Source organism: Ammodytes marinus (genome assembly GCF_949987685.1).
Source record: "Ammodytes marinus genome assembly, chromosome: 20".
NCBI lineage: Eukaryota > Metazoa > Chordata > Actinopteri > Uranoscopiformes > Ammodytidae > Ammodytes > Ammodytes marinus.
This window is the reverse complement of record NC_137224.1, coordinates 24420717-24564895: the sequence shown is the minus strand read 5'-3', so window position 1 is coordinate 24564895 and position 144179 is coordinate 24420717. Positions and strand designations below refer to the sequence as shown.

Genomic DNA, 144179 nt, shown 5'->3' with positions numbered 1-144179 from the left:
ATAGTGTCTAATATTTTGTTAAAAGGAATTGATAAAATAGACAACTTAAGGTCTTGTTTTAAAAATCATAAAAGGAATTAAGTTCATTAAGGCGAGACACGGCAGGCAAAAACATCGTTTTTTTGAGCACTGGTCAATTTTGAGATTTGTGTCTATTTAGCTTCCATAACATGTCTTCTTTCATACTAGTATGGATAAAAGGTCAGAAATATACGTTTTATGTGTTTATTTTACTAAACTTTGACTGCTTGCGTCTGTATTTTGCTCCTAAGTTCGTCAAAAGTGAGCATTCTAACGTAACATACAGCATAGCGACCGCTGTATGAATCATAATAACCATGGTACTGTTGGAAAGCTCTGAATCTCAAGAACAACGTTATCGGGTCCAAATATGGTCATTTCCTTTGTATCAGTAACCAATCGTGAAAGTGTGAGGAGGGATTCAATGCTAGGAACGCAACCTCATTGGCTAATGCACATTTCTGACGATGTGATTCGCTAAAAGGCATCACGTGATGCTAGCCGCGGGTAGCTCGAAAATCACAAAATAAAATCGGAAAAACGTCGAAAATATGCCAAACCAACACAAAAAAAATACTTGATCAATTGGCTACGGACATTACATGATCGCCATTTGAAGGGGAGAAGTGTTAAAGACATGTAAATCACGCCGATCACGTCGGAGAGACACAGACTGTCAGAGGATCAGAGGGGACATGGGAGAGAGAGCGTCTGTGCCGACTCCGGAGCAGGTTGACAGACAGTGGCTAATAATGAATTAATCACGTTTAAATTAGCATGTGGATGTAAAGTTACTATGCTATGGTTTATATATGTTAAGCAGTGGTAGGCCTATATGGCATTGAAGGGTGTAGGGCCTAATTCAATAAATTACTCTAGCTATAATCAGTGATTATCAGCAGAATTCACGTTTTTATCTTTAACGGCCGTTTTCTCAAAATGAGCTTTTTCCAATACTGTGAGAAAGATATCTCAACTTCTAGACCACTGACATCAACCAAACTTTCCATAATCATTCATAACACTATTTTAAAGGTTTTTACAGAAGGATTTGTTAATATATTGTTAATTGTCTGATTTATGATACATTTTCCTCCTAAAAACATGCCTAAAATGCATTTCTAAGACATGTACATAGTATTTTTTGATTTATTAAATGAAAAAAGGCTGTATCCAAAATCTGTTCTGTAAAAACTTTTGAAACTAATATGTGCTTAAAATAAAATAGAGATTTTAACTCTGGCTTTATCCAACATCTCAATTTTTTTCTCGAAAAATGACCCAAATTTACGCATAATTGGTTAAATATTGGCATATTTGCATATATAATAAAATATAAAAGAAAAACATGTAATACAAAAAGTAATTGTGTTAGTGTCAGTAATCAACTGGCAAAGTTTCATGATGATATCTATAAGTTAAAAAAAAATCCCTATTCACCTGGGGTGTCTCGCCTTAAGACAAAAGAGAATCAGTAGGGAGCATATTGTAGTGAAAGTTTGACATTACAGCAAGGTCACACAACAAGGGGACAGCTGTCTGTAGAAATGCACTGATGAGTCAATACTAGTCAGTGTGTGTACATGGACTTTGACCAGGGTCAATCATACCATGTGTTCAAGTCCGTAGTCTGCCAGGGCTATGCAGGTGCTGCTGAATGTGTTGGTCTCTATAATGTCAGCCCCAGCCAGCAGGTACTCCTTTAAACACAGAAACAGTAGTCCAAATGGAGCTCAATGGGTCGCTCATAGAAACACATGGCAACTTTACCATGTTATTCTGTACTGCTTTGAGCCACACAAACAAGCAAATCACTCAATTGTATTGGGTTGGATTGCAGAAATATCAAAATCAAAACATCGAAATGAAATGTGTGACAGATCTTTCTAAGGGGAGAGTGAGCCAAAGCCCTCTGGATGAAGTTACCTTGTGTATATTGTAAATGACATTGGGCTGTGTGATACTGAGAAGGTCGTTGTTTCCCTTCAGAGAGAGAGGGTGCTCTTTAAACTCCTCCCCCCTGAAATCTTCCTCTTCAAACCTGTGCTGCTGGATCATGGTTCCCATGCCCCCATCCAGGACCATGATCCTTTGCTGCAGGACAGCTCGCAACTCCGCCTCTAGTGGACATCTGTAACCTGCAAATAAACCAAATGGGACTAAATATTTAGCAGGTATGGGTATTGGGGTAAGACAAATATTTCGAAAAAAAAAAAACAAGCAGATGGCACAAATACTTTAATTGAAACAAGTGATATCAAACAAAGCCAAACAACATGATTTATTATGACACTGGCTGATTCTGATCAGGCACAGAATGGAATCAAATGATAGTCATTACGAAAAAAATCTGTCTGTCTTCTACATTTTGACGATCAAAATACAAAACATTATGAAATATCAAGTTTTTGTTACCTAGTTAGCTGAGGCAGTGTCTGTCTTGCTTGGAATGCTAAAAGCTAGAAGACCTAATGGAAAACTTACAGTTTTTTTCAATTGCTAACCCACAGTGGGCACAACTGTAGCTCAATGTGCAAAACTCTAATTACAGTCTGCACTACCAACAGTCACTGGAGCTGAACAGTTCACTTCACCTGCAAAATAGGCTCAGTGCAGCAAACACTATGAATTGTCCTCACTGAGATAACACACACTGTCACTCAGAATATGCTCAGAGTACAAACACTAGCATCAAACCCTAATACATAAATTACAAACTTTTAATATTTACAGTTTGAATAATTTTAGTTATTTCACACAAATTACGTAATATTTTCTTTGATGAAAGGGTGAAATTCTTTCACATGAAATTGTTTATTTTATAACATACCAGTTTTTTTAGGAAAACAAAAAGAAATGAAAATCAGAAGTTTGCTTCAATAGATACACATTTTGTATATTTTATTAAAAACATTTCCAAATGTAGTATTTATCTGTGTAAATATTCTATAATTGTAATACAGAAATATATCCTGTAATGTTGTCATTTACTGTAAGGATACAACTCTAAGCTGTTTGTTTGGTGGAAAATTCGTATTACAGATGCAACTTTAGATTTTTGCAGATTGGGTTGCACTCTCAACCCTGCCTCTCTCAATGAGAGACCATGATTCACAACAGGGTCTATCAGTGTAGCCCTTACTGTTTTTCATCAGACATTACAGCTCTATGTCTTCCTCCACACATCCACACTCTCACTGCCACTCTTCTCGCTCCAACAACCTGTCTTCATTGGTCCATTTCCAAAAAAATATATATTTTTGAGCTTTCCCTTTATACTGTATATGTTCACTAACAAGTCTAAAACAATACAACTTACAGTAGTGTTTCAGTTGAAATTGCAATCTGCAGTGTTTGAAATGCACTAGGCATTCATTCTGTTTTGATTGTGTGGTTTACAGTTGTGACAGTAGTGTGTTAGTGTTTGAAAAAAAGGGCTGGAAATCCACAGTGTTGTGCAGGCTGTGGTTAAGCCTTGAGATAGGTGTGTAGAGTTTTGAAATTTGTGTTTAAGCAATGAAAAACGAGCTAGAGTTTGGCCCGAATGAACCGCTGCTCTGCATACTGTTGTTAGAGTTTTGCACATGTCGCTCCAGTTGTGCCCACTGTGGTTTAGCAATCGAAAAAAACTGTAAATACGTGTTTTTATATATACTAATGTAGGTTTTGTCCTGTAGATAATTTCCAGTCGGTCTATGATAATGCATGCGTGATGTTGTTCTAAGTGTCTGAGTCTGAGTGTGCAAAGCTAGCACCGCTAATTGTCTGTTACAGAAACCATGGACTAGTCTACATTTCATCAAAGACTTGAGACTAGAGTTGGCCTAAACAATGCTTCTCCATTAATTAAAAAAAATGCAATGTGAAACTACAGAAAAAAATATTAACACACTAAATGACAAAATGTAAATACACTAAGACCTACTACTTTTTGAAAAAAAAAGAGGTTAGATGTTCAGGCATGTGTGGCGTGTAGGTGTTTGATGTTGAACACCATAGACATACAATCATATGAAAAAGTTTGGGAACCCCTCTCAGCCGGCATTATAATTGACTCTGCTTTCACAAAAAAAAGATAAAAGTGGTATGTCTTTAATTTACCAGGAACAGCTAAGTACTGGGATGTTTTCCAAACAAAGATTTTTTGAAAAGCAGTATTTGGTTGTATGAAATAAAATAAAATGTGAAAAACTGGCTGTGCAAAAATATGGGTACCCTTGTGGTTTTGTTGATTTTAATGCCTGTAACAGCATGTAAAACTGATGAATTTAAACACAAAGTTGGTTGGATTATGTTGTTAAGCCTTGAACCTCATAGAAATGTCTGTTTAATCATGAGAAAATTTATTTTAGGTGCCTAAATGCAAGTTGCACTTCTCTTTGACTCTCTACTGAAGTGAGACAGAATGGGATCATCAAAACTGCTCCCAAAAGATCTTAAAAACAAAGATTATTCATTATCATGGTTTAGGGGAAGGCTACAAGAAGCTTTCCCAAAGGTTTCAATTGTCAATTTCTACTGTAAGGAACGTTGTCAGGGAATGGAAGGACACAGGCACAGTTGCAATTAAACCCAGGTCTAGCAGACCAAGAAAAGTACAAGAGCGGCATATGCGGCGGATTGTGAGAATGGTTGCACACAACCCAAAGATCACCTCCAAAGACCTGCAAGAACATCTGGCTGCAGATTGTGTATCTGTACATGGTTCAACAAATCAGTGCAATTTGCACCAAAACATCTGTATGGCCAGGTGATGAGAAGGAAGCCCTTTCTGCGCCCACGCCACAGATACAGTTGCATGGAGTATGCAAAAGCTCATTTAGACAAGCCAGATTCATATTGGAAGAAAATGCTTTGGACTGATGAGACAAAAATTAAGTTATTTGGTCTTTATAAAAAGCAGATGTTTTGGTGCAAATTACGCTGAATTGTTGAACGATGTACAGATACACAATCTGCAGCCAGATGTTCTTGCAGGTCTTTGAAGGTGATCTGTGGGTTGTGTGCAACCATTCTCACAATCCTCCACCTATGCCGCTCCTGTTTTTTTCTTGATCTGCCATGCCTGGGTTTAACTGCCACTGTGCCTGTGTCCTTCCATTTCCTGACAACGTTCCCTACAGTCGAAATTGACAATTGAAACCTTTGGGAAAGCTTCTTGTAGCCTTCCCCTAAACCATGACAATGAACAATCTTTGTTTTTCAGATCTTTTGGGAGCTGTTTTGATGATCCCATTCTGTCTCACTTCAGCAGCGAGTCAAAGAGAAGTGCAACTTGCATTTAGGCACCTAAAATAAATTTTCTCATGATTAAACAGACATTTCTATGAGGTTCAAGGCTTAACAACATAATCCAACCAACTTTGTGTTTAAAGTCATCAGTTTTACATGCTGTTACAGGCATTAAAATCAACAAAACCACAAGGGTACCCACATTTTTGCACAGCCAGTTTTTCACATTTTATTTTATTTCATACAACCAAATACTGCTTTTCAAAAAATCTTTGTTTGGAAAACATCCCAGTACTTAGCTGTTCCTGGTAAATTAAAGACATACCACTTTTATATTTTTTTTGTGAAAGCAGAGTCAATTATAATGCCGGCTGAGAGGGGTTCCCAAACTTTTTCATATGACTGTATGTATATTATATCTATGGTTGAACACCAGATGACGTTTAAACATGCGCAGCACTCACCTCGCCTACATCCCACACGTGTAATTGTGTATAACCGTTGGCTATAAACTGTTGTCTTAAACTGTTTGATAGATGGTTTAATATATTATTCATATCATATGTGTCCACAGATTAATTGCAACTGTCGGCAGTAACAGTCATTGTATAGTGTTTGTTATTCTCTGTCATGAAGGCAACAACGGCAGATGTGTTTTCTATTTAACACATAGTATTTCATAGGAACACGTGCATACACATGACCTTCAGATTTGAGATCGATTAATTGGCATAACTGTATGTATGTATGCAATTAGGGGTGGGAGTCCCTTGGCACCTCACGATTCGATTCCGATTCCGAGGTCAACGATTCGATTCAAAATCGATTCTCAATGCATCTCAATGCAATTTTTTTTACGTACTACCTATGTGTGATTTTCAAAAATATATTTAGATACACATCTGAGTTTGCTACTCAGAGTTTGCTAATCACTTCCTACTTTTGTGATGATCATTAAATACAATCAACAGATGAATTACCTTCTCTAATATTGTATTAGAGAAAAAGCTTTTCTTGTCACAAATATGACTTTCTATGACCAGTGCAATAATCAATGCAGCTTGCATTTCAACACAATATGGAAGTATGTAAAAACTAAACCGATTCAGTTTAATTTTCTTTCTACTCTTGTGAATCATGTTTCTATAGGATTTCTATTCTATTATTTTCTATGTCATTTCAACACATTGTGCAAAAAGTATGGCTTGGAATTCAGCTCTCATACAAAAACGTAAACAGACACAAAGCCAGTGCAGGTCATATGGGTTTGCTGCTCTCAGCCCTTTTGTCGCCACTTATAACAACTTGCACTTGTGTGGTGTGCATGCGCAGTGGCGTAGGAAATACTAATATTAAATACTAGTAAAAAAAATAAAAAAATAAATAAATCGATTATTAACTTTTATGAATCGATTCGGAATTGTTCGAGAGAGAATCGCGATTAATCGGAAAATCGATCATTTTTCCCACCCCTATATGCAATGCATTAGAAGTGGGCGATATGACCTCAAATTTGTGGTATTTTTCTCGTATTTGGCGGTGAGGGTATTATCACGGTATTACGTTTTGGTGTCGCCTGTAGGCCTATATTGGGAGTAGTAGTCTGGCATATCTCTTTAATACATTTAATGTGTTGATAATATAATAGCTGAAGTAAATGGGTTGAATGAACATTTTCCAACAGAGACATGGGAGAGTTTCATGCATTCTTAATACTAAAGATCTTGAAATGAACAGGCTAAACAACAAACTAGCTGCTACCTGGGCCAGGTCCCTCTTGTTGATGGAATTGTATTTAATGTCAAATATTTTTTTTTAATTGCCCTACTATTGTTCCATCTCTTAGGCAACTATTCATGTCATAAGATGTAACAGCAGTAATCGATGCTTGGAGTGACACTTGTGTAGGTTGGGGACGTGTGGGTTTCCTCGCGCAGAATGTACTGAATTCACTAAAAACTAAACTTGATGGATTCCTCGCTAGCTTAGCTTGTTAGCCTGAGGGCGCTAACCTCTTTAGCTGAGGAGGCGGCGGCGGCGGCGGCTTGAAAATTCACCCTGCAGAGAGAGCGACCGAGCCGGGGAGCGCAGGAGCTTCACACCGCTGATAGAGCAGCAGAGCCAGTCCTGGACCTATCACCGCGAGCCGGGCAGCGCTGGACAGGCGTCTCAGCAGCTTACTGTCAGCTCCCGGAGTCAGTCAGCAGCACTAAACCAATACGTGACGATATTGCGAAAATCCATATCATGGCATGAAGTCACACCAGTGACGGTGTCGACACCAGTGTATCGGCCACCCATGGCTGCCCCCTGAAAGTCTATTATTCCAATCATCATTTAAGTCTAGCTGGTGGGTATTTCTTTAAGTTTTGTCACCCAGTTTGTTCAAAGTCCAGAGTTGGTGGGGGCAGAGGGGAGAGGAGGGAGAGAGTTGAGCTTCCTGACAGTCTGGTGGAGCCGGCCCGGAGGCTGTACACCGTACCACACAGTGAAGCAGCTGGTCAGGATGCTCTGGATGGTGCCTCTGTAGAAGGAGCACATGATGGAGGGGGCTGTCTCTCTTCAGCTTGCGGAGGAAGAAGAGGCGCTGCTGGGACTTGTTGGCCAGTGATGTGGTGTTGGTTGTCCAGGAGAGATCCTCACTGATGTGATTCCCCAGGAACTTGGTGCTGCTCACTCTCTCCACAGCAGCACCGCCGATGGTCAGTGGGGGTTTAGGAGTGGGGACTCTCTGGATATACATAACAACCTCCTTGGTCGACGTTCAGGAAGAGGTTGTTGTATCTGCACCTCCTGTAGTGCGTCTCATCATTGTTGGAGATGAGACCCACCACGGTTGTGTTGTATGTGAACTTCACAATGTGGTTGCCGCTGAAGGATTTGTGCAGATGCACAATAAATAATCCAATTGGACTTGATCAAGTAAAGAAACAGAGCTCCATCAGTGTTCAACATGTTTCAAAGTGTATACAGCTGGACAGAGCCACACAAGAGTACACAAGCATGGCAGCTTACGCAGAGCCGGCCCGAGGCATAAGCGAACTAAGCAGCCGCTTAGGGCCCCCGAATGCCTGGGGGGCCCCCTCCAAAAAAAAAAAAAAAAATTTTTTTTTTTTTTAGTTTGTGTGTTTGATATTAACATCATATTATGCAAATGTGAGTTATACAAAAAAAGAAATAAAATGTTTTGGTCTAGACAATTAATAGCCTAAAAATGTAATCAGTTCATCTGGGAGGAAATCCGAAATTATCTGATCATGTCACGTTCACATCCATGCACAGTGTGTATTGAGTTTATTTAAAAACAATTGGAAATGGGGCAGCCCTCAGTTGCCCATGCACTGTGTATAGTCTATAGCCTATTTCAGCCTTGTCTGTGGAAAAAAAGATACAGTAGCTGGACAACAGAGTTCTTCTGCTTAGTTCCTCACACTGCATTTAAATGCATTCACTATGTTACAGAGAAATATGTCCCGTAAAAGAAAAAGAGCTCCAAGCCCAACCCAGAGGACCCTCCATAATATTTTATTTTATATTAATATTTTTATGGAAAATCCATGTGTCCTTCTTCAATAGCTTCTAATTCATCTGACCCAGTGTCTCCAAATAATTTGTTCACACAAAATTCTTCAGATTTAGCCTCTTAATGTTCCTCAAAGTGCACCAGATTCATGCATTTCACTTTAAAAAGGTTAAAAAAATCTCCCGGGGGGGGCATACCCCCGGACCCTCCTAGGAGGGTCTGAATCTCGGCTGTATAATATTTTCGCACAGCCGCACAGTGGAGGCACTAGCGGAAAACACTGGGTGTGTGAATGATATTTAACAAAGATCTATAGTTTCAGCAGCGCTAACATTGGAGAGGGGCCCCCAATCATATTTCGCTTAGGGCCCCTTGAAGGCTTGGGCCGGCTCTGAGCTTACGCCTCCATCTAGAGGAGATGTAATGCTCTGTCTGTTCAAAACAGTCCCATGTCTTAACCATAGACTGCATAAAAGAGTTACAAACACAAGTCCTACACATTAGGATAATACTGAGTTGCTGTCAGTTAAGAGATGTCAGGTGAGATACCCTGGCCTTTCTTTCGCTTCATAAAAGCATTTCTGTAACACTTACATGCACGCACACAGTACAAGAAGCATGTGGTGTCAGAACCACCGTATACAGTCAGTCTGGGTGCAACACGTGGACAGAAGAAAGTTCAATGAGAGCGGACACACAGCTAGCATTGCAGGGTAAATTATAACGCCGAGAAAGCTAACCTAAGTTATATTTACCTGCTGCTGAAGAGTACTGATCAGCGACGTTGATCGGAGCCATCTTGCCAAGACCCAGCCTTGTAAACACGGTCCGTATGTAAACAAAGCGATTAATTTTGCAGCTCTAACTTTTATTTACACCCAGTCGACTCTCGTTTTCTGGGAGCTTCCGGCAGCTTGTGCTGAGACTTCCGGCCAGTCTATCACAATAAAAGCACCGAGAACACGCCTTAAAGTTTAGAGTTAGACCTAATATAAAAAACATTTAACCTTTGCTGCTATGTAGTTATTTGTTCATTCAATGTCAAATTACTTTTAAAATCAAACTTTTAACCTTACTTAGTCAACATGATTTCATAATCACCTTTTGAAGTGATGAAAGGCCATCATTTTGACATTATTCATGAGTTACAAATTTGGACATTTTATAACAAAGGCCTAGTTGTGATCATAGTTGTGATATATCATGTATATTTTCTTATCAATCCTTTAAAAAAAAGATTCCTGGCAGAAAGGGGCTTCCACACATGTCTGCCCGGCACTGCTGTTTTTATCCAAGTCAATACTTGAAACATGGAAGGTTTGCTTTTGACCCAGCAGAGTTATTGACCAGGTGTATGGAACGGGGTTTCCTCAGAGAATAGGAGGAATTTGTCAAACAAGCCTACATGTTCTGAAGCTTTGACCTGTCTGCAGAAGTTTTCCAAATCGCAAAGACGCATACTGTTTATTTTGACTATTTTACATAGGCCTACTACTGCTGATCATAAAATTATGAAGTTAACTCTGGCATCTTTACTGTGCTAAGAAAAGAAGTAACCAAATATGGGATCACTCACTCTCATCATCAACTGCTTATCTGGGGTCGGGTCGCTTGGGAGCAGCTCCAGAAGGGGACCCCAAATTAGGTTCCCAGGCCACATAAGCAGCTTTGACTGGGGGATCCAGAGGTCCCCCTTCCCAGATGGCCCAACCACCTCAACTGGATCTTTCAATGAAAAGGATCAGCGGCTCTTCTCCAAGTTCCTCACAAAAGACTGAGCTCTAAGGGAGCCACCCTCCTGAGAAAACCCATTTCCTCCGCTTGAGAACTACCGAAATACTTAAATACACTGCCCAGCCAAGAGAAAAGTCACACACCCATCTTTAGCTTTGATTAAGGCACATATTCACCATAGCACCTTTTGATAAGCTTTTTTTTGGCACATAAGGTTGCTGAACCTAGACCAGATCAACTGAAACAACCCCAGATCCTACTGTACACTGCCACACAGGCTTGTACAGTAGGCACTAGGCATGATGGGAGCATCACTTCATCCACCTCCTTACCCTGATGCACCCATCACTCTGGAACAGGGTCAACCTGGTCTCATCAGACCACACTACCTTTGTCCATTGCTCCAGAGTCCAGTCTGTATGCTCCATGGCAAAATGAAGCATTTTATCCTGATAAGCCCTACTGATAAGTGGTTTTCTTAAGGCTACACATCTGCATAGTCCATATCCCTTATGTTCTCTTTGCAATGTGTGTGTGGAAATGCTCTTTCACTATTTAAACATAGCCAGGAGTGCTGCTGTCAATATTTTACATTTTGATTCCACCAAATGTTTTAAGTGATCTCCAATCATGATCATTAAGGATTTTTTTTAAGGATCCCGACCACATTTCTTCCTCAAAGATGACGGTTCACCACTATCTATCCAGGTTTTAATAATGGCCGGGCAGTGTACTGTATACTGTATTACAGTGCTTCATTTTGTTGATTGGACAGTTCCAATAGATGGAAACATGTACTGAACAGACAGACCAATAAAAACAGAATACCAACTTTGGGAAATTTTTAGGAGAACAGACCTTTCAGTTGTTGCAGGATGGGAATTTTAGCAACAACAACAAAAAGAGCTTTCTAACATTCAAAGGGCTAAACCTGGGTTTGTTCATTTGTTAAGTCAACGCATATCATATTTGATCATTCATACGGAGAGAATGGAAAACAATCATTCTCCAGAATTGCTGAATCCACCTTAAACTCAGACAACAAGGAGGTAATATTTTTGGGTCAGTTGTGTTTTATTCAAATAAGTTCCAAAAGTCAAAAAACGTTTCCTTTACAGCTGATTTTCAATGTCAATATATTTTTAAAAAACTAAAAAACTAAAATACAGATGATCGTGCCAGAGATATAAACAGTCCAGAGAGCAGCCACAGAGTGAGTTAGTCATCCTTTGGCGCCCCCTTCAGGCTGGATCTCTGCTTCCTCTGCTCCGTCTGGCCCATGACCCGGTACAGTTTCTTGCGCGCCTCTTTCTGTCTCTGGAGCTTGGCTTGCTCCTGCTTGTCCTTCTCCTGCAGGAAGCCCTTGTGTTTGGCGTGCTGCACCGCGTGGCTCTTCTTCTTCTTGTGGTTGTGGACTGTGCTCAGAGCATGGATCAGGGCTGCCACCTTAACACAACAACAACAACAGTTAAATAGAGCTACATACAACCTACCTTTACTTTCAAGATAAAAGTGAAACTTTCTCAAGAATTTAGAAGCTTTAAATATTATGGGTGGGTGGTGGGGTTAGATGCTAATGATTTCATTTATTTCTCTATCTGTACACTGGAATGGTATTCATATAATGTATATTGACAATCACCTTATTAAACGTTTGAGGAAAAACACAGGGATTTTCCATAAAAATAATAATTTTAAATTTAAGTAAATCCCAATATGAAGAGGTGTTTTCTGTGTGGTATTACTGGGCTGATTTTGATTGACTGGGTAACATAACCTGGAAGCTATTCAACATATTTGATAAATATAAATGATATACACATTGCCAATCAAAATGAGTTTGCTACATTAGCCCAATTTAGTTGAATTTTTGGTAAACTAGACATATCTTTATGGACAATCCCTACCAGCTGGTCCATGGACCTATTTTTTTAAAGTGTTTATTTTTCAAACCTATCCTTTCAAAACGTAAAAAATAAATAGATCAAATGTGTTTCTTTGAGCAGAAGCCTTGTGATGGCTTGGCAGCTCATTGGTTCTGGACACTGGCTATGTATCTGATGGAGACAGTGTGAGGATGGGGTGTGAAGTAGCAGGTAATACGTCCATGGTACAGAGATGAGCGGACCCTGCAAACCCCCACGGCCTGTTTCATTGTGTTGGGGTAAAATAAAGGGCGATGCCCAAGCCAACATTACTGGTGGCGTGATGCAACATTAATCAGTAGTCTGTAATTTTATTTTAAAGTCACCAGAATGTGGGTAACAATGTATTTGCATCTAAAAAAAATTCTGGCGGAGAATCCCCAGAGCCCCACTTTTCCTTGGTCCATCAGTACAGTAACCCTCGCCCCCAATATTGCTTGTTGAGAAAGGCAAGAATATTGCAACTTTTCATTGCACATATCTTGGTCTTAGGTGAATGGGAAATGTATATTTCTTGTTTTCGTATGGAAAAGTATGATATTTTGAATAAGACAGGCAAGGTAACAAGTGACCTTTAATATTAAAGGCCACATATTATGCTAAATGCACTTTTTAAATATGTTCTAACTAGGGCTGTCAAACGATTAAAATTTTTAATCAGATTAATCACAGGATTCCGTGGATTAATCACGATTAATTCTACCATTTGAAATAGGCCCAAAAAATTACCATTTTTTCTGTATATTGTTATATGAATTGAAAGATAAAGGACAGAAGGTGAATATATAGGCTACATTTAAATGTAGTTTTTATTCATTGAAAATCCAAATGATGGTGTAATTACTGCAAATAAATTATAATCAACTAAAACAACCAACTTAAATTTGGCTGTCTCTATTCAGCAAATATAGCATAGGCTATAATGGCATGTATTGAGTGAATCCATGGTTTTGCATTCCTGAATACAACCTGATTGCAGTTTGTTCGTGTGTCTGTGTGTAGAAAAGGCCCCAAAGTTCATAAGTTAGTGTTTGATATTTTTACAGTGTGTTAAGATGTGTTTTATTCAGTGTGGATAACTGTCAGTTAGCTGCCGTGACGTCAGTCTGTTTAGTAAGTTTCCTTTCTCTTCTCCCTCGGTCGGATGTGTGAGCGTTGCCGCAGTAATCGATCATTCCACATGTGAAACGTGTTTATTTGAGTTTATGGGAATCACCCGTGAGTGAGTAAGTAGCCTACATGCAGTCCCGATCGCTGTTATAAATTAGGCTATAGTTTATGCATGTTATTAACGGCCACGATTCGCGGGTCGCAACAGCTGTTGTAACGTCTCCTCACGAGTCATGAGCGGAGTTTAAGCCTGTGTTTCTTTTCCTGCGATCTATGCTGCTGTGTCTGTGAAAGAAGGAAAATAAAGAGCGGATAAAACATACTCCTCCTCTCCTCGTCTCATGCTTATAGTCTGACGTGTTTGGCCATAAACGCTGTTCTGGCCGACACCTCTGAAGTGAAACCTGTGATACAAGCAGATCAGCGCGGTACTGATACATCCACCAGTTTCCTCCGCTACAGTGTGTGTGTGTGTGTTTGTGTGTAGCCGACGTTGTTGTCACGTAGGCCTACACACACCTCTGAAAACTGCAGACGTTTGTTTCCTCCCGTGAACGGAGCAGAATGTTTCTCCTGTTGCTTCCCGAGAGCAACTGCCAGCCGCGACACAGACGTGGCTGTTAGCAGCAGTTATAGGTCCGTGGTTAGTAGTTTAAAACATAGACTAGCGTGCTGCTATGTTTGGCTGTGCGCAGCTACTGATCCTGGGTCAGCCACAGCGTAAGAGTGACTGTAGTGTAGAGCGGGTGGGATGCACGGGGCGGATCATTCTGCACATGCGTTAAATGCGTTAAAAAAAATTAACGCATTAATTCCAGAAATTAATCACCTTGCGTTAACGCGTTCATTTTGACAGCCCTAGTTCTAACATATCCATGGGTCCACGGTGTGCCTAGAGACTGCCAAAATATAAAAAAAAAATAACAATCTCTCCTTTTCTCACTCTCCCCCTTTCTGAAACCCCCACCCCTCCCCCCCAATATACTCCAGTCAGAATTCTCGCCGACTATTACGTAATAGTCGGCACAGCCACATCCCCATATTTTCTTTAAATATGTCCATGCTTCCCCCCCAGAAACGTCCACCGTGCACTAGTCTATGATAACCACCCCCCCATTTCTTATTGGTCCACGGCCCCGAGATCCGATGGAAAATTTTCAGAGCGACAGCCATGTTGTTTTCCCCGCTAAGCGACAAGATGCCCTTAGTACAGCCTGAATGTTACATACACCAACACAGAATGCTTTTGCTCATACTCCACTAATTTATCTTAACCACAGCAGTCTATTAATGCCTCGTTTTTAATAACACAACGGATAGGAAGCTACCTGTGCTTTTTTTAAAACGGTGAAACTAAAATAATAGTTAAGTACGGGCCCTCAATGTATTCAATGTACCACCGTATTGAGGGCTCCCCTTTACCACATTAGGCCCCTCCCCTTTACCATGTAAGGCTCCTCCCATTTACAGCATTAGGCTCCTCCCCTTTACCATGTAAGGCTCCTCCCATTTACAGCATTAGGCTCCTCCCCTTTACCACGTTAGGCTCCTCCCCTTTACCACGTTAGGCTCCTCCCCTTACCCCATTAGGCTCCTCCCCTTTACCATATTAGGCCCCTCCCCGTTACAGCGTTAGGCCCCTCCCCTTTACAGTGTTAGGCTCCTCCCCTTTACCACATTAGGCTCCTCCCCTTTACCACAATAGGCTCCTCCCCTTTACCGCGTTAGGCTCCTCCCATTTACAGCATTAGGCTCCTCCCCTTTACCACGTTAGGCTCCTCCCCTTACCCCATTAGGCTCCTCCCCTTTACCATATTAGGCCCCTCCCCGTTACAGCGTTAGGCCCCTCCCCTTTACCGTGTTAGGCTCCTCCCCTTTACCACATTAGGCTCCTCCCCTTTACCGCATTAGGCTCCTCCCATTTACCACAATAGGCTCCTCCCCTTTACCGCGTTAGGCTCCTCCCCTTTACATCATTAGACTCCTCCTCTTTACCCCGTTAGGCTCCTCCCCTTTACCACATTAGGCTCCTCCCCTTTACATCATTAGACTCCTCCTCTTTACCCAGTTAGGCTCCTCCCCTTTACCACGTTAGGCTCCTCCTCGTTACAGCGTTAGACTCCTCCCCTTTACCACATTAGGCTCCTCCCCTTTACATCATTAGACTCCTCCCCTTTACCACGTTAGGCTCCTCCCCTTTACATTATTAGACTCCTCCCCTTTACCCCGTTAGGCTCCTCCCCTTTACCCTGTTAGGCTCCTCCTCGTTACAGCGTTAGACTCCTCCCCTTTACCACATTAGGCTCCTCCCCTTTACATCATTAGACTCCTCCCCTTTACCACGTTAGGCTCCTCCCCTTTACATTATTAGACTCCTCCCCTTTACCCCGTTAGGCTCCTCCCCTTTACCCTGTTAGGCCCCTCCCCTTTACCACGTTAGGCTCCTCCCCTTTACCACGTTAGGCTCCTCCCCTTTACCACAGTAGGCTCCTCCCCTTTACCACAGTAGGCTCCTCCCCTTTACCACATTAGGCTCCTCCCCTTTACCACATTAGGCCCCTCCCCTTTACAGCATTAGGCTCCTCCCCTTTACCGTGTTAGACTCCTCCCCTTTACCACGTTAGGCTCCTCCCCTTTACATCATTTGACTCCTCCCCTTTACCATGTTAGGCTCCTCCCCTTTACCGTGTTAGACTCCTCCCCTTTACCATGTTAGGCTCCTCCCCTTTACCGTGTTAGACTCCTCCCCTTTACCTCGTTAGGCTCCTCTCCTTTACCATGTTAGGCTCCTCCCCTTTACCGTGTTAGACTCCTCCCCTTTACCTCGTTAGGCTCCTCCCCTTTACCATGTTAGACTCCTCCCCTTTGCCCCGTTAGGCTCCTCCCCTTTACCGCATTAGGCTCCTCCCCTTCAATGTCAAATTACTTTTAAAATCAAACTTTTAACCTTACTTAGTCAACATGATTTCATAATCACCTTTTGAAGTGATGAAAGGCCATCATTTTGACATTATTCATGAGTTACAAATTTGGACATTTTATAACAAAGGCCTAGTTGTGATCATAGTTGTGATATATCATGTATATTTTCTTATCAATCCTTTAAAAAAAAGATTCCTGGCAGAAAGGGGCTTCCACACATGTCTGCCCGGCACTGCTGTTTTTATCCAAGTCAATACTTGAAACATGGAAGGTTTGCTTTTGACCCAGCAGAGTTATTGACCAGGGGCCGGTTTCCCAAAGCCTTCGTAGAGCCTTCTTAACGCTACGTCATTCGTAACCCCTACGTAGAGTTCCTACTTAACATTTCGCCTGTTTCCCGAAACGTTCTTTGCTACGAATCTCTTTCGTACGTCCTACGTTGGTAAGGTTGGTCTGGAGCGCCCGCAGAGCCTTCTTAGCTCTACCGTAGGGATGTTTCAGCTCTCATTTGTGTCATTTAACTAATAAATCTGACTGTATTTCATATCAAACGGACACAGCGATGACTGTATTAAATAACAAACTGTTAAAAACGATAACTGTATATAGCGTACATATCACATTTAAAGTAAGCTATATATGTTAGCAGAATACCATTCACTCTGATTCACAAAGTGTTCAAACTATAAGTAGCCTACATAGTCATCTAACTGACTTGACAATCAGCATTAACTGATTGGATGCGATGTCCGTCAATATGAAAATAGGCTACTTTATACGTGATACACTACAGCCTACAGTCGGATCGTTTTTATCAGTTTGATATTTAATACAGTCATCGCTGTGTCCCTTTGATATGAAATACAGTCAGATTTATAAGTTTAATGACAAGTGAAGTCCCTGCGATCGCTGTGGCATCGCCAGAGATAGGCTTGGCTACTACAGACCCCCACATTTCCTTCCGTAAGCACCATGCGTAAAACGGACGAGTGACATCCCTGTTGCGCATGGAACTGCCACAAGTCATTCATGAAGAAAATAATTGCTGGAAACAATCTTAATCTCCTCCGCTGTTTCTATATTTTTCTATAGCCTAGGCTACCTTTTTTAAATCAGTAGGCCTATAGGCTATGGTAATACGTTCGACCAAGGTTAACACTAGAACCATCGCATTGTGTTCCACACACTGCGATTCTCCACCTCAAAACATGTAAACGTGTGAAAAAATTAATGAATAATCAATTAAAGCTTACCTTAAAATAAGTGTGCCATGTTACTGTTTATTGTATTTAGGATTTTAGCTCATTTGGACGCTGTTTGGGCCGTCTGTTTTTATTGATATAGGCCATTGGCGATATTCTACTTTCAGTTTCCTTACTGACCCACCACGAAACGTGATTATTGTTCTTAAAGATACTTAGATTATAAAGCAAGAGGTGTTAAATAAATGTTTCGGCTTAGAAGGATTTCTAGTAATCTTTTATTCGCAAAGACTTGTCATGCAGCTTCGCATGAAATAAGCAGGAAATGGAAAATCGAACTCTGAGCCATCGATTTCAGCACTGGACAGCGCCGTGTACGAGCCACGTAGGGACTGTTTCTTAAGAAGACTCCTAAGAGACCGTTCGGGAACCACGACTACAGAGGTAAACAACTTTGGTAAGTCATAACGTAGGAGTCTTCGTAGCGCGCTAAGAGATGACGTTATCGGGAAACCGGCCCCAGGTGTATGGAACGGGGTTTCCTCAGAGAATAGGAGGAATTTGTCAAACAAGCCTACATGTTCTGAAGCTTTGACCTGTCTGCAGAAGTTTTCCAAATCGCAAAGACGCATACTGTTTATTTTGACTATTTTACATAGGCCTACTACTGCTGATCATAAAATTATGAAGTTAACTCTGGCATCTTTACTGTGCTAAGAAAAGAAGTAACCAAATATGGGATCACTCACTCTCATCATCAACTGCTTATCTGGGGTCGGGTCGCTTGGGAGCAGCTCCAGAAGGGGACCCCAAATTAGGTTCCCAGGCCACATAAGCAGCTTTGACTGGGGGATCCAGAGGTCCCCCTTCCCAGATGGCCCAACCACCTCAACTGGATCTTTCAATGAAAAGGATCAGCGGCTCTTCTCCAAGTTCCTCACAAAAGACTGAGCTCTAAGGGAGCCACCCTCCTGAGAAAACCCATTTCCTCCGCTTGAGAACTACCGAAATACTTAAATACACTGCCCAGCCAAGAGAAAAGTCACACACCCATCTTTAGCTTTGATTAAGGCACATATTCACCATAGCACCTTTTGATAAGCTTTTTTTTGGCACATAAGGTTGCTGAACCTAGACCAGATCAACTGAAACAACCCCAGATCCTACTGTACACTGCCACACAGGCTTGTACAGTAGGCACTAGGCATGATGGGAGCATCACTTCATCCATCTCCTTACCCTGATGCACCCATCACTCTGGAACAGGGTCAACCTGGTCTCATCAGACCACACTACCTTTGTCCATTGCTCCAGAGTCCAGTCTGTATGCTCCATGGCAAAATGAAGCATTTTATCCTGATAAGCCCCACTGATAAGTGGTTTTCTTAAGGCTACACATCTGCATAGTCCATATCCCTTATGTTCTCTTTGCAATGTGTGTGTGGAAATGCTCTTTCACTATTTAAACATAGCCAGGAGTGCTGCTGTCAATATTTTACATTTTGATTCCACCAAATGTTTTAAGTGATCTCCAATCATGATCATTAAGGATTTTTTTTAAGGATCCCGACCACATTTCTTCCTCAAAGATGACGGTTCACCACTATCTATCCAGGTTTTAATAATGGCCGGGCAGTGTACTGTATACTGTATTACAGTGCTTCATTTTGTTGATTGGACAGTTCCAATAGATGGAAACATGTACTGAACAGACAGACCAATAAAAACAGAATACCAACTTTGGGAAATTTTTAGGAGAACAGACCTTTCAGTTGTTGCAGGATGGGAATTTTAGCAACAACAACAAAAAGAGCTTTCTAACATTCAAAGGGCTAAACCTGGGTTTGTTCATTTGTTAAGTCAACGCATATCATATTTGATCATTCATACGGAGAGAATGGAAAACAATCATTCTCCAGAATTGCTGAATCCACCTTAAACTCAGACAACAAGGAGGTAATATTTTTGGGTCAGTTGTGTTTTATTCAAATAAGTTCCAAAAGTCAAAAAACGTTTCCTTTACAGCTGATTTTCAATGTCAATATATTTTTAAAAAACTAAAAAACTAAAATACAGATGATCGTGCCAGAGATATAAACAGTCCAGAGAGCAGCCACAGAGTGAGTTAGTCATCCTTTGGCGCCCCCTTCAGGCTGGATCTCTGCTTCCTCTGCTCCGTCTGGCCCATGACCCGGTACAGTTTCTTGCGCGCCTCTTTCTGTCTCTGGAGCTTGGCTTGCTCCTGCTTGTCCTTCTCCTGCAGGAAGCCCTTGTGTTTGGCGTGCTGCACCGCGTGGCTCTTCTTCTTCTTGTGGTTGTGGACTGTGCTCAGAGCATGGATCAGGGCTGCCACCTTAACACAACAACAACAACAACAGTTAAATAGAGCTACATACAACCTACCTTTACTTTCAAGATAAAAGTGAAACTTTCTCAAGAATTTAGAAGCTTTAAATATTATGGGTGGGTGGTGGGGTTAGATGCTAATGATTTCATTTATTTCTCTATCTGTACACTGGAATGGTATTCATATAATGTATATTGACAATCACCTTATTAAACGTTTGAGGAAAAACACAGGGATTTTCCATAAAAATAATAATTTTAAATTTAAGTAAATCCCAATATGAAGAGGTGTTTTCTGTGTGGTATTACTGGGCTGATTTTGATTGACTGGGTAACATAACCTGGAAGCTATTCAACATATTTGATAAATATAAATGATATACACATTGCCAATCAAAATGAGTTTGCTACATTAGCCCAATTTAGTTGAATTTTTGGTAAACTAGACATATCTTTATGGACAATCCCTACCAGCTGGTCCATGGACCTATTTTTTTAAAGTGTTTATTTTTCAAACCTATCCTTTCAAAACGTAAAAAATAAATAGATCAAATGTGTTTCTTTGAGCAGAAGCCTTGTGATGGCTTGGCAGCTCATTGGTTCTGGACACTGGCTATGTATCTGATGGAGACAGTGTGAGGATGGGGTGTGAAGTAGCAGGTAATACGTCCATGGTACAGAGATGAGCGGACCCTGCAAACCCCCACGGCCTGTTTCATTGTGTTGGGGTAAAATAAAGGGCGATGCCCAAGCCAACATTACTGGTGGCGTGATGCAACATTAATCAGTAGTCTGTAATTTTATTTTAAAGTCACCAGAATGTGGGTAACAATGTATTTGCATCTAAAAAAAATTCTGGCGGAGAATCCCCAGAGCCCCACTTTTCCTTGGTCCATCAGTACAGTAACCCTCGCCCCCAATATTGCTTGTTGAGAAAGGCAAGAATATTGCAACTTTTCATTGCACATATCTTGGTCTTAGGTGAATGGGAAATGTATATTTCTTGTTTTCGTATGGAAAAGTATGATATTTTGAATAAGACAGGCAAGGTAACAAGTGACCTTTAATATTAAAGGCCACATATTATGCTAAATGCACTTTTTAAATGTGTTCTAACTAGGGCTGTCAAACGATTAAAATTTTTAATCAGATTAATCACAGGATTCCGTGGATTAATCACGATTAATTCTACCATTCGAAATAGGCCCAAAAAATTACCATTTTTTCTGTATATTGTTATATGAATTGAAAGATAAAGGACAGAAGGTGAATATATACATTTAAATGTAGTTTTTATTCATTGAAAATCCAAATGATGGTGTAATTACTGCAAATAAATTATAATCAACTAAAACAACCAACTTAAATTTGGCTGTCTCTATTCAGCAAATATAGCATAGGCTATAATGGCATGTATTGAGTGAATCCATGGTTTTGCATTCCTGATTGCAGTTTGTTCGTGTGTCTGTGTGTAGAAAAGGCCCCAAAGTTCATAAGTTAGTGTTTGATATTTTTACAGTGTGTTAAGATGTGTTTTATTCAGTGTGGATAACTGTCAGTTAGCTGCCGTGACGTCAGTCTGTTTAGTAAGTTTCCTTTCTCTTCTCCCTCGGTCGGATGTGTGAGCGTTGCCGCAGTAATCGATCATTCCACATGTGAAACGTGTTTATTTGAGTTTATGGGAATCACCCGTGAGTGAGTAAGTAGCCTACATGCAGTCCCGATCGCTGTTATAAATTAGGCTATAGTTTATGCATGTTATTAAGGGCCACGATTCGCGGGTCGCAACAGCTGTTGTAACGTCTCCTCACGAGTCACGAGCGGAGTTTAAGCCTGTGTTTCTTTTCCTGCGATCTATGCTGCTGTGTCTGTGAAAGAAGGAAAATAAAGAGCGGATAAAACATACTCCTCCTCTCCTCGTCTCATGCTTATAGTCTGACGTGTTTGGCCATAAGTGCTGTTCTGGCCGACACCTCTGAAGTGAAACCTGTGATACAAGCAGATCAGCGCGGTACTGATACATCCACCAGTTTCCTCCGCTACAGTGTGTGTGTGTGTGTGTGTGTGTGTGTTTGTGTGTAGCCGACGTTGTTGTCACGTAGGCCTACACACACCTCTGAAAACTGCAGACGTTTGTTTCCTCCCGTGAACGGAGCAGAATGTTTCTCCTGTTGCTTCCGAGAGCAACTGCCAGCCGCGACACAGACGTGGCTGTTAGCAGCAGTTATAGGTCCGTGGTTAGTAGTTTAAAACATAGACTAGCGTGCTGCTATGTTTGGCTGTGCACAGCTACTGATCCTGGGTCAGCCACAGCGTAAGAGTGACTGTAGTGTAGAGCGGGTGGGATGCACGGGGCGGATCATTCTGCACATGCGTTAAATGCGTTAAAAAAATTAACGCATTAATTCCAGAAATTAATGACCTTGCGTTAACGCGTTCATTTTGACAGCCCTAGTTCTAACATATCCATGGGTCCACGGTGTGCCTAGAGACTGCCAAAATATTAAAAAAAATAACAATCTCTCCTTTTCTCACTCTCCCCCTTTCTGAAACCCCCACCCCTCCCCCCCAATATACTCCAGTCAGAATTCTCGCCGACTATTACGTAATAGTCGGCACAGCCACATCCCCATATTTTCTTTATATGTCCATGCTTCCCCCCCAGAAACGTCCACCGTGCACTAGTCTATGATAACCCCACCCCCCCATTTCTTATTGGTCCACGGCCCCGAGATCCGATGGAAAATTTTCAGAGCGACAGCCATGTTGTTTTCCCCGCTAAGCGACAAGATGCCCTTAGTACAGCCTGAATGTTACATACACCAACACAGAATGCTTTTGCTCATACTCCACTAATTTATCTTAACCACAGCAGTCTATTAATGCCTCGTTTTTAATAACACAACGGATAGGAAGCTACCTGTGCTTTTTTTTAAACGGTGAAACAAAAATAATAGTTAAGTACGGGCCCTCAATGTATTCAATGTACCACCGTATTGAGGGCTCCCCTTTACCACATTAGGCCCCTCCCCTTTACCATGTAAGGCTCCTCCCATTTACAGCATTAGGCTCCTCCCCTTTACCACGTTAGGCTCCTCCCCTTTACCATGTAAGGCTCCTCCCCTTTACCACATTAGGCCCCTCCCCGTTACAGCGTTAGACTCCTCCCCTTTACCTTGTTAGGCTCCTCCCCTTTACCACAATATGCTCCTCCCCTTTACCGCATTAGGCTCCTCCCATTTACCACAATAGGCTCCTCCCCTTTACCGTGTTAGGCTCCTCCCCTTCACATCATTAGACTCCTCCTCTTTACCCTGTTAGGCTCCTCCCCTTTACCCCGTTAGGCTCCTCCCCTTTACCACATTAGGCTCCTCCCCTTTACATCATTAGACTCCTCCTCTTTACCCAGTTAGGCTCCTCCCCTTTACCACGTTAGGCCCCTCCCCTTTACTGTGTTAGGCTCCTCCCCTTTACCGCATTAGGCTCCTCCCCTTTACATCATTAGACTCCTCCCCTTACCACAATAGGCTCCTCCCCTTTACACCATTAGACCCCTCCCCTTTACCACGTTAGGCTCCTCCCCTTTACCACGTTAGGCTCCTCCCTGTTACAGCGTTAGACTCCTCCCCTTTACCGCGTTAGGCTCCTCCCCTTTACCACATTAGGCTCCTCCCCTTTACCACATTGGCCCCTCCCCTTTACAGCATTAGGCCCCTCCCCTTTACCGTGTTAGACTCCTCCCCTTTACCACGTTAGGCTCCTCCCCTTTACATCATTTGACTCCTCCCCTTTACCACGTTAGGCTCCTCCCCTTTACCATGTTAGACTCCTCCCATTTGCCACGTTAGGCTCCTCCCCTTTACCTCATTAGGCTCCTCCCCTTTACATCATTAGGCTCCTCCCCTTTACCATGTTAGGCTCCTCCCCTTTACCATGTTACACTCCTCCCCTTTGCCCCGTTAGGCTCCTCCCCTTTACCGCATTAGGCTCCTCCCCTTCAATGTCAAATTACTTTTAAAATCAAACTTTTAACCTTACTTAGTCAACATGATTTCATAATCACCTTTTGAAGTGATGAAAGGCCATCATTTTGACATTATTCATGAGTTACAAATTTGGACATTTTATAACAAAGGCCTAGTTGTGATCATAGTTGTGATATATCATGTATATTTTCTTATCAATCCTTTAAAAAAAAGATTCCTGGCAGAAAGGGGCTTCCACACATGTCTGCCCGGCACTGCTGTTTTTATCCAAGTCAATACTTGAAACATGGAAGGTTTGCTTTTGACCCAGCAGAGTTATTGACCAGGTGTATGGAACGGGGTTTCCTCAGAGAATAGGAGGAATTTGTCAAACAAGCCTACATGTTCTGAAGCTTTGACCTGTCTGCAGAAGTTTTCCAAATCGCAAAGACGCATACTGTTTATTTTGACTATTTTACATAGGCCTACTACTGCTGATCATAAAATTATGAAGTTAACTCTGGCATCTTTACTGTGCTAAGAAAAGAAGTAACCAAATATGGGATCACTCACTCTCATCATCATCTGCTTATGAAGAGGTGTTTTCTGTGTGGTATTACTGGGCTGATTTTGATTGACTGGGTAACATAACCTGGAAGCTATTCAACATATTTGATAAATATAAATGATATACACATTGCCAATCAAAATGAGTTTGCTACATTAGCCCAATTTAGTTGAATTTTTGGTAAACTAGACATATCTTTATGGACAATCCCTACCAGCTGGTCCATGGACCTATTTTTTTAAAGTGTTTATTTTTCAAACCTATCCTTTCAAAACGTAAAAAATAAATAGATCAAATGTGTTTCTTTGAGCAGAAGCCTTGTGATGGCTTGGCAGCTCATTGGTTCTGGACACTGGCTATGTATCTGATGGAGACAGTGTGAGGATGGGGTGTGAAGTAGCAGGTAATACGTCCATGGTACAGAGATGAGCGGACCCTGCAAACCCCCACGGCCTGTTTCATTGTGTTGGGGTAAAATAAAGGGCGATGCCCAAGCCAACATTACTGGTGGCGTGATGCAACATTAATCAGTAGTCTGTAATTTTATTTTAAAGTCACCAGAATGTGGGTAACAATGTATTTGCATCTAAAAAAAATTCTGGCGGAGAATCCCCAGAGCCCCACTTTTCCTTGGTCCATCAGTACAGTAACCCTCGCCCCCAATATTGCTTGTTGAGAAAGGCAAGAATATTGCAACTTTTCATTGCACATATCTTGGTCTTAGGTGAATGGGAAATGTATATTTCTTGTTTTCGTATGGAAAAGTATGATATTTTGAATAAGACAGGCAAGGTAACAAGTGACCTTTAATATTAAAGGCCACATATTATGCTAAATGCACTTTTTAAATGTGTTCTAACTAGGGCTGTCAAACGATTAAAATTTTTAATCAGATTAATCACAGGATTCCGTGGATTAATCACGATTAATTCTACCATTTGAAATAGGCCCAAAAAATTACCATTTTTTCTGTATATTGTTATATGAATTGAAAGATAAAGGACAGAAGGTGAATATATACATTTAAATGTAGTTTTTATTCATTGAAAATCCAAATGATGGTGTAATTACTGCAAATAAATTATAATCAACTAAAACAACCAACTTAAATTTGGCTGTCTCTATTCAGCAAATATAGCATAGGCTATAATGGCATGTATTGAGTGAATCCATGGTTTTGCATTCCTGATTGCAGTTTGTTCGTGTGTCTGTGTGTAGAAAAGGCCCCAAAGTTCATAAGTTAGTGTTTGATATTTTTACAGTGTGTTAAGATGTGTTTTATTCAGTGTGGATAACTGTCAGTTAGCTGCCGTGACGTCAGTCTGTTTAGTAAGTTTCCTTTCTCTTCTCCCTCGGTCGGATGTGTGAGCGTTGCCGCAGTAATCGATCATTCCACATGTGAAACGTGTTTATTTGAGTTTATGGGAATCACCCGTGAGTGAGTAAGTAGCCTACATGCAGTCCCGATCGCTGTTATAAATTAGGCTATAGTTTATGCATGTTATTAACGGCCACGATTCGCGGGTCGCAACAGCTGTTGTAACGTCTCCTCACGAGTCACGAGCGGAGTTTAAGCCTGTGTTTCTTTTCCTGCGATCTATGCTGCTGTGTCTGTGAAAGAAGGAAAATAAAGAGCGGATAAAACATACTCCTCCTCTCCTCGTCTCATGCTTATAGTCTGACGTGTTTGGCCATAAGTGCTGTTCTGGCCGACACCTCTGAAGTGAAACCTGTGATACAAGCAGATCAGCGCGGTACTGATACATCCACCAGTTTCCTCCGCTACAGTGTGTGTGTGTGTGTGTGTGTGTGTGTTTGTGTGTAGCCGACGTTGTTGTCACGTAGGCCTACACACACCTCTGAAAACTGCAGACGTTTGTTTCCTCCCGTGAACGGAGCAGAATGTTTCTCCTGTTGCTTCCGAGAGCAACTGCCAGCCGCGACACAGACGTGGCTGTTAGCAGCAGTGGCTGTTAGCAGCAGTTATAGGTCCGTGGTTAGTAGTTTAAAACATAGACTAGCGTGCTGCTATGTTTGGCTGTGCACAGCTACTGATCCTGGGTCAGCCACAGCGTAAGAGTGACTGTAGTGTAGAGCGGGTGGGATGCACGGGGCGGATCATTCTGCACATGCGTTAAATGCGTTAAAAAAAATTAACGCATTAATTCCAGAAATTAATGACCTTGCGTTAACGCGTTCATTTTGACAGCCCTAGTTCTAACATATCCATGGGTCCACGGTGTGCCTAGAGACTGCCAAAATATAAAAAAAAATAACAATCTCTCCTTTTCTCACTCTCCCCCTTTCTGAAACCCCCACCCCTCCCCCCCAATATACTCCAGTCAGAATTCTCGCCGACTATTACGTAATAGTCGGCACAGCCACATCCCCATATTTTCTTTATATGTCCATGCTTCCCCCCCAGAAACGTCCACCGTGCACTAGTCTATGATAACCCCACCCCCCCATTTCTTATTGGTCCACGGCCCCGAGATCCGATGGAAAATTTTCAGAGCGACAGCCATGTTGTTTTCCCCGCTAAGCGACAAGATGCCCTTAGTACAGCCTGAATGTTACATACACCAACACAGAATGCTTTTGCTCATACTCCACTAATTTATCTTAACCACAGCAGTCTATTAATGCCTCGTTTTTAATAACACAACGGATAGGAAGCTACCTGTGCTTTTTTTTAAACGGTGAAACTAAAATAATAGTTAAGTACGGGCCCTCAATGTATTCAATGTACCACCGTATTGAGGGCTCCCCTTTACCACATTAGGCCCCTCCCCTTTACCATGTAAGGCTCCTCCCATTTACAGCATTAGGCTCCTCCCCTTTACCACGTTAGGCTCCTCCCCTTTACCATGTAAGGCTCCTCCCATTTACAGCATTAGGCTCCTCCCCTTTACCATGTTAGGCTCCTCCCCTTTACCACATTAGGCTCCTCCCCTTACCCCATTAGGCTCCTCCCCTTTACCACATTAGGCCCCTCCCCGTTACAGCGTTAGACTCCTCCCCTTTACCTTGTTAGGCTCCTCCCCTTTACCACAATATGCTCCTCCCCTTTACCGCATTAGGCTCCTCCCATTTACCACAATAGGCTCCTCCCCTTTACCGTGTTAGGCTCCTCCCCTTCACATCATTAGACTCCTCCCCTTTACCCCGTTAGGCTCCTCCCCTTTACCACATTAGGCTCCTCCCCTTTACATCATTAGACTCCTCCTCTTTACCCAGTTAGGCTCCTCCCCTTTACCACGTTAGGCTCCTCCCCTTTACTGTGTTAGGCTCCTCCCCTTTACCGCATTAGGCTCCTCCCCTTTACATCATTAGACTCCTCCCCTTTACCCCGTTAGGCTCCTCCCCTTTACACCATTAGACCCCTCCCCTTTACCACGTTAGGCTCCTCCCCTTTACCACATTAGGCTCCTCCCCTTTACCACATTGGCCCCTCCCCTTCACAGCATTAGGCCCCTCCCCTTTACCGTGTTAGACTCCTCCCCTTTACCACGTTAGGCTCCTCCCCTTTACATCATTTGACTCCTCCCCTTTACCACGTTAGGCTCCTCCCCTTTACCATGTTAGACTCCTCCCATTTGCCACGTTAGGCTCCTCCCCTTTACCTCATTAGGCGCCTCCCCTTTACATCATTAGGCTCCTCCCCTTTACCATGTTAGGCTCCTCCCCTTTACCATGTTACACTCCTCCCCTTTGCCCCGTTAGGCTCCTCCCCTTTACCGCATTAGGCTCCTCCCCTTCAATGTCAAATTACTTTTAAAATCAAACTTTTAACCTTACTTAGTCAACATGATTTCATAATCACCTTTTGAAGTGATGAAAGGCCATCATTTTGACATTATTCATGAGTTACAAACTTGGACATTTTATAACAAAGGCCTAGTTGTGATCATAGTTGTGATATATCATGTATATTTTCTTATCAATCCTTTAAAAAAAAGATTCCTGGCAGAAAGGGGCTTCCACACATGTCTGCCCGGCACTGCTGTTTTTATCCAAGTCAATACTTGAAACATGGAAGGTTTGCTTTTGACCCAGCAGAGTTATTGACCAGGTGTATGGAACGGGGTTTCCTCAGAGAATAGGAGGAATTTGTCAAACAAGCCTACATGTTCTGAAGCTTTGACCTGTCTGCAGAAGTTTTCCAAATCGCAAAGACGCATACTGTTTATTTTGACTATTTTACATAGGCCTACTACTGCTGATCATAAAATTATGAAGTTAACTCTGGCATCTTTACTGTGCTAAGAAAAGAAGTAACCAAATATGGGATCACTCACTCTCATCATCATCTGCTTATGAAGAGGTGTTTTCTGTGTGGTATTACTGGGCTGATTTTGATTGACTGGGTAACATAACCTGGAAGCTATTCAACATATTTGATAAATATAAATGATATACACATTGCCAATCAAAATGAGTTTGCTACATTAGCCCAATTTAGTTGAATTTTTGGTAAACTAGACATATCTTTATGGACAATCCCTACCAGCTGGTCCATGGACCTATTTTTTTAAAGTGTTTATTTTTCAAACCTATCCTTTCAAAACGTAAAAAATAAATAGATCAAATGTGTTTCTTTGAGCAGAAGCCTTGTGATGGCTTGGCAGCTCATTGGTTCTGGACACTGGCTATGTATCTGATGGAGACAGTGTGAGGATGGGGTGTGAAGTAGCAGGTAATACGTCCATGGTACAGAGATGAGCGGACCCTGCAAACCCCCACGGCCTGTTTCATTGTGTTGGGGTAAAATAAAGGGCGATGCCCAAGCCAACATTACTGGTGGCGTGATGCAACATTAATCAGTAGTCTGTAATTTTATTTTAAAGTCACCAGAATGTGGGTAACAATGTATTTGCATCTAAAAAAAATTCTGGCGGAGAATCCCCAGAGCCCCACTTTTCCTTGGTCCATCAGTACAGTAACCCTCGCCCCCAATATTGCTTGTTGAGAAAGGCAAGAATATTGCAACTTTTCATTGCACATATCTTGGTCTTAGGTGAATGGGAAATGTATATTTCTTGTTTTCGTATGGAAAAGTATGATATTTTGAATAAGACAGGCAAGGTAACAAGTGACCTTTAATATTAAAGGCCACATATTATGCTAAATGCACTTTTTAAATGTGTTCTAACTAGGGCTGTCAAACGATTAAAATTTTTAATCAGATTAATCACAGGATTCCGTGGATTAATCACGATTAATTCTACCATTCGAAATAGGCCCAAAAAATTACCATTTTTTCTGTATATTGTTATATGAATTGAAAGATAAAGGACAGAAGGTGAATATATACATTTAAATGTAGTTTTTATTCGTTGAAAATCCAAATGATGGTGTAATTACTGCAAATAAATTATAATCAACTAAAACAACCAACTTAAATTTGGCTGTCTCTATTCAGCAAATATAGCATAGGCTATAATGGCATGTATTGAGTGAATCCATGGTTTTGCATTCCTGAATACAACCTGATTGCAGTTTGTTCGTGTGTCTGTGTGTAGAAAAGGCCCCAAAGTTCATAAGTTAGTGTTTGATATTTTTACAGTGTGTTAAGATGTGTTTTATTCAGTGTGGATAACTGTCAGTTAGCTGCCGTGACGTCAGTCTGTTTAGTAAGTTTCCTTTCTCTTCTCCCTCGGTCGGATGTGTGAGCGTTGCCGCAGTAATCGATCATTCCACATGTGAAACGTGTTTATTTGAGTTTATGGGAATCACCCGTGAGTGAGTAAGTAGCCTACATGCAGTCCCGATCGCTGTTATAAATTAGGCTATAGTTTATGCATGTTATTAACGGCCACGATTCGCGGGTCGCAACAGCTGTTGTAACGTCTCCTCACGAGTCATGAGCGGAGTTTAAGCCTGTGTTTCTTTTCCTGCGATATGCTGCTGTGTCTGTGAAAGAAGGAAAATAAAGAGCGGATAAAACATACTCCTCCTCTCCTCGTCTCATGCTTATAGTCTGACGTGTTTGGCCATAAGTGCTGTTCTGGCCGACACCTCTGAAGTGAAACCTGTGATACAAGCAGATCAGCGCGGTACTGATACATCCACCAGTTTCCTCCGCTACAGTGTGTGTGTGTGTGTGTGTGTGTGTGTGTGTTTGTGTGTAGCCGACGTTGTTGTCACGTAGGCCTACACACACCTCTGAAAACTGCAGACGTTTGTTTCCTCCCGTGAACGGAGCAGAATGTTTCTCCTGTTGCTTCCGAGAGCAACTGCCAGCCGCGACACAGACGTGGCTGTTAGCAGCAGTTATAGGTCCGTGGTTAGTAGTTTAAAACATAGACTAGCGTGCTGCTATGTTTGGCTGTGCACAGCTACTGATCCTGGGTCAGCCACAGCGTAAGAGTGACTGTAATGTAGAGCGGGTGGGATGCACGGGGCGGATCATTCTGCACATGCGTTAAATGCGTTAAAAAAAATTAACGCATTAATTCCAGAAATTAATGACCTTGCGTTAACGCGTTCATTTTGACAGCCCTAGTTCTAACATATCCATGGGTCCACGGTGTGCCTAGAGACTGCCAAAATATTAAAAAAAATAACAATCTCTCCTTTTCTCACTCTCCCCCTTTCTGAAACCCCCACCCCTCCCCCCCAATATACTCCAGTCAGAATTCTCGCCGACTATTACGTAATAGTCGGCACAGCCACATCCCCATATTTTCTTTATATGTCCATGCTTCCCCCCCAGAAACGTCCACCGTGCACTAGTCTATGATAACCCCACCCCCCCATTTCTTATTGGTCCACGGCCCCGAGATCCGATGGAAAATTTTCAGAGCGACAGCCATGTTGTTTTCCCCGCTAAGCGACAAGATGCCCTTAGTACAGCCTGAATGTTACATACACCAACACAGAATGCTTTTGCTCATACTCCACTAATTTATCTTAACCACAGCAGTCTATTAATGCCTCGTTTTTAATAACACAACGGATAGGAAGCTACCTGTGCTTTTTTTTAAACGGTGAAACAAAAATAATAGTTAAGTACGGGCCCTCAATGTATTCAATGTACCACCGTATTGAGGGCTCCCCTTTACCACATTAGGCCCCTCCCCTTTACCATGTAAGGCTCCTCCCATTTACAGCATTAGGCTCCTCCCCTTTACCACGTTAGGCTCCTCCCCTTTACCATGTAAGGCTCCTCCCATTTACAGCATTAGGCTCCTCCCCTTTACCACGTTAGGCTCCTCCCCTTTACCACATTAGGCTCCTCCCCTTACCCCATTAGGCTCCTCCCCTTTACCACATTAGGCCCCTCCCCGTTACAGCGTTAGACTCCTCCCCTTTACCTTGTTAGGCTCCTCCCCTTTACCACAATATGCTCCTCCCCTTTACCGCATTAGGCTCCTCCCATTTACCACAATAGGCTCCTCCCCTTTACCGTGTTAGGCTCCTCCCCTTCACATCATTAGACTCCTCCTCTTTACCCTGTTAGGCTCCTCCCCTTTACCCCGTTAGGCTCCTCCCCTTTACCACATTAGGCTCCTCCCCTTTACATCATTAGACTCCTCCTCTTTACCCAGTTAGGCTCCTCCCCTTTACCACGTTAGGCTCCTCCCCTTTACTGTGTTAGGCTCCTCCCCTTTACCGCATTAGGCTCCTCCCCTTTACATCATTAGACTCCTCCCCCTTACCACAATAGGTTCCTCCCCTTTACACCATTAGACCCCTCCCCTTTACCACGTTAGGCTCCTCCCCTTTACCACGTTAGGCTCCTCCCTGTTACAGCGTTAGACTCCCCCCCTTTACCGCGTTAGGCTCCTCCCCTTTACCACATTAGGCTCCTCCCCTTTACCACATTGGCCCCTCCCCTTTACAGCATTAGGCCCCTCCCCTTTACCGTGTTAGACTCCTCCCCTTTACCACGTTAGGCTCCTCCCCTTTACATCATTTGACTCCTCCCCTTTACCACATTAGGCTCCTCCCCTTTACCATGTTAGACTCCTCCCATTTGCCACGTTAGGCTCCTCCCCTTTACCTCATTAGGCTCCTCCCCTTTACATCATTAGGCTCCTCCCCTTTACCATGTTAGGCTCCTCCCCTTTACCATGTTACACTCCTCCCCTTTGCCCCGTTAGGCTCCTCCCCTTTACCGCATTAGGCTCCTCCCCTTCAATGTCAAATTACTTTTAAAATCAAACTTTTAACCTTACTTAGTCAACATGATTTCATAATCACCTTTTGAAGTGATGAAAGGCCATCATTTTGACATTATTCATGAGTTACAAATTTGGACATTTTATAACAAAGGCCTAGTTGTGATCATAGTTGTGATATATCATGTATATTTTCTTATCAATCCTTTAAAAAAAAGATTCCTGGCAGAAAGGGGCTTCCACACATGTCTGCCCGGCACTGCTGTTTTTATCCAAGTCAATACTTGAAACATGGAAGGTTTGCTTTTGACCCAGCAGAGTTATTGACCAGGTGTATGGAACGGGGTTTCCTCAGAGAATAGGAGGAATTTGTCAAACAAGCCTACATGTTCTGAAGCTTTGACCTGTCTGCAGAAGTTTTCCAAATCGCAAAGACGCATACTGTTTATTTTGACTATTTTACATAGGCCTACTACTGCTGATCATAAAATTATGAAGTTAACTCTGGCATCTTTACTGTGCTAAGAAAAGAAGTAACCAAATATGGGATCACTCACTCTCATCATCATCTGCTTATCTGGGGTCGGGTCGCTTGGGAGCAGCTCCAGAAGGGGACCCCAAATTAGGTTCCCAGGCCACATAAGCAGCTTTGACTGGGGGATCCAGAGGTCCCCCTTCCCAGATGGCCCAACCACCTCAACTGGATCTTTCAATGAAAAGGATCAGCGGCTCTTCTCCAAGTTCCTCACAAAAGACTGAGCTCTAAGGGAGCCACCCTCCTGAGAAAACCCATTTCCTCCGCTTGAGAACTACCGAAATACTTAAATACACTGCCCAGCCAAGAGAAAAGTCACACACCCATCTTTAGCTTTGATTAAGGCACATATTCACCATAGCACCTTTTGATAAGCTTTTTTTTGGCACATAAGGTTGCTGAACCTAGACCAGATCAACTGAAACAACCCCAGATCCTACTGTACACTGCCACACAGGCTTGTACAGTAGGCACTAGGCATGATGGGAGCATCACTTCATCCACCTCCTTACCCTGATGCACCCATCACTCTGGAACAGGGTCAACCTGGTCTCATCAGACCACACTACCTTTGTCCATTGCTCCAGAGTCCAGTCTGTATGCTCCATGGCAAAATGAAGCATTTTATCCTGATAAGCCCCACTGATAAGTGGTTTTCTTAAGGCTACACATCTGCATAGTCCATATCCCTTATGTTCTCTTTGCAATGTGTGTGTGGAAATGCTCTTTCACTATTTAAACATAGCCAGGAGTGCTGCTGTCAATATTTTACATTTTGATTCCACCAAATGTTTTAAGTGATCTCCAATCATGATCATTAAGGATTTTTTTTAAGGATCCCGACCACATTTCTTCCTCAAAGATGACGGTTCACCACTATCTATCCAGGTTTTAATAATGGCCGGGCAGTGTACTGTATACTGTATTACAGTGCTTCATTTTGTTGATTGGACAGTTCCAATAGATGGAAACATGTACTGAACAGACAGACCAATAAAAACAGAATACCAACTTTGGGAAATTTTTAGGAGAACAGACCTTTCAGTTGTTGCAGGATGGGAATTTTAGCAACAACAACAAAAAGAGCTTTCTAACATTCAAAGGGCTAAACCTGGGTTTGTTCATTTGTTAAGTCAACGCATATCATATTTGATAATTCATACGGAGAGAATGGAAAACAATCATTCTCCAGAATTGCTGAATCCACCTTAAACTCAGACAACAAGGAGGTAATATTTTTGGGTCAGTTGTGTTTTATTCAAATAAGTTCCAAAAGTCAAAAAACGTTTCCTTTACAGCTGATTTTCAATGTCAATATATTTTAAAAAAACTAAAAAACTAAAATACAGATGATCGTGCCAGAGATATAAACAGTCCAGAGAGCAGCCACAGAGTGAGTTAGTCATCCTTTGGCGCCCCCTTCAGGCTGGATCTCTGCTTCCTCTGCTCCGTCTGGCCCATGACCCGGTACAGTTTCTTGCGCGCCTCTTTCTGTCTCTGGAGCTTGGCTTGCTCCTGCTTGTCCTTCTCCTGCAGGAAGCCCTTGTGTTTGGCGTGCTGCACCGCGTGGCTCTTCTTCTTCTTGTGGTTGTGGACTGTGCTCAGAGCATGGATCAGGGCTGCCACCTTAACACAACAACAACAACAGTTAAATAGAGCTACATACAACCTACCTTTACTTTCAAGATAAAAGTGAAACTTTCTCAAGAATTTAGAAGCTTTAAATATTATGGGTGGGTGGTGGGGTTAGATGCTAATGATTTCATTTATTTCTCTATCTGTACACTGGAATGGTATTCATATAATGTATATTGACAATCACCTTATTAAACGTTTGAGGAAAAACACAGGGATTTTCCATAAAAATAATAATTTTAAATTTAAGTAAATCCCAATATGAAGAGGTGTTTTCTGTGTGGTATTACTGGGCTGATTTTGATTGACTGGGTAACATAACCTGGAAGCTATTCAACATATTTGATAAATATAAATGATATACACATTGCCAATCAAAATGAGTTTGCTACATTAGCCCAATTTAGTTGAATTTTTGGTAAACTAGACATATCTTTATGGACAATCCCTACCAGCTGGTCCATGGACCTATTTTTTTAAAGTGTTTATTTTTCAAACCTATCCTTTCAAAACGTAAAAAATAAATAGATCAAATGTGTTTCTTTGAGCAGAAGCCTTGTGATGGCTTGGCAGCTCATTGGTTCTGGACACTGGCTATGTATCTGATGGAGACAGTGTGAGGATGGGGTGTGAAGTAGCAGGTAATACGTCCATGGTACAGAGATGAGCGGACCCTGCAAACCCCCACGGCCTGTTTCATTGTGTTGGGGTAAAATAAAGGGCGATGCCCAAGCCAACATTACTGGTGGCGTGATGCAACATTAATCAGTAGTCTGTAATTTTATTTTAAAGTCACCAGAATGTGGGTAACAATGTATTTGCATCTAAAAAAAATTCTGGCGGAGAATCCCCAGAGCCCCACTTTTCCTTGGTCCATCAGTACAGTAACCCTCGCCCCCAATATTGCTTGTTGAGATAGGAAAGAATATTGCAACTTTTCATTGCACATTTCTTGGTCTTAGGTGAATGGGAAATGTATATTTCTTGTTTTCGTATGGAAAAGTATGATATTTTGAATAAGACAGGCAAGGTAACAAGTGACCTTTAATATTAAAGGCCACATATTATGCTAAATGCACTTTTTAAATATGTTCTAACTAGGGCTGTCAAACGATTAAAATTTTTAATCAGATTAATCACAGGATTCCGTGGATTAATCACGATTAATTCTACCATTTGAAATAGGCCCAAAAAATTACAATTTTTTCTGTATATTGTTATATGAATTGAAAGATAAAGGACAGAAGGTGAATATATACATTTAAATGTAGTTTTTATTCATTGAAAATCCAAATGATGGTGTAATTACTGCAAATAAATTATAATCAACTAAAACAACCAACTTAAATTTGGCTGTCTCTATTCAGCAAATATAGCATAGGCTATAATGGCATGTATTGAGTGAATCCATGGTTTTGCATTCCTGAATACAACCTGATTGCAGTTTGTTCGTGTGTCTGTGTGTAGAAAAGGCCCCAAAGTTCATAAATTAGTGTTTGATATTTTTACAGTGTGTTAAGATGTGTTTTATTCAGTGTGGATAACTGTCAGTTAGCTGCCGTGACGTCAGTCTGTTTAGTAAGTTTCCTTTCTCTTCTCCCTCGGTCGGATGTGTGAGCGTTGCCGCAGTAATCGATCATTCCACATGTGAAACGTGTTTATTTGAGTTTATGGGAATCACCCGTGAGTGAGTAAGTAGCCTACATGCAGTCCCGATCGCTGTTATAAATTAGGCTATAGTTTATGCATGTTATTAACGGCCACGATTCGCGGGTCGCAACAGCTGTTGTAACGTCTCCTCACGAGTCATGAGCGGAGTTTAAGCCTGTGTTTCTTTTCCTGCGATCTATGCTGCTGTGTCTGTGAAAGAAGGAAAATAAAGAGCGGATAAAACATACTCCTCCTCTCCTCGTCTCATGCTTATAGTCTGACGTGTTTGGCCATAAGTGCTGTTCTGGCCGACACCTCTGAAGTGAAACCTGTGATACAAGCAGATCAGCGCGGTACTGATACATCCACCAGTTTCCTCCGCTACAGTGTGTGTGTGTGTGTGTGTTTGTGTGTAGCCGACGTTGTTGTCACGTAGGCCTACACACACCTCTGAAAACTGCAGACGTTTGTTTCCTCCCGTGAACGGAGCAGAATGTTTCTCCTGTTGCTTCCGAGAGCAACTGCCAGCCGCGACACAGACGTGGCTGTTAGCAGCAGTTATAGGTCCGTGGTTAGTAGTTTAAAACATAGACTAGCGTGCTGCTATGTTTGGCTGTGCGCAGCTACTGATCCTGGGTCAGCCACAGCGTAAGAGTGACTGTAGTGTAGAGCGGGTGGGATGCACGGGGCGGATCATTCTGCACATGCGTTAAATGCGTTAAAAAAAATTAACGCATTAATTCCAGAAATTAATCACCTTGCGTTAACGCGTTCATTTTGACAGCCCTAGTTCTAACATATCCATGGGTCCACGGTGTGCCTAGAGACTGCCAAAATATTTAAAAAAAATAACAATCTCTCCTTTTCTCACTCTCCCCCTTTCTGAAACCCCCACCCCTCCCCCCCAATATACTCCAGTCAGAATTCTCGCCGACTATTACGTAATAGTCGGCACAGCCACATCCCCATATTTTCTTTAAATATGTCCATGCTTCCCCCCCAGAAACGTCCACCGTGCACTAGTCTATGATAACCACCCCCCCATTTCTTATTGGTCCACGGCCCCGAGATCCGATGGAAAATTTTCAGAGCGACAGCCATGTTGTTTTCCCCGCTAAGCGACAAGATGCCCTTAGTACAGCCTGAATGTTACATACACCAACACAGAATGCTTTTGCTCATACTCCACTAATTTATCTTAACCACAGCAGTCTATTAATGCCTCGTTTTTAATAACACAACGGATAGGAAGCTACCTGTGCTTTTTTTTAAACGGTGAAACTAAAATAATAGTTAAGTACGGGCCCTCAATGTATTCAATGTACCACCGTATTGAGGGCTCCCCTTTACCACATTAGGCCCCTCCCCTTTACCATGTAAGGCTCCTCCCATTTACAGCATTAGGCTCCTCCCCTTTACCACGTTAGGCTCCTCCCCTTTACCATGTAAGGCTCCTCCCATTTACAGCATTAGGCTCCTCCCCTTTACCACGTTAGGCTCCTCCCCTTTACCACGTTAGGCTCCTCCCCTTACCCCATTAGGCTCCTCCCCTTTACCATATTAGGCCCCTCCCCGTTACAGCGTTAGACTCCTCCCCTTTACCGTGTTAGGCTCCTCCCCTTTACCACATTAGGCTCCTCCCCTTTACCGCATTAGGCTCCTCCCATTTACCACAATAGGCTCCTCCCCTTTACATCATTAGACTCCTCCTCTTTACCCCGTTAGGCTCCTCCCCTTTACCCCGTTAGGCTCCTCCCCTTTACCCCGTTAGGCTCCTCCCCTTTACCACATTAGGCTCCTCCCCTTTACCCCGTTAGGCTCCTCCTCTTTACCCAGTTAGGCTCCTCCCCTTTACATCATTAGACTCCTCCTCGTTACAGCGTTAGACTCCTCCCCTTTACCACATTAGGCTCCTCCCCTTTACTTCATTAGACTCCTCCCCTTTACCACGTTAGGCTCCTCCCCTTTACATCATTAGACTCCTCCCCTTTACCCCGTTAGGCTCCTCCCCTTTACCACATTAGGCCCCTCCCCTTTACCACATTAGGCCCCTCCCCTTTACCACGTTAGGCTCCTCCCCTTTACCGCATTAGGCTCCTCCCCTTTACCGCATTAGGCTCCTCCCCTTTACCACGCTAGGCTCCTCCCCTTTACCGCAGTAGGCTCCTCCCCTTTACCACATTAGGCTCCTCCCCTTTACCACATTAGGCCCCTCCCCTTTACAGCATTAGGCTCCTCCCCTTTACCGTGTTAGACTCATCCCCTTTACCACGTTAGGCTCCTCCCCTTTACATCATTTGACTCCTCCCCTTTACCATGTTAGGCTCCTCCCCTTTACCTCGTTAGGCTCCTCCCCTTTACCATGTTAGGCTCCTCCCCTTTACCGTGTTAGACTCCTCCCCTTTACCTCGTTAGGCTCCTCCCCTTTACCATGTTAGACTCCTCCCCTTTGCCCCGTTAGGCTCCTCCCCTTTACCGCATTAGGCTCCTCCCCTTCAATGTCAAATTACTTTTAAAATCAAACTTTTAACCTTACTTAGTCAACATGATTTCATAATCACCTTTTGAAGTGATGAAAGGCCATCATTTTGACATTATTCATGAGTTACAAATTTGGACATTTTATAACAAAGGCCTAGTTGTGATCATAGTTGTGATATATCATGTATATTTTCTTATCAATCCTTTAAAAAAAAGATTCCTGGCAGAAAGGGGCTTCCACACATGTCTGCCCGGCACTGCTGTTTTTATCCAAGTCAATACTTGAAACATGGAAGGTTTGCTTTTGACCCAGCAGAGTTATTGACCAGGGGCCGGTTTCCCAAAGCCTTCGTAGAGCCTTCTTAACGCTACGTCATTCGTAACCCCTACGTAGAGTTCCTACTTAACATTTCGCCTGTTTCCCGAAACGTTCTTTGCTACGAATCTCTTTCGTACGTCCTACGTTGGTAAGGTTGGTCTGGAGCGCCCGCAGAGCCTTCTTAGCTCTACCGTAGGGATGTTTCAGCTCTCATTTGTGTCATTTAACTAATAAATCTGACTGTATTTCATATCAAACGGACACAGCGATGACTGTATTAAATAACAAACTGTTAAAAACGATAACTGTATATAGCGTACATATCACATTTAAAGTAAGCTATATATGTTAGCAGAATACCATTCACTCTGATTCACAAAGTGTTCAAACTATAAGTAGCCTACATAGTCATCTAACTGACTTGACAATCAGCATTAACTGATTGGATGCGATGTCCGTCAATATGAAAATAGGCTACTTTATACGTGATACACTACAGCCTACAGTCGGATCGTTTTTATCAGTTTGATATTTAATACAGTCATCGCTGTGTCCCTTTGATATGAAATACAGTCAGATTTATAAGTTTAATGACAAGTGAAGTCCCTGCGATCGCTGTGGCATCGCCAGAGATAGGCTTGGCTACTACAGACCCCCACATTTCCTTCCGTAAGCACCATGCGTAAAACGGACGAGTGACATCCCTGTTGCGCATGGAACTGCCACAAGTCATTCATGAAGAAAATAATTGCTGGAAACAATCTTAATCTCCTCCGCTGTTTCTATATTTTTCTATAGCCTAGGCTACCTTTTTTAAATCAGTAGGCCTATAGGCTATGGTAATACGTTCGACCAAGGTTAACACTAGAACCATCGCATTGTGTTCCACACACTGCGATTCTCCACCTCAAAACATGTAAACGTGTGAAAAAATTAATGAATAATCAATTAAAGCTTACCTTAAAATAAGTGTGCCATGTTACTGTTTATTGTATTTAGGATTTTAGCTCATTTGGACGCTGTTTGGGCCGTCTGTTTTTATTGATATAGGCCATTGGCGATATTCTACTTTCAGTTTCCTTACTGACCCACCACGAAACGTGATTATTGTTCTTAAAGATACTTAGATTATAAAGCAAGAGGTGTTAAATAAATGTTTCGGCTTAGAAGGATTTCTAGTAATCTTTTATTCGCAAAGACTTGTCATGCAGCTTCGCATGAAATAAGCAGGAAATGGAAAATCGAACTCTGAGCCATCGATTTCAGCACTGGACAGCGCCGTGTACGAGCCACGTAGGGACTGTTTCTTAAGAAGACTCCTAAGAGACCGTTCGGGAACCACGACTACAGAGGTAAACAACTTTGGTAAGTCATAACGTAGGAGTCTTCGTAGCGCGCTAAGAGATGACGTTATCGGGAAACCGGCCCCAGGTGTATGGAACGGGGTTTCCTCAGAGAATAGGAGGAATTTGTCAAACAAGCCTACATGTTCTGAAGCTTTGACCTGTCTGCAGAAGTTTTCCAAATCGCAAAGACGCATACTGTTTATTTTGACTATTTTACATAGGCCTACTACTGCTGATCATAAAATTATGAAGTTAACTCTGGCATCTTTACTGTGCTAAGAAAAGAAGTAACCAAATATGGGATCACTCACTCTCATCATCAACTGCTTATCTGGGGTCGGGTCGCTTGGGAGCAGCTCCAGAAGGGGACCCCAAATTAGGTTCCCAGGCCACATAAGCAGCTTTGACTGGGGGATCCAGAGGTCCCCCTTCCCAGATGGCCCAACCACCTCAACTGGATCTTTCAATGAAAAGGATCAGCGGCTCTTCTCCAAGTTCCTCACAAAAGACTGAGCTCTAAGGGAGCCACCCTCCTGAGAAAACCCATTTCCTCCGCTTGAGAACTACCGAAATACTTAAATACACTGCCCAGCCAAGAGAAAAGTCACACACCCATCTTTAGCTTTGATTAAGGCACATATTCACCATAGCACCTTTTGATAAGCTTTTTTTTGGCACATAAGGTTGCTGAACCTAGACCAGATCAACTGAAACAACCCCAGATCCTACTGTACACTGCCACACAGGCTTGTACAGTAGGCACTAGGCATGATGGGAGCATCACTTCATCCACCTCCTTACCCTGATGCACCCATCACTCTGGAACAGGGTCAACCTGGTCTCATCAGACCACACTACCTTTGTCCATTGCTCCAGAGTCCAGTCTGTATGCTCCATGGCAAAATGAAGCATTTTATCCTGATAAGCCCCACTGATAAGTGGTTTTCTTAAGGCTACACATCTGCATAGTCCATATCCCTTATGTTCTCTTTGCAATGTGTGTGTGGAAATGCTCTTTCACTATTTAAACATAGCCAGGAGTGCTGCTGTCAATATTTTACATTTTGATTCCACCAAATGTTTTAAGTGATCTCCAATCATGATCATTAAGGATTTTTTTTAAGGATCCCGACCACATTTCTTCCTCAAAGATGACGGTTCACCACTATCTATCCAGGTTTTAATAATGGCCGGGCAGTGTACTGTATACTGTATTACAGTGCTTCATTTTGTTGATTGGACAGTTCCAATAGATGGAAACATGTACTGAACAGACAGACCAATAAAAACAGAATACCAACTTTGGGAAATTTTTAGGAGAACAGACCTTTCAGTTGTTGCAGGATGGGAATTTTAGCAACAACAACAAAAAGAGCTTTCTAACATTCAAAGGGCTAAACCTGGGTTTGTTCATTTGTTAAGTCAACGCATATCATATTTGATAATTCATACGGAGAGAATGGAAAACAATCATTCTCCAGAATTGCTGAATCCACCTTAAACTCAGACAACAAGGAGGTAATATTTTTGGGCGAGTTGTGTTTTATTCAAATAAGTTCCAAAAGTCAAAAAACGTTTCCTTTACAGCTGATTTTCAATGTCAATATATTTTAAAAAAACTAAAAAACTAAAATACAGATGATCGTGCCAGAGATATAAACAGTCCAGAGAGCAGCCACAGAGTGAGTTAGTCATCCTTTGGCGCCCCCTTCAGGCTGGATCTCTGCTTCCTCTGCTCCGTCTGGCCCATGACCCGGTACAGTTTCTTGCGCGCCTCTTTCTGTCTCTGGAGCTTGGCTTGCTCCTGCTTGTCCTTCTCCTGCAGGAAGCCCTTGTGTTTGGCGTGCTGCACCGCGTGGCTCTTCTTCTTCTTGTGGTTGTGGACTGTGCTCAGAGCATGGATCAGGGCTGCCACCTTAACACAACAACAACAACAGTTAAATAGAGCTACATACAACCTACCTTTACTTTCAAGATAAAAGTGAAACTTTCTCAAGAATTTAGAAGCTTTAAATATTATGGGTGGGTGGTGGGGTTAGATGCTAATGATTTCATTTATTTCTCTATCTGTACACTGGAATGGTATTCATATAATGTATATTGACAATCACCTTATTAAACGTTTGAGGAAAAACACAGGGATTTTCCATAAAAATAATAATTTTAAATTTAAGTAAATCCCAATATGAAGAGGTGTTTTCTGTGTGGTATTACTGGGCTGATTTTGATTGACTGGGTAACATAACCTGGAAGCTATTCAACATATTTGATAAATATAAATGATATACACATTGCCAATCAAAATGAGTTTGCTACATTAGCCCAATTTAGTTGAATTTTTGGTAAACTAGACATATCTTTATGGACAATCCCTACCAGCTGGTCCATGGACCTATTTTTTTAAAGTGTTTATTTTTCAAACCTATCCTTTCAAAACGTAAAAAATAAATAGATCAAATGTGTTTCTTTGAGCAGAAGCCTTGTGATGGCTTGGCAGCTCATTGGTTCTGGACACTGGCTATGTATCTGATGGAGACAGTGTGAGGATGGGGTGTGAAGTAGCAGGTAATACGTCCATGGTACAGAGATGAGCGGACCCTGCAAACCCCCACGGCCTGTTTCATTGTGTTGGGGTAAAATAAAGGGCGATGCCCAAGCCAACATTACTGGTGGCGTGATGCAACATTAATCAGTAGTCTGTAATTTTATTTTAAAGTCACCAGAATGTGGGTAACAATGTATTTGCATCTAAAAAAAATTCTGGCGGAGAATCCCCAGAGCCCCACTTTTCCTTGGTCCATCAGTACAGTAACCCTCGCCCCCAATATTGCTTGTTGAGAAAGGCAAGAATATTGCAACTTTTCATTGCACATATCTTGGTCTTAGGTGAATGGGGAATGTATATTTCTTGTTTTCGTATGGAAAAGTATGATATTTTGAATAAGACAGGCAAGGTAACAAGTGACCTTTAATATTAAAGGCCACATATTATGCTAAATGCACTTTTTAAATGTGTTCTAACTAGGGCTGTCAAACGATTAAAATTTTTAATCAGATTAATCACAGGATTCCGTGGATTAATCACGATTAATTCTACCATTCGAAATAGGCCCAAAAAATTACCATTTTTTCTGTATATTGTTATATGAATTGAAAGATAAAGGACAGAAGGTGAATATATACATTTAAATGTAGTTTTTATTCATTGAAAATCCAAATGATGGTGTAATTACTGCAAATAAATTATAATCAACTAAAACAACCAACTTAAATTTGGCTGTCTCTATTCAGCAAATATAGCATAGGCTATAATGGCATGTATTGAGTGAATCCATGGTTTTGCATTCCTGAATACAACCTGATTGCAGTTTGTTCGTGTGTCTGTGTGTAGAAAAGGCCCCAAAGTTCATAAGTTAGTGTTTGATATTTTTACAGTGTGTTAAGATGTGTTTTATTCAGTGTGGATAACTGTCAGTTAGCTGCCGTGACGTCAGTCTGTTTAGTAAGTTTCCTTTCTCTTCTCCCTCGGTCGGATGTGTGAGCGTTGCCGCAGTAATCGATCATTCCACATGTGAAACGTGTTTATTTGAGTTTATGGGAATCACCCGTGAGTGAGTAAGTAGCCTACATGCAGTCCCGATCGCTGTTATAAATTAGGCTATAGTTTATGCATGTTATTAACGGCCACGATTCGCGGGTCGCAACAGCTGTTGTAACGTCTCCTCACGAGTCATGAGCGGAGTTTAAGCCTGTGTTTCTTTTCCTGCGATATGCTGCTGTGTCTGTGAAAGAAGGAAAATAAAGAGCGGATAAAACATACTCCTCCTCTCCTCGTCTCATGCTTATAGTCTGACGTGTTTGGCCATAAGTGCTGTTCTGGCCTAGCCTGGTGCTACCAGACCATCGTACTTCATTTCATTTGTACAGAAGGTCTGGCAGTGCTGTAATTGGCAAACGTTCACTCACTTGGAGGCGGGTGTCTGTTAAAGTTTAAAACTATTGGATCTGCCCAGTGCCACTCTGGATTAGCCAACCAATCGCATAACGTTTGGTCGTCACGTGTGTCATGAGCCGGCTTCTGGCAACTGAAACTGGAGCGCGACTTCGACGTCATCGTTCTCAGCCACTCGCTCGCTCTCTTCGCTGATTGGACACAGAAATTTGTTCGAGCAGAATCCCACTAATACGCCCCGTCACCAGACTGACTACTGAAGGGAAAATGAAATTTGGCCGGAAGTAGGTAGGCGGGCGCAGCCAGGCTAGTTCTGGCCGACACCTCTGAAGTGAAACCTGTGATACAAGCAGATCAGCGCGGTACTGATACATCCACCAGTTTCCTCCGCTACAGTGTGTGTGTGTGTGTGTGTGTGTGTGTGTGTGTGTTTGTGTGTAGCCGACGTTGTTGTCACGTAGGCCTACACACACCTCTGAAAACTGCAGACGTTTGTTTCCTCCCGTGAACGGAGCAGAATGTTTCTCCTGTTGCTTCCGAGAGCAACTGCCAGCCGCGACACAGACGTGGCTGTTAGCAGCAGTTATAGGTCCGTGGTTAGTAGTTTAAAACATAGACTAGCGTGCTGCTATGTTTGGCTGTGCGCAGCTACTGATCCTGGGTCAGCCACAGCGTAAGAGTGACTGTAGTGTAGAGCGGGTGGGATGCACGGGGCGGATCATTCTGCACATGCGTTAAATGCGTTAAAAAAAATTAACGCATTAATTCCAGAAATTAATCACCTTGCGTTAACGCGTTCATTTTGACAGCCCTAGTTCTAACATATCCATGGGTCCACGGTGTGCCTAGAGACTGCCAAAATATAAAAAAAAATAACAATCTCTCCTTTTCTCACTCTCCCCCTTTCTGAAACCCCCACCCCTCCCCCCCAATATACTCCAGTCAGAATTCTCGCCGACTATTACGTAATAGTCGGCACAGCCACATCCCCATATTTTCTTTATATGTCCATGCTTCCCCCCCAGAAACGTCCACCGTGCACTAGTCTATGATAACCCCACCCCCCCATTTCTTATTGGTCCACAGCCCCGAGATCCGATGGAAAATTTTCAGAGCGACAGCCATGTTGTTTTCCCCGCTAAGCGACAAGATGCCCTTAGTACAGCCTGAATGTTACATACACCAACACAGAATGCTTTTGCTCATACTCCACTAATTTATCTTTACCACAGCAGTCTATTAATGCCTCGTTTTTAATAACACAACGGATAGGAAGCTACCTGTGCTTTTTTTTAAACGGTGAAACTAAAATAATAGTTAAGTACGGGCCCTCAATGTATTCAATGTACCACCGTATTGAGGGCTCCCCTTTACCACATTAGGCCCCTCCCCTTTACCATGTAAGCTCCTCCCCTTTACCACGTTAGGCTCCTCCCCTTTACCACGTTAGGCTCCTCCCCTTACCCAATTAGGCTCCTCCCCTTTACCACATTAGGCCCCTCCCCGTTACAGCGTTAGACTCCTCCCCTTTACCGTGTTAGGCTCCTCCCCTTTACCACATTAGGCTCCTCCCCTTTACCACAATAGGCTCCTCCCCTTTACCGCATTAGGCTCCTCCCATTTACCACAATAGGCTCCTCCCCTTTACCGCGTTAGGCTCCTCCCCTTTACATCATTAGACTCCTCCTCTTTACCCCGTTAGGCTCCTCCCCTTTACCCCGTTAGGCTCCTCCCCTTTACCACATTAGGCTCCTCCCCTTTACATCATTAGACTCCTCCCCTTTACCCAGTTAGGCTCCTCCCCTTTACCACGTTAGGCTCCTCCCCGTTACAGCGTTAGACTCCTCCCCTTTACCGTGTTAGGCTCCTCCCCTTTACCGCAGTAGGCTCCTCCCCTTTACCACAATAGGCTCCTCCCCTTTACATCATTAGACTCCTCCCCTTTACCACGTTAGGCTCCTCCCCTTTACATCATTAGACTCCTCCCCTTTACCCCGTTAGGCTCCTCCCCTTTACCACATTAGGCTCCTCCCCTTTACCGCATTATGCTCCTCCCCTTTACCGCGTTAGGCTCCTCCCCTTTACATCATTAGACTCCTCCCCTTTACCCCGTTAGGCTCCTCCCCTTTACATCATTAGACTCCTCCCCTTTACCACGTTAGGCTCCTCCCCTTTACATCATTAGACTCCTCCCCTTTACCACGTTAGGCTCCTCCCCTTTACATCATTAGGCTCCTCCCCTTTACCACATTAGGCTCCTCCCCTTTACCGTGTTAGACTCCTCCCCTTTACCACGTTAGGCTCCTCCCCTTTACATCATTTGACTCCTCCCCTTTACCATGTTAGGCTCCTCCCATTTACCATGTTAGACTCCTCCCCTTTGCCACGTTAGGCTCCTCCCCTTTACCTCATTAGGCTCCTCCCCTTTACATCATTAGGCTCCTCCCCTTTACCATGTTAGACTCCTCCCCTTTGCCCCGTTAGGCTCCTCCCCTTTACCGCATTAGGCTCCTCCCCTTCAATGTCAAATTACTTTTAAAATCAAACTTTTAACCTTACTTAGTCAACATGATTTCATAATCACCTTTTGAAGTGATGAAAGGCCATCATTTTGACATTATTCATGAGTTACAAATTTGGACATTTTATAACAAAGGCCTAGTTGTGATCATAGTTGTGATATATCATGTATATTTTCTTATCAATCCTTTAAAAAAAAGATTCCTGGCAGAAAGGGGCTTCCACACATGTCTGCCCGGCACTGCTGTTTTTATCCAAGTCAATACTTGAAACATGGAAGGTTTGCTTTTGACCCAGCAGAGTTATTGACCAGGTGTATGGAACGGGGTTTCCTCAGAGAATAGGAGGAATTTGTCAAACAAGCCTACATGTTCTGAAGCTTTGACCTGTCTGCAGAAGTTTTCCAAATCGCAAAGACGCATACTGTTTATTTTGACTATTTTACATAGGCCTACTACTGCTGATCATAAAATTATGAAGTTAACTCTGGCATCTTTACTGTGCTAAGAAAAGAAGTAACCAAATATGGGATCACTCACTCTCATCATCAACTGCTTATCTGGGGTCGGGTCGCTTGGGAGCAGCTCCAGAAGGGGACCCCAAATTAGGTTCCCAGGCCACATAAGCAGCTTTGACTGGGGGATCCAGAGGTCCCCCTTCCCAGATGGCCCAACCACCTCAACTGGATCTTTCAATGAAAAGGATCAGCGGCTCTTCTCCAAGTTCCTCACAAAAGACTGAGCTCTAAGGGAGCCACCCTCCTGAGAAAACCCATTTCCTCCGCTTGAGAACTACCGAAATACTTAAATACACTGCCCAGCCAAAAGAAAAGTCACACACCCATCTTTAGCTTTGATTAAGGCACATATTCACCATAGCACCTTTTGATAAGCTTTTTTTTGGCACATAAGGTTGCTGAACCTAGACCAGATCAACTGAAACAACCCCAGATCCTACTGTACACTGCCACACAGGCTTGTACAGTAGGCACTAGGCATGATGGGAGCATCACTTCATCCACCTCCTTACCCTGATGCACCCATCACTCTGGAACAGGGTCAACCTGGTCTCATCAGACCACACTACCTTTGTCCATTGCTCCAGAGTCCAGTCTGTATGCTCCATGGCAAAATGAAGCATTTTATCCTGATACTGGGCTGATTTTGATTGACTGGGTAACATAACCTGGAAGCTATTCAACATATTTGATAAATATAAATGATATACACATTGCCAATCAAAATGAGTTTGCTACATTAGCCCAATTTAGTTGAATTTTTGGTAAACTAGACATATCTTTATGGACAATCCCTACCAGCTGGTCCATGGACCTATTTTTTTAAAGTGTTTATTTTTCAAACCTATCCTTTCAAAACGTAAAAAATAAATAGATCAAATGTGTTTCTTTGAGCAGAAGCCTTGTGATGGCTTGGCAGCTCATTGGTTCTGGACACTGGCTATGTATCTGATGGAGACAGTGTGAGGATGGGGTGTGAAGTAGCAGGTAATACGTCCATGGTACAGAGATGAGCGGACCCTGCAAACCCCCACGGCCTGTTTCATTGTGTTGGGGTAAAATAAAGGGCGATGCCCAAGCCAACATTACTGGTGGCGTGATGCAACATTAATCAGTAGTCTGTAATTTTATTTTAAAGTCACCAGAATGTGGGTAACAATGTATTTGCATCTAAAAAAAATTCTGGCGGAGAATCCCCAGAGCCCCACTTTTCCTTGGTCCATCAGTACAGTAACCCTCGCCCCCAATATTGCTTGTTGAGAAAGGCAAGAATATTGCAACTTTTCATTGCACATATCTTGGTCTTAGGTGAATGGGGAATGTATATTTCTTGTTTTCGTATGGAAAAGTATGATATTTTGAATAAGACAGGCAAGGTAACAAGTGACCTTTAATATTAAAGGCCACATATTATGCTAAATGCACTTTTTAAATGTGTTCTAACTAGGGCTGTCAAACGATTAAAATTTTTAATCAGATTAATCACAGGATTCCGTGGATTAATCACGATTAATTCTACCATTCGAAATAGGCCCAAAAAATTACCATTTTTTCTGTATATTGTTATATGAATTGAAAGATAAAGGACAGAAGGTGAATATATACATTTAAATGTAGTTTTTATTCATTGAAAATCCAAATGATGGTGTAATTACTGCAAATAAATTATAATCAACTAAAACAACCAACTTAAATTTGGCTGTCTCTATTCAGCAAATATAGCATAGGCTATAATGGCATGTATTGAGTGAATCCATGGTTTTGCATTCCTGAATACAACCTGATTGCAGTTTGTTCGTGTGTCTGTGTGTAGAAAAGGCCCCAAAGTTCATAAGTTAGTGTTTGATATTTTTACAGTGTGTTAAGATGTGTTTTATTCAGTGTGGATAACTGTCAGTTAGCTGCCGTGACGTCAGTCTGTTTAGTAAGTTTCCTTTCTCTTCTCCCTCGGTCGGATGTGTGAGCGTTGCCGCAGTAATCGATCATTCCACATGTGAAACGTGTTTATTTGAGTTTATGGGAATCACCCGTGAGTGAGTAAGTAGCCTACATGCAGTCCCGATCGCTGTTATAAATTAGGCTATAGTTTATGCATGTTATTAACGGCCACGATTCGCGGGTCGCAACAGCTGTTGTAACGTCTCCTCACGAGTCATGAGCGGAGTTTAAGCCTGTGTTTCTTTTCCTGCGATATGCTGCTGTGTCTGTGAAAGAAGGAAAATAAAGAGCGGATAAAACATACTCCTCCTCTCCTCGTCTCATGCTTATAGTCTGACGTGTTTGGCCATAAGTGCTGTTCTGGCCTAGCCTGGTGCTACCAGACCATCGTACTTCATTTCATTTGTACAGAAGGTCTGGCAGTGCTGTAATTGGCAAACGTTCACTCACTTGGAGGCGGGTGTCTGTTAAAGTTTAAAACTATTGGATCTGCCCAGTGCCACTCTGGATTAGCCAACCAATCGCATAACGTTTGGTCGTCACGTGTGTCATGAGCCGGCTTCTGGCAACTGAAACTGGAGCGCGACTTCGACGTCATCGTTCTCAGCCACTCGCTCGCTCTCTTCGCTGATTGGACACAGAAATTTGTTCGAGCAGAATCCCACTAATACGCCCCGTCACCAGACTGACTACTGAAGGGAAAATGAAATTTGGCCGGAAGTAGGTAGGCGGGCGCAGCCAGGCTAGTTCTGGCCGACACCTCTGAAGTGAAACCTGTGATACAAGCAGATCAGCGCGGTACTGATACATCCACCAGTTTCCTCCGCTACAGTGTGTGTGTGTGTGTGTGTGTGTGTGTGTGTGTGTTTGTGTGTAGCCGACGTTGTTGTCACGTAGGCCTACACACACCTCTGAAAACTGCAGACGTTTGTTTCCTCCCGTGAACGGAGCAGAATGTTTCTCCTGTTGCTTCCGAGAGCAACTGCCAGCCGCGACACAGACGTGGCTGTTAGCAGCAGTTATAGGTCCGTGGTTAGTAGTTTAAAACATAGACTAGCGTGCTGCTATGTTTGGCTGTGCGCAGCTACTGATCCTGGGTCAGCCACAGCGTAAGAGTGACTGTAGTGTAGAGCGGGTGGGATGCACGGGGCGGATCATTCTGCACATGCGTTAAATGCGTTAAAAAAAATTAACGCATTAATTCCAGAAATTAATCACCTTGCGTTAACGCGTTCATTTTGACAGCCCTAGTTCTAACATATCCATGGGTCCACGGTGTGCCTAGAGACTGCCAAAATATAAAAAAAAATAACAATCTCTCCTTTTCTCACTCTCCCCCTTTCTGAAACCCCCACCCCTCCCCCCCAATATACTCCAGTCAGAATTCTCGCCGACTATTACGTAATAGTCGGCACAGCCACATCCCCATATTTTCTTTATATGTCCATGCTTCCCCCCCAGAAACGTCCACCGTGCACTAGTCTATGATAACCCCACCCCCCCATTTCTTATTGGTCCACAGCCCCGAGATCCGATGGAAAATTTTCAGAGCGACAGCCATGTTGTTTTCCCCGCTAAGCGACAAGATGCCCTTAGTACAGCCTGAATGTTAGGCTACATACACCAACACAGAATGCTTTTGCTCATACTCCACTAATTTATCTTTACCACAGCAGTCTATTAATGCCTCGTTTTTAATAACACAACGGATAGGAAGCTACCTGTGCTTTTTTTTAAACGGTGAAACTAAAATAATAGTTAAGTACGGGCCCTCAATGTATTCAATGTACCACCGTATTGAGGGCTCCCCTTTACCACATTAGGCCCCTCCCCTTTACCATGTAAGCTCCTCCCCTTTACCACGTTAGGCTCCTCCCCTTTACCACGTTAGGCTCCTCCCCTTTACCACGTTAGGCTCCTCCCCTTACCCCATTAGGCTCCCCCCCTTTACCACATTAGGCCCCTCCCCGTTACAGCGTTAGACTCCTCCCCTTTACCGTGTTAGGCTCCTCCCCTTTACCACATTAGGCTCCTCCCCTTTACCACAATAGGCTCCTCCCCTTTACCGCATTAGGCTCCTCCCATTTACCACAATAGGCTCCTCCCCTTTACCGCGTTAGGCTCCTCCCCTTTACATCATTAGACTCCTCCTCTTTACCCCGTTAGGCTCCTCCCCTTTACCCCGTTAGGCTCCTCCCCTTTACCACATTAGGCTCCTCCCCTTTACATCATTAGACTCCTCCCCTTTACCCAGTTAGGCTCCTCCCCTTTACCACGTTAGGCCCCTCCCCGTTACAGTGTTAGACTCCTCCCCTTTACCGTGTTAGGCTCCTCCCCTTTACCGCAGTAGGCTCCTCCCCTTTACCCCGTTAGGCTCCTCCCCTTTACATCATTAGACTCCTCCCCTTTACCACGTTAGGCTCCTCCCCTTTACATCATTAGACCCCTCCCCTTTACCCCGTTAGGCTCCTCCCCTTTACCACATTAGGCTCCTCCCCTTTACCGCGTTAGGCTCCTCCCCTTTACATCATTAGACTCCTCCCCTTTACCCCGTTAGGCTCCTCCCCTTTACATCATTAGACTCCTCCCCTTTACCACGTTAGGCTCCTCCCCTTTACATCATTAGACTCCTCCCCTTTACCACGTTAGGCTCCTCCCCTTTACCACATTAGGCTCCTCCCCTTTACCGTGTTAGACTCCTCCCCTTTACCACGTTAGGCTCCTCCCCTTTACATCATTTGACTCCTCCCCTTTACCATGTTAGGCTCCTCCCATTTACCATGTTAGACTCCTCCCCTTTGCCACGTTAGGCTCCTCCCCTTTACCTCATTAGGCTCCTCCCCTTTACATCATTAGGCTCCTCCCCTTTGCCCCGTTAGGCTCCTCCCCTTTGCCCCGTTAGGCTCCTCCCCTTTACCGCATTAGGCTCCTCCCCTTCAATGTCAAATTACTTTTAAAATCAAACTTTTAACCTTACTTAGTCAACATGATTTCATAATCACCTTTTGAAGTGATGAAAGGCCATCATTTTGACATTATTCATGAGTTACAAATTTGGACATTTTATAACAAAGGCCTAGTTGTGATCATAGTTGTGATATATCATGTATATTTTCTTATCAATCCTTTAAAAAAAAGATTCCTGGCAGAAAGGGGCTTCCACACATGTCTGCCCGGCACTGCTGTTTTTATCCAAGTCAATACTTGAAACATGGAAGGTTTGCTTTTGACCCAGCAGAGTTATTGACCAGGTGTATGGAACGGGGTTTCCTCAGAGAATAGGAGGAATTTGTCAAACAAGCCTACATGTTCTGAAGCTTTGACCTGTCTGCAGAAGTTTTCCAAATCGCAAAGACGCATACTGTTTATTTTGACTATTTTACATAGGCCTACTACTGCTGATCATAAAATTATGAAGTTAACTCTGGCATCTTTACTGTGCTAAGAAAAGAAGTAACCAAATATGGGATCACTCACTCTCATCATCAACTGCTTATCTGGGGTCGGGTCGCTTGGGAGCAGCTCCAGAAGGGGACCCCAAATTAGGTTCCCAGGCCACATAAGCAGCTTTGACTGGGGGATCCAGAGGTCCCCCTTCCCAGATGGCCCAACCACCTCAACTGGATCTTTCAATGAAAAGGATCAGCGGCTCTTCTCCAAGTTCCTCACAAAAGACTGAGCTCTAAGGGAGCCACCCTCCTGAGAAAACCCATTTCCTCCGCTTGAGAACTACCGAAATACTTAAATACACTGCCCAGCCAAAAGAAAAGTCACACACCCATCTTTAGCTTTGATTAAGGCACATATTCACCATAGCACCTTTTGATAAGCTTTTTTTTGGCACATAAGGTTGCTGAACCTAGACCAGATCAACTGAAACAACCCCAGATCCTACTGTACACTGCCACACAGGCTTGTACAGTAGGCACTAGGCATGATGGGAGCATCACTTCATCCACCTCCTTACCCTGATGCACCCATCACTCTGGAACAGGGTCAACCTGGTCTCATCAGACCACACTACCTTTGTCCATTGCTCCAGAGTCCAGTCTGTATGCTCCATGGCAAAATGAAGCATTTTATCCTGATACTGGGCTGATTTTGATTGACTGGGTAACATAACCTGGAAGCTATTCAACATATTTGATAAATATAAATGATATACACATTGCCAATCAAAATGAGTTTGCTACATTAGCCCAATTTAGTTGAATTTTTGGTAAACTAGACATATCTTTATGGACAATCCCTACCAGCTGGTCCATGGACCTATTTTTTTAAAGTGTTTATTTTTCAAACCTATCCTTTCAAAACGTAAAAAATAAATAGATCAAATGTGTTTCTTTGAGCAGAAGCCTTGTGATGGCTTGGCAGCTCATTGGTTCTGGACACTGGCTATGTATCTGATGGAGACAGTGTGAGGATGGGGTGTGAAGTAGCAGGTAATACGTCCATGGTACAGAGATGAGCGGACCCTGCAAACCCCCACGGCCTGTTTCATTGTGTTGGGGTAAAATAAAGGGCGATGCCCAAGCCAACATTACTGGTGGCGTGATGCAACATTAATCAGTAGTCTGTAATTTTATTTTAAAGTCACCAGAATGTGGGTAACAATGTATTTGCATCTAAAAAAAATTCTGGCGGAGAATCCCCAGAGCCCCACTTTTCCTTGGTCCATCAGTACAGTAACCCTCGCCCCCAATATTGCTTGTTGAGAAAGGCAAGAATATTGCAACTTTTCATTGCACATATCTTGGTCTTAGGTGAATGGGGAATGTATATTTCTTGTTTTCGTATGGAAAAGTATGATATTTTGAATAAGACAGGCAAGGTAACAAGTGACCTTTAATATTAAAGGCCACATATTATGCTAAATGCACTTTTTAAATGTGTTCTAACTAGGGCTGTCAAACGATTAAAATTTTTAATCAGATTAATCACAGGATTCCGTGGATTAATCACGATTAATTCTACCATTCGAAATAGGCCCAAAAAATTACCATTTTTTCTGTATATTGTTATATGAATTGAAAGATAAAGGACAGAAGGTGAATATATACATTTAAATGTAGTTTTTATTCATTGAAAATCCAAATGATGGTGTAATTACTGCAAATAAATTATAATCAACTAAAACAACCAACTTAAATTTGGCTGTCTCTATTCAGCAAATATAGCATAGGCTATAATGGCATGTATTGAGTGAATCCATGGTTTTGCATTCCTGAATACAACCTGATTGCAGTTTGTTCGTGTGTCTGTGTGTAGAAAAGGCCCCAAAGTTCATAAGTTAGTGTTTGATATTTTTACAGTGTGTTAAGATGTGTTTTATTCAGTGTGGATAACTGTCAGTTAGCTGCCGTGACGTCAGTCTGTTTAGTAAGTTTCCTTTATCCTCTCCCTCGGTCGGATGTGTGAGCGTTGCCGCAGTAATCGATCATTCCACATGTGAAACGTGTTTATTTGAGTTTATGGGAATCACCCGTGAGTGAGTAAGTAGCCTACATGCAGTCCCGATCGCTGTTATAAATTAGGCTATAGTTTATGCATGTTATTAACGGCCACGATTCGCGGGTCGCAACAGCTGTTGTAACGTCTCCTCACGAGTCATGAGCGGAGTTTAAGCCTGTGTTTCTTTTCCTGCGATATGCTGCTGTGTCTGTGAAAGAAGGAAAATAAAGAGCGGATAAAACATACTCCTCCTCTCCTCGTCTCATGCTTATAGTCTGACGTGTTTGGCCATAAGTGCTGTTCTGGCCTAGCCTGGTGCTACCAGACCATCGTACTTCATTTCATTTGTACAGAAGGTCTGGCAGTGCTGTAATTGGCAAACGTTCACTCACTTGGAGGCGGGTGTCTGTTAAAGTTTAAAACTATTGGATCTGCCCAGTGCCACTCTGGATTAGCCAACCAATCGCATAACGTTTGGTCGTCACGTGTGTCATGAGCCGGCTTCTGGCAACTGAAACTGGAGCGCGACTTCGACGTCATCGTTCTCAGCCACTCGCTCGCTCTCTTCGCTGATTGGACACAGAAATTTGTTCGAGCAGAATCCCACTAATACGCCCCGTCACCAGACTGACTACTGAAGGGAAAATGAAATTTGGCCGGAAGTAGGTAGGCGGGCGCAGCCAGGCTAGTTCTGGCCGACACCTCTGAAGTGAAACCTGTGATACAAGCAGATCAGCGCGGTACTGATACATCCACCAGTTTCCTCCGCTACAGTGTGTGTGTGTGTGTGTGTGTGTGTGTGTGTGTGTTTGTGTGTAGCCGACGTTGTTGTCACGTAGGCCTACACACACCTCTGAAAACTGCAGACGTTTGTTTCCTCCCGTGAACGGAGCAGAATGTTTCTCCTGTTGCTTCCGAGAGCAACTGCCAGCCGCGACACAGACGTGGCTGTTAGCAGCAGTTATAGGTCCGTGGTTAGTAGTTTAAAACATAGACTAGCGTGCTGCTATGTTTGGCTGTGCGCAGCTACTGATCCTGGGTCAGCCACAGCGTAAGAGTGACTGTAGTGTAGAGCGGGTGGGATGCACGGGGCGGATCATTCTGCACATGCGTTAAATGCGTTAAAAAAAATTAACGCATTAATTCCAGAAATTAATCACCTTGCGTTAACGCGTTCATTTTGACAGCCCTAGTTCTAACATATCCATGGGTCCACGGTGTGCCTAGAGACTGCCAAAATATAAAAAAAAATAACAATCTCTCCTTTTCTCACTCTCCCCCTTTCTGAAACCCCCACCCCTCCCCCCCAATATACTCCAGTCAGAATTCTCGCCGACTATTACGTAATAGTCGGCACAGCCACATCCCCATATTTTCTTTATATGTCCATGCTTCCCCCCCAGAAACGTCCACCGTGCACTAGTCTATGATAACCCCACCCCCCCATTTCTTATTGGTCCACAGCCCCGAGATCCGATGGAAAATTTTCAGAGCGACAGCCATGTTGTTTTCCCCGCTAAGCGACAAGATGCCCTTAGTACAGCCTGAATGTTAGGCTACATACACCAACACAGAATGCTTTTGCTCATACTCCACTAATTTATCTTAACCACAGCAGTCTATTAATGCCTCGTTTTTAATAACACAACGGATAGGAAGCTACCTGTGCTTTTTTTTAAACGGTGAAACTAAAATAATAGTTAAGTACGGGCCCTCAATGTATTCAATGTACCACCGTATTGAGGGCTCCCCTTTACCACATTAGGCCCCTCCCCTTTACCATGTAAGCTCCTCCCCTTTACCACGGTAGGCTCCTCCCCTTTACCACGTTAGGCTCCTCCCCTTACCCCATTAGGCTCCTCCCCTTTACCACATTAGGCCCCTCCCCGTTACAGCGTTAGACTCCTCCCCTTTACCGTGTTAGGCTCCTCCCCTTTACCACATTAGGCTCCTCCCCTTTACCACAATATGCTCCTCCCCTTTACCGCATTAGGCTCCTCCCATTTACCACAATAGGCTCCTCCCCTTTACCGTGTTAGGCTCCTCCCCTTTACATCATTAGACTCCTCCTCTTTACCCCGTTAGGCTCCTCCCCTTTAGCCCGTTAGGCTCCTCCCCCTTACCACATTAGGCTCCTCCCCTTTACATCATTAAGCTGGGAACACACCGCATTGGCCGCCTGCGGTGGTTGGCCGCGTGAATGCAGGAGGTTCGCCGCTTGGTCATATTGGGCCATGTTCACCGCAGTCGCCGCCGCGGCCAACCGCCGCCTCATCGTAGGCAGCGGTTGGCCGCGTGACAGCAGGAGGCTCGCCGCTTGATCATATTGGGCCATATATTCCTGACGCCGACGCCGAGATCAGACCCGTCACACTTACGGTGCAACAACAACAATAACATGGTCCAGCTGTGCCAAAAAATACAGATGTAGGTTCACTGTGTAACCAGCGGCAGTCTTGTCACAAATATCATTAAAACAGCCTGAACACGCACCCCGATCGCAAATACACACACATTAACAGCAATTCAGCAACATACTAAACACATTAACAACAGCAGTGTGTGCTCAGCAGCACAAATAAAGGCAGACATCAGCCTACCTGAAAGTGAAAGTGTGCCGGCTGACGGAGGACAACACCGGTGCTTCGCTGTACTATATGGAATTCCACACGGACACTGCCATCAACTTTGGGTTCATATTATCCTCAGGAGCAGCACACAGCTGGGTGAGTTTCACTATGCTAACCGGCGCTACCTTGGCTAAAGTACAACCAACAGCTAAACAGATGCAAAATAGCCTACACATATTTGCAGAATGTATTGGAAGCCCGATGTCCTCACTCCACACGCCCACCTCGTCTTGTAGACCACCGCCACCGGGCAATCTCAACGCTGATTGGCTGTGGAGGCGTGGCGCTCGGCGGCGCTGCAGAAAAAGATGAAAAATTTCATCTTTTTCTGCGGCGCCGTGCTCGCCGCACAAGCCTTCGATTCACGCTCCTTCGATGACACAATTTCTATGCGCCGCTAATGGCCGCGCTCCCGATTCACGCGCCTCTCATGAGGCGCAGCCACGCGCCGCGCAAGCCCCCGCCGCCGGCCGCTGGACGCCGATTATTGGGTGGACGCGCGGCCACGCGCTAGTACATTGACTTTGTATGTAATCTCGCCGCGCGGCCAGTGCGGTGTGTTCCCAGCTTTAGACTCCTCCTCTTTACCCAGTTAGGCTCCTCCCCTTTACCGCGTTAGGCTCCTCCCCTTTACATCATTAGACTCCTCCCCTTTACCCCGTTAGGCTCCTCCCCTTTACATCATTAGACTCCTCCCCTTTACCACGTTAGGCTCCTCCCCTTTACATCATTAGACTCCTCCCCTTTACCACATTAGGCTCCTCCCCTTTACCGTGTTAGACTCCTCCCCTTTACCACGTTAGGCTCCTCCCCTTTACATCATTTGACTCCTCCCCTTTACCATGTTAGGCTCCTCCCATTTACCATGTTAGACTCCTCCCCTTTGCCACGTTAGGCTCCTCCCCTTTACCTCATTAGGCTCCTCCCCTTTACATCATTAGGCTCCTCCCCTTTACCATGTTAGACTCCTCCCCTTTGCCCCGTTAGGCTCCTCCCCTTTACCGCATTAGGCTCCTCCCCTTCAATGTCAAATTACTTTTAAAATCAAACTTTTAACCTTACTTAGTCAACATGATTTCATAATCACCTTTTGAAGTGATGAAAGGCCATCATTTTGACATTATTCATGAGTTACAAATTTGGACATTTTATAACAAAGGCCTAGTTGTGATCATAGTTGTGATATATCATGTATATTTTCTTATCAATCCTTTAAAAAAAAGATTCCTGGCAGAAAGGGGCTTCCACACATGTCTGCCCGGCACTGCTGTTTTTATCCAAGTCAATACTTGAAACATGGAAGGTTTGCTTTTGACCCAGCAGAGTTATTGACCAGGTGTATGGAACGGGGTTTCCTCAGAGAATAGGAGGAATTTGTCAAACAAGCCTACATGTTCTGAAGCTTTGACCTGTCTGCAGAAGTTTTCCAAATCGCAAAGACGCATACTGTTTATTTTGACTATTTTACATAGGCCTACTACTGCTGATCATAAAATTATGAAGTTAACTCTGGCATCTTTACTGTGCTAAGAAAAGAAGTAACCAAATATGGGATCACTCACTCTCATCATCAACTGCTTATCTGGGGTCGGGTCGCTTGGGAGCAGCTCCAGAAGGGGACCCCAAATTAGGTTCCCAGGCCACATAAGCAGCTTTGACTGGGGGATCCAGAGGTCCCCCTTCCCAGATGGCCCAACCACCTCAACTGGATCTTTCAATGAAAAGGATCAGCGGCTCTTCTCCAAGTTCCTCACAAAAGACTGAGCTCTAAGGGAGCCACCCTCCTGAGAAAACCCATTTCCTCCGCTTGAGAACTACCGAAATACTTAAATACACTGCCCAGCCAAAAGAAAAGTCACACACCCATCTTTAGCTTTGATTAAGGCACATATTCACCATAGCACCTTTTGATAAGCTTTTTTTTGGCACATAAGGTTGCTGAACCTAGACCAGATCAACTGAAACAACCCCAGATCCTACTGTACACTGCCACACAGGCTTGTACAGTAGGCACTAGGCATGATGGGAGCATCACTTCATCCACCTCCTTACCCTGATGCACCCATCACTCTGGAACAGGGTCAACCTGGTCTCATCAGACCACACTACCTTTGTCCATTGCTCCAGAGTCCAGTCTGTATGCTCCATGGCAAAATGAAGCATTTTATCCTGATAAGCCCCACTGATAAGTGGTTTTCTTAAGGCTACACATCTGCATAGTCCATATCCCTTATGTTCTCTTTGCAATGTGTGTGTGGAAATGCTCTTTCACTATTTAAACATAGCCAGGAGTGCTGCTGTCAATATTTTACATTTTGATTCCACCAAATGTTTTAAGTGATCTCCAATCATGATCATTAAGGATTTTTTTTAAGGATCCCGACCACATTTCTTCCTCAAAGATGACGGTTCACCACTATCTATCCAGGTTTTAATAATGGCCGGGCAGTGTACTGTATACTGTATTACAGTGCTTCATTTTGTTGATTGGACAGTTCCAATAGATGGAAACATGTACTGAACAGACAGACCAATAAAAACAGAATACCAACTTTGGGAAATTTTTAGGAGAACAGACCTTTCAGTTGTTGCAGGATGGGAATTTGAGCAACAACAACAAAAAGAGCTTTCTAACATTCAAAGGGCTAAACCTGGGTTTGTTCATTTGTTAAGTCAACGCATATCATATTTGATAATTCATACGGAGAGAATGGAAAACAATCATTCTCCAGAATTGCTGAATCCACCTTAAACTCAGACAACAAGGAGGTAATATTTTTGGGTCAGTTGTGTTTTATTCAAATAAGTTCCAAAAGTCAAAAAACGTTTCCTTTACAGCTGATTTTCAATGTCAATATATTTTAAAAAAACTAAAAAACTAAAATACAGATGATCGTGCCAGAGATATAAACAGTCCAGAGAGCAGCCACAGAGTGAGTTAGTCATCCTTTGGCGCCCCCTTCAGGCTGGATCTCTGCTTCCTCTGCTCCGTCTGGCCCATGACCCGGTACAGTTTCTTGCGCGCCTCTTTCTGTCTCTGGAGCTTGGCTTGCTCCTGCTTGTCCTTCTCCTGCAGGAAGCCCTTGTGTTTGGCGTGCTGCACCGCGTGGCTCTTCTTCTTCTTGTGGTTGTGGACTGTGCTCAGAGCATGGATCAGGGCTGCCACCTTAACACAACAACAACAACAGTTAAATAGAGCTACATACAACCTACCTTTACTTTCAAGATAAAAGTGAAACTTTCTCAAGAATTTAGAAGCTTTAAATATTATGGGTGGGTGGTGGGGTTAGATGCTAATGATTTCATTTATTTCTCTATCTGTACACTGGAATGGTATTCATATAATGTATATTGACAATCACCTTATTAAACGTTTGAGGAAAAACACAGGGATTTTCCATAAAAATAATAATTTTAAATTTAAGTAAATCCCAATATGAAGAGGTGTTTTCTGTGTGGTATTACTGGGCTGATTTTGATTGACTGGGTAACATAACCTGGAAGCTATTCAACATATTTGATAAATATAAATGATATACACATTGCCAATCAAAATGAGTTTGCTACATTAGCCCAATTTAGTTGAATTTTTGGTAAACTAGACATATCTTTATGGACAATCCCTACCAGCTGGTCCATGGACCTATTTTTTTAAAGTGTTTATTTTTCAAACCTATCCTTTCAAAACGTAAAAAATAAATAGATCAAATGTGTTTCTTTGAGCAGAAGCCTTGTGATGGCTTGGCAGCTCATTGGTTCTGGACACTGGCTATGTATCTGATGGAGACAGTGTGAGGATGGGGTGTGAAGTAGCAGGTAATACGTCCATGGTACAGAGATGAGCGGACCCTGCAAACCCCCACGGCCTGTTTCATTGTGTTGGGGTAAAATAAAGGGCGATGCCCAAGCCAACATTACTGGTGGCGTGATGCAACATTAATCAGTAGTCTGTAATTTTATTTTAAAGTCACCAGAATGTGGGTAACAATGTATTTGCATCTAAAAAAAATTCTGGCGGAGAATCCCCAGAGCCCCACTTTTCCTTGGTCCATCAGTACAGTAACCCTCGCCCCCAATATTGCTTGTTGAGAAAGGCAAGAATATTGCAACTTTTCATTGCACATATCTTGGTCTTAGGTGAATGGGGAATGTATATTTCTTGTTTTCGTATGGAAAAGTATGATATTTTGAATAAGACAGGCAAGGTAACAAGTGACCTTTAATATTAAAGGCCACATATTATGCTAAATGCACTTTTTAAATGTGTTCTAACTAGGGCTGTCAAACGATTAAAATTTTTAATCAGATTAATCACAGGATTCCGTGGATTAATCACGATTAATTCTACCATTCGAAATAGGCCCAAAAAATTACCATTTTTTCTGTATATTGTTATATGAATTGAAAGATAAAGGACAGAAGGTGAATATATACATTTAAATGTAGTTTTTATTCATTGAAAATCCAAATGATGGTGTAATTACTGCAAATAAATTATAATCAACTAAAACAACCAACTTAAATTTGGCTGTCTCTATTCAGCAAATATAGCATAGGCTATAATGGCATGTATTGAGTGAATCCATGGTTTTGCATTCCTGAATACAACCTGATTGCAGTTTGTTCGTGTGTCTGTGTGTAGAAAAGGCCCCAAAGTTCATAAGTTAGTGTTTGATATTTTTACAGTGTGTTAAGATGTGTTTTATTCAGTGTGGATAACTGTCAGTTAGCTGCCGTGACGTCAGTCTGTTTAGTAAGTTTCCTTTCTCTTCTCCCTCGGTCGGATGTGTGAGCGTTGCCGCAGTAATCGATCATTCCACATGTGAAACGTGTTTATTTGAGTTTATGGGAATCACCCGTGAGTGAGTAAGTAGCCTACATGCAGTCCCGATCGCTGTTATAAATTAGGCTATAGTTTATGCATGTTATTAACGGCCACGATTCGCGGGTCGCAACAGCTGTTGTAACGTCTCCTCACGAGTCATGAGCGGAGTTTAAGCCTGTGTTTCTTTTCCTGCGATCTATGCTGCTGTGTCTGTGAGAGAAGGAAAATAAAGAGCGGATAAAACATACTCCTCCTCTCCTCGTCTCATGCTTATAGTCTGACGTGTTTGGCCATAAGTGCTGTTCTGGCCGACACCTCTGAAGTGAAACCTGTGATACAAGCAGATCAGCGCGGTACTGATACATCCACCAGTCTCCTCCGCTACAGTGTGTGTGTGTGTGTGTGTGTGTGTGTGTGTGTGTGTGTGTGTGTGTGTTTGTGTGTAGCCGACGTTGTTGTCACGTAGGCCTACACACACCTCTGAAAACTGCAGACGTTTGTTTCCTCCCGTGAACGGAGCAGAATGTTTCTCCTGTTGCTTCCGAGAGCAACTGCCAGCCGCGACACAGACGTGGCTGTTAGCAGCAGTTATAGGTCCGTGGTTAGTAGTTTAAAACATAGACTAGCGTGCTGCTATGTTTGGCTGTGCGCAGCTACTGATCCTGGGTCAGCCACAGCGGAAGAGTGACTGTAGTGTAGAGCGGGTGGGATGCACGGGGCGGATCATTCTGCACATGCGTTAAATGCGTTAAAAAAAATTAACGCATTAATTCCAGAAATTAATCACCTTGCGTTAACGCGTTCATTTTGACAGCCCTAGTTCTAACATATCCATGGGTCCACGGTGTGCCTAGAGACTGCCAAAATATAAAAAAAAATAACAATCTCTCCTTTTCTCACTCTCCCCCTTTCTGAAACCCCCACCCCTCCCCCCCAATATACTCCAGTCAGAATTCTCGCCGACTATTACGTAATAGTCGGCACAGCCACATCCCCATATTTTCTTTATATGTCCACGCTTCCCCCCCAGAAACGTCCACCGTGCACTAGTCTATGATAACCCCACCCCCCATTTCTTATTGGTCCACGGCCCCGAGATCCGATGGAAAATTTTCAGAGCGACAGCCATGTTGTTTTCCCCGCTAAGCGACAAGATGCCCTTAGTACAGCCTGAATGTTACATACACCAACACAGAATGCTTTTGCTCATACTCCACTAATTTATCTTAACCACAGCAGTCTATTAATGCCTCGTTTTTAATAACACAACGGATAGGAAGCTACCTGTGCTTTTTTTAAAACGGTGAAACTAAAATAATAGTTAAGTACGGGCCCTCAATGTATTCAATGTACCACCGTATTGAGGGCTCCCCTTTACCACATTAGGCCCCTCCCCTTTACCATGTAAGGCTCCTCCCATTTACAGCATTAGGCTCCTCCCCTTTACAGCATTAGGCTCCTCCCCTTTACCATGTAAGGCTCCTCCCATTTACAGCATTAGGCTCCTCCCCTTTACCACGCTAGGCTCCTCCCCTTTACCACGTTAGGCTCCTCCCCTTACCCCATTAGGCTCCTCCCCTTTACCACATTAGGCCCCTCCCCGTTGCAACGTTAGACTCCTCCCCTTTACCACATTAGGCTCCTCCCCTTTACCGCATTAGGCTCCTCCCATTTACCACAATAGGCTCCTCCCCTTTACCGCATTATGCTCCTCCCCTTTACCATGTAAGGCTCCTCCCATTTACAACATTAGGCTCCTCCCCTTTACATCATTAGGCTCCTCCTCTTCACCACGTTAGAGCTGCTACTCCTCCCACACCGTTTCACTTAGAAACGCAAAAATTTCACAGAACGTCCGTCCCTACCCCGAATGGTGTGCTATTATACAGTTTTTTGAATTTCCGCTAGGGGGCGCTGTTATTAAGCCCCGACTGAAGAAAGTTTGAGAGGCCACGCCCCGCACACCGTAAGTCCGATCGACTTGAAATTTCTCACACGTGTATTTTAGGGTGCTCTACAAAAAAGCCTCTGGGACCATAAAAATCCTTCAGGGAATATTTCCCGCTAATTAGCATAAACTGAAAAACAGGGTGTTATCCACAACTTTCTGGAATTTTACTGTATCAACACCAAATTTCTCGTGAAGCCCCGGGGGACTACAATAAACATACCCGTAAAAGATTAGTAGGACAACTTGAAAAACACGGCCGCCATTGACCAAAACATTTACGCAGGGGCGGGGCCTATCAACAAATTGGCCACAACTCCTTAACCATAGGCATACCCGTCGCTATGGGCGGGCCATAGGGGGCCGGGCCCGCCCCCAGAAATGCTCGTGCCCCCCCACTTGGGGCACAGATCTCTCAAAAAAAAAATTACTTTAATTTTTATTTTATACTATCATAGTAGCTAATTTTGTGTTGATAAATACTAATGTTGCATTCTTTATCATCAAAACATTTAAAATATAAATAAACAATGGTGTGATTGTGTTTGATTGATGGGAGTCTATCTACACTGCAACAGCCTATCACGGCCTTACTGAAAAGAAAGTAAGGCTGCGTAGGCCTACGTAATACGTCAATGCAGCCGCTCAACATGTTACCGCGCATTTTTGAAAGTGAAGCTGGATGAGTTTTCGCCGGCTTACTATTTCATTTCTAGTTCATCATAATCGATATTCGGTAGGCCTAATGGTTGAAAAGCCCACCAACAGTCTCCTCTGCCAAATCGGATCTCCAAACTGTTGTCACATAACAGACTACTACAAGCCGAAATTATGGACTTGTTCAGCGCGGTGACACTTCTGATTGCGTGAAGCCACAGTACTCTGCGCTCCTCCAGCCACGGCCATCGAGGCTGTGCCGGAGACTGACCCCGGACCGAACCCGGTCCAAGCAAGAGAAGACGCACAATTTACAAGAACCTCCGCGGATTTGCAGTTGAGGAAACAGTTGGTCCGTCACAAAGTGACATAGACGAAAAGACTGAGTTCAAGAGTATTTTACAGTGTTATTGAAGCTGTGCAAGGAGAGATGGATGCGCGTTTTGGAGAGCGTAGTAGCAAGCTCATTGGCGCACTGGCTGCTTTGAACCCGGAGGCCGAAAGATATGTTGATGAGGAGGTTGAGCTCGGAGAAACGCCGCCTCCCGCTGTACTGATAGAAGGGACTGGAGAGAGCACAGCCCTGCCTCCACTCAAAGTAGGCTACCGTTTGTGTGTGTGTGTGTGACTGCTTTAAAATGCAATGTTTGAGATATGCGTCTGGTGCTATTTACTATCTAGTCTGGTGTTAGGCTACATCTAATATGTTGAATAGTCAAGTGTTTTATGGATATTCATAACATTGCTTCTATGTAATGTAGGCCTATTGCTTTAAATTATGAGGACATGTTATAGGCTAGGCTACCGCTGTTGGTTAGTTTAACGTGATGATTACGTGCTGCGCGAATAGAGTATAGGACTATTAAAGATATACAGTGTACTGTAGGCTAATAATAATTGTGCCCCCCTATGCATTTCATATGCCCCCCTTAAGACTGAGGTCTGGCGACGGGTCTGACCATAGGTCCTATCATCAGAGGTGTGGACTCGAGTCACATGACTTGGACTCGAGTCAGACTCGAGTCATGAATTTGATGACTTGAGACTTGACTTGACAAAATGTAAAGAGACTTGCAACTTGACTTGGACTTTAACATCAATGACTCGTGACTTGACTTGGACTTGAGCCTTTTGACTTGACAAGACTTGCTACTTTCCCCCAAAAAGATTAAAAAGTAGGCTATATTTTTTAAGTAGGCCTACCGTATCTTTCATCATGTAGCCTAGTGTAGCGGAGGAAACTGGTGGCTGTACCGGTACCATGCTGACCTGGTTTCACTTCAGAAGTGTCGGCCAGAACACCACTTATGGCCAAAGGCATCAGACTATAAGCATGAGACTAGGAGAGGAGGAGTAGGGTTTATCCGCTCTTTATTTTCCTTCTTTCACAGGCACAGCAGCATAGATCGCGGGAAAAGAACAAAGGTTTAAACTCCGCTCGTGAGGAGACGTTAGAACAGCTGTTGCGACCGGCGAATCGCGGACATAAACATGCATAAACTATAACGTATAACAGCGATCGAGAATGCATGTCCTTACTCACACACGGGTGATTCACATTTAAACTCAAATAAACACGTTTCACATGTGGAATGATCGACTACTGCGGCAACATGTACGTTGCTCACAGATCTGACCGAGAGAGAGAAGAAAAGATAACTTTGCCTACTAAACAGACCCTCCGGCCGACTGACGTCACGGCCACTGACTGACAGCTATAATGTCGCACTGAACAAAACACATTTTAACATACTATAAGAAATACCAGCACTGTAACCTATACACTTTGGGGGCTTTTCTACATGTAGCCTATGTGTGATGTGTGTGTATGTGCTAAATATGAGTTAAATGTTAAAAATCACTGGTAAATAGTGCAATTGGGAAGTGCAATGTCTGTAAAAAAAAAATCCACAATTTCAATTGCACTTGTTTTAATAAATAAATATAGATTTTAAAAGCGTACATGGGTAAATATATTATTACTTTTTGGTTAAAGGACTCGAAATGACTCGAAGCTCAAACTTCAGGACTTGTGACTCGACTTGAGACTTGTCAGCATTGACTTGAGACTTGACTCGGACTTGCCTGTCTTGACTCGAGACTTGACTCGGGACTTGAGGGCAAAGACTTGAGACTTACTTGTGACTTGCTAAACAATGACTTGGTCCCACCTCTGCCTATCATCATCAAACTTGCTGGGTATGTGCAAAAGTCATGTGGTAGCATGTCCGTCGAAGCTTATCAAGATTAACCCATAGGGGGCGCCACAAATGTCACCTGACTCTGATTGACTTGAAATTGATTACACTTGTACAGCTCATGGTGCTCTACAATATATAAATATAGCCTCTCGGACAGTTTTTTTAATTTCCGCTAGGGGGCGCTGTTATTAAGCCCCGACTGAAGAAAGTTTGAGAGGCCACGCCCCGCACACCGGAGGTACGTAGAAGCTTTCGGGCCCAGCCGACGGGCGGGGCGCCGCCCACGCGGGGATTGGCGGCCTGCGCAGGGCGGCCCGTACTTTCAAAATCTCCGCGGGATTTTCTAGTTTTTATTGGTAGTTTTGCCTGACTGCTGTATAGCTATTAGCTTTGGGACAAGCAACCAGCTTTTGCTCATAACACGCTGTTTATATTCCCCACAGCAGTCTGAAAATGACTCGTTTTTAACATGACAAAGGATGGGAAGATATTCCTGTAGAAATCACACTTTGAAGCTACTGTTTTCACTGGTTTAAATCGTCTGAGTCTTATTTTTAGCGTTAGCGCCCATGTAGCTTCGGTTGTAGCACCAAGTTTTGCTCCTAATACACTAACTTAGCTTTCCCCTTGCAGTCTAATAATGCCTAGTTTTTAATAACACAACGGATAGGAAGCTACCTGTGTTTTTTTTTAAACGGTGAAACTAAAATAATAGTTTTTATTGGTAGTTTTGCCTGACTGGTGTATAGCTATTAGCTTTGGGACAAGCAACCAGCTTTTGCTCATAACACGCTGTTTATATTCCCCACAGCAGTCTGAAAATGACTCGTTTTTAACATGACAAAGGATGGGCAGATATTCCTGTAGAAATCACACTTTGAAGCTACTGTTTTCACTGGATTAAATCGTCTGAGTCTTATTTTTATCGTTAGCGCCCATGTAGCTTCGGTTGTAGCACCAAGTTTTGCTCCTAATACACTAACTTAGCTTTCCCCTTGCAGTCTAATAATGCCTCGTTTTTAATAACACAACCGATAGGAAGCTACCTGTGCTTTTTTTTAAACGGTGAAACTAAAATAATAGTTTTTATTGGTAGTTTTGCCTGACTGGTGTATAGCTATTAGCTTTGGGACAAGCAACCAGCTATGGCTTAGCTCCGGGTAAACACTGTGTTCGCAGTCACGCAGTGTCTCTCTAGTATTGCGAGAGCACGGCAGAGACGGTGGGAGAGCTCCATGGACATATAAAGAAAGCCCGGCAGAGAGGTGGGAGGGGCCAGCCAGATCGCACAAATATAGGTCATCCTGAGACCAGAGGACAATCAGGGTATAGAGGCTTGCTACAATAAATGATCTGAACGGGTTTTTCAGCAAACATCTAAAAAAATAAGTATTAGGGACTACTTAGACCATATAAAATTGACAGCAAAGTGCATAATATGTGAGCTTTAAAGTTGTGTAGACAGCAGATAAACTTTGAACTAAAACTCACGATCTCTTGTGGATCAACAAGGTTTAAAACTGTGGAACCAACTTTTTCCTGACTCTTTGTGTCGCAAAATCACCATTGTTATAAGAGTTTGAAGAAATTCAAATGAATATGACTTTGGTGAAAGCTCGGCCATAAACTCAGAGAATATTTAAAGTTGTGTAAACAGTGGACAAACTTTGAAATTTAAAGAAGAGAACTCATGAACTAAATTTAATGTGAACAAATTACATAAAACAAATAAGCTAAGTCTTATATTTATCTACATATATTAACCACATAAATGGGAGTGTAGGTACTTATTTTCCTTCCTTTCATTTTATTTTATCTTTTCTTTCTATATAGTAAACGTATAATCTTTTTATATTGGTTGAATAAAATTTCTTGAAAACTTTATAAATCCTGTGCCTGACTTTTTGTTTGAAATGGGAACAAGGACCTAATTAGGGTTTTTCTTTAAAGAGATCAAGGCGCTTCTGAGGTAAGCAATTCAAACCTACACTACGGCAACACCACTGATAATGAAGGATACACATCCCATAACACACTCCTTGAAATAGGAGGTAATTGCATTTATCTACTGGCCTAGCTCATCCAGGTGTATGAACTTAGTGAGGACTTAACGGTAGTCTTTTGAAGTCAGGGGTAATGTAAGGTATTCATCCACCAGAATAATTAAAACCTATTATCTAATCTCCTCCTTTCTAAAAACTTATCTAGGAAAAAGGTCTGAAATCTGGAAATAGAAGAGACATTGTATGTGTCATTAGGGGACAAAACAGGGGGAGATCTGGAGATAGGCAGGAGTCAAAGGGTCACATGCTTTAAATCAGAGCCTTTAAGGTAATAAAAGGTGTGAAGGTTTTTGGTGAAAAGTAAAACCTTTTGGGAATTGTGTGAATCGGCTTTGGTCCTTCTTTCCACGTTGAAGGATGATGGTCAATGAACACATAAACTTGATAGTGGAACAGGTTTATTTAAGGAACAAATAGACTTGGCGGGCTATATATACACGGAAACGTCCTGATATTAATTCAGGGGTGTTTAATCTGGTGAAGGGAATACCGGCATATTCATTACGCTCAACCATTAGTTTTAAGTTGTTTTTATAGATAAAATTGCTGACATCAAATATACTCCTAACTAGAGCTAGAACAGTCGCCGAAACGGCTTTTACACACACAATTTTGAGCAGTTAACACAATTTTTGCGGGATGCAAAATATAGTCAATGAAAGTTATCGGCAAAATCCCCAAAAATATTGATATAGGGGAGAACGGGGGAATGTATCTAAGCAATGGAACACATTTTTGGTCATGTGAGATATATGTTTTCAAGCCCCTCTCATTTCCCCTTGGCCATGAAAGAGAGGACCTCATGGTGATGCTCTAAGCATGTTTTTTTTTCACAAATTTCTTATTTGCATGTAAAAGTAAATTTTCTTGCTGTCAACTTAATTGATTGTTGTGCCAAAGCAAATTGATTCAGGTAGAAAAACTTATATCATACATGTTGATGAACTACCAACATATGAAACCATGTGATGATGATAACTCAAGATTAGCCTGATTTGCTGAGAGAGGTAGTTTTTTCTCAAATTGTGGCAGTGGGGTAAAGTGTGACAAATGCTGTGGGGTAAAGTGAGACAGTGTCTGTGCCCTCTTTTAATGAATCCATTATATTTGAGGTAGCAAGGAGACTAGTTTGAATAAGACAAAAGACAATGTGGGCTGAAGGTGGGGGTTGATGGTTGAAGGGGTGTCAGCAAGGGCATGGTTTGGCACGTATGTATGTGTATGGAGTCCCAGGCTGTTCTAGCTGGTTCTGATTGTTCTTTGCTCTGACCCCCAGACACTAGCTGGCTCTAAGGGTCCTGTGTTCTGACCCCCAGACTGTGTTTTAATCTAACTGGTTCTATCTGTCATTTGAATGTTAATTTTTGAATATGAATTATATGGTGTATTTGAGAGTTACTTTCAAGTGTTTAGAAAATGTTTTTCTTAATTGACCAAACCCTATGATTCTGTTACTAGTCTGACATTAGTTTTGGAATATTTGGTTTTCAATCTATCTGTCAGGGTTCTGTTACAACATGTGGTGTTATGGTAGTTTCAGAGTGGAAAAAGTAAGTGGATCAGTTTACCCCCTTGATTTCTCTGGTCTGTCACAGTTTACCCCACAGCTGGGGTAAACTGAGACACAAGACAACTTTTTTTTAAACAATCATATTTTCACTGCCCTTTGTCATGAATACATTCTGCTAATGCCCTTTTCTAGGAAACATCCTGAATTAATGGGAAATGTGTAAATTTGACTGATAAATCATTTTAGCTCCCTTAGAGGGGAGCAAATGTAAAAGAAGCGTCTCCCATCACACCATTCTCCCCTATTATTTTTTGTCAATATTACACACCCCTAATACACGTGTGACGTTAAAGTTAATAAAAGTCCAAAAGTCAACGGGTTTATTATAATTGTTGCGATAAAAATATCTATGTTTCTTAAATGCACCCAACTTGACTCTAGCACTCGTGGCGGGGGCTAACGTTAGCTCTGATGCTAGCCTACTACCAGTTAATGTTGAGGTCAACACAAACAGGGACCATCTTATAGCCTGAATGTGGATCTCAGTGCTCTAGCCCGGCATTTACACATGCACAGACCTAAACAAATGTCTGATCCCCAACACACATCGTTGGTCTCCAGCCCTGGCTTGAGATCAGAAATGCTTCTAAACAAAGCCTGCTCACCTTTCTCTCGTGGGGCTCTCTGATCACAGTGGGCCTCTGCAGATCTCTGGGAGTCTTTCCTTTAGCTTGTTGTTGTTTGGGTTTGCTCTTAAAGGGCAAGGCCTTCTGCAGCTCCTTAGGGATGTGGAGGGGGTTGAAGCGTCTGGGGGCTCGCACTGTCGGCTGGAAGGGAAAGGAGGGCAGGATGGAGGGAACAGTGTGTGAAGTGCAGTTCAACAGATGCTTCAAGACAAGTCAGAGAGAAGTTTAACTGAAGTCCTGTCTGGGTCAGGGCTAGTCTGGCACAGACCCAACGACAGCTCGTAGTGCGGTCTGGCAGCACGCTGTATTATTTCTGAGATTGGGGAAAAAATGGGCTGGCTTGTTTTTATTTCTTTAAACCAAATCACAATCGTCTAGGGCGGTGCTAAACCTGGGAAGCAGCAACTCCTTTCAAAATAGTGCAATTTTACCGCTAAACACAAACTATTTATTTTATATAAAGTCTATGAGCTAGATACTATTGGCGCTGCAGCAATACACACAGACACTCACACACTTTGATGTCTGTCAGCAGCCCTATGATTGGCTATTTCAGCTTTATCCATGCAGTGAGGCAGACTAGGTGAGGTGTACCTTGTACAGAGAGTCCGTGTTGGGCTTGTTGCGGACACCCAGGTCATGTTTGATCTGGCCCAGTGTCCTCATGCCGGCCCAGCTGTCCTTCTGTCCCTTGGGCAGCAGCAGGGAGGTGACCGGGTTGTAGAGCTGGGGAATGGACACCTGATACCAGGAGCGCAGGAACACAATATCTAACACAAACACAACAAAACACAATTGGAAAATAGCTTTAACCTCATGTAATCTGCATGGTAAAGTCTGCATTAGAACAACACACTCACCACTCATTAGCAGACGGTCCTCGAACGTGGCTCTGTAAGCTCCTGCTGGTGTGGACAGGGCCTTCTTGATCTGACCTCTGACCCCTGACACTGTTCGGACAGACGCTCCTTCAAACTTAGCCACCTCCAGCACCGTGTTGAACATGCCCTGTCAACACAGAGTGACACGTCAATCAAAACACTCTACACAGCTGCTCATTTAGCATACGACTAGAGTGTGCTCTGTGTGTGTGTGTATAATAAAACCATCTCAAGCTGAAACCTTACTCCTAAAGCAGAAAGACAGACCTTAATGAAGCTGGTGTTCTTAAAGATCTTGTAGGGGTAACCGATGAGTTTGAGCTTCTTCACTACAGACACAGACTTGTCAAGGTCCAGGATGACTCCTGTCGCTGCAATTCGGAAATTAGCCTGCAGAGCAAAAACAGGAATACCAGGTTTACTAAATAAAGCGCTCGCCCAGGTAGAGCTGGTTAATGTGGCCTGCTGCCCCCGCCACCCCACCCAGGATAATAGCAGGAGCATGAGTGACTAACACACCAAGGCCTTTAAGGCAAAATTCCATACTAATATATAATACATTGTTTCTTTAGACTTGAGGTCACACAAGTGTTGATTTTGAATAACAACAAATACTATTGACCATTTGCAAACTGGTAATGTTCTCACTTCATTCAGTTTACTCTGCTTGACACAATGTGAAAATTGATATTAAAACTAGGGCTGCAAAATATATTGGAAAATGTATCAACATTTGAGGTAGACTTGAGGGGCGCATGAAGATGCAACAATGTAATCCCATATTGCGACTATTGAAACAACTGTTAACTGCTGTATGTATGGTGAACAACTTGAACAAGGACTTACTTGAGTTCCTGCTACTGTCTGCACAGCCAGGAAGCCAGTGCCCTGTGGTGTGACCGGACCTTCAGGGAGAGAACATGACAGCTCATGGTTACAGACGTCACACCACTAATGAACATTCCTTTGTTTGAAATAGAAAATGACTTCTACTGACTTTACAGCCAATGCTAACGTCTCACAGATGGTTTGATACAGCAATACATGACAGTCCATGAACTCTTGTCATGATTTTTAGCCTGCGTCTGATCATTAAATGCATGTAAACTAGTGAGGCTACCAAATGAAAATTCTTCGTCTGAAACCCAAACTGAAAAGAACGGTTATTGCAGAGAGTTCAAGAACAATGCAGGAATAATTGCATGTAAAAGAGTCCATGGCTTGGACCTGATGGGTTGGACAACTGAAGCAGTCCCAACACAGAGGAAGGACATTTAGGGCCGGTTTCACAGACAAGGCTTAAGCCTAGTCCGAGACTAAAATGCCAGTTGAGCTGGATTAATTCAAAGCCACTTCCACAGACTGAGTTTAAAATAGTCCTAGATTAAAGCTATTCTGGATTAAACAAAGCCAATTGCAAGACGGACGAGTAGAGCTACTCTAGTTCTAAATTTGAGTTTAAATTAATCCTCCAAGGAGGCAGGTTTAACTTCATTTTAGTGGTGTTTTTGAGAGAGCATGGACTATTTGGAATATCTGAATGAAGACCAACTCCCACTGCAGAGGCCAGCCAGAAGAGTACTTGTGGATAGGTCTTATTAACATTTATTTGATGAACTTACATTTCAAGACCGCTTTCAATATGGAAAATGCACTGGAAATAACAACTTTTCTTGAGCTTATTAGATGGATGCATTTAAATTGAAGATGTATTCAGCATAATAAAATGAGTGTCTAAAACAATTCTGTTTTCAAATGTGGTTGTTGTGATTTAAAATACTGACACAAATGAATAACAAAATGACAAAACACAACATGAACACCTTTTATTTTCTACTTATATCTTCACTGTGATTAGTAATCACAATTGTCTCAGTACTGTATCTTGTTTGAATCATAGCTCTCTCTTCCAACTTCATGTCATACAGTTTACGCTCTCTGGACTTTCTTTCCACCTCTGTCCCCAGAACCCGTACTGAGTTTGGGAAGAGGGCTTTCATGTACTCTGCTCCCACCGCCTGGAACACTATTAAAAAAACACTCAAATTGCAGGAACTCATCACTAAGAATGATTTTTAAAACTTTTCTCATTGCCTCAAAATTGTTCTTCTTCTTCGCCTTCTGGAATGTATTTGTCTCTGTTTTCTCATGTCTGTGCTTTCTTCTTATGTTTGTCTTATATTTCATTCATTCTAACTGCTGCCATTTTCTGCCAGGCCTTGCTCGGAAAAGAGGTCATTTGACCTCAAGGAATTTTGCCTGGTAAAATAAAGGTTAAATAATGTCCAATTCCACCTGTAGAATTTTCATTTTCATGTCATACTTCCTCCAGATATTGCATTTTCTGTTCATGGAATTCTCGGGCTAACTTTCATGCAACGTAATTTTTTGTCCTTTGTTGAAAGGTTGTGGCAAGCTCTTCTTGGCAAGGCGAGATTCAGAGTCTATCAGTGCAGATATCATTAAATATAATGTCAAAATTATAAATGAGAAAGATGTGAAATACCGATACTAATGAAGATAACCTGAAGTTGGTGTATTGTTCTCTTAGTAACATTTTCATTAATTGAATTTGTTGCAAATTGCGGCCCAACTATTTATTTGCTCAGTCCCAGCAGTATGGCTTTTAGATTCAATAACCGGATGGTTTCAAACTATTTATTTAAGAGATTTTTTTCAAATTCATTAAAGTTTATTGACGGGATTATTTTAGCCTCTGCCATTGTTTTTTCTCACAAGCAATGGTGTTTCTGCTCCACTCCGGGTTTTTATGATCACCGTTGGAACAGCAGCACGTGTTCATGGGCAGGTGTTTACAATCAGGCTTACTTACCTTACTCCAGGACTTCATAGTCTCAGACAAACTAAGCCAAACTTAAGCCATATCCATGACAGTGACTTAAACGTCCCAGTTTAACTAGTCCACATTAAGGCCTACTCCTGGCTTAATCTAGGCCCTGTCTGTGAAACCGGCCCATACTCTTTGATACACAGCTGATCTGTCTAAGGCCCCGTTTCCACTTTGCATTAACATCTATTTTTTGTCATCGGATCACAGCTGTACAGCTCTAACTACAGGTGGAAACACTCTCAGGACGCATTGAGATCGGATCACAAAAACCACATTCGGAGGTGGTTTACGTCTCTTGTGTCCGATGTGTCCGCATTCAAATAGTAGTGTAGACAGCTATGTGACTTTTGTCCACATTAGGGACCACCTACTCAACTGCCGCCCCTGCCTGAGCAGAAATACGTTGAAAATGCATCACTGGCAGCACCATGGCTACAACTAAAGGTTTTAGTGTGAGCACAATTAAAAGTATTGCAAATGACAAGCTTTCTGTCCTCTGTTTTCATTTCACCGCGTATATCTGATAACACGGAAGTCGCTGCTTTTGACTGGTGCCCTGCAGGCCTGCAGCTAACTTCCTGTTCTTATCTGCTTCAAAATAATGGTCAACTCGCGTTTGGCTAGTAACAGGCTTTTAACCCATTGATGACTATGGCAATCTAGGATGCATGGAGGGTTCTCTGAAAAAATACTACGAATTGTCAAGTCTACCAAAACCTTAATATCTAAGCCTGTGTAGCACATAGAAACATGAAATAAAATACATTTAAAAAGGTAAGGTTCACAGGTTTTATTTAAACATGCTCCCTTAGCGCTTACAAACCAACACATTTTTCTAAAAATCGTCAAAATTAGATGGGGGAGGGGCGCCTTTAGCTCAGTAGGTAAGGCGTCCCCCTCCCGGGCCGGGCCCAGCAGCAGACCCGGGTTCGATTCCCGCCCGCGGTCGGTCTCTGCATGTCACTCCCCTCTCTGCCCCATTTCACCTCTGTCTCTCTGCACTATCAATAAAGCATAAAAATGCCCAAAAAATATCTTAAAAAAAATAAATAAAAAAAATTAGATGGGGGAGAAAAAAATGGATAGTAGTGACTGAGTGTGCAGTGGAGAAATAAAGATAGACAGATATAGGAAGGAGGAGATAGCTTTATTTAATAATTTAGTTCATTATCACTGGCACCATAAATCCGACTTCCCAGTACAACTCGAATGCAGACTGACTCTCCTTGGAGCAGCAAAATATGGCCTAATTTCATAAATATTGTTAATAAATAGATGCAATGTGTTTTGTGATTTTTGTCAGTAGACCTAGATTCTGCGCTCTGAACGCCACTTACTGTTCTGTAATACACTATCACCGACACAGCCAGCTTATTTTTTTATTTTATTTATTTATTTTTATTTAATTCTTTTGATTGACGTGATTTTCGGCAAACCACACAACATTTGGGTGGTCACGTGGTCTTAAAAAATCAACAAAACCCATCTCATGTGTATTTGAACCAATGACAATTAGATAAAGCAACAATGCTGCGCTACGCAGCAGCCGGCAGGAGATACAATGTAGCGTTGCGCAGCAGCCGTCATCAATGGGTTAATGTGAAGGCGTACAGGATATGTTCTGTTTGCACAAGCAGTAACTTCACTGCGTTAATTTAGAAAGCTGCGTGCCAGTGGTTGTGACGAGAGTTTGTTTATCAGAGGCAGACGTTAGAATAGCATCCCGGCGAGCACACATCTTTCACCAGTCAAAGTGGCGTAATAACTTACTCGCCCAAGACTATTTACCCGCATTTGGCGAATGTAGAGCCCTCTAAGCAGTGTTGTGCATTGCTCCTCTGTGTCTAAATGAGACAGTATCTCGTCAACCTGTCGGACAAGTGTGAGTGGCTTTGTAATTATATTCGCACGTAATAGGCCTACATTTTAATGGCAAATGCGATTAAAACTGTGGCACTGTACAGCCCTGAATGTCAACTTTTTGGAACCCCACGGGTTAAAAACAGCAATGCAAACGGAAATGATGTACGTGTTGATTTACATACAGAGCGGGTAAATGGAATCAGATCGCAAGTGGACAAAGACGTCACATGTGGACAGATAGGTGTGAACACACGGACTGAGAGCTGGCCACATGTGATCAGACTACCAAAATCACATCATAATCCCAGGTGGAAACAGGGCCTAATTTGGTGCAGTGAGGTAGGAGCCAACTGAGGGAACAGACCAAGCTAGGATTCAGACAGGTAGGGTGTATTTAAACAAACTGTATTGATTATCTAATAACTTTTGATCGTTGAATAGCTAAATCATCCCGCCTTCGGCTCTAGAAAAGTTAACAAACGTGCCGCTGGGATGCTAACCGAATCTTTTCTACCTAGCCTTGAACTTCTTTTCAGGGTCTGTGCAATAAATCCTCTTAGATCCAAGATTTAAGTCCATATTTATTCCAATATGGTAAACACTCTACCCACTACGCCACAGAGCGCCCCAATTTCGATAGTTTCTTGTCGTAAGCTTTGATTTTAATATTACATTTCCCATGATGCTCTGGAATAATTTTTCGACCAATCAGAGGTTTGATCTGGTCAGTCCCTCCCTAACACTCACACTTCCATCACTGTGAAGCGGGTCAAGGTGTCATTACCCAAAGAATGGTAGTTTTTTTGTAGCTATTTTCAGCAGAATAATTTCAGTTGCCAAACATTCATGGCATCCCAACATCATGGCACAATGAGTGAGGCTGAATATTGGCCAGAATGTTGACAAAATAACTTAAAGCTGGGGTGGAGGATTTGGGGAGAAAATGGCAGTTGGGATAGAGATTTGAATCCAAATACCTCAACCGCTCCACTTGTTCTCTTTGGTCCCTCCCCTATGGTCCCTCCCTGACACGCTCTACACCAACAACGTCGTGCCAAAGTGAATGGACAGTCCCAACAGCCAATATGAACATTGAATCGGAGCCTCGCTCTGATTGGTCAAAGTGTACAGCTCATGTTAACTTTGACCAATCAGAAATCATATACCCCAGCTTTAATGTAGGGGTGGGGGGGGCATCTGCTTATTACATGCATGTTAACAGTCATTCAGTAAAAAGAGAATACCACAACAACATACAATCTATGTCATTGATATAGTGTGCTTACCCCAGATGGATGCTCCACAGTGCATGTGCTGCGGTGTGTATTTCAGCAGGCGGTTTCTCCCGTTGTGATCCTCGATGTGGTAGAGGGGCATGGTCTGGAAGCGCCTCCAGCCTAGAGACAGGATGAGGGGGTCCCGGGTCTTCAGGATGCGTTTGTACCAGCGGTGTTTCTTCAGTCGCAACTGACAAATACAAAGATTTAGATTAGAATGACTCTGGTAAGCAAAGAGCCAACTTCAAATATGCCTCTGTCAGCTTGATGAGACCTGGGATAAGCAATGCTGATTAACACCAGATTAAAACACGAGACGCCACATACACACACACACACACACTCTAACACACACACTGACTCCACATACCTGCAGGTAGCCTACGTTGCCCTCTCCAGAGCCCAGGCCGCCGAGGATGATGGGATACTGGGGATCAAAGTTGCTGACAAACTCAAAGGGTAGAGAGGAGATTTCTATCCTGACATACATCCCTGGTCTGAAACCTTCATACTGGACTCTGGTCTCATCGTCAGCATCCTCAAACTCTGCCTTGTTCAGCTGAGACACAAAGCAGACAGGAGTCAACTCATTGGTTCACTTTTGGGACAACAGCTCCAGATAAAACAGGATAACACACATCCATTTGAAAGGTTGTGTAGTGTGTGCATGGGTGTGGAGTAGACTTTCTTTCAACATGTTCATTTAACCTTTATTTATACTGGAGAGATCAATTGAGGGGTGACCCTCAGTTACAATGAAGTTGTGTCAAACAAGAGCAAAGCGAAAACAATACATACACAATATACAATGCAAATACAGTGGAGGAAATAAGTATTTGATCCCTCACTGATTTTGTAAGTTTGCCCACTTACAATAAAATGAAAAGTCTATCATTTTAATGCTAGGTTTATTTTAACAGTGATAGACAGAATATCAAAAAGAAAATCCTGAAAATCCCATTAAAGATAAGATAGAAATTATTTTGCATTTCATTGAGTGAAATAAGTATTTGATCCCCTATCAAAACATTGCTTAGTACTTGGTGGACAAACCCTTGTTGGCAAGTACAGAGGTCAGACGTGTCTTGATGACCAGGTTTGCACACATCTCAGGAGGATATTTGGACCACTCCTCTTTGCAGATCCTCTCCTAATCTTTAAGGTTTCAAAGCTGTCGCTTGAGCTTCTGTTCCCTCCACAGATCTATTGGATTAAGGTCTGGAGACTGGCTAGCCCACTCCATGACCTTAATGTGCTTCTTCTTGAGCCACTCCTTTGTTGCCTTTGCTGTATTTTTAGGGTCATTGACGTGCTGGAAGACCCATCCACGAACCATTTTTACGGACCTGGCTGAGAGACAGAGGTTGTCACCTAGTATTTCATGGTACATGGCCCCATCCATAGTTCCCTCGAGAAGTCCACCTGTCCCCTTAGAAGAGAAACACCCCCAAAGCATAATGCTTCAACCTCCATGCTTGACTGTGGGGATGGTGTTCTTGGGGTCATAGTCAGAACTCCTCTTCCTCCAAGCATGGCGAGTCATTATGATACCAAATAACTTTATTTTGTTTTAATCTGACCACATCACCTTCTCCTAAGCATTCTCTGAGTCGTTCAGGTGTTCATTGGCAAACTTCAGACAGGCCTGTACATGTGCCTTCTTGAGGAGATTGATGGTCATTTTGTGCTTCTTTCATTTTCAAATAATCACACCAACAGCTGTCTCCTTCTCACCCAGCTTCTCGCCAATAGTCTTGTAGTCTATTCCGGCCTTGTGCAGGTCTACAATCTTGTCCCTGATGTCCTTTGACAGCTCTTTGGTCTTGCCCATGATGGAGATGTTGGAATTTGATTTATTGACAGGTGTCTTTTATAAAGGTAACAAGTTGAGACAGGTGTGTTTTATACAGGAAACTAGTTGAGATTAGGAATACTTTTTTAAAGCACGAGGATTAATCTGTGGGAGCCCGAATTCTTTATGGTTGGTAGGGGATCAAATACTTATTATTTTAATGTGATTTTCTGGATTTTCTTTTTGGTATTCTGTCTATCACTGTTAAAATAAACCTAGCTTTAAAATTATAGACCGCTCATTTCTTTGTAAGTGGGCAAACTTACAAAATCTGTGAGGGATCAAATACTTATTTCCTCCACTGTATATCAAATACACAACAAGCTGATTAAGAGACAAACAATTTAAACATTTAGACAGCGATGTAGAAGGGCTGCAATTAAAATGAAATGGGTGGAAGTACAATTAATTAAAACAGTTAGATTTAGAGTTCGGCAGATTTAAGATAATATGTCTGAATTTGTTAAAGGATATGAAGGTATTCATTTTAAATTGTTTCTGTAAGTTGTTCCAGGAGTCAGGGGCACTGAAGCTGAAAGCTGTCTTTAACCCATTGATGACTATGGCAAAATAGTATGAATTGTCAAGTCTACCAAAACCTTAATATCTAAGCCTGTGTAGCACATAGAAACATGAAATAAAATGCATTTAAAAGTTAAGCTCCCTTAGCGCTTACAAACCAACACATTTTTCTAAAAATCGTCAAAATTAGATGGGGGAGAAAAAAAAAAAAAAATAATATAAAATATTTAAAAATAATGTGCCTATTGAGGTTATAATCCTGCTTCCTTTTAGCATGGATAGTAGTGACTGAGTGTGCAGTGGAGGGATAAAGATAGACAGATATAGGAAGGAGGAGATAGCTTTATTTTATAATTTAGTTCAGTTATCACTGGCACCATAAATCCGACTTCCCAGTACAACTGGAACGCAGACTGACTCCGGCTGTCGGGAGCCGATCAGCTGGTCCAAACGGCTGTCTATCACGGAGATGAAAACGAAACTGAAACTTAACTATCGCCTGGCTGGGCTGAATTTGAGTTGGAGCAGCAAAATAAAGCCTGAATTAATAAATATTGTTAATAAATAGATGCAATGTGTTGTGTGATTTTCGCCAGTAGCCTATACTGCCGTGCAAAGGCAAAAGACCGTAACTTCATTTTTTTCAAAAATGAGTTTTTGTCATTTTTGGAACACTGTCCATCAGTTTTATCATGTGAACAAATATCTTGAGTCAATTCTGTTGTTTTCATATCAAAATAAGATGCTGTTTTTGCCGTAACTTCCAAAAGCAGAGGGAAAGCCAAGGCAGAAGACCGTAACATCAGTTATACCAGTGGGCGCGGGGTTATGGCAGGGGGGCCGCGGATGAATATGTGAAAAAAAAAAAAAAAATCAAAAAAAAAAAAAAATTTTTTTTTGAGTTTGTGTTTTTTTATTAAGATCACGGCATAGCTGGACAAGAGTTCTTCTGCTTCGTTTCTCTTAAGGAATTTAAATGCATTCATTATATTACAGAGAAATAGGTCTTGTTAAAGAAAAAGACCGACAAGCCCAACCCAGAGGACCCTGCACAATTTTTTTAATTTTAAATTAATATTTTTATGGAAAATCCATGTGTCCTTCTTCAATAGCTTCTAATTCATCAGACCCAGTGTCTCCAAATTATTTGTTCACACAAAATTCCTCATATTTAGCCTCTTAATTTTCCTCTCAAAATGCACCAGATTCATGCATTTCACTTTAAAAAGGTGAAAAAAAATCTCCCGGGGGGGCATACCCCCGGACCCCGCTAGGAGGGTCTGGTTCTCCATTGGCTACTATTTTCCTCCAGCAGGACATTGGAGGCACTAGCGAAAAAACACTGGATGTGTGAATGACATTTAACTAGTCAATAATTTGGGCAAGTCTGTCTGTCTATCTTTCTCACTCCGCTGCACACTCAGTCACTACTATCCATGCTTAAAGGAAGCAGGATTAAAACACTGGATTTAGATGTTAAAATGTATTGAAAATGTGCTTAAAAATGCACAAAAATGTTTAGAATGTTTCAAAAATATGTTTAAATTTGTAAAATAATTAAAAGATCTTTCAAAACACAGGGAATTAGAAAAAAAAATGGGGGGAGGGGGGCTCCGCTGAAATTTGTTCTCTGAGGGGGGGCTCACTCTCTCACACTTTGAAAACCCCTGAGTTATACGGTCCTTTGGCTTTGTTTTTGCGTCGCTATGGAACGTTCGGATTAAGTTACGGCTGAGTTACGGCGCTCTGCCTTTGTTTTACTTCTTTATATGTCCATGGTTTTACAAAGCACCACAGTGGAGTTACTGTTTACAGCGCTGGAGTTACGGTGATTTGCCTGTGTATTGCATGTAATTGAAGCACTTCTGCGCTTCCACATTAAAAGCATTTCACTGCCATCACATTAGCATTTCATTGGACAAACGTGAGTTGGCTTTTATTTTGAAGTAACAGGAAGGTGGGCAGCACCTTCACAGAGCCCACTGAGCTCGGCAGCGCTCCAGGAGCAACTAGCAAGACTGCTGTCTCCACACAGCTATCGATAAATGCCAAATTATAAAACACGCATTTAAAAATGCGCCGGGCTCACTGTCAATAACAATGTGGGACAACGTCTCAAAAGTAATTGAAATGCGTGACTGCCCCGCACAAAGCGGGACATCTGGTCACCCTACTTCTGTCACACACATTAACTTCAATAAAGTAAGTAATAAGCTGCCTGCCATTGACAGTCCAGTCCACTCACTGACTGAAAACAACGCGAGCGAGATGGCGATGCCTCAAGACACACCTCCCTGGCTCGGAGAAAACATAGCCTGAACGATAAACCAATCCAGCAGATCCTAGATCGCATCTTACCTTTTCTTGAAATCTGGTCAAAATCAATGGCAAAAAAATATCCACCGAGGAGAAAAATCCATTGTCTAAATCCATAAAGAGTTATCAGTATTATTAGTCCATTCGCTGGCTTGTATATTTTCCGGTGCGGTGCCATAAAGTGATCAGCTGTCATAAAGTGATTTTGGTCTCACAGCACTTGCTGAATACCATTTTTAAACATCTATAGCCTAGTCTAAAAGTATGTCTTCATACAAGAACGCAAATTTGCTCGTGCTATCTCTGGATTTTCAGGGTATGAAGTGGGGCCTAACCAAACACCAATGTGTTTGTGAAAGTGTGTATTACAAAATGTTTTTTCATAATTATAAAGAGTAGCCTATTAGAATAGTTGTGGGAAGAATTAAGTCCCTGAAATCCGGACTCACTCTCTCTCTCTCTAATAAAAATATACATACATTTTCTATTCCATCAAAAACGCAGTGTTTTTTCACTGACTCTAGAAAACTTGCACATAATGGCATCAAACAACCATATTCCTATACGTTTATCAGAAAATTATAAATGGCATACAAGAGAATACATTTTACTGACATCCAACCTTTCAAATGTAAGAAATGTAGGTGGATACTTTGAAGTGTTATTTTATCTCAAATAAGTACAACCATAATTTTTTTTTAATTTTCCAAAAATGAATAATTTTAGCCATAAAATTCAATTTTTTTTATTTTTTTTTATTTTTTTTATATTCAATTTGTGTAGTATTATGCCTAACAAGACAACACTCAGTTAATGCTATCATTGTTATAACAGGAAATGTTGATATAGAGTGATACAAATCCAAATTGTCAATAGAATAGAAGTTAAGGTATTTTGCCTTTGTATGACCCATTATTGTTTTGCAGATAATACAAAGGCAGAGTACAGTAACTTCCGAATAAGGGTCAAAGGTCAAGTTAAAATTTTAGATTTTTGGGGGATAAATAACTTCCTTTTCATACAATAACGTGCCAAATTTTCAAGTATCTACCTACAACTGATTTGGCAGGACAACAAAATAACTTTGAACTAATTTTTCTCAGTTCTACACTCTGGTGAGTTAAGGTCTTTTGCCTTTGTAGGGCAGTATAGTAGACCTTGATTCTGCGCTCCGAACGCCACTAACTGTTCTGTAATACACTCCCCGACACAGACTGCATATTTTATTATTATTTTTTATTTTTTATTCTTTTGATTGACGTGAGTTTCAGCAAACCACACAACTTTAGGGTGGTCACGTGGTCTTAAAAAATCAACAAAACCCACCTCATGTGTATTTGAACCAATGACGGTGCATTATATGCTGCGCGCACCATGAAAATTTGATAAAGTAACAATGCTGCGCTACGCAGCATCAGGCAGGAGATAAAATGTGGTGTCGCGCAGCAGCCGTCATCAATGGGTTAAAAGCTCAGACCGGCCTAACCCTAACCCTTTAAGCCCAAAAGCCATTATGTTCCCTAAAAACTAAAAACACAGACTGAACACAGTCAAAGAAGAGCTTGTGCCTTTTAGAATATTAACTGTGCTCATTTGCATTCAACTGACATAAAAAATACAAAGAAGTCTTCTGTAAAGATAAGACCAACTATCAACTTTGGCAAATTAACCATTTGTTTGCAGAAAAAATATCATGTATGCCAGGGGTGTCCAAACTACAGCCCGCGGGCCAACTGCGGCCCGCTTTTTATTGGCCCGCGCCCGATTTTAAAAGATACAATGTAATATGGCCCTTTTAATTTTTAAACAATTTAAATGCACTCATTATATTACAGAGAAATACAGGTGAAACTCGAAAAATTAGAATATCGTGCAAAAGTTAATTTATTTCAGTAATTCAACTTTAAAGGTGAAAATAATATCTTATACAGACTCATTACATGCAAAGTGAGCTATGTGAGCCTTTATTTGTTATAATTGTGATTATTATGGCTTACAGTTTATAAAAACCCCAAATTCAAAATCTCAGAAAATTTGAATATTACATCCAATCATTAAAAAAAAGGATTTTAAATACAGAAATGTCGGCCCTCTAGAAAGTATAATCATGCATATGTGCTAAGTACTTGGTGTGGGCCCCTTTTGCATGAATTCCTGCCTCAATGCGGTGTGGCATGGATGCTATCAGTCTGTGGCACTGCTGAGGTGTTATGGAAGCCCAGGTTGCTTTGATAGTGGCCTTCAGCTCCTCTGTATTGTTGGGTCTGGTGTGTATCATCTTCCTCTTGACAATAGTGCATAGTTTCTATATGGAGTTCAGGTCAGGAGAGTTGTCTGGCCATTCATGCACAGTAATACCATGGTCAGTCAACCAGTTACCAGTGGCTTATGGTACTGTGGGCAGGTGCCAAGTCTAGCTGAAAATGGAAATTGTCATCACCATAAAGCTTGTCAACAGACAGAAGCATGAAGTGCTCTAAAATCTTCTCCTAGATGGCTGTGGTGACTTTAGACTTGATAACACAGTGGACTAACAGCAGCAGATGACATGATACCTCAAATCATCACTGATCCAAATTAAAAGTTGTGTTTCATTTGGAAATCAAGGTTCCACAGTCTAGAGGAAGAGTGGAGGGGCACAAAATCCAAGGGGCTTGAAGACCACTGTCAAGTTTCAACAGTCAGTGATGATTTGAGGCACCATGTCATCTGATGGTGTTGGTCCACTGTGTTATCAAGTCCAAAGTCACCACAGCTGTCTACCAGGAGATTTTAGAGCACTTCATGCTTCTGTCTGTTGACAAGCTTTATGGTGATGACAATTTCCATTTCCAGCTAGACTTGGCATCTGCCCACAGTACCATAAGCCACTGGTAACTGGTTGACTGACAATGGTATTACTGTGTTGATTGGCCAGCCAACTCTCCTGACCTGAACCCAATAGAGAAACTATGGAGTATTGTCAAGAGGCAGATGAGACAAACCAGACCCAACACTACAGACGAGCTGAAGGCCTCTATCAAAGCAACCTGGGCTTCCATAACACCTCAGCAGTGCCACAGACTGATAGCATCCATGCCACGCCGCATTTAAGCAATAATTCGTGCAAAAGGGGCCCAAACCAAGTACTTAGTACATATGCATGATTATACGTTCTAGAGGGCTGACATTTCTGTATTTAAAATCCTTTTTTTTTATTGATTTGATGTAATATTCTAATTTTCTGAGATTTTGAATTTGGGGTTTTCATAAGCTGTAAGCCATAATAATCACAATTATAACAAATAAAGGCTTGAACTATCTCACTTTGAATGTAATGAGTCTATATAATATATTAGTTTCACCTTTTAAGTTGAATTACTGAAATAAATGAACTTTTGCACGATATTCATATTTTTCGAGTTTCACCTGTATGTCCCATAAAAGAAAAAGAGCACCAAGCCCATCCCAGAGGACCCTGCATAATATTTTATTTTAAATTAATATTATTATGGAAAATACATGTGTCCTTCTCCAATAGCTTCTAATTAATCTGGCACAGTGTTTACATTTTCTTTCATACAAAATTATTCAGCTTTAGCCTCTTAATTTCCCTCTCAAAGTGCACCAGATTCATGCATTTCACTTTAAAAACTTAAAAAAATCTCCCGGGGGGGCACACCCCCGGACCCTCCTTGGTGGCTACTATTTTCACCCAGCTGGACATTAGACGCAAAAGCAGAAAACACTGGGTGTATCAATGGCATTTAACAAGAGGGGGAATGTATCTGTTTAATGTGCAAGTAAAGTGTTGCCGTGCAGAAGGATTACAATTTACGAAGACACTATGAAACTAAACATCAGAGCAGCTACATGTCCTGATAAATGTGTTATTTTTGCAAAGTGGCCCGGCCCTTCGTAGATTTTTCTGTATGTGGCCCTCAGTGAAAAAAGTTTGGACACCCCTGATGTATGCCCTCTCAGGAAGGATACGAGATATTTTATGTACATGCTGTTCTAATGTGCAGCGCGCTGTTTATTATTAATATAACGGCCCGTCATCAGACACATTTGCACATCGGTCGCTCCTCAAGTAATCCAAGTCTTTTTTTTTTGTATGGGCAGAGATCGTTATTTTAAGTGTGTAGTTACAAAGTTTCATGTTTAACTTTAGTGTAGGGTTCGTCTCAACCACCGTGCGTAAAGGGTGCATTAGAACAGCTGACGGGAGGAAAAAGAAAAAGGCTCTCGCCTTTTTATCTCTCTTCCTTTTTTATAAGCCCGCCCGCTGTTTATTATTAATATAACGGCCCGTTAGGGCTGGGCGATATGGACCAAATCTTATATCACGATATAGGTAATTTTATATCACGATATGGATATATATCACGATATAGTATTTTTCCTTAAAATTCAATGGATTACAATAACCGTACTGAACTTTAATCACATTAGATTATTTAAATTTTTGCTTGGAACTTAAATTTCCATACAAAAGAGAAACTGGTGCAAAATACCACACCAGTCTGGCTTTAGTCAGTCAGCGCAAAATAAAAATGACAGCATCAACCAAAGAGCCTACATTTTCCAATTGATAGTAGCCTATATCAAAATAATGAAAGACTTGAATTTTCCTGCAGTATTTGCTCATCTTCATTTAAAAAAGCTGTCAAAATTAACTAATGAGCAAATGTCTGGTAATACTTTAACTCCAGCTTCAACACAAATAATATTTTCAAGTTTGACATTTTAAAGTTACATAAAACCATTAAAACAACAACAGCACGGGGGTGAAGCCCCGAGTAGGCTAAAGATGTCATTATTTGCCAGCTAGATCACGAGAGCTAACCTAGGGCCCTATGAAATCCGTTTTATTTTTTTCCAAATTCCGTTTTATTTTTTCACAAATTCCGTTTTTTCCGTTTTAATCTCATGACTTCCGTTTTTTTACAATTAACACTCATTTCGTCATCAGAACTAGTGTCTAATTATTGCGAACAAATATTATTCTAACAATTTAATCAGATATAAGGCTAAATTTAAAATACATCACAACATTGCACTGTTTTTTGTGCTTGAAAAAAAACGAAAAAACAAATTTGTTGGGTATAGGCTATAACAGAAAATAAAGCCATTCATTTTGTGCTTCAAGTGAAACATTAAATATTATTTTTACATAAATAATATAGTCCTTAGAAACTTTTCAAGAAGCTGGACTAGAGTGAATATTGGACAGGCTTTATAGGTCCATGGCTTTTACCTGTGGGACAGCCCTTCACCCAACAGCGGGCTGCAACACCAACCTACAGTCTATTGTGCGACGGAGAGCTAGTTATCATTAGCATCAGCGTTAGCCGACATCACGGCAACAGCTGAATAATGTAACACATAAACACAAGTTACACTACATGAAAACAACGGGCTGTAGACGCTAGAGTTATAATTGCGTGGAGGAAACATTGTTGAGACTGGAATTTCGTACCGAAGCGGCCGTTCCATAATACAACACTCCCTTTAGCAATGGCTGAATATAAGACCTCCCTGTGCTGTGTATCTGCGGGAGGGAGTGGCATTAATAACTTATAACAGTAAACGTTTAACATGATTACGTGCCTTTAGATGCTTTAATCATATGCCGAATGTATAAACAGACCATATTATTAACAATAAGTTAAGTTATGTACATGCCAGAGTTACGTATATGGATAAATTAATAAGTAAACATTGAATAGACAGATTTGTGAAAGGGGTTTGGCGCCGTGTGTTACATTACCGTTACTGCAGCCAGGCTCTACTTTTCACGGCAGTAGTTTGGTCTTTAGATGTCGCCAAACCATAATTCCTCCCTAGTTCTGCTTTAATTTCAACCGTGTTGTTTCCCTTTGCCTTGGAAATTGAATTTCACCAAAATAATGGCGAATTCCGTGACATTCCGTGTTAACAAGCAGATTCCGTTTTTATTGCCCGATTCCGTGATTCCGTCCGTGTTTTCGTTATCGCGGAAATCATAGGGCCCTACTAACCCATGTAGTTTGCGGCTTAAAACAAGCCAACTCTGCGTCACGGCAACAGCACGCTGAAGCAGCAAGCAAGTTTCCTTTGCCCAATGACATTTTTGACCGTAAAAACCAGCTGCTCTGCCACCGTGACACGGAGTTGGTTTGTTAACTGTAGTGACAGCGCACCGAGCTAGACAGCTAGAGCAACAGATGAGGCTTCTTCTGTTGCGGGTAGAGAAGCTGTATTGCAGCCCAGAACTCTGCTGCAGAGCCCCCGTGTGGCGCGGCGGTGTAACTGCAGTGTAACTGTAGGGACTCGGAGGGACAGCTGCCTCCCGCTCCATATATGCTCCCGCCACATTAACTTCTTTTCTCCGCGATATAAACGGTATGGCCAAATCTCTCCCGGTAGACACTTTCATATCGTCCACGATATGATATCGTCATATCGCCCAGCCCTACGGCCCGTCATCAGACACATGGATGGTTTTTGCACATCGATCGCTCCATCAAGTTATCCAAGTCAGTGCTTTTTGTATGGGCAGAGATCGTTATTTTAAGTGTCTTTATGAAGTTTATTGTTAAACTTAAGTGTAGACTATTGTTTCCCTATCACCGCCGAGTTACGCTGTTTGTTGTTTTGGGTTTGTCTCCACCCGCCGTGCGTAAAGGCAGCACTATAACAGCTGACGGGAGGAAAAATTCATTATTTATTAATTATTAGCACACACTTATGCCTACACACACGTTATTCTCACACATTGTATGTACAAGTCCAATGGGCAATTCTGGTGTCGACTAGACAGGCAGCGGACATTTGAACGTTTAACCGTCAGGATCGCCGTCTGCTCGCTTGCACTCGTGCTTGTGCGGGTGTCATTTGACGAAATGGAAACTTTACAATTGTTGCAACTTGCAAGTGGCCGTATTGTTGTCTTTTCAAGTGAAAAACAACCAACATTTAGAGAGATTCTGTCTCAACGCCATGTTTACTGCGTTCTGAACCAAAACAAAGCAGCGTGAGTTTCAAGTCCTGACGCATTTGCAACGAGCGGAACCGATAAGCGGAATCGTTAAGCAGGCATGTTAACAATTCCAAGGAATTGGTTGACTCGGCAACGGTTCTGAAGAGGAACCGGTTCTCGATTCCCATCCCTACATGTCAGTGGAGCAGGTCTGATAAAGTCCATCTGAAATTTGCAGCAATGCAGTCACATAATGTGGTAGCTTCCTGGTCATTATATATAACTTGGGGGGACACATTTAGTAGGGGGTATGGTGGTCCTGCCCCCATACATTTAAGGATCAAAAACTTCATTTCCTGCATTCTGGTGAAATTCTATGCACCAATTTGTGCATTTACTGCATTAATTTTTTGGAAAGGATTTTTGTCTGTAAAGGGAGGAACAACACACATATAATGCAGTAAGGCTCTCAAGCATTCACAATATTTATTCTGCTGTATTGTGCAAAACTTTTTAGCACATAAAATAAATATCACTTGTTTTGGGATGTTTTACTCTTTAAAGCCATAAAGCATTACGTATTGTGGTTAAAAGTATCTCAATATGAACAGTTTGAAACTGCTAGAAAGTTACTGTAGAGAACTTTACATCTGGACTTTAAAATGATCCAAAGACCTTTTTGCCTCTCGTCTTTAATTTTTTTGAGAGGGACAAATGGAACTCATCTAAATATTGAGGGGGACATATGAGTGTGTGTGATTGATGTGCCATGAGAGTGTGTTGTTGTGTAGAAGCTGTACCTCGGCCTGCTTCTGCATCTCCTCTTTCAGGTCATCAAAGTATGTGGCGTCTGCGTCATCGTACTCTGCATCAAACCTCTCCTTCAGACGGCGCTTCTTCTCCAGACGCTTGTCCTTCTCTTCTCCCTCTGCCTTCACCTCACTCTCCTCATCTTCTTCATCATCATCATCGCTCTTCTGCTGGACAAAACCAAACTTCACCCAACTGCCACACAACAACAGGCTATTGAATCTATCCACAGGAGCCTAAAACCTGCTTTATTATCAGGCAGTTTGGAGAGACAGATATAATGAGGAACGACCCGGGTTGGATTTTAACCCGGGTCTGCTGAGACTGAGGGCCGAGACTCTATGGGGGGGGGGCTCTTACCACTACACCACGAGCGCCCCAGATTGTACATTCAAAACACAAATGGGCTTTCCAACACTTCAGAGGAAAATACAGTAAAGGTGTTTAATTAAAAAGGGCGGAGTGCAACATACACGATGATTTTACAAGCTTTAAACTAAGTATGAAATGTCACAGAAAACCTCAAGTTAAGTATGTTCCGTTTGAAATGAGCAGATTCAGAGTAGAAGATGTAGCTATGAAAACAGCACTCCTTCTATAATAGCCATCCCCTAACACTGAGTGAACAGGACTTACCTCAGCCTGGTCCTGCTGGCCCTTGTGAACCTCTCCTGTTTCCATATCCTCAAAGTCCCCATACAGCTCCTCTGGACACAGCAACACAAGCACAGACTGTATGTTAACCTCCTTAATGCCAGGAACATGGAGTGTGTGCTTCACCGGTCAGGAAGGAACAATCTGTGCGTCCCCATATTGAAAAGCCCGACTACACCAATACCCTACTTACATAACTCAGTGACCCAACACAAAATGCTCCCCCATGTAAATGAAACCCTGACATGTGTATCCTCCTACTAGGAATGTGCTCAAATGTCGACTCCCAACAACGATTTTCGACTAGTGCTCAAGTTAACAAATGTGTAATATATATATATATATATATTTACACATTTCTTACGATTTCTATTCCAAGTTATTTCATTCTATGTATTAAAAAAATATCACTTGTTTCAGTATTTTTATTTTTAAAAGCCATGACTGTCAAAATCACGTCTTTAGATTAAACATAAAGCATTACGTATTGTGGTTAAAAGTATCTCAGAACAGTTTGAAACTGCTAGAAAGTTACTGTAGAGAACTTTACATCTGGACTTTAAAATGATCTAAAGACCTTTTTGCCTCTCGTCTTTAATTTTTTTGAGAGGGACAAATGGAACTCATCTAAATATTGAGGGGGACATATGAGTGTGTGATTGATTGACAGCACTGTTGCTTTAAAGGAAAGCACAGTTTGCACTTCATTTTCAGCAGTACAACTGCTAAATAAATAAACACAGTAAGTCAATCCATTTGTGGATAAATGCCTCCGACACACATAACACACAGTGCTTCTCATCCCTAGCTCCTCCTGAAGTGTAGGGCCCAGTCTTACCGTCCTCTTTCAGCAGTGTGGCAGCATCTTGGCCCTCCTCCCACTTCCCTGTCACAAAGCAGTCCCTGATGGAGTCCAGCATCTGGAGGAAAATACATTGCAAACAGTATTGAAGTTTCCTGTGCAGCACATGAGGAAGTGTCCCAGTAGCAGCTGTGTATTGGTGAGCTCTGTACCTGGTCCAGGTCCCAGTCATGGGAGGCGTCTGGGCTGAAGTGGGAACAGTCCACAGCGTTTGACTGGAACCGCTTGCTGTTCTGAGGGCGGCTGACAGTGAACAGCCCCCCCAGCTCCTGCTCCTCATCGGAGGAGTCAGCTGCCTCAACAACTGCACAACACAAGCATGTCTTATTATCAACATTTCTATTCACAGCATCTCTGACAGTGTTCACACCTGCATTGTCTCAAAGTGTACACATGGATTGTACTAAAGAGTAGTGTAACTGATCAGTGTCCTCAAATAAACTATGTTCTGTTTGTAAATGACGTGTCTTTGGCATTTCTGTATTGACACATGTTGGTATTCATCTGCTGACATACAGGCCAATACTAATTTGATCTAGACCAGGGGTGTCCAAACTACGGCCCGCTTTTTATTTATATGATTTTAAAAATATAATGTAATATGGCCCTTTTAATTTTTTCTTTTTGGAAAATCCACGTGTCCTTCTTCAATAGCTTCTAATTCATCTGACACAGTGTGTCCAAATTATTTTTCATGCAAAATTCATTCAGATTTAGCCTCTTAATTTTTCTCTCAAAGTGCACCAGATTCATGCATTTCACTTTAAAAAGTTAAAAAAATCTCCCGGGGGGGAGGGGGGGGGATACCCCCATACCCCCGTAGGAGGGTCGGGATCTCGGCTGGCTACTATTTTCATCCAGCTGGACATTGGAGGCAATAGCAGCAAACACTGGGTGTCTGAATGGCATTTAACAATAGTCAATGATTTGGTTAGCCCTAACATTGGAGAGGGGCCCCCCTAATAAAATTCTGCTTAGGGCCCCATGAAGGCTTGGGCCGGCTCTGAGGGGAAATGTGTCTGTTTAATTTGTAAGGAAAGTGTTGCCGTGAAGAAGGATTACAATTTACGAAGACACTATGAAACTAAACATCAGAGCAGCTACATGTCCTGATAAATGTGTTATTTTTGCAAAGTGGCCCAGCCCTTCGTAGATTTTTCTGTATGTGGCCCTCAGTGAAAAAAGTTTGGACACCCCTGATCTAGACTGACATCTTGGCCAATACTAACATATCACACATATGGTATAGCCTTAAAAATACACCATTGTCATGAAAATATACATTTATGTTTACATGCAACCAGAGCTGAGGGCTCACCTGAACCATAGACTAGTTTTCTCAAATTGGGGGCAGCTTGTTGTTGGCGTAGAAAGGCTTGGGATGCTTTCTGCTGCAGACCCTCCTTCCACCTCAGAGCCCCTGTCAACAGCAAACACAGAGACACAACTGGCTTAGACATTGACATCAAAACACACAGACAGCTTTGTATATAGACTCGAACAACAAGTGACAGTTTATCTGTGTGCTAGGCAGGTAAAAAACTGCATTCATGTTTGGATCCTGTTATCAGTTTGAGACTGAAGTGCATCAAAAACTAGTTGAATAAAAGCATTAAGCTGAAAGTAGCTATGCCTCTGATAATATCAACAACTCATCAGCAGAAGGAGTTTTCCTACACACATACAGATTTAAGAAAACAAATCACAGATACTGGACTTGTACTCTTAACGCCTCGTTTGTACATACGTATTTAATTTATTTAATTTTATTTGATTAGGACAGTGCATATTAATCAACATGTCAGCAGAGCATCAATGTAAATATGCCGGAGTTAGCATAAATGCTAATTCGCATCCGTAGTCCTAAGGCAAGTCATAATACAATACATCAATATACAGCTGCATGAAACAATTTTACACAGTTAATTCACAACTAGCTAAAATACAGTTTTACACTGACACCCAATCAGTATAGGCGGTTAGAAAAGACAAAAGAAACAAAACAACATCAGGAAGAAAGGAAGAGAAAGTTATGCATGAGAACAGGTCTGGCTTGCTACTAACCACTCTTTGAGGGTCTTTTTAAAGGTGGTGTAGGTGGTACAGTCTCTGACTTGAGCTGGTAATTCATTCCAGGACTGTGTTCCTCTGATGGACAGGACCATTTGGCCAAATTTGGTTCTGCGCCGTTGTATTTCACAGTCACCTCTAGTTATTGCCCTGGTGTTTACTCTAGGGGATTTTTTCTTTATGTAGTTCTGTAGTGGTGGAGGGGCTAGACCGTTTAAAACCTTATAAATTAAACAAACATCCAAAAACTGTTGAAAACTATCAAGGTCCATGATTTTATGCTTATTAACAATTTTACAATAGTGGTAGGATATGGGTTTTTTGACTAGTATTTTAAGTGTTCTTTTGAATAGAGATTTGATTGGTTTAAGGGTGGTCTCAGATGTGTGTGACCATGTTGTATAACAGTACGAGATATGGGCAAAAATCATTGCATGCATACAAGTCTTTGCCGTCTCCATGGTCAGGAAAGGTCTTATATGCTTGAAGTTGGATAAATTAAATGTAATTGTATTTCTAACCTTCTTAACATGCCGCTCAAAGTTCAGACCAGAATCAAAAATGACCCCAAGGTACTTAAAATGATCAACAACTTCAAGCCTCTCTCCACCCACCATGACAGAAGGTTGCTGTCCGCCTGTTGGCCGTCGAGAGAACAACATACAAACTGTTTTCCTTATATTCAAATGCAGACAGCAGCTCTGGAGCCAATGGGACACTGGTACCATAGCTCCTGAAAGCATTGCAGCAGCTTCTTGAATAGAGCTGGCATGGCAGTACAATACAGCATCATCAGCATATAGTTGCATATTAATATTTCTACAGACATCTGGTAAATCATTGACATACAGGCTGAATAAAACAGGGCCCAATATCGAGCCCTGTGGTACACCAGCAGTACATGTGAGGTATGAAGACAGAGAATCACCTTGAACTGTCTGTTTTCTGTCCGACAGGTATGATTTCATCCAACAGAGGGCATTATTTGAGAAATTAAAATTAGTTAATTTAGCAATAAGCAAGTCATGACTAATGGTGTCAAAAGCACGCTTTAGATCCAAAAATACCGCAGCTACAAAGCCGCCTTGATCCAGCAGATTTTTTAAGTTTTCTAGGAAGTAGCAAGTAGCCGTCTCTGTTGAATGAAATTTCCTGAACCCAAACTGCATTGGATTAAGAGTGACATAGTCATTATTTAAGTGTTCTGTCAAATTTTTGACGACCCATTTCTCAGCTACTTTTGAAATTATTGGTAAAATACTTATTGGCTGATAATTCTCAGATTTTGTCTTGTCCCCAGCCTTAAAGACTGGGGTGACCCTAGCAATCTTCCATGTTGATGGTACCATTCCTTGTTTTACGGAAAGATTCACAAGATGTACACAAGTCAACTGGAAGTCCATTAATTCCTGGGTGATTCTCTGTGATGTCCCAAGTGCCCGCCAAACTCCTCCCCTCTGTCATATTTCTGTCTGGAATGCTCCTCGGGAAAATGTAAATTCTGCTGTGGATTTCCATTCGGTTTATGGCGATTGTAAAGTCAGTTTATGCCAAAGCCTGTATGATAGCAGCACAGGGAATCTATTATTTAAATAAACCTTAGTAGGTCAAAAACTATTATTTTTTTGTTATTTGAATTTTTTAAGTCACCAGAATGCAGGAAACAATGTCTTTGAAACTCAACATTTTCCTTGGGGGAACACCAAGACCCCCCATCTAGGTTTTGGAATCATCCCTACAGTCTAGGTCGCAAAGTAGAGAAGTAAGGTGTAAATAAAATAAGCCTTTAAAGCTGAGCTGCATAATATGTAACTAAAAACATTGTGACTTAACAATTTTGTAAAACAGTAAAAGCCTAGGTTTAAAAATGTAAAAATGTTTTGCTGCACAAAATTCAGGCATCAAAATTGGCAACCGGTCCCTGGATTTCTTTTTATGAATATGGCGATCCTTTGAAGAAAAAAAGGTGTGAATCCCCGGGTTAGAATACTGGGCTGTCTGGGTGTGCTTTTACTGTCTTAGCCCGCCTCCCAGCACCAAACAAGTTGATGCACTTTGAATTTCAGGGAGGAGGCAGTTCAGCCCAAACTAGGGGGGTTTAGTAACCCTTTAACCCCCTGCAGCCATTTCTGGTCAGTCTGGATATATTATCTAATAAACCTTGTAAACCATCTGCCCTGTGATGCACAATCAAGCTATGGACATCTTGTTCTTCAGGACAACCTGGGCAATACGGACAGACATACTGCAGTGATGTCAGTTGAATGTAAAAATAGTTAAGGGACCATGAAGACCAAAAAAAAAAAAAAAAAAAAAAAAAAGAAAAGCGAAAATTAAATGTTACAGATATCTGTTGATATGACACCCAAATCAATAATAAACATGCATTTCTAAGGCCAAAAACACTTCCAAGGTGTGTTTGGAGTTAGAAAATGAACAAATGAACATTATTACTTATATGGAATACCAATACTAACATTTCTTTGAAAAAAAGTCCATACGTTCCTTCCCTTATACATAGATAGAGGCCTTTTGAAGCTCAAAACACAGCAGAGGGGCCGCAATCGTCTTAATCGGGATTAGGAAGCACCACACCAAAAAGCATGATTTTCAGACAAAATATTGGATCTAAGGCTCGCGTTTATTTGTCACAGACTCCAAAAAGAGGCAAAAGTTCAAGATGGATTTAAAACCCCCTATACGGACTAGAAAGGAGACAAAAGTAGCAATAGCAACCACTGTGAACTTTAAGCAAGAAAAAGGTACATTGATCGTCCTCTACTGTCAAAAGAAATTCACAATTAAATCCAACTGCGCACTTTAAATGGGCCACGATTTAGCAGGACATGCAGGGTTAACAACAGCAGGGAGAGTGACGGCAGACGGCCAGAGACACAGGACCCCCATGCACAGTGTCCATCAATTAAGAAATGCACTGCCTTGTGTTGGACACTAGGAGGCCCAGTCCGTATATATTTACTAGGGCTGTCAAGCGATTAAAAAAATTAATCTAATTAATTACAGGCTCTGTGATTAATTAATCTAAATTAATCGCATACTTATATGACACTTTTATGCCTGTTTATAAACAACTGTATAGGCTACCGTTCGTTTCTCTCTCTCTCTCACTCCCTCTCCCTCTCTCTCTGTCTCTGTCCGTCTCTCGTAACTTCTGTCTCCTCCCCTCAGCGAGGTTTCTACATTAAATAAATTCACACACACACACACACACACACACACACACACACACACACACACACACACACACACACACACACACACACACACACACACACACACACACACACACACACACACACAAACACACACAAACACACAAACACACACAAAGGAGGAAAAAAGACAGGAATATCTGCTAGGAAGAGTGTGAGGGTGTCCGTTAGCGGGAGACGATCGCAGCTAACAAACAGAAGTGAGACGGAGGAAGATTGAGAGATAGCCTACTGTTTTGAACCTACACTGTTAATTAGGCACCCACTAAACCAATAATGCACAGACACTGCGGAGAATAAACTCCCTAATCTAGCAGACATTTACAGCAAGCGGTGCAAGGGCAAGACCAGCAGTATTCTGAAAGACCCCAGCCATCCAGGCTACGGACTTTTCTCTCTGCTCCGCTCTGGAAAGAGATACCGCTCACTGGCAGCAAAGACTGAGAGACTCAGGAAGAGTTTCTACCCCCAAGCTGTCAGGTATCTAAATGGCACTGATTAAAGCACTTTGAGCAACTGCACTTATATATATATATCTATATATATATTTATTTAAGTAACCCCCCCCGCCGCTCTTTAGACTATGTGCAATAACCCCCTGACATATTGAATGTATTTACTATTTTGTTATGTTTGTTATGCGTATATTTAGCATGGAGCCGACTGTGAACATTTCACTGCAATGTATTGTGTATGTGACAAATAAAATCTGAATCTGAATCATAAGACGTATTCCTACCTTCATGCTTATTTTCCCGGAGCGGCCCATAACACATCCATACAGCCCTCTCTATGCTTCTTTATTTACTGTTTAATCCCGTGCGGGTCGTTTCCGCAAGCTACAAGTGCAGCTCCGCTATCGTCTCATCTCTTTTGCACCGGGTCAAAGGGCAATGTAGAAGTGCGATTAATCTGCGTTAATTTTTTTAATCGCGTTAATTTTTCTGTGATTAATTAATCGAAATTAACGCCTTAATTTGACAGCCCTAATATTTACACATCTAATCTATGTGGAAACAAAGCCTTATAGAGACAGTGCATGAAATAGGCCACGCCCATCGTGGGGGAAACCGTTGAACACCGTTCCATTCACTTTGTATTGAAGGAGACCTGTCTTCTGCAAACAAACTTAATTAAAACTTAACCAAACATCCATTTAACAAAATAACTTTACTTTCTTTAAAGCCACGACTCTTGTCTGTCTATAGGGGAGAGTGGCCTAAGTTGTGCCGGTGGGGAAGTTGTGCCACCCCTTGTTTCTAGAAAACCGTGGAAGAAATTGAAAATGTGACCACATATTTAGTCAGAGCCATCCGTTTGACTCATCCTGTAAAGAAGGGAGAAACATGGAATAAGATAAAAGCACATTTAAGCTTTGCCTTTCAAAGTACCGTACTTTCCGTACTATAAGCCGCACTGGACTATAAGCCGCAGGTGTTATAATGTTTAATTACCATATGTAAGAGTTCGTGCACAGAGGGGATTGTCGGGAAAGAGATGGCTGCTTGAGGAAGCTCCCATATATTAACATTTCAACAAACAAGTTGCATATTTGCATAACGTACGTAAGTGTTACCATTTTGTGCAATAGTAGCTATTAGGGATGGGCACGAGTGTTTTCGCTACTCGTGTGATCGCTTGCATTCCTCGAGGATCAATCGATTCCTCGTTAAACTTTTTTCTATTTTTAGAACGCAACGCATCTGTCTACAGAACAACGGTTGATCGCAATAAAGCGCTCAATGCTTATGTCAAACAGTCACAGTTGCCATATGATATTAAGGATTTATTTTCCACAAGTTTAAGACACATTTTCCTAACTGAAAGTAATTAAATAAGCGGGCCACAATTTAAACCGATCGAGTAGGTCTGCGGTGGAGAGAGAAAAAAGAGAGAGAAAAAAAGCATGGGCTGTAGTTGGCTAACAATCAAAATAGACATAAATAAGAAGGGCAGCAAATACAACTAGAAAATCCCGCAGAGATTTTGAAAGTACGGGCAGCCCTGCGCAGGCCGCCAATCCCCGCTTCGGCGGCGCCCCGCCCGTCGGCCGGGCCAGAACGCTTCTACGAACCGCCGCCGCGGGCTTTCCGAACTCCAGTCCCGAGTTGTGGCCGTCCCCTGATGCTGTGTATACAATTTGGTGATGATAGGTTGGAAATCCACAGAGTGAATGTGACTTCACTGTATTTCAGGTCATGTAAGTTAGGGAAGAAAGAAAATAATGGCTGACCCCTATGGTCCAAGAGGCTTTATTGTAGAGCACCATGAGCTGTACATGTGTAAGAAATGTCAAGTCAATCAGAGTCAGGGGGCAAGGGGCGTGGCCTGTCAAACATTGCATTTTTGAATGATGGTTTTCGCATTTGTGGGGGCCCCTATGGGTTAATCTCGACAAGTTAAGAGGGCCATGCTACCACATGTCTTCTGCACATATCCTGCAAGTTTCATGATGATAGGACCTATGGTCAATTAGTTATGGCCAATTTGTTATTAAGCCCTGCCCCTGCATAAACGTTTTAGTCAATGGCGGCCATGTTTTCCAAGCTATCCTACTAATATTTTTCGGAGACGTGTGTCATAGTCCCCCGGGGCTTCGTGAGACATTTCGTGTTGACAAAGTAAAACTTGACAAAGTTGTGGATAAAACCCTGTTTTTCAGTTTATGCTAATTAGCTGAAAATATTTCCAGGTTGACTTTAATGATCCAAGAGGCTTTTTTGTAGAGCACCCTAAAATACACCTGTGAGAGAAATTTCAAGTCAATCGGACTTACGGTGTGCGAGGCGTGGCCTCTCAAACTTTCTTCAGTCGGGGCTTAATAACAGCGCCCCCTAGTGGAAATTCAAAAAACTGTCCGAGAGGCTATATTGTAGAGCACCATGAGCTGTACAAGTGTAATACAGGTCAATAAGAGTCAGGGGGCATTTGTGGCGCCCCCTATGGGTTAATCTCGATAAGCTTTGAGGGACATGCTACCTAGGGGTGTAAATCGCTGCTTTCATCACGATACGATATTAAATCGATTCATTAGACAACGATATGATATTTGCCGATATCTAAAATCTGCTGCGATACGATTTCGATTCGATTCGATTCAGGGGCCTGCGATCGATATGAGACGATATTATATGCCCATTTAACACAAGATGGCCTATCTCGTTATCTAACAATACATGTTGATAATAGAATAGCCTTCTTAATTGTTTGTATAATTGTAATCCATTGTATGCATTCTGAACACTAAAAGGGGAGAAGCCTAATGTGCAGACCTGCAAACTCATAGGAGGTGAAAAAGGTGACAAACACCCGTCCCTTCTAGGGGGGTCGGGTGTTTTTCGCTGTCCAAACGATTGGCTATTGTTAAATATCATTCACACAACCAGAGTTCTCCACTATTGCCTCCAATGTCCAGCTGGGTGAAAATAATAGCCAGCTGAGATCCTGAACCTCCTAGGGGGGTCCGGGGGTATGCCCCCCCGGGAGATTTTTTTTAAACTTTTTAAAGTGAAATGCATGAATCTGGTGCACTTTGAGAGGGAAATTAAGAGGCTAAATCTGAGGAATTTTGTGTGAACAAATAATTTGGAGACACTGGGTCGGATGAATTAGAAGCTTCTTGGATTTTCCAAAAATGTTCATTTAAAATAAAATATTATGCAGGGTCCTCTGGGTTGGGCTTGGTGCTCTTTTTCTTTTATGGGACATATTTCTCTGTAATATATTGAATACATTTAAATGCAGTGAGAGGAATGAAGCAGAAGAACTCTGTTGTCCAGCTATCTTTTTTTCCACAGACGAGGCTGAAATAGGTTATACAGTGCATGGGCATCTGAGCCCCATTTCCAAATGTTTTTAAATAAACTCAATACACACTGGACGTGAACGTGACGTGATCAGTTAAACTTGGATTACCTCCCAGATGAACTGATTAAATTATTGGGCTATTAACTAGGCTATCTAGATCAAAACATTGTATTCATTTTTTTGTATGATATAATAATATGATGTTAATATCAAACACACAAACTAAAAAATTAAAATAAAAATAAATTGGGGGGGGGGGGGAGCTGTCGGTCGGCTCTGATTGTGAGCGCACTGCAGACACTTCATTTCTGCAATGTGCGCTCATTAAACTGTCAGCTTCACTTAAGAGTCCTGTGTGGGTCAACAGTGCAGTGCAAACTATGCAGCATAAAGTTATAACATTCGTCTACGACCGTGATGTTAAATCACCTTCACACAAAGTCTCCGCCCCAGCAAAGCAGCGAGTCGATCGCTGTGACGGTGAAAATCACCGGGACCCGGGAGACCCAGTGAGCGAGTGAGACGGGAACGGCTTCCGCGATCTTTTTCTATGTCTCGAGTCTAACATAGAGCCATGTCGGCAAACTGACAGCGCGACTAAATAAAGGGACTGTACAGTGAGCTGCGTCCCTCCGTTAGTTTCTGTTTCAGTAGGCTGTTACATTAACCTCTGAAGCATTGACAGTGTTAAATCAAAGCCTCTATTTTTTTATTATCAAAAGGGCTTTGATTGAGACTTTTAGCCAATTCTAAAGTCTGAACACACAGCGAACGCTGATTGGACAATACTCATGACGTCTACCAAAGATGTTTTATTGTCAAGATAACGATATTCCCTTGTCTCACACTACGGTAACTCGCCCACACAGTCCAGTCTGGGAAGCGCTGGCTGACTTCTCTGGCAGCTGCCGCTACCCCCCCTCCCCCCTCCCAAAAACAAAAACTCTTCGGATCTATACGATTCACGTGGGTCATATATTTTGATTCTAAACGGCGATTTTCGCCGAAAAGCGACGAGTTTGCAGGTATGAATGTGGCAAAGGGGAGGGGCTTAATGTGGTAAAGGGGAGGAGCCTACTGTGGTATAGGGGAGGGGCTTACTGTGGTAAATGGGAGGGGCTTAATAGTGTAAAGGGGAGGAGCTTAATATTGTAAAGGGGAGGAGCCTAACATGGTAAAGGGGAGGGGCCTAATGTGGTAAAGGGGATGGGCTTAATGTGGTAAAGGGGAGGAGTCTAATGAGGTAAGGGGGGCTTAATGTGGTAAAGGGGAGGAGCCTAATGTGGTATAGGGGAGGGGCTTACTGTGGTAAATGGGAGGGGCTTAATAGTGTAAAGGGGAGGAGCCTAACATGGTAAAGGGGAGGAGCTTAATATGGTAAAGGGGAGGAGCCTAATGTGGTAAAGGGGAGGGCCCTAATGTGGTAAAGGGGAGGAGCTTAATGTGGTAAAGGGGGAGCCTAATGTGGTAAAGGGGAGGAGCCTAATGTGGTATGGGGGGCTTACTGTGGTAAATGGGAGGGGCTTAATAGTGTAAAGGGGAGGAGCCTAACATGGTAAAGGGGAGGAGCTTAATATGGTAAAGGGGAGGAGCCTAACGTGGTAAAGGGGAGGGCCCTAATGTGGTAAAGGGGAGGGCTTACTGTGGTAAAGGGGAGGAGCCTAATGTGGTATAGGGGAGGGGCTTACTGTGGTAAAGGGGAGGGGCCTAATTATGTAAAGGGGAGGAGCCTAACATGGTAAAGGGGAGGGGCCTAACATGATAAAGGGGAGGGGCTTAATGCAGTAAAGAGGATATATTGTAGAGCACCATGAGCTGTATAAGTGTAAGAAATTTCAAGTCAATCAGAGTCAGGGGGCATTTGTGGCGCCCCCTATGGGTTAATCTCGATAAGCTTCCAGGGACATGCTACCACATGACTTCTGCACATACCCTGATCTTTTACGGGTATGTTTATTGTAGTCCCCCGGGGTCTACGAGAAATTTGGTGTTGATACAGTAAAATTTCAGAAAGTTGTGGATAACACCCTGTTTTTCAGTTTATGCTAATTACCGGAAAATATTCCCAGGCGGACTTATATGGTCCCAGAGGCTTTTTTGTAGAGCACCCTAACATACACCTGTGTGAGAAATTTCAAGTCAATCGGAGTTACGGTGTGAGGGGCGTGGCCTCTCAAACTTTCTTCAGTCGGGGCTTAATAACAGCGCCCCCTAGCGGAAATTCAAAAAACTGTATAGGGGAAGGTGGGGTGATTTGTGCAACTTTTTACTCAAAGTGATTTTAAAGTGAGGCCTTGACAGTTATGTCTCCAACTCAAATATGTACATATATTTCAGGATGTTGTGCATCCCTGGCAATAAAAACTTTGGATCTGGAATAAAATGTTTAAGAAATATAGCTTTCGGAAAAAAAGTTGTTTTGTGCGTCATTGTGTCACAATGACAAAGTCACCATCATCATCTTTCTGGCCATCTGAACTCTCATCAGTGGTGTCGTTAAGTGGAATTGAGATGTCACTCTCTCCTGAGCTACTGTAGACTATCACTTTCTTTTGGTGACCAGCGTATACAGCCATGCCACTGGCACAACTCTCAGAAATGTACTTTGCACTAGTTGCTCCGTGCTTGTGGAACCAACTGCCACCTGACAAATGTGATTCCCCCTACATTTCTGCCTTTAAATCAAGGCTCAAAACCCATATGTACACCCTGGTGTTTCCTCCCCATTAACCTCTGCACTACTTACTTACCTCTGCACTACTATCTGTGTTTATGTGGATGTATGGGCTTTACGTCTTTTATTTTGGTTATTGTTATTTTACCTTCATTGTTTACCTACTGAATGCACTATGTACAGCACTTTGGACAGTGCAAACTGTCATAAATGTGCTTTTATAAATACATTTTACTTACTTACTTACTTATAACTCACCCAGGCCCTTGCGCACAAATCACCCCATCCCCAGAATTTTGGATAATAGGCATGATGCAGCAATTTAGGGTTGACATTGTGCTAACTATATAGACTCAAAGTGTAGCATACCAAAGCACTAAAACATGTGTCAAATGTTTTCAAACGTGTCTATAATTGTTCAGACACAATAATCAAAAAACCTTGATCATGGAAATTTTACTTTGAAAGGCAAAACACAGTTTTTTGAGCTTAAATGTGCTTATATCTTATTCCTTGTGTCTCCCTTCTTTACAGGATGAGTCAAATGGATGGCTCTTCTTAAATATGTGGTCACATTTCCAATTTCTTCCACGGTTTTCTAGAAACAAGGGGTTTTGCAACTTCCAAAATGCACAAATCACCCCACCTTCCCCTAATAGCACACGATTCGGGGTAGGGACGGACGTTCTGTGAAATTTTTGCGTTTCTAAGTGAAATGGTGTGGGAGGAGTAGCAGCTCGAAATTTGCGGCAGAAATAATAATAATAAGAAGAAGCAGAAGAGTAAGTATGGTGGAGAGTAATAATTACGGGCCCTCAATACATTGAGGGCCCGTACTTAATACAATTATTGTCCTACAATTTAAACACATAGATAGGCTAAATAACTCACCAAAGCAGTAGAAGTAGTAGTATATCCAACCGCGTAATGCTCACTCCTGTCCGTGACTAATTACCGCGACTAATTCCTCGTTAACGGAACGTTACACCGGTCGGCTTTTGAATCTCAATCCTATATTCCATAATAAAGGCTTCTTAAATGTCGTTTGCTCGAATGTGCCCGAAGTCAGCCTGGCTTCTTTACGTGACTTTCCAAGTTTACCAGCACCGCATTCAGCTCCGCGGTGCTGTGGAGACCACACACTGGCTGCGCTGCACGGAGGTGGCAGTTATTTGCGGTTTCTGTTTGACACAACGCTTAGTTTATTTAACTTGGATCAAAATATTTAATTTTGTTAAACTTTATATCCGTTTTGTACACGTATATAACATTTTAAAATAGGGGCGGCCCGCCGGCCGGCCTAAAGGCTACAAACACTAAAAAAAACAAAAAACGATTTTCTTCATCCACCAATCGAGATCATTTGAAACGAGGAGTACTCGATTACTAACGCCCATCCCTAGTAGCTACAGAATATATACTGTGCTGTGTAATAACAGGGTCGAAAAATGGGGAAAAAGTCGCGGCTTGTAGGCCGAAAAGTACGGTAAAATTTCCATGATCAAGGTTTTTTGATTATTGTGTCCGAACAATTATAGACAAGTTTGAAAACATTTGACACATGTTTTAGTGCTTTGGTATGCTACATTTTGAGTCTATACAGTTAGCACGATGTCAGCCCTAAATTGCTGCATCATGCCTATTATCCAAAATTCTGGGGTTGGGGTGATTTGTGCCAAAGGGCCTAGGTGAGTTATAAGTAAGTAAGTAAGTAAGTAAGTAAGTAAAATGTATTTATAAAAGCACATTTATGACAGTTTGCACTGTCCAAAGTGCTGTTCATAGAACATTCAGTAGGTAAACAATGAAGGTAAAATAACAATAACAAAAATAAAAGACATAAAGCCCATACATCCACAAAAATAAACAAAGATAGTAGTGCAGAGGTAAGATAGTTAATGGGGAGGAAAAACCAGGGTGTACAGATGGGTTTTGAGCCTTGATTTAAATGCAGAAATGGAGGGGGAATCACATTTGTCAGGTGGCAGTTACAAGCACGGAGCAACTAGTGCGAAGTACATTTCTGAGAGTTGTGCCAGTGGCATGGCTGTATACGCTGGTCACCAAAAAGAAAGTGATTGTCTACAGTAGCTCAGAAGAGACTGACATCTCCATTCCACTTAACGACACCACAGACAAGAGTTCAGATGGCCAGAAAGATGATGATGGTGACTTTGTCATTGTGAGCTTTGCAGGCAAACCACCTAGATCTGCTAGGCCTTGTTTAAGAAAATTGACCTTCAATCTTTGTAAAATATTTACTTTAAATAAACCTTAAATAAGTAATTGTCTTATTGATTTGTCTTTCATTACAGTTTATGAGATATATATCAATGGCACAATTTACCCCATGGTATTCTCTCTTGTGGCACAACTTACACCACACCGGGGGCAAGTTGTGCCACAAGACAACTTTTTTCCGAAAGCTATATTTCTTAAACAGTTTATTCCAGATCCAAAGTTTTCATTGCCAGGGATGCACAACATCCTGAAATATATGTACATATTTGAGTTGGAGACATAACTGTCAAGGCCTCACTTTAAAATCACTTTGAGTACAAAGTGGCACAACTTAGGCCACTCTCCCCTACGAGCTGTTATTGTGAAAAATTATTGAGTAATTTTCAATATTGAGGTGTTTTTCCCGTTCGACCTGGCGAGGATGGAGTATACGTGAGGGTTAGCCTACAGCAGAAGGCTGTATTTTTCACAAAAACAGCTCGTATAGACAGACAAGAGTCATGGCTTTAAAGAAAGTAACGTGTATTTGTGATAGGCATGTCGTATTAAGTTTTTATTAAGTTTGTTTGCAGAATACAGGCGTCATTCAATATAAAGTGAATGGAGCGCTGTGTATTGTTTTCCCCCACAATGGCCGTGGCCTCCGATTATGACGCGTTCCACTCTGTCTCTATACTAGGATGTCACAAGTGAAAGATTTGAACACACCCTATTCTACAAACTAACATGCAAATGACAGTGATGTAGCTTACCCTCCTCCTCTTCCTCCTCTTCCTCCTCTGAACAGTGTCCAGAGTCTCCTGCTCTCCCAGCATGCACCTCTGCTTCACTGTCCTCCTCAGTCTCCAGATCATCTTCACTGTCAGCAAACACGGGCAGCTCAGCCTCTGCAGCGTCCTCTACTCTCTGTCTCTTGACTGGTGGAGCGCTGTGCTCTGTCTGCTCACACTGGGCTCTGTCCTCTGGGATCAATGTTGACAGGTCCTCCTGCTCTTCATCCTCCTCCTCCTCCTCTTCTTCATCACTGGAGCTGCTTCCATCTCCATCTTCATCATCATCATCTTCTCCCTCCTCTTCCTCAGTGAAGATCACCTTCCTCCTGTTCCTCTGGCTCTCCTGGTCCCACACCTGCTCCTCCTGAACACCAGCCTTCTCTCTAACACACACACACACACACACACACACACACACACACACACACACACACACACACACACACACACACACACACACACACACACACACACACACACACACACACACACACACACACACACACACACACACACACACACACACACACACACACACACACACACACACACAAGAATTAGTTAAAATTTTTCCCAGGACTAGAACATTTCCATTCCTATTACTTTGCAAAAGATTGATGTGTTTGACAAATCCCACGTTCACATGAAATGTTCTAAGTCTTTATTATTCATATTTTATTAAGGATTGGCACGAGTAATTCATTCCAGGATGGATGAATCGCATTGATTCGATACCGATCTCTATTACCGTCTCTTTAGGCTTTAATAACATAGGCTATGTTGATGCATTGTAGCCTACAAGTAGCACTATGTTAGCTTAACATTGATGGAATATTTTAGTTGCTCCTATTTCCACATACTGCTTCCAGACCTTGCTGACAGAGGGAAAGGTTTTGTTTTGGTTTCAGGTGGCGTTGCCGTGCACACAAGCACGGAGCCGGTGACATCAGCAGATATTAAAGAGTGCTTCTATTGCATGAGGTGCTTGCTGTCTATACAGGGGGATAGTGACATCCAAACAACATGTGGGCTGGACAGACCTCACCACTGAAAATGAGCTTACATGAAAATAAACGTACACATGAAAAAATTAAAATAAATGATCTAGTTCATTCGAAACAAGGTCTACTGGAGGAATGGATGGCTCACACCTTAGTCTCTCATCCCTAGTCTTGATTCAGTTTCAATAGTGTTTTGCCCCTCTCACCCGCTCTGCTGGCTGATGTCTGTGGGCTCCAAGGAGGCAGAGCCGCTGAACAGAGACACCTTACTGGCAGCCATCTTAACATCCACCGTGGCATGTGTGTCAATGAGAGACTGCACCAGCTCCGTGGTGGGACGGACCTCCTCCTGCAGCGGCCAAAGACAAACACACACTTCACACCAGGTTCACACAACAGCTATTCTCTGATTTCAAAGGTCGGATTTAAAGTGAAAAAGCCCAGACCTGCTGCTGGTTGACGTGGCTAGCGGGCATGTCTATGTACACGGCGTCCTTGTCGTAGACCACGCCCCCCACGCCGGCCATGGGCGCGTACAGCAGGCGCTCCTTCTCGTTCAGCGCTCTCTTCTTCCCACTGTCGGGCAGGCCACACGGGTCAGGCAGGAAGTTCACGTCCGACACCTGGAAGTCTCCTACACCTGCACAGTGGAACCAACACATGAGGTGGTATGGCAAGTGTTTTTCTGCCCATATTGCATTGGTACTATTTGAAGCATTTCTGATTAAGACACAATCACATGTACAAGCATGACATTTGATTCAAAATCCATTCTTGATTCAGTTGAAAGGAGGATTTCAGGATCTACTCCAGTCCACTGTGTGCTAAGAGGTGTTGTGGCAAATCATGGCATGATAACAAATTAAAGTCCATGTCATAGCTATCTTTATTCAACCCTCCTGTTATCCTCAAATATTACTACCTCATTTCACCCTTGGGTTCAATCTGACCCCAGGGATATTTGCCTCCAGAAAATGATTTACAGAAAATTGTTGACCAAGTTTTTGTGTTTATTTGTTGAATACATAAATAACCCCTTGTACTATCAGTAAGTTAACCTGTTCTCTAGCGCCACCATCACCATACAAAATATTGTACTTGAGATGATAATTTTAGAGGGGAGGCATGTGTACTTGGGAAGACTTGGATGTGGTCAACTCGCAAGCCTACATTGGCTTCCTAATTTTGGCGGGAATTCACCCCCTCTCCCTCCCCCGTTATGTATAAATTCAAATGTATCAACTCTGCTATGTGTTCAGCGCATTGAAAAGATTTCATCATGATCATTTTATGGTTAATCAGTTGTCCCCATCAAATTAGGAAAAGTCATGAAATATGAAGAAAGAAAAAAAAAGTAAACTATTATTTTTTGAAAAAATTTACCCCAAGGTTAATAGGAGGGTTAAGTCTGTTTTAATGTAAAGCTTGTAATGCATGTGATTTTAAGGCTAGTCAACATTACCGCAGCAGCAAAATACTTATATCTAAAAGACTGACCTGGGATATGAACCTGGCCTTTGTTTTTCAAATGTGTTCCTCGCAGGTAGCCATAGAGAGACACGGTGCGGTCACACTTGGGTTCCGTCCTCACTTTCTCAGGGTCAGTCAAATCTTCCATACTATTTAAATGCAAAAAAAGTGGAACTAAAAACACCAAATGAAACACAGCTTTTACACAAGCCTCAACAACACAATGTGTACAAGCTGTAAATGAACTGTTAAAGTCATGTCTTCGTATTGTGATGGAAATGTATATTATAATCATGTTTATTTGTAATATTGCCATAGAGTTTATTGTGAAACAACATACAAGTCATCTAATTGTCAATGAGTTCTCACATTAGTTTGTGTAAGACAAAGCAAGGTTGTTATGATGAAGATACTAGGTATTCAGACTAAGATTGTGTCAAAGTATGTATGTTAGGATTTAGATGTCTAAGCAGTATGGTTTATGTAAATGTGTGTGTGTTAATCCTGAATACTATCATTGATGAAGAGAGACTGTCTGTCTTCAGTCATATCTGCAGTCCCATTGTGAATGTAGTTTGATGACTGCTTGCAAACAGTAACATATCTTACTAAAACTTGACTATTGTGTCAACTGGTATTTAATTGCCAACTCTCATCTGAACTAGACACACTGATATTTCAGTTTTCATGACAGTATAGACAAACATCTGGCATGTAAAGAAACCATGCAGCAACTACAGATCCTCTTTCACTTAACATCTTCACATGAACCGTCCAATCTAAAGCCTTGTGTCCACCAAGCGGTGTGGTGCGGATCCACACGGATTTATTTTGCATTTCCACTGTCAAAAGTTGGGAAAGGTACCAAAAATAAGCAAACTGTGCCACACCTTTTTTTGTCATCCTATGGTTGGGGTACTAAGCCGTCCCAAAGGGGTGGAGCTACACGCTGCAGTCCGTTGAGTGGTCGACCGAATCATCATTTATGTGTGAGAGATAAATCGCAGTTTGTAGTCAGCTCGGCAAAAATTAAGAGTCTTGTGTTTAGAGTAAAATGTTGGCATGCAGTGCTGTGTTTATTGTGTGGCCATTTCCCTCTTCCTTCATTATGAATAAATCAGCGGGATACACTTGTGTCCAGCTGCTATGATGTCACGATACTAAAGTAGAGGCTCCAACCTATAGACTGTATATACTAGGCTATCACCGTCAGGCATAAACCCCACCTACCAAGTACGGGTGTTGGCAGTGGAAACACAAGCCAAATCTAAGCTGCATTTCATTAGTAGTTGCACTTCCCCTCATTCACTTCCCCTCAGCCCTTGGTATGACGTACCAGCATACGTTGCACGGAGGGAGAGTGGGCCGGGGAGGAGCGGGGGATTTAAATGGAACCCACTTGCCCTTGTAGTCGCAATGGACCGTCAGTTACATAGGTAGTTCTGAATGCAAATAATACAGAATTATAACATTATGCTAAGGTAGCCTATATTGCAGAAAGCCATTTCCATAGCATAACAAACATTGAATTTCGACATGGTAACTCAGATTATCAAGATATTGTTACTTACACATGTAAATTGCTTGCTCCGACGTATTTTCTTATTTCTGTTAGTTTCAACCAAAAACATTTGTTTTAAATAGTCCTATAATTGGCAGCCATCGGTGTTATAGCAGCAATGTGTAAACTGCAATACATTCACTGGATTGTTCCTATGGAAATAGGATAGGCTAATTGAGGCGTTTTGGAATATATTTATATATATATTTGTCCTGTGGGTGGCCGCGATGTCCCTAAAAGCATACAGTCTACCGGAAAATAAAAGGAGAAGAAGAAGAAGATGAACTGCAACGCGTCCTGACCAGCTGTCCCAAACATTGGCCACCAAATGGCGACTCTGGCCTAACGAACCTGGATGACGAGACGCTAGAGTGGCTCGCTACAACCAAGCAGAGGATCTAAAGGCATACGCAAGAAGAAGAACTGCAATGCACTGTGGGTGATATCCACCTCGGAGTGACCATGGATGTTCACTCGATCACTCAGCCCTCCGAGGGTCTATATCACCAAGTTCACTTCAGTTTCCAGACAATTGGAACGACACTTATGATGGTGGCGGTGATTCCCGCGAGGGCAAGTGCCTAGGGAAAGTGAACAAGGGCATGTTGAACGGATAATGGAACGCAGCGGTAGTGTTACCGTGCCGCTCAGTGGGAAAGAGGCATAAAGAAGTAATCAGTCACTCACCGGTCCACCAGCACATAGGGGTGAGATGTCTGCCACACCAGAGGGCGGAACTTCATGACAGAGATGAAACGGCCCAGGTTCTTCACTTCCTGAGTCTGATACTCACTGAACACCATGCCAGACAGGTAGAACAGCTTGGCCCCCTGTCACACACAATATGCACAACAGCATCACATCTCATTGTGCTATGGTCAAACTTCATGAGTAAGTAGGCGTGTGAATCTTTAGCGATCCCACGATTCGATTAAAATCCGATTATTGAGGTCACGATTGGCTTCAGAATGAATTCCTGATTCAAAGTTGATTCTCTATTCAGTTCAAAGGAGGATTTCAGGATCTACTCTAGTCCACTGTGTACTAGGATGCATTGCGGCAGATTACAGCATTAAAGCAAATTAAAGTCCATGTCTTATCCATTTTCATTTTAGCTCGTCATGCATGCGATTTTAAGGCAATACGGGCGGAAGCAAAATACACCCATATGTTTGTGTGTGTGTATACATTCACCGGCCACTTTATTAGGTACAGCGGTTCATTTTTCTTGTTAACACATATACAGGGTTCGTACAGCTTTTTAAGAGTAAAATTCAAGCACTTTTCCAGCACTTTCAAGATACAATGTCAACTTTTTCAAGGAAGCCGAAGCTTTAAATATATACAGTATATAAATAAATGCTTATGATTTCATACATTGCCTTATCTGTAAAATGGGAGTGTTCATAATATAATGTGTATGGACAATCACCAAATTGCAGTATGGCCCTAAGGAGACCTTTATCAGTTTAGTTCATATGCCAAAAATGACCATCTATCAGGTTAATAACAACATGACTATACTTGAGCAATATCACATGAGATGGAGCATATTGTCACTCTATATCAGTGCTGCTGCAGTGTCCTCTCTCCCAGCCAATTATTTTTGCTAGTGTCCTGCAAGTTTACATACTGTTTATAATAAATCAGAAATAAAGACAATTGGAAAATGTGATAAAACATCAAAAATCTTATTAAAATAAACTAATTCATGAATTGCAAAGTCGTAGGACAAATTTTAAGTAAACATTGGGTGTGGACACATTAGAAGTGGAGGTCTGGGGGTCCCCCCCAAAAATCTTTGAGCATTAAACACTTAATTTCCTGCATTCTGGTGAATTTTTATGAAGCAATGTGTGCCTTTTCTGCATTCATTTTAATGAAAAAAAGGAGAACATTCACGGTTCCGCTGACACAAATTTAATTGAATAGCCTACAATGCATGTGTAGTGCTTTCAAATATCTCCTGTAGCCTATTGTTAAAACATTTGGTTAAACTGTAATAAAGGTAATTATTCTATATCATGTCTACTATTGAGGGTTGAGTGGCTGGTGGTATTTTACTAGCAGCATTAGGCTTTATTCAAAGAAGAAAACAAGTAGGGAACAGTTCAACACCAATGCAAACCAACCTACTAAAATAAAAACATCTGGGGACCAACCCAGATATTTTATTTTAGTAGGCTCCCTCCTCTATGCTACCTTAATTTGTGTTATGAAAAGTGCTATAAATGTGCAATACATAGGATACAGTTAATTACACAGAAGAATAAAAGCATTTTTATTGGCGGATGAGCCATTAATAACTTTGCAAACCTAATTTTCAAACAAATGTACCAAAAACAATGTACAAAACGATCCAAAGAACTTCTGAATTTACTAGAGTGAAATTGAAGCGTTAATATGTTTGATGCATGCGCGATTGCGCGCTCACCGGCCGGCGGGGACACAATTCTTATCAGCGGAAACTTGGCACGCTATCAACACACATAGAGAAGGTGCAGGGAGGGGGCTCGCCTCACGCTTCGAATGCACAGTGCACATCAAAGTATAACCTTAATGCGCGTTCAGAAAGAGGAAGTCACGGCACTCATGCCCGTATCTCACTGGGCTGCGACTGTTTGCGACAAGTTGGAGACTGCAGTCGCGAGGGAGTCTCTAAACTGTCTCCAAACGTTCGCGGAGGTCTCAATTTCCTCGCATGAGTGTAACATCACGTTACAATGAAGTAACCCCCAAGCTTACGTTATCTAGCTAACAACATGAATTTGGAGCAATACATTATTGAAAACTAGCTGGTCAGCTAATTGCTAACGGTGTTGAGCATCAATTTAGCATGCTATTTATTTGTATCAACAAGTCAATTACACATACAAACTCGGGATTTGGTGTAACTTGCAAAGAAGAACATGATTGAACAGTCAACCAGAGTGACATAGTCCGATACGTTTTAACGAAAAAAAATTCTCAACTGATTTACCTTTGGCAGGAACTCTAAGTGCCGATTCCCCCATTGTGTACAGCTGGAGGTACTTTAAGCAGACCGTACAGTAGCCTATGCCTGTCGGTTATTAGGGCCTCGTCATAACCAAATGGAAACGGATATCTGATATGGAAGTATCGGGAGCAATAGGTCCATGAGCAGCGACTCGTGGTTCTGGATAATTCCTGGAGCGATCGCCAGGTGTGGCGCGTGTCCCAGGAAAGAAAACACGGGGAGCAACTGCACTCGTGCATACAAGACGGCGGCGAAGAAAACATTGCGACAGATTTTTTTTTTAATTTACAGAATAAAAAAATGAAAGAATTTGATGAATTACGACACTGGTCAATAAAGAGAAAATCCAGCATTTTCCAGCACAGTGTTCAGATTTCAAGCACATTTCAAACCTTGAAAACACTCGATTGAAAATCAAGCATTTTCCAGACTTTCAAGCATCTGTACGAACCCTGCATATAACTAATCAGCCAATCACATGTCAGCAACTCAATGCATTTAGGCATGTAGACCTGGGGCCTCATTTATAACGGTGTGCGTAGAAACCATCCTAAAACATTGCGTCCGCAGAAAGCCAAAAATGTGCTGCGCAAAAAGTTGCACGCAATCTTCCCTTTATAAATAACCACCTGCGGTGAATTGTGCGCAGACGATCTCCACCCCGTGTCCTCCCACTTCACCTCCCAATTTCATCCCACAATCTACCATACATGGCGAATGCTAAATAGCTCCTGAATATGATGACGCACTTAATAAGCACGGAATTTTGACTGACATGAGGAAAAAAGGGAGGCAACCGGCCGCAAAGAAAGCGACTGTGAAGGAAGAAAGCCCGTGACGTGCATGTGCTGCAGCAACTGGCACACACACACACACACACACACACACACACACACACACACACACACCCGCGCGCTTATCACATATCATGATTGGCACAGTCGTTGTAGTCTTTGTAAAGCAGTTTCGCCCAACTTTGTACTTACTTTGTATTTCCAACAATGTCAGATTATAGTTTAATCTTCCAGGGTGAATTGTTATGGGAAAGAGATGCGTGTAATGATTTGCTAAATTCATAACATGATTTGATCGAAATTATGATTTGTATGTTTTTTTAACGAAATATACAATTTAATCAATATCTGTTGGGCTTAACTTTGTACAAAACTACTTTTTACTCACCTCTTAAAATTTGCTCTCCCGCTGGCCACTCATGGAAACACCTCCCGACGTATAGGATATTATTATAGAGTAGCGCTATAAGATTCAATTTATAAAATAACCAAAACATGTAGAATAGGCTTCTTGATAAGTAATTCAACCTATACATCACAACTGCATGCCATAGACTAGGCCTACAGTAGCCATGATATATTCGCAACTATAGGTAAGCTTATACATTTTATTGACTAAATATATTGGGTGCCAAGCATTTCACAGTCATTTGTCTGTGTTTTTCTGATGACTGAGCTTTATTTCGTGGTGTTGCCATTGAGCGTCGCTGATTCCCCGAGTCAGGAAAACCTTGCGGTAGCTCTACGCATGGTCGAAAGTTGGCGTAGGAATACGCACACTTCTCCGCAAAGAATGTTTTTATAAATACCAACGTTTGCCACCGCACATTTTCCCGCACATTTCTTTCCGTCTACGCAAGGTTTTTGTGCGCTGCAAGCTTTATAAATGAGGCCCCTGGACGGGACAACTTATTGAGGTTGAAACCGAGCAACAGAATGAGGAAGAAAGGGGTTTTAAGTGACTTTGAACATGGCAATGTTGAGGGTGCCCGAAAAAGAAAAAATATCAAGTGAGCGGCATTTGTGTAGACGAAAAATGCCTTGTTGAAGTCAGAGGTCAGTGGAGGATGGGCAGACTGGTTCGAGATGATTGGCAACAGTAACTCAAATAACCACTCGTTACAACCAGGGTATGCAACCAGGGTATGCAGAATACTATCTCTGAACACAAAACACGACCAACCTTGAAGCAGATGGGCTACACCAACAGAAGACCCCACCGGGTGCCACACCTGTCAGCTAAAAACAGGAATATTGTAAAAATAGAAGATTGAAAAATCATGCCTGGTCTGATGAGTCTCGATTTCAGTTGCGACATTCAGATGGCAGGTTCAGAATTTGGCGTAAACAACATGAAAGTATGGATCCATCCTGCCGTGCACCATCAACCATGCCATGTTCAAAGTCACCTAAACCCCCTTTCTTCCCCATTCTGATGCTCGGTTTGACTTAAATACATTGTCTTGACCACGTCTAAATGCCTAAATGCATTAAATTACTGCCATGTGATTGGCTGATTAGCTTTTTGTTTTTAAAAGCCATTGAACAGGTGTAACTAATAAAGTGGCCGGTGAGTGTATACAGTGCTGTGAAAAAGTATTTACCCCCTTCCTAAATTCTTCTGTTTTTCCTTGTTTGTCACACTTATTTGTTTCAGATCATCACATCATTGATAATTTAAGACAAAGACAACTCAATTGAAATCAGAATACAGCTTTTGAATTTTCATTCTTTTTATTGAATGTAAATACCCACGTGAAAAAGTATTTGCCCCCTTATCCTAATAACTGGTTGCCACCCTTGGCCACAACAACTGCAACCAAATGTTTGTGATCACTGGCAATGAGTCTTTACATCGCTCTGGTGAAATTCTGGCCCTATCTTCTTTGCATAATTGTTTTAATTTGGCCATGTTGGAGGGTTTTCAAGCATGAACTGCCTGTTTGAGGTCACGCCACAGCATCTAAATCGGTTTTAAGTCCGGACTTTGACTAAGCCACTCCAAACATTTTATTTTGTTTTTTCTGAGACATTCAGAGGTGGACTTGCTGGTATGTTTGGGATCATTGTCCTGCTGCATCACCCAAGTTCTCTTGAGCTTGAGGTGACAAACTGATGGCCGGACATTCTCCTTCATGATGTTCTGGTAGAGAGCAGAATTCATAGTTCCATCAATTATGGTAAGCTATCCAGGTCCTGAAGCAGCAGAGCAGCCCCAGACCATCACACCACCACCACCATGTTTGATCGTTGGTATGATGTTCTTATGGTGGAATGCTGCGTTAGCTTTACCCCAGATGTGACAGGAACCAGGCCTTCCAAAAAGTTCCACTTTTGACTCGTCAGTCCATCGAATATTTTCCCAAAGGTCTTTGGGATCATCAAGGTGTTGTTTGACAAATGTGAGACAAGCCTTTGTGTTCTTTTTGGTCAGCAGAAGCTTTCGCCTTGGAACTCTCCCATGGATCCCATTTTTGCCAAGTGTCTTTCTTATGGTGGAATCATGAACACTGATGTTAACTGAGGCAAGTGAGGCCTGGTGTTCTTTAGATGTTAGTCTGGGTTCTTTTCTTAGCTCCTGGATGAGTCATCAATGAGCTCTTGGAGGTATTTTGGTAGGCCGGTCACTCCCGGGAAGGTTCACCACTGTTCCAAGTTTTCTCCATTCATAAATTATGGCTCTCACTGTGGTTCGCTGGAGTCCCAAAGTCTTAGAATGGCTTTGTTATCCTTTCTAGACTTATAGATAACAATGACTTTGTTTCTCATCTGTTCTTGAATTTATTTCGATCGTGGCATCATGTGCTGCTTTTTGAGATATTTTAGTCAACTTCACTGTGTCAGACAGGTTCTATTTAAGTGCTTTCTAGATTCTTCAGGTCTGGCAGTAATCAGGCCTGGGTGTTGTCACTAAATTAAACTCAACATTCCAAAATATGTGGTCGATCGATTGATTTATTAAAGGGGGGCAATTACTTTTTCACATAGGGCTAGGTACGGTTGAATAGATTTTTACACTTATTAAATTAAATCAGCATTTAAAAACTGCATTTGGTATTTACTCAGGTTATCTTTGATTAAAATTAAAATTAGTTTCATGATCTAAAACATTTAAGTGTGACAAATATGAAAGAATATAAGAAATCGGGAAGGGGGCAAATACTGTTTCACAGCACTGTATATATACAGTATATATACATACATACATACACAGTTTATATAAATTAATACATTTAAATACATCATAATTTTTAAAAGAAATTGAATCGATTTTTTTAAATTATGAATCTATCCAAAATCTCAGAATCACGATTAATTGATTTTTTTCACGAGTCCTACAAGTTCTACTTAAATTGTTGAGGCTTGTGTACATGAGAGCACCTACCTGGTACACCTCGGTCCAGAAGCGGTGTTTGAGGGTCTTCTTGGTCTTCCTCAATGTCTTGTTGTTCTTGAATGAGTCCAGGTGAGTCAGCACACCCATGATCCGAGGGAAGCCGTGCACCTGACAGATGTTCAGGAACTCAAACGTCTCCATCTCAAAGCCAAAGCTGGCATCAATCAACATCAAAACCTGCAGGTACAATAACATGCATTTCAACACAACTCTTCATTTTCCTCCAGAAAAACTAATAAAAGTGAAACAAAGTTATCAAGCTATTGAAGAATGTGTTAGGTTGACCATACTTCAAAGCACACAAATAGTACATTTTACTGCTTCAGTTCTCTAGTCATCAACTAAAAATCTCACCAGGTCAGCTACTTTAGCGAGGTCAATCATTGTGTTGATGTCATTGGTACACTCCATGAAAGTGAGGCGCCGCTTCTTGCCTAAAAAAATACAAACATAAAATGTTTATGAAACATAATGGTAAAGTCCTAATGGTACGCTGATGGCCATAAGAATACCAACGACTGCCTAATGTCTACATAAGCGCATAACATTATTTTGCACATTTTGTAATATGTGAAGGCCCAGGTGTCGACCAGGAACCCAAACATTGACTTTTAGAATATGGCCGCCAACCTTTTCTTGCATGTTGTTCAAAATAAATATTTTAAATTAAACTAAAACATAGAGCACTCAATAAACAAAATAATCTCATTCAATGTCAATTTAAAAAACTAGCAGATCTTTTAGTTAAAGCTAAAAGATCTTAAGTGGTGGGAAAGACCTAACTAACGAGTGGACCAAACTCACCAGCGACAATGGTGACAGGTCCATGTATCTCCCCCAGCTTCTGTCGGGTATAGTTTTTGATCAGGCAGCGGATGAGTGTGCTCTTTCCCACCTTAGGAGGACCCACTACTACTATCACTACAGGAGGGGGGTCCAGCGGAGTCCGGTCCACTTGGGGGATGTGGTGTTTCTTGGTCTTTATGTCCTGGGCCCTAGTGAAAATACACAGGAGGAGTAGTATCACACCATTTGCTTCATTTCTAGAAGTACACAATAGTTAATTGTTGGTATTTCCTGCATTAGATTAATTCAGTAGTTAAATAATGTCAATTTGATGTCCCTTGTTGGAAGTGAACATTGAGACAAATTATATAGAATTGATCTTTTCTGTTGGATGCTACAGAGGATTGAAGTGTGTGTGTGTGTGTGTGTGTGTGTGTGTGTGTGTGTGTGTGTGTGTGTGTGTGTGTGTGTGTGTGTGTGTGTGTGTGTGTGTGTGTGTGTGTGTGTGTGTGTGTGTGTGTGTGTGAGAAAGGAGGACTGACCTGTGGAAGGTCTTGGCCATGCGTACAGCAGACTGCACAGCGAAGGCTTTGGGGTTTCGTTTGCGTGCATCTTCTTCTGTGGTGTTTCCCTGCTTCCTCTGCTTCTTCTTCTCTGCCTTTGGCCCGCTGTGTTTGTGCTGGTGGCGCTTCTGTTCCTTCACTTTCCCGTCCATACTGCCCACCAAAGCACAAACCATTTCATTTGACTGGATGTTCACAGACAAATACAAATTGTAATGTACCAGTGAGGAGGAGTTTGATAAATGCTATTACTGTAGGGCTGCACAATATATCGAAAATGTATGGTTATGGTGAATGTTGATATTGTTAGCCTCATAGCATGATTGCCTAAAACATATTTCCTCAACTCACTCACTTTTCGTTAACCTAATAGCATAATGGGGGCGGGACCTGATAAGCCTTTGGCTTCTTCCGTCTCCCTTCGGACAACACAAAGTATGATGTATGAATATTTGCAAGAGAAAATTGTGTATTGTGTGGAATTGTCCGAAAGAATAATAAATAAATAAATAATTGTTTGAGTCACATTTTAAGGGCTATGGATTAGGGTTAAGTAGATTGTAGAGTAGAGTAGATGTAGAATAGAGTAGATGTAGAGCAAAAATTATATAAGGCAATTATGCTATGAGGCTTATGATATGGAGGTATAGGTTATCATATGACACAGGCAGCTTGAACTGCAATAAACCTCAACCTATTCCATGATGTCCCACGCATTCACACTCAGCATGCCAATACATTTGGCCGATTGAAGCTCTCACAGTAGTTTTATCATGCAGCATGACACAAACTACTGACCTGACTGCTGATTCCAAAGCAGCGTGTGTGTGTATCTGCCACTGTACAGTGGAGAGAGCTCATTGAATGAATGGTGTTGTTTTGGAAAAAGCATTCTATTATGAAGCTCGGTTTCACTAACATCAGATTGTGATAGGACTATGCTTTGACTCATCAACTCACAATAGGACAAGAACCAATCCAACACAGTTTGGAATGAACTAGGACAGTCTCTGTGACTAGCTCACAATAGTGATTCTAACAGGAAGTCATTTGATTAATTAAAGACATTTTTAACACACTATCTCTGTGTCCTCTGCAGCTAAACACAATAAGGGAACGGGCTGTGTATATCGGGACGGTGGATTTCAGCTGTCTGGATGTAATGTTTCAGTCATAGCAAGGAGCAGCTGTGTTTATCCGTATGTAGCCCCCCTAGCAGCTACACATGATCTGGAAATGTTTCAAAGAAATGGAATTATTAGTCACAATACCTGAAAGTCAATGTGTGGTAGTCTGCTCCCGATAACAGCCACCTCTCCTCAGTTCTCACAAACTGTATGGTTCTCACGTGTGTTGTGCTTGTGGCCGCTGACCCGGAAGTGTAGAGTAGTGTCACTCGTTAGTAAAAACGAGTGGAAACAAAATGTTAAAAGGTTCCGCGCAGTGAGGAACGGGAACGATACAATGGCGCCCCCTGCGGTCTACTGGAGATATCTCTATAGCATCAACAGAGGGCAGCAATGTCGTGTTTTTTATTTTGAGAGTGAAAGGTTGATTGACATCGAGTCAAACAAAACAATGCAAAGTAAAAAACTATGCAAGCCAAAACAAGTAAACAAAGTAGGCTAAATGGCCACAACAAGCTGATAAAAAAGAGCCTAAACCATTGAAACATGTAAATGTAGCCTAGATAAAAAATGCAAAATTTAAATTAAATTCAGATTTCTAAAAGGCCCTATGACCATATCATGATAATTAAATTGATAAAACAATTAGGCCTACTCAATAAAGAGGAGACAGTTGGCTAATGTAAAACAGAATGTGGATTTGATGTTTGGTCTTGGAAAAAAGGGTAAGATAATAAAAATAAATGTGAACAATGGCAAAAAGGGATACCAATAGAAAACACTAGAAGGAGACATTGGCAAGATTTGAAGTGTGAATGTTTAATGTCTGCGGTTACCTTAAAGCCAGTGTGTATTACCACAAGACAAATCACATTTGTGAGGAGCATTCAGGACCATAAATAAATAGTAATAAAAAAAGAGGAGATTTAATCATGTCAATGTGAAGGACTAAGCATTCTATAGGCTGCCCGTTGGACGTGGGAGTTAAGCAATATTTTCTGTTCTCTTTTTTTTATGGAAACAAAAGCCTTATCTCAAACCTTCTCATCATAATAACAATCATTGTGGTAACTTTCATTGCTATCATGTTATGAATGGTTCCTCCTGCTTTTCAAAGCCTTTGAACTTCATCTACATCAGGTACAACATCAAGTACCTGTTGTCCTTCAGATGATCCATTCTCTCCATTTGCCTAATAATTGTAGGATATAAAAGTACGTTCCCCACAGGAAAAATCCTGTTTTGGACATGGGCATTTAAAGCTGGGGTATGTGATTTCTGATTGGTCAAAGTTAACATGAGCTGTACACTTTGATTCTTATTGGCTGTTGGGACTGTCCATTCACTTTGGCACGACTTTGTTGGTGTAGAGCGTGTCAGGGAGGGACCATAGGGGAGGGACCAAAGAGAACAAGTGGAGTCGAGTTGAATTCGTATCTCTATCCCAACTGCCATTTTCTCCCCAAATCCTCCCTCCCAGCTTTAACCCCTACCTGATAAACAGGATCCTTACACAGGGCCAAACTATTGACAGTGCATTTGTTCATCAGTCATCTAGCTTTCATTTACATTTTCACAAACACCAGCTTTTTTTTTCTTTTTTTTTAAATGATCAGCTTTATACAAAAATGCACACAGGCAAGTGTTTTACAATACAATGGAGTGGTATGACATGCCAAAATAGAACTAGAAAATTTCACATTTTCAACAGAGAATATGTATGGGCTCAGAGCTGGAAAGTTTATATCTGTTATAGCTAGACTTTGTGTATGTGGTATTCAAGCACTGAATAAAGTTCAATAACATTTAAGTTTTCACATCAAAGGAATTTGCCTTTGTATTTTGGTGACCAACAATACAAATAGTAAGGGAAAGAAGAACATACAAAACAAGTACAGCAAAGGTCTAGAAACTGTATCATACAAAATATAGAGAATCGTTTACCAAAATGTGCAATGTATCTGTTTTTAGAATGAAAGAGCTGTACAGTTCGTGCACAAATGTGGGACATATTGGAAGTGTTAATTCAATATTAAAGCAGCTACGAGTAACATTTAAATATCTTTTAAACAGCCTCATGTATCCTCTGATAATCATAAATTACCTTTAACAGCAAACGAGACCATCAGTGCAAAGATAGACGTTTTTACATTGTTTTTTAGCTTTTGGTCTGGTCGCACACCCAGTCCGATTTTCGGCTCACGCATGTAGGCTCTATGGTCACATATTGGTATTGGTCGCAGATTTCAGTGTAGCTCAGCAACGCGATTTGAGAAGCCTATCTCTCCAGGTGAGGGAAGGGGAGCGGGAGCCTTGTTTGAGACAGTTATGTGTTGTCATAATGACTGATAACGGGGCTGAACCATCAAAGAAAAAAAAGAAAATGCAATGAAGAAAAGCTAAAAGTGATAGACGGGCGGGAGGAGGGCGTTGCCAAGCAACGTATACACAATTTCACAGGAGCGAACTAGACTGCAGTGTTTACTCCTAAATGAATGAGCGGTACTAAAACAAAGTTTACTTTGCTTCAACATCATCAGACGACCAATATTCAACTGAAATCTTAAATAGTCATTATTTACAACAACAACACAAACACATTACCTCATCATGATCCAAACAAACTACTGTCTCTCGTTCATTCGCTTTCTGTGAGGACACAGAATCTTTCAGCTCCGTGCGAGTGGTTAGTGAACCTGCATCAACTCATTTCAATCAGGTGTGTGTGACACTGACTGGCATTAGTTGATGCAGTGTCACTAACCACTCTCACAGAGCCGAAAAGAGTTCGGTGCCCTCACACTTTCAACACACGGACATGCACTATAATGCGTCCTATTCATTTGACTCTCGCACGCCCGGCACGAGCTAGAAAACGGCTTTACGGCAGCTGGCATTGTAAAAATATTACCACTTTAGTCCAAAGGGGTCGCCAATGGACAAAGTTACTCGTAGTGGCTTTAAGGTTAGACGCTGAAGGTGAATAGTAAAAAAAATAAAACTAATAACATAATATGATCATGAATTTTTGCCAGTAGATTACCTAAAATAAAACAATAATTTGTTGTATTACAATTTTTTCAGCAATGTTTGAATGAATATGCTAACTACTTATGCGTGAATGTGCATCTCTTTAAAAAACAAAAATCTAGACGTTCGATAAAGCCAGAGTAAAAATCTTTATTTCATTTTTAAAACATATTAGTGTCCAAAGTTTTTACAGAACAGATTTTGGATACAGCCTTATTTCCTTTTATAAATCAAGAAATAATAAGTACAGGTCTTTAAAATGCATTTTCAGAATGTATTTAACAAGAAAACATATCATAGATCAGACTTATGGCTTTCAAAATACCAAAGTCTAAATGAATACTACCAAGCAGGATATCAACAAATTACTCTGCTGCTTCTGCGCATGTGCCAGTGTAACCTACTTTCGTGTGATTGGTCAATCCGGAATGGAGGTCATCGAACCTCACAGTAACAAAACATTTGACACTGCAATGGAAATAAATGAATGGTCTCTTCAGTTTAACAAAAGAAAATATACAAACAAAAAAATATTACAACATATGAACAAATCCTTCTGTAGTAACCTTCAGAATAGTGCTTACAATGATTTGTTTGATCATATTTTTGTGGAAAGATAAGTTGAAAGAAGTGCTTTAGAAGTTGAGACTTTTGATTCAGAGTATTAAAGTCAAAGCAGTTCAATATGATTGTAGGGGAGAGTGTATGGCCTTATTTCAGTCTCAATATTAATGAATGCACAGAGAAGGATTCACACTTGTATTTTGTGATTTATATATAAATGACTCTCTTCTCACAAATACATTTCAATGCACACACAAATGAAAACCGTCATATATAAATGTAAAATAAATCCATCTATAATAAAAAGTTTCACAAACACATTTCCGATCCACACACAAATGTGTCTTGTTTTAAATAAATGTAATATAAATCCATAAATATATTAATTTAAAAAAGATTTAGAATTTTCATCAAAAATGGGTTTGGATGTTGTTACATTTATATACAAACTGTTACATTTGAATTTACAAAATGCTTTTAATTTGTGAACTTCCTTGCATTCATGTGTGAATTGGTTTGCATTTGTGTGTGGATTTATGAGACTCCCCTGACGTCGCTGGTTTCACAAATGCGTGTTTTTCAACCAGGAACTAGCTATAGCCAATCGGATGTCTTCCTCGTTTTCAGCCAATCACATGAGCGCAGTCCCACATACAAGGGTCCGCTTAGGCCCAGAGACACAGAACGGTACGGTAGATGGCAGGACTGAATGAGCTCAACGTCAATGCATTATTTTTAAAACTGCCGTGGAGTTGTTTTGCTGCGGTGGACCACGTTTTTGGTGAATCATAAACAAGTCACCAACAATTCCAGCATTTCCAGCGTCCATTTCTCCAAAGAAGAGTTTAGTAACTTTGGCTAGAAGGCTGCTGGCTTTGCAAAGGAGCAAAATACAGACGCATGCAGTCAAGGTTTAGTAAAATAAACACCTAAAACGTATATTTTGGACCTTTTAGCCATACTAGTATGAAAGAAGACATGTTATGGAAGCTAAATAGACAAAAATCTCAAAATTGACCAGTGCTCAAAAATGTTTTTGCCTGCCGTGTCTCGCCTTAAGTATGCAACACTGTGAGTCTATACAGTTAGCACGATGTCAGTCCTAAACTGCTGCATCATGCTTATTATCCACATTTCTGGGGTTGGGGTGATTTGTGCCAAAGGGCCTAGGTGAGTTATAAGTAAGTAAGTAAGTAAGTAAAATGTATTTATAAAAGCACATTTATGGCAGTTTGCACTGTCCAAAGTGCTGTAAATAGTGCATTCAGTAGGTAAACAATGAAGGTAAAATAACAATAACAAAAAAAATGACATAAAGCCCAGACATCCACATATAAACAAAGATAGTAGTGCAGAGGTAAGATAGTTAATGGGGAGGAAAAGCCAGGGTGTACATATGGGTTTTGAGCCTTGATTTAAAGGTTGTCGGAGGGAGAAGAGTGACAGTGAGAGTGTGGATGTGTGGAGGAAGACAGAGCTCTAATGTCTGATGAAATACAGTAAGGGCTACACTGATAGACCCTGTTGTGAATCATGGTCTCTCATTGAGAGAGGCAGGGTTGAGAGTGCAACCCAATCTGCAAAAATCTAAAGTTGCATCTGTAATACGGAGTTTCCAGCAAACAAACAGCTTAGAGTTGCCTTTCCTTACAGTAAATGACAACATTACAGGATAGATTTCTGTATTACAATTATAGAATATTTACACAGATAAATACTACATTTGGAAATGTTTTCAATAAAATATACAAAATGTGTATCTATTGAAGCAACCTTCAGATTTTCATTTATTTTTGTTTTCCTAAAAAAAACTGGTATGTTATAAAATAAACAATTTCATGTGAAAGAATTTAACCCTTTCATCAAAGAAAATATTATGTAATTTGTGTGAAATAATTATTCAAACTGTAAAGATTAAAAGTTTGTAATTTGCGTATTGGGGTTTGATGCTAGTGTTTGTACTCAGAGCATATTCTGAGTGACAGTTTGTGTTATCTCAGTGAGGACAATTCATAGTGTTTGCTGCACTGAGCCTATTTTGCAGGTGAAGTGAACTGTTCAGCTCCAATGACTGTTGGTAGTGCAGACTGTAGTTAGAGTTTTGCACATTGAGCTACAGTTGTGCCTACTGTGGTTTAACGATCGAAAAAAACTGTAACGACACCACTGACAAGAGTTCAGATGGCCAGAAAGATGATGATGGTGACTTTGTCATTGTGAGCTTTGCAGGTAAAACCACCTAGATCTGCTATGCCTTGTTTAAGAAAATTGACCTTCAATCTTTGTAAAATATTTACTTTATTTACTTTAAATAAACCTTAAATAAGTAATTGTCTTATGGATTTGTCTTGCATTACCCCATGGTATTCTTTCTTGTGGCACAACTTACACCACACCGGGGGCAAGTTGTGCCACAAGACAACATTTTTTCCGAAAGCTATATTTCTTTAACAGTTTATTCCAGATCCAAAGTTTTTATTGCCAGGGATGCACAACATCCTGAAATATATGTACATATTTGAGTTGGAGACTTTACTGTCAAGGCCTCACTTTAAAATCACTTTGAGTAAAAAGTGGCACAATTTAGGCCACTCTCCCCTAATATATATGTATATATATTTTTATTTTTTTTTATTTTTATTGAAACGTACGGAGGGGATGCGTCCCCCGTAACAGTAAAAACAGTACAGGGGTCGAAACACTTAAATATCCCTCCTAATTGTTTATATTCATTCCCCAATTATTAATAATAACACCCCTACAGTGGACCATACCATCTTAAACTTGCCGACGTTCGGCTGGCCTCTGCCTCTCGTTGCAGGCGGCTGGTCAGCCTCCCGCAGTGCAGCAGGCAGTGTAGTGGTCCCAATGTAAATTGTTAGATAGTGAGCTTGTTAAGCCCAATACGATGCACTTTCTCACCTTCAAGGTGAATTAGATTAGGTCAAGTGTCTGAGGATGGATGCTAACATTATCTGGTTTCTAATTATTTTGCCTAAAGTTTAGCTAACAAGCTAACGTTAGCTATCTGCTGATAGCCATGGAACTATCTGCCTAGTTGACTGCTGATAGCCCACCCTGTTTATTTCCAATGTAGAGTGTCATAATAGTTAACACTGCTGCTGCATCATGAGTAGTGAGTCCTCCAAAAAAACACTCCAAAAGGTGATACGTTTTCAATGTGCAGAAAGTTTTGAACAAAAAAGTAGAATAAATATTTGAATGCAATACAGAATGCCTCAGTGCCTTACTGATTTATATTCCATTAGATTTGCGTCAATGGGAGCTAGTTGTCTTTTCCTTAATATGTCCACCATAAATAAATACAGAAGACACAAATTACTGCATGAAAATTAACCAGAATGCACAAAATGAAGTGTTTGAACCTCAAATTTTTCTGGGGGACTGCCCCTAGATCCTCGCTTTCACCCCCAATGTTGAAATGAAACCTAGCCCTTCATTAATTAATTAAAATGTGTTAATTACACATTACTGGATGCAGACCAATACATGTAAACTGTAAAGACGCAACCTGGCCATTGAAATTATTTCAGTTTTTCCAAATGTTTTCCTTCGGCGGCCCTCGGTCCAATGTTGGTTTCCTAAATTGTCCCTCAGCTATCAAGAGTTTGAGAACCCCTGCTATAGCGTATTGTACCTCAATCTTTTCAAGATAGGGTTTTTTAAAAATGGACACAGTCTAGTCTAATACATACCTGTATTTAACATGATCACATGTTGGCAACTATTCCTAGTATCATCAGTCCAGACACTGTTTTCTCAGTTTCACACAGTCCCACCAGGAGTGCACTAAAACACACACACACACACACACACACACACACACACACACACACACACACACACACACACACACCAATCAAGTAAGCTGATGAATTGGTCCACTTTCAGTGCTTTGGTGCTGAGGTGGAATGATCCGTCATTTAGCAGAAAATGACCTGATGTTATCAGAGAGAGAGAGAAAACAGAGGACAGAGAGATGAAGGAGACCATAAAAAATCCATAGCCAATATTTCCACATCACTGAGTCTGGCTGTTGCCGTTTGAACAATAAACACATATACAGTACATTCTCTCGGGGTGATCCATCGGTTACAAAGCTATGTTTCATTAAATGAACCAAGAAGATAAGTTCTAAGCTTTCCAATTCAATTACTTGGCTACTTGCTCTTCGGCTTGGTAACCCTACGAAAAGGTGGCAAACATAGGTACGACACAGTTCGCTTATTTGGTACCCTTTTCACATTTTGACAGTGGAAATGCAAGATGCATACACTTTCAACATAAAGAGTCCATAACCAAGAGTGTCCATAGGCTACCGTGAATGGGTAAAAGTGGAAAATTAGTCAAACAAATGTTCTTAGTCACATCCCTCTGGTATTCTAGTAGAAATAAACTTAAAAGAGGTGGGATGTCTCAGGTCTCCGCTCGTGGGGATCCCAGTGGAGTAGTCTGCATCAAGCGGCGACTTCAACATCCATGTGGGCTTTACCAACTGCACGTTTCGCCACTGATTACCTATCACTACTGGACTGCTTCAATATCACACAGCACGTCCAAGGTCCCACCCATGCCAAAGGCCACACACTATTGTGCACTACTGGCATCTATCCCTCCCATCTTCAGTGACTGGACCTCACTTTCTCCAACCACCATACTGTCCTGTTCACTGTCCCTGTCGCTTGCCCAAGCAACACACTCAAAGCACCATCAAGTTCGGGAACCTCAAATCAGTGAATAGACTAGCCTTGATCAACAGCCTCGCAACCCACCTGGCCCTGATCCCCTCGACACCACTGTTGATGGTCTGGTTACCCACTACAACTCTCCCTCAGCCTCTGCTCCCCTCAAAACCCGGACTGTCTCCTTCTCTCGCACTGCCCCCACAAAAATCTCCATCGGAATGTTTTTATTATTTCCTGATGATTTTATGTTTGATCGTTCATTTATCTGGTCAGTACCAGCCATTGTGTCGTTCATATAGGCGGCCACCTGGACACACTGTGAACATGCTCTGCATTCAGATTAATAAACCTAGGATTATTTGTATTGTATCTTATTTTTTTATTTTTTATAAACGGGAGTTTTTAACGTCTGTGCGACTGAACAGATTTCTGTCAGGTTGAGATGTAACGCTGCAGCTGCACGTAATTGATACTGTTCACTTGTATGATCCCAAAGTCACAGACGAGCCTCGTTAAATAGGATAGCCTTATATGAATATAGAAATAATTAAATAATTTAAACTGTGTTTACTTGAGGAACACCCCTGGCTGCCTGTCCCACCCAGTGCTCTCCTCCTTCTCCCTGTGGACATGTTGCAAATGACTAAGCTGGTCTCCAAGGCCAAGGCCTCCTCCTGCTCCCTGGACCCAATGCCCTGGTCAAGGCTGGCTTACCTGCCCTCTCCCCCTCCATGGTCGCCATCATCAACTCCTCCATTTAATCTGGCACTGTTCCCAAAAGCTTTATAAAGGTCTCTGTCACACCTTTCCTAAAAAAGCCTGGTCACTTCCTTGACCACCACAACCACTACCAGCCCATCTCCAATCCTGGATCGACACAGTCTCCCATACCATCCTCCTCAACCGTCTCTCCAACCACCTCGGCCTCACCAGCACAGTACTCTCCTGGTTCCAGTCCTACCTCATCGACAGGAAACAGGTTATTGCCACCCGGCTCTTCATCGTTTACATGCTGCCCCTTGGTCGGATCATACGCCAGCAAGGCCTGTGCTTCTATACATACGCTGATAACACCAAGCTGTACCCCAGCTCCCACCCCAGTCTCTTCACAACTGCCTCCACGACATCAAAGTCTGGATGTCTTCTAACCAGCTCAAACTCAACAACAATAAAAATTAACTCATTGTGGCACCCAAGGCACTGCTCAGGAAGGTTGGTGATCTGCTCCTGTTGGTCAATGGCTGCTCTATTTTGTCTTCCTTGATTGTTCTTGTCCCCACTGTTACAGTTTTTTTCGATCGCTAAACCACAGTGTGCACAACTGGAGCGACAAGTGCAAAACTCTGACAACACTATGCACAGCAGCAGTTCATGTGGACCAAACTCTAGCACGTTTTTCATTGCTTACAGTAAACACAATTTCTAAACTCTACACACTTATCTCATGGCATAACCACATCCTGCACAACACTCAGTGCGTTTCCATAGGACAACTAGATTGTATTAAGCCATATACCGATTTTGCCACTTGAACGGACCGTGTCACTTGTCTGAGTTTAATGGCCTTTCAGAGAATCGAACAAATGGCCGAAGCATAGCTGATGCTAGGTGGTGCTCTACCCCTTTCAACAAGTGGTTATAGAGCCAGGTCCGGTTCCTTTCTAGCAACAACCCTACGCCGACTATGAACGAGTTATCTAGGTGTTCTTATCCGACTTCGCTTGTCCGTTACAGTTTTTTTCGATCGCTAAACCACAGTGGGCACAACTGGAACGACAAGTGCAAAACTCTAACTACACTATGCACAGCAGCGGTTCATGTACACACTTATCTCATGGCTTAACCACAGCCTGCACAACACTGTGGATTTTTAGCACTTTGCTCAAATGCTAACACACTGCTGTCACAACTGTAGACCACACATTCAAAACAGAATGGATATCAGCCTAGTGCATTTCAAACACTGCTGATTGCAATTTCAACTGAAACACTAAGAAGGTGTCTTGTTTTAGACGTGTTAGTGAACATACAGTATATACATTATAGGGAAAGCTCAAAAACAGGAAGACAGGTTGTTGGAGGGAGAAGAGAACCAGTGAGACTGGATGTATGGAGGAAGACCTAGAAGACATTGAGCTGTAATTTCTGTTGAAGTACAGTAAGGGCAAAACTGATAGACCCTGTTGTGAATCATGGTCCCTCATTGAGAGAGGCAGGGTTGAGGGTGCAACCCAATCTGCAAAGATCTAAAGTTGCATCTGTATTACGAATTTTCAAGCAAACAAAAATGTAAGAGTTGCATCCTTACAGTAAATGACAACATAACAGGAATTGATTTCTGTATTACAATTATAGAATATTTACACAGATACATACTACATTTGGAAATGTTATCAATAAAATATAAAATAAAAAGGTGTATCTATTGAAGCAAACTTCTGATTTTAATTTATTTTTGTTTACCTAAACCTAACTGGTATGTCATAAAATAAACAATTTCATGTGAACTAATTTCACTCTTTCCTCAAAGAAATGTTTACTTTATTTGTGTGAAGTAACTCAAATTATTCAAAACTGTAAAAATGTAAAGTTTGTAATTTGTCTATTGGGGTTTGATGCTAGTGTTTATACTGAGTGTGTTCTGAGTGACAGTGTGCGTTATCTCAATGAGGCTGGTTCATAGTGTTTGCTGCACTGAGCCTCTTTTGCAGGTGAAGTGAACTGTTCAGCTCCAGTGACTGTTGGTAGTGCAGACTGTAGTTAGAGTTTTGCACATTGAGCTACAGTTGTGCCCACTGTGGGTTAGCGATCGAAAAAAACTGTAATGTGCCGATTTGCGTGCGAAGTAGATTGGATAATAGAGACATAGAGCTGTGTTTTCTGATGAAATACAGTAAGGGCTACACTGATAGACCGTGTTGTGAATCATGGTCTCTCATTGAGAGAGGCAGGGTTGAGAGTGCAACCCAATCTGCAAAGATCTAAAGTTGCATCTGTAATACAAATTTTCCAACAAACAAAACGTAAGAGTTGCACCCTTACAGTAAATGACAATATTACAGGATTTCTGTATTACAATTATAGAATATTTACACATTTGGAAATGTTATCAATAAAATATAAAATAAAAAGATGTATAGATTGAAGCAAACTTCTGATTTTGAATTTTTGTTAAACATGTATGTTATGAAATAAACAATTTCATGTGAAATAATTTCACTCTTTCCGTAAAGAATATATTACTTAATTTGTGTGAAGTAACTCAAATTATTCAAACTGTAAAGATAAAAAGTTTGTCATTTATGTATTGGGGTTTGATGCTAGTGTGAGTATGTTCTGAGTGACAGTGTGTGTTATCTCAATGAGGCTGGTTCATAGTGTTCGTACTCTGAGCAGGTTCTGAGTGACAGTGTGTGTTATCTCAATGAGGCTGGTTCATAGTGTTTGCTGCGCTGAGCCTATTTTGCAGGTGAAGTGAACTGTTCGGCTCCAGTGACTGTTGGTAGTGCAGACTGTAGTTAGAGTTTTGCACATTGAGCTCCAGTTGTGCACACTGTGGGTTAGCTACCGAAAAAAACTGTAAACGTCCTTGGGCTTGATAAAGGCACTTTATAAATTAAATAAATTATTATTATTATTAAAATTATGAAAAATAAAAATTATTGAAATCATGCAGTTGTTAAGTGTCACTTATACTTGATCAAATTGGTGTCTATGCTGTACAGGGCCAATTACCAGCGTCTCAGTATGATCAGAATATAGTAGCAGAAAAGGATTTGACAGCGGACCAACATACACCTCTAACTGAAAAATGTGAGCATGCTTTTACAGACACATACAGCTGAGTGCTATCAGGGCAGCAGAGGAAGATTTTGGAATACCTGAGATATTTCAGTCTGGACTAACGTGACCAGTGAGTGTTTCTTGTTTGCAATATGCTGTCTTTGAATAGTTTTATACCCAGTATTATTGAATTTTAGCTTATCTTTTTTCTAATGTCAATCCCTAATTGATATACTTGTGTGTGTCTGAGCTTTGTTAATCTAATCTTGCATTGTGACATCTTCATACAGAAATCAAACCACTCTCAGCTGATTGGGATTCCGTCAGTGTGAATGCTTTAAGGAAAGTTGACTTTGCTTCCTTCTCAAGCTCAGTCATCTCAGGAATGTCCAACAGGAACTAGAGGAGCAGAGATCCTCCTCACCTCTCCTCCACTGTCCCTCAGCTCCACAAAGCCCTGCACAGGTCCCTGTCCATCCATCCATCTCATACATCATGTATCCATCCATCCACCTGTCAGGCTGTGGCAGGAGCCAGCGCGGCCCACAGACGTGAACTGCTGTCACGTTGACTGTTCTCTTACGAGGGCCCCTATCGGAGCTGTCCAAGGGCCCCGCCAGGGCCTGGAGTGTCCCGCCAACTCAATCTTGGTAGTAGACAAAGTGAAGAGAGCGGGAGCCGTCCCATCAGTCTCCATTATGGGACAATGTTGTTGCTCCACTGTCCTGTTCCTGTGGCACTCCAAGGGACATGCTGTCTCATACATCATCAGGGAACAAAGGGGTCTGGGCAGGAGGGTGGTGGGGGTGGGTCCTTCCTGCCAGGGAGACACACCAACACACACACACACACACACACACACACACACACACACACACACACACACACACACACAAACACACACAGACTCCAACACCCTCCTCAAGCTCCAAAGTCATCAGCCCTCCTCTGGTGGGGTGGGGGTGCTCTGCTCAACTTGAAGTATGTTTCAAGATTATCTAACAGAGTGAGGGGTAAAAAACATTATGGAGCATTTTGCTTGTAGTTGTGTCAGGTGGGAACCCCTCACTGCTGGATACTGCTTCATGTTGACATGAAATAGAAGACACTCATTTCACAAGCCTTAAATGAGTCGGTCCAGTTGTGCACGCGCAGATTTTCTGTGATATTCCTGTGAACGCAGCACAGATGCACCACACAAATCAAACTTTTTTTCAAAGTTTGCTGTGACAAATTAGATAAATAGTTTGTTGTCACGTTTTACATTTCTGCATCCAATTTGATTACACTCGTGTTGTCCATGTGTGTGTGTTTGTGGTAAATCAGCCACAAACTCATAGTGTCTATGTCTGAGGCCTGTTTCAGGTAGCTTGTTTTACATACTCTTAGTTTAATCCTGCGCTCTGAGTTGGTCAACTCAGAGCGCAGGGTTGATGAGCAACTCTGGGTTTTCGGTTTCAGAACAGTGGATCAGCGTTGGGTCAATCAACTCTGAGCGTGTTCACTCTGGGTTGATCGCGTGCGTAAAAGCCATCGTCAATGGATCGCTGATAACATGATTCACCATGGAAACAGAAGAAACAAATGCTTGATCCTCCCACTTCTCCACTTCTCAAAAAAGAAAAAAGAAATCTCCGCTCCTCCCACTAGAGTTAGAAATATTAACGCTACCTATGTGTTAGGTAGCACAAAAAAAAAACCTATGTAGTAGGTAACACATAGGGTTTTTTTTGTGCTACCTAACACATAGGTAGCACAAAAAAAAAACCTATGTAGTAGGTAACACATAGGGTTTTTTTTTGTGCTACCTAACACATAGGTAGCACACAAAAAAAACCCTATGTGCTACCTAACACATAGGGGTTTTTTTTTTGTGCTACCTAACACATAGGTAGCACAAAAAAAACCCCTATGTAGTAGGTAACACATATCTATGTAGTAGGTATGTAGTAGCTACTACAATTTTGTGTACCTTATTGTAAAGTGTTACCAGTTTATGGTATGGAGAAGAATTAACGGGTATATTGTCTCATAACTCTGATCTAATCTCCTCAGCAATTCATAAAAAAACAGAGAAAAGTTTTTTTGTCAAGAGAATAATTTCGCTTCCGTATGAGAAGCCATAGTCTATTTTAAAAAGTTACGCATATCAGCAGTAAAGTATAAAGCTGGCGCGGCACAGCATTACTGACAGTGTTTTATATTTGCTGTATAATATGTTGGCAAGCTATAGCCTCATACTGTGCAGTAAACAGACACATTAGGTGACAGTTTCCATTGAAGAGCCTGTTTGATTTATTACCAGATCCATTTTCCTCAAGTGATCACAGTTTAAATTATTATATAATTTTTATATTCATATTAGGCTATTTAACGAGGCTCGTCTGTGACTTTAGGATCGCACAAGTGAACAGTAACGATCGCGTGCAGCCGCAGCGTTACATGAATCCACCTGACATAAATCTGTTCAGTGGCACAGACGTTAAAAAGCATACAATACAAATAGGTTTATTAATCGGAATGTAGAGCATGTCACGATGTGTAAAGTGGCCGCCTATATGAACGGCTGAGAACAAGGCTACTGATCAGAAAAATGATCGGTCAAACGTTAAATCATCAGGAAATGATAAAAACATCCCGATGGAGATTTCTATGGAGTGATTTTGCTTCAAACTGTAGGCTACAGGGACGCGTGTGACAGTGACACTCTTTCTTCAGTCGGAGCTGCAGCGTAAAGTGAAAACAAACTCAGGGTAGGTCTAACCACCTCCCGAGCAGGTTAGACCCATGGCGTATGTTGCCGCAGTAACTGACTCTCGGTTGCGCTGAACCTGCTACCTGAAACGCAGAGCTGGCCCAAGCCTTCAGGGGGCCCTAAGCGAAATATGATTAGGGGGCCCCTCTCCAATGTTAGCGCTGCTGAAATTATAGATCTTTGTGAAATATCATTCACACACCCAGTGTTTTCCGCTAGTGCCTCCACTGTGCAACTGTGCGAAAATATTAGACAGCCGAGATTCAGACCCTCCTATGGGGGTCCGGGGGTATGCCCCCCCGGGAGATTTTTTTAACCTTTTTAAAGTGAAATGCATGAATCTGGTGCACTTTGAGAGGAAAATTAAGAGGCTAAATCTGAGAAATTTTGTGTGAACAAATAATTTGGAGACACTGGATCAGATGAATTAGAAGCTTTTGAAGAAGGACACATAAAATATTATATATATATTTATAAATATATGGAGGGTCCTCTGGGTTGGGCTTGGAGCTCTTTTTCTTTTACGGGACATATTTCTCTATAATATAATGAATGCATTTAAATGCAGTAAGAGGAACGAAGCAGAAGAACTCTTGTCCAGCTATCTTTTTTTCCACAGACGAGGCTAAAATAGGCTATAGACCGGGGGTCACTAACAGGCGGACCGCGGTCCAGGTCCGGACCCAGACGCCGTCCTATATGGACCCGGACCTGTAGTCAATAAATTATTTAAGTATTTAAAATTTTGACGGGGCGCTTCTATTTTGACCGGCGCAGCTTTTCTAAACTTTACGGTACTGGTTTAGCAATCAGGAAATCCACCGACCAGAAGGCCGATAAGACAGCGGAGAGGAGAGTGAGTAGGGGCTACACAGCGGGAGAAAGCAGAGAAGAGTGAGAAATACAGCGAGACAGAAAAGAGACAGAGTGAGCCGGAGAGTGGGATAACGGAGGGAAAGAAAGAGAAGCTAAAACTGTTCAATTGTAATGGTGTTGAGCAGGCCCGGTTCTACGGGGGTGCATAAGCATGCATTGCACCCTCAATTGAAATGTTTGCATCCTCAATTGGGGAAAGAGGACGGACTGAATTGTTTAATAAATATACTTTAAAAAGATGTATGTAATTGCTGTACGAAAGCCTACCAGTTCTTGCTGTAGTTTTTGCTAAGGTGCTACTCTCTCTCTCGCTTTCTCTCTCGCTCGCTCGCCCGCTCGCTCACCGGCTCCGTCTGTCAGCGAGCGGGTGAGCGAGTTAACGAGCGATCAACAGCTGAGTTTTTTCCCCTTTTGTAAGACTGGTGAAAACCGGTCAAGGTACAATCATGTGGACTCTCTATTACCCTGATGTAGACCTATGTGTGAATGTCACAGACATAAGATTGACATGCATCACCACCAATCGCCAGCAGCACTGCCCACAACAGCAACAGAAAAAAAAACATTTTATATGTAGTTTCAATTATCTACATTTTAAGTGTTACATATTCTTAGTAATTTATAATTTTATAAATAAAGGTTAATTTTTTAGCAAGATATTTGGCTAGTAGCCCCACTAACATTAGCGAAAGCTAGTGGTCATCCGTCCCTCAGTCCAGTTGTTAAGCATCTGGCTGCTAGCAAGTTATGTTGTTTTGTTAATTTTTCTATTCATCTTAACTATATTAAATGTTGACTTTTTATTTTATTTTTTTCCCCAGAATGCACCAGAATGCTCCGATTACATTTTAAAAACACAAAAAAAATCCTGGGGGGGATACCCCCAGACTCCCCTACAGGGGTTTAGTTTGACAGTTTTTTTTCAGAGCTTTTTAAAATTGCAAAATAAAAATCCAGTATTAGACAAAGTGGGAGATTACTATGTTAAACAAACATAGTAGGTATAGTGAAGTTTAGAAATTATACATTGAAATATTTCTCAAATTGCATAATTAATTTTCTTTTGCACCCCTTCTAATCTCAGCTGCACCCCGAGTCATCTGTATAATTGTTTAAAAGTGAGAATAAATATTGTCGAAATGTTTTTGAATTGTTCTTTCTATATTGATCTGACAGTCAGTTGTTGATTACATGCAGACGTTGATACAACTAATAGGCTACTTCACTAATCACACTGAATCATAACGCAAGTTAGACATTATGATGTTCCGGACCTTTGCTTGAGGACATTTTCTCTAACTGGACCTATTTGAATTTTAGTTGAATACCCCTGCTATAGACCATACACAGTGCATGGGAAACTGAGGGCAGCCCCATTTCCAATTGTTTTTAAATAAACTTTTAAATACACACTGTGCATGAATGTGAACTCACATTTCCTCACAGATTTTTAGGCTATTAATTATCTAGACCAAAACATTGTATTCCTTTTTTTGTATGATAACTCATAATTGCATAATATGATGTTAATATTAAACACACAAAAAATAAATACATTTTTTTAAATCTTTTTTTGAGGGGGCCCCCCTGGCGGTCGGGGGCCCTAAGCGACCGCTTAGTTCGCTTATGCCTCGGCCCGGCTCTGCTGAAACGGAAAACCCAGAGTCTCCACTAACTCAGAGCGAACAAACTCTGGGTTGCCTCAAAACCAGCTACCTGAAACAGGCCTCTGGTAGCCTCTGGTTGTGCTGCCTCACAATAACAACAACATGCAGGAGATTGTTTCCTCCCTTGATCAATACAAAGCAGAAAGTATCTCTCCTCTTGTTGCTCCCGACAGCAACTGAAGCCACCCACCGCTGAAATGAGTCGGCCCAGTTACACAGATTTTCAGCAGCGATCGCAACACAAATGCTCTACACAAATCAAGCTTTTTTTTAACGTTTACAATGACAAATGAGGAGAAATGGCTCCGTCAGCCTCTGGCCAGGTATACTGAAGGGCCATGGGACATTTCAGAGTGATAGGTCAAGCCGTCGAGGAGAAAAAGGACAGACAGACAGACAGACAGACAGACAGACAGACAGACAGACAGACAGACAGACAGACAGACAGACAGATAGATAGATAGATAGATAGATAGATAGATAGATAGATAGATAGATAGATAGATAGATAGATAGATAGATAGATAGATAGATAGATAGTAAAAATAATAATAATAAAAAATGCACTTACACGATACACCTACATTTAGCCCTTACATGTGGCACTTTATCAGTGCTGTACGCTTATTTTTTTAGGTGGTAGCACTGGTGCTAGCAAGCAAAAAAAATCAGTAGCACAAAAATAAATTCGGTAGCACACAAAGTATGATCGAAAACTTGCATAACCTTAATCCTTGCATTTCGCTCTAATTACCTTGAGCCTGTCATCTTGGTCTCATTTGAGATTCTCAATTAATATTATATCCTAGTGTGTGCAGTAATAATTATAGAACAATGAATAGGGGTGCACTGATTGTAATTTAGACAAAAGAGTCTAACCTGCCAATGGCAATTTTTTGCTGATTCAGAATTATTTCTCCCCATAAAAATATAAAAATAATATCTACAGTCCCCTACAAAAGTATTGGAACGGTGAGGCCAATTCATTTATTTTTGACACCAAAAGATGACTATGAGTCAGCTTTCATTTCCAGGTATTTACATCTGTAAAGGAACACCACATTTTTAGGTGAACAAAAGTATTGGAACATATAGACATAAAATAAATTAAAGTGAATAAAACTTAATATTTTGTTGCAAATTCTTCTCTTGCAATAACTGCATCAAGCCTGTGACCCATTGACATCACAAAACTTTTGCATTCTTCTTTTGTGATGCTTTCCCAGGCTTTCACTGCAGCCTCTTTCAGTTGTTGTTTGTTTTGGGGGGTTACTCTCTTCAGTCTCCTCTTTAGCAGGTAAAATGCCTGCTCTATAGGGTTTAAGTCTGGAGATTGACCTGGCCAGTCTAAAACCTTCCTGTCTAAAACCTTCATTCATCAATGAAGAATAATGAGCCTGTCCCAGAAGAAGCCATGCAAGCCCAAGCCATGACATTGCCTCCTTCGTGTTTCACAGATGAGCCTGTATGTTTGGGATCATGAGTAGATCCTTTCTTTCTCCAAACTTTAGCCTTTCCATCACTTTGGCAAAGGTTCATCTTGACAACAACAAAGTAACACATGATGGCAACAGCAAAATGAACTCAGAAGTCTACAGAAACATTCGGTCTGCCAATTTAAAGACAGATGCAACCAAACTGATTGGAAGATGCTCCATCATGCAGCAAGATAATGATCCAAAAAAACTGCAAAAACAACAAAGGAGTTCATCAGGGGCAAGAAATGGAAGGTTTTAGACTGGCCAAGACTAAACCCTATAGAGCATGCATTTTACCTGCTAAAGAGGAGACCGAAGGGTGTAACCCCCCAAAACAAACAGCAACTGAATGAGGCTGCTGTGAAAGCCTGGAAAAGAATCACAAAAGAAGAATGCAAAAGTTTTATGATGTCAATGGGTCACAGGCTTGATGCAGGTATTGCAAGCGGAGGATTTGTGACAAAATATTAAGTCTTATTCATTTTCATTTATTTTAGGTTTATCTGTTCCAATACTTTTGCTCACCTAAAAATGTGGTGTTCCTTTACAAAAAAAGCTATCTTCACAGATGTGAATCAGTTCTATATCGTATAGGCTTCGCCTTTTAAGGCTATCGCTATTGGGTTTGTTAATAATTAATAAAAAATTAATAATCCCCGCCCACCAACAGCGTGGGCCTCTATCACGTCCGCAGCTCGCACATATAAGCGGGCGCCAGTGGACGTTCTGCTCCCATTTTCTTCAGCACGTTTCCGTATTAGCCTACTGAGAAGCAGAATGGATGCCAAGACGACGAAGAAGAAGACCATTCGGGTGTGTGGGACCTGCGAGACCGGCTACATCATGCCACACGACGGCCACGAGCTGTGCGAGGGCTGCCTCGGGCAAGAACATGCCACGCTGGCACTCTCCCCGCTCTGCCTGTGTCGGCACTGCAAGGCGCTTCCGAGGGAGGACAAGCAGCGCCGGGCCGACTTTGCTGCCGCCATCGCGGAAGGAGCAGAGGATCCAGATCCAGAACCCACCGTCCCGCTCGATGACGCCATCTCCCTCCTCGCTTCGTCTGAGTCCAACGGCTCCGACGACGAGGAAGAGGAGGCGTCTCCCCCGGCGTCGCCCCTTCGTACGGAGGGGTCAGAGCCAGGGGCAGCACAAGAATTGCCCGCCTCTGCTACCAGCTCTCTCCCAGTAGTAGGAGCTGTGGTAACGGAATTGCCGGCCATTATTGCCAGAACCGCTGGTAGGATGGGCCTCAGTGTGCCCCAGCCTCAGGCCCCCCAACGACCGGATATGTTTCACGGGTTCTGGGGAGTCGGAGTCCCGTCACGCCCTGCCCGTTCAGATCCAATCTGGCCGCTTGTTCCAGCTATCGCCCCATATTTGGGTGGAGCTTTGCCGCAGCCTGCTAAGATGAAAGCGCCGGTAAGAGCTTTCATCCAGCTCACCAAAACCGAAGGTCTAACAGACCGTGGGTACAGGGCGGTGCCGCCGCTTGACCCCGGTATGCGTGGCCTCTTCGGAGTGAAGCCGGGGCTCAGCAACCAAAGCTGAAATGTGGGGCGACTGTGGCTCAGGTGGTTAAGCGGGTTGGCCAACGATCCAAGGGTTGGCGGTTCGATCCCCACTCTGCCACCTGTGTCATGGTTGTTGTGTCCTTGGGCAAGACACTTCCCCCACCCTGCCTCGTGTGCATGTGTATGACTGCTGTATGTTTGAGGTGGTGGTCGGAGGGGCCGTAGGCGCTGAATGGCAGCCACGCTTCCGTCAGTCTGCCCCAGGGCAGCTGTGGCTACTATGGTAGTTTACCACCACCAGTATGACTGTGTGTGAATGAATGGAACCTGGAACCCTGTAAAGCATCTTTGAGTGCCTTGAAATGCGCTATATAAATCCAATCCATCATTATTATTATTTCTAGTTCTTTACAACCTATAAAATGTTTTGAAACTCTGTTGTGCATAATAATTTGGAACGGTGCATTTTGAGTTTTTTATTGTTGAAAAAAATACTGTTATCATTGGGAGGTTTGTTCAATAAAATTTGAATCATACTTTAACGGTTGATGACTTGAAAATTATACTGACTGTCATTTGCATCGACTATTTAGGAAAATCTGAGAAAAATATCATTTGCATAATAATTTGAAACGCACTGTAGGGGAGAGTGGCCTAAGTTGTGCAACTTTTTACTCAAAGTGACTTTAAAGTGAGGCCTTGACAGTAAAGTCTACAACTCAAATATGTACATATATTTCAGGGTGTTGTGCATCCCTGGCAATAAAAACTTTGGATCTGGAATAAACTGTTGAAGAAATATAGCTTTCGGAAAAAAAGTTGTCTTGTTGCACAACTTGCCCCCGGTGTGGTGTAAGTTGTGCAGTTGGAGAGAATACCATGGGGTAAATTGTGCCATTGCTATATGTCTCATAAACTGTAATGCAAGACAAATCCATTAGACAATCACTTATTTAAGGTTTATTTAAAGTAAATAGTTGACAAAGATTGAAGGTCAATTTTCTTAAACAAGGCCTAGCAGATCTAATGGTTTTACCTGCAAAGCTCACAATGACAAAGTCACCATCATCATCTTTCTGGCCATCTGAACTCTAATCAGTGGTGTCGTTTAGTGGAATTGAGATGTCACTCTCTTCTGAGCTACTGTAGACAATCACTTTCTTTTGGTGACCAGCGTATACAGCCATGCCACTGGCACAACTCTCAGAATTGTACTTTGCACTAGTTGCTCCGTGCTTGTGGAACCAACTGCCACCTGACAAATGTGATTCCCCTACATTTCTGCCTTTAAATCAAGGCTCAAAACCCATATGTACACCCTGGCGTTTCACCCCCATTGCAAACTGTCAGAAATGTGCTTTTATAAATAAATTTTACTTACTTACTTACTTATAACTCACCTAGGCCCTTTGGCACAAATCACCCCAACCCCAGAAATTTGGATAATTAGCATGATGCAGCAGTTTAGGGCTGACATCGTGCTAACTGTATAGACTCAAAGTGTAGCATACCAAAGCACTAAAACATGTGTCAAATGTTTTCAAACTTGTCTATAATTGTTCAGACACAATAATCAAAAAACCTTGAACATGGAAATTTTACTTTGAAAGGCAAAACACAGTTTTTTTAGCTTAAATGTGCTTATATCTTATTCCTTGTGTCTCCCTTCTTTACAGGATGAGTCAAATGGATGGCTCTTCTTAAATATGTGGTCACATTTCCAATTTCTTCCACGGTTTTCTAGAAACAAGGGGTGGCACAACTTCCAAAATGCACAATTTAGGCCACTCTCCCCTATATGGCCTGGCTGAGTATGTTGCTGCAGTAACGGACTCTGAGTTGCGCTGAACCTGCTTCCTGAAACAGAAAACCAAGAGATTCACTAACTCTTAGTCAACACACAGTGAGTTCCCTCAGAGGCTGCTTCATTACAGTGACACAGGCCCCCGAAGGGCTCAATCCAACATGAGGCCCACATGAGACATTTAGGGAGTGAAGGGACTCGGACAGCTTACACAGAGGTAATTGTTTATGTCAAAGCAGCAACAGTAGTGACAAATGGGCTGGTTCCACCCCATTGTTTTACACTTTACACTCAACCCTGGTTGATAAAGAGTTGATTTTGTTTGATCAGCTTTGGAACTGGAGATGGTGTTTCTCAACCTAAGAGTGTGTGTCAGAGGAGCCAATAAAAACACTATGATGCAGAATCATTATACAGATCATTTAAGGATAAAAATCAAATAACTAGTCAGTTATCAACTAAATCATTAGCACCAGATACTGTATATGATATAGACTGTGTTCAGACAAACAACAAGACAGTGTAACAAGAATCCTAGACTCCTGATTAACATCAATAATTTCACTGTATTGCCGGGATGCATGTGCTGCCACAAGGCATTAACACAATGACCATGAACGTCTTCACTTTACTTTGGCTGCAGGGCAAGTCTAGTATCATCAAGAAATGCACTGGGTTGATCAATCAAATATGTGTTGATCCCAGGTAGAATACCATTCAGCAACACAGGTAAGAAAGGAAGGATGAGAGTCTTACTCTGAGCCTCCATGTCCAAAGCTCAACATGCACCAGACTGCATGTTTACTGAGGAGTCATGAGCAGCTAATGTTTCACATCAAACTCTGAGTAGTGAGAAGCTGATGCTATAGTTGATTGCTTTATGTAGAGATCTACAATCAAATTCAATAGTTAGAATGAACTCAAACCAAGCTTCTTGAACACTTTGTTGATTGATTTGTTCTCCTATTCTTTACTATTTATTAATGTGATGATTTAATTGAGAATATTGGGGGTCTATGTAATCACTCAAAGTCTCACCTTAATACAAATTCAAAGATGACATAAGAGATAAATAATAAACAATTTAAATAATTTCCATATAAATAATAATAAAAAAATACAAACTTAATTAAACAATCTA

The 144179-nt window shown here is 41.9% G+C and overlaps 2 protein-coding genes across 4 annotated transcripts in view; both read right to left on the bottom strand.

Moving 5' to 3' along the window:
• mtr (5-methyltetrahydrofolate-homocysteine methyltransferase) overlaps nt 1–9668 on the bottom strand; it is a 94772-nt gene extending 85104 nt beyond the window's left edge. Inside the window, exons 1-3 of one of the 2 annotated variants that reach the window (XM_080049291.1) lie at nt 9532–9668; nt 1948–2159; nt 1632–1721 (exon numbers count right to left, since the gene is read on the bottom strand). In XM_080049291.1, coding sequence (XP_079905417.1) covers nt 1632–1721; nt 1948–2159; nt 9532–9574 — 345 coding nt within the window. In that variant the 5' untranslated portion in view covers nt 9575–9668. Of the gene's footprint in view, nt 1–1631; nt 1722–1947; nt 2160–9531 lie in introns of those variants that run through there. The other variant, XM_080049292.1, reaches the window with a different exon arrangement.
• Nucleotides 9669–60426: 50758 nt separating this feature from the next.
• Nucleotides 60427–121098, bottom strand: bms1 (BMS1 ribosome biogenesis factor). 2 transcript variants are annotated; one of them, XM_080048728.1, is made up of 23 exons: nt 121006–121098; nt 119714–119887; nt 119190–119380; nt 118740–118819; nt 118374–118562; nt 111884–112026; nt 109663–109784; nt 108612–108805; nt 108372–108514; nt 107144–107547; nt 93685–93786; nt 92519–92670; nt 92343–92424; nt 91487–91557; nt 90841–91020; nt 78778–78966; nt 78417–78597; nt 73263–73321; nt 72684–72806; nt 72396–72543; nt 72130–72305; nt 71515–71676; nt 60427–60811 (listed from the first exon to the last, which is right to left on the bottom strand). In XM_080048728.1, the coding sequence occupies exons 2-23, from the start codon at nt 119884–119886 to the stop codon at nt 60584–60586; spliced, it is 3492 nt and encodes a 1163-aa protein (XP_079904854.1). In that variant the 5' UTR covers nt 119887; nt 121006–121098; the 3' UTR covers nt 60427–60583. The 2 variants fall into 2 exon arrangements, with proteins under 2 accessions (XP_079904854.1, XP_079904855.1); XM_080048729.1 differs by having other exon boundaries at nt 90841–91017.
• Between the last annotated feature and the right edge of the window lie 23081 nt (nt 121099–144179).

Bases quoted from the DNA above. Each gene is read 5' to 3' on its own strand.
- bms1 (XM_080048728.1), bottom strand. From the start codon at position 119,886: ATGGACGGGAAAGTGAAGGAACAGAAGCGCCACCAGCACAAACACAGC. The intron at 91,021-91,486 runs GTAAGTCCTGTT...GGTTTTGTCCAG, and splicing joins GCCAGCAGGACCAGGCTGAG to CAGAAGAGCGATGATGATGA. The intron at 72,544-72,683 runs GTCTGTCTTTCT...CTGTGTTGACAG, and splicing joins AGAACACCAGCTTCATTAAG to GGCATGTTCAACACGGTGCT.